This window comes from Molothrus aeneus, chromosome 1, assembly GCF_037042795.1.
Source record: "Molothrus aeneus isolate 106 chromosome 1, BPBGC_Maene_1.0, whole genome shotgun sequence".
Taxonomy (NCBI): domain Eukaryota; kingdom Metazoa; phylum Chordata; class Aves; order Passeriformes; family Icteridae; genus Molothrus; species Molothrus aeneus.
Window position 1 is genome coordinate 15520046 of NC_089646.1, and position 144179 is coordinate 15664224.

Here is a 144179-nt window from a genome sequence, read left to right on the forward strand (position 1 = left end):
TTGTAATTCTTACTAGTCTCACAATATATGCTTTTCTTACAGACACACTCCTGGAGAACACTGGTTGGAGAGATAGCCAGTTCCCATTTGAAAGCAGACTTTAGCTGAGGATGAGTTTGAAAAATGCAAATAATATTGGCCTAAGGCTATAAACCAACCTCAAATTTATTCAGCCAAATAAACTTAATTACTTAGACAAAAGTGCTGAAGGATCCAGCTCATTTGAATGAGCTTCAAAGTCATTCAGACTTGAATACCTGGGCTTTATTTAGCAGTATCTCCACTTGCTTTCATAATGCCTATGACAATGCAGCACCTTAAGCTTCCCTAAACAAGGGGCTTTGTACAGAAAAGCATTCACTGAACAGCAAAATCCTTGTTTAAATGAACTGTGTGTGAACACCCACCACTATGCCTAATTCCCACGTGAATTTTCAAGGGTAAAATCAGGGAATCAGGATTGGCACTAGCCTGATTGTTCCATAAACAACCATATTATTGGATTGTTTGTAAACTACTTACATTCCCCCTGCCCCTCCCCTCCAGGGAGCTCTAGCAACTTTGAAGGCAGAGCTCTTTTAAACCCTGTTTAAATGTCTGTCACTGGGTTTCCATCCATTTGTTCTTGTGCCAGTGTTGTCAGGTACTTTGCTTATTTTTCTTAAAAGAGATTATCTCCATGTACTCAGATTTCTCAGGACAGGCTCTCAGTCTCATTGATTATCTGTTACAATGTCCTCTACTTATTCCAGCCTTAAGTAATTTTTTTTGTATATGGTGACCAGAATTGGATAGTCTTGATTCCAGACTTGGGTCTCAGCAGTATCTTATGAAAATATGTTTTTTTTAATAGTGAAAGCATTATTATATACCTAGCTGAATGCTGGGATCTACAACACATTTGCTTTTTTACATATACACTGTATGGTTCCTCAATCCTGCATGAGAAACTAATATTCAAAGGCTTTGCTTTCATCAGTTGCAAGTGACAGAAAAATTTATCAGCCCCCAATGCACAACTGTGCACTTAGTATTATTACATTACATCCTTTTTCTATTACTCCTCAAGGTCATCCAGTTCTTCCTGTATGGGAGCTCCCTCCTCCTTTATACAGAGGGTGGCTTGCAGCCTTTGCTCACTGGCAGATTTCATTAAAATTCCTTAAATAACCACAAACTTCCTAAGCTTAACCCTCGCTGCACTAGACAGCATCACAGGTTATCTGCTTTGTGAAAATCCCACAGTTTCCCTTATTCCCTCATTTTCCACTTCCCTCTGGACAGACTGTTAACCATTACTGTCTATTTTTTAAAGATTAACAATTATCAACATTTTTAACAAAATCATACACTATTTTGTCCACAATTTAGGAGTTTTATCTCTTCAGACACTTTCTTTTTTTTGCTCTCTCTTGCTAAGCTGCAGGTGGAACTGCTTGTTTTAAATGTTTGCACATGAGAAAACCCAAATGTTTTAATCCAATGCATAATTACATTGCTTTCCCATGCACAGAGGATTCAGAGACAGTACTACTCTGAAGATGACAGAGTCAAGCCAAACAATTGAGTATTTATAGACACATACATCAAATTAGTTCTAAAAATGAAAGTAGGCATATTTAGGACATGTCACAGTGTTCAATAAGAACATTCATTAGGAATCTAAATTGAGTTGGAATGATGTTAAGGCAATTCCAAATAGAAAAAAAAAATTAGAGGAGGCTACTCATCACCATTTATAAGTGTTTTAAAAAACAAACTCATAAGTAATTCCTTAAAAAGATTTCCCTTTTTACTCAAAGAGATCTTTCCAGACCTCTCCCTGCTTTATTATTTTCTCTGCTGGAGGAGCAGTCACAGCATCAATTCAGCTTAAGCAGAGTCATATAGTCAGACTTGGATTGCCAAATCTATTGTACCTTCAAACTCATCCAAAACCCTCTTATAGAAATACCACAAGTACATCTAGTCATGATGTAAATTTAGGTGCAGATTCTAAGCAGCAGCACTATGAATTTTTGCACTTAATAGCTAGGCTATGCACATTTATTATTAAAATAATTAGGGAATACATGGGTTTCTCTAAATAAAATGGAATTAACCAGACATTTGAAAGAATTCTATCTTGAAGTCCCTGATAAATCTGGATATTGAAAGAGGAACTTATTGTCCTTTCCTTGCTTGAAATACAGCTTTTGCTCATGATTGCATTCAGGAAATGCAATCAACATGAGGTTCCACCAGTTTGTTTCACACAGGATTTGTGTGTGGCTTGGCCTCAGGTCCCCAACAAACTCATTATACTCTCCATTGTTCAGGAATTCAGATGATTCCTGTTAAAACACAGGCAACAATATTTCACAATCTCAATAGTTTTTCTTTAAAACCAATGTGTAATGCAGGATTAGTAGAGTACTTGCCAGTCTCAGTAGTTGTACTGTTCTGGCACCTTCCAAAGTAAGTGTGAGCTGCATGCTGTACATCAGGGATTCCAGGCTGAAACCCTCATCTGCTGCTGCAGCAGCAGCATATGGTTTCTAAATAGCTGTCCCACTAACCTAGTTACATCCTCAAAAGCAACTAGAACTTTGATCCAAATGCCACTGGCAACACTGACCTGCCATCCCAATTAAAGCTATGGCATATATTGAGATTTTATGATTGAAGTACAAAACCCACTTGTACACCTGCCAGCCAGGTGCTGCTGCTCACTTTTCTTCTCTTTCTCTACTTCCAGGAGAACTTCCTTCCCTGGCCTCTGATGTAAAAGGTCCTTTTTACAGTCATGTCCTTCTCTCCTGCTTTCATAGCACAGTGTGTCTTGTACACCATTCCCTCCATCCCTCCGCAGGACCTTAGAAACAACATGGCAGGGAACCAGATGTGCTCCAGGTGTGTGCACTGACTGAAAAGAAGCTCACAAAGATGTGCCTGTGCACCTGTGGCAGGTGGGTTCCTGTGCAGCTGAGCCAATCAAACAGCTGGTTCCTGGGACAAGGGTCCATTCCCAACTCCTGACCTCCTCTCTGTGCCATTGTGGATGAGTCCAGAAACCACAAATGTGGACACCTAAGGCAGCTTGGATGGGAAGAGAGAGGGAATGTGACCTGCCTTCTTGCTTAACTGTTAATTGTATCCCCTTACTCAGCCTTGTGCAGGTGCCCTCAGAACACAGACCACAGCCACAGCCCTGCATGGAAGCAACACCACCAGTCCGCTCATCTGTGAGTGGACTTCTTCTCTCTCCCCCAGACTGCTCCCTGCAGGATGTATAATTAATCCACCCACTTCAGCCACCTGATTTACAGGCAGGTGAGTGTTCCAGGCTGGTTCACACTGGATGTCTGTACTCTGTCCATGCCATGCAAGGAAAAACGGGCATTAAAATGGGCATTGCAATGGCAGGAAGCTCAGTGCACAGTGGGACTTTCCCTTTAGCAATGTCAGCTAGAAAATTTAACATTACTTTAGAGGCAGTTGGTGTTTTCAATGCTTGATCAAAGCATCTGCTCTGTACAAAAGCTTGGTCCTGTGAGAGGGCCAATAATCACTTTTCCTGACAAAGGATAAATGTAGATGCAAGCAATGAAAGTTACTGCAACCAGCCATCTTCACTGGGCTAGAAAAACTCAACCTTACCTTAATGCTCTCTTCCTTAGGAGTAGTCGTGAAGGCTTAAATCTGATTGAGTTTCCTTTGGCAAAATCTGTGAAATAGGAAAAAAAAAATCACATCAATTTGAAGATTCTGCAATAAATGGGGAACTTTTGGTACGCTGGGTTTCCAAGCATAACCTTTTTCCCCTGCAAAAGACTGTGCAGAGGCCTTCTCTCCAAGCAAAGGAGCACCAGCTGGCATGTCCAAGATGGTGAAAAACCAAAGCTTTGCAAAAATGAGTACAGACAGTAGACACATCAAAAGCATCAACACTTCATGGAGCTGCCATGTTCTATTCCTAATATTTGTGGTGTAGCAATACAGCCTGAGGTGATCATTTAAACTCACTGTTTACCAGCTTATAACGTGGACAATGGACATGTTTATGAAGCACTCTGCACACCAGAAATGCTGCAAGCAGCAAGAGCCTTTTTGGCTGCAGCCTGGCAATACCATAAAAACTGCATATTCACTGAAGAAGCCAAGAGACATCCAGCTGAGGATCTGTTGCAACAGTATTACACCATCCATGACAGAAATGTTTCTGAAGATTGTCTACTGTTTGGAAGCTCCCTTTTTTTTTTTCCTGAACAGCCTTACAACATGCATTTCACAGAAGAACTCACGTTTACACTGAGAGCAAAATTGCAGTCTTATGTTAAAGAGGCATGTAATACAAAGCCTCTGGGTTCCCAAAACTGTGTGAACCATAACAAGCAATGGACAATCTCCCCACCCTCTCCTAGATTAAACTTTTTAATTTCTGCAATCAAGTGCATCACCAGAGGGTCTAAATGATGACCAGTGGCAAGAGGGAACAGTGCTCCAAGCACCCTCTCCCTCCATTCAGTGAGGATGCAACCAAGACACCCCAGAGCTCTGCCAGCCAGGGAGCAGGTCCTGGTCTGGGACTGCTGTGCAAAACCACATGGAGCTACTGACAACTTACTCCCAATGAAAAATTGCCTTCCATCCCCATCTGTATTAAATCTACTACTCAAGACCCTACATTAATAAACAGTTGGTCACTGACACAGCAATCATTTAATTTTTCAAAAACAGACCCAGACTTTAGAACACAGTCCAGACTTTAGAACAATTCAGTTGCAGCTACACTCCTATTACTCTACCTCAGAGCTGAGATTTAACTATTTCAAGGAAGACCTAACTGCAAAACCAAATTTTTTTGCTTATGCACAGTATTTTAAGTCTGGGTAGAATGTCTCTTATTTTTGCAGAAAGGGTTTAATGAAACTTATTATAGCTGACAATATGGGTCTTAATTTAGAGAAGGTACATTTTGTCTGAGCATTTCAAAACTTCTTATCCTCTTCCATTTCCTTCTGCCATCTCTACAGGTATAAAAATTGAAAAAACTTTAAAAAAGTAACAGAAGAAAAGATGATTTTAACAACTTGATACAGAAGTTAAAAATGTGCAAAAAGGCATTTTCTAGGCATCTGCTCCAGGTCAGTGCAGATTTCAAGCAGCTTTGATAATAACAGTCTTCAACTTTAATAGGCAACTTTTCCTGTTTTTGTTAACATTAATTTTCTCTTTCCATTAAGTGGAGAATAAAGCACATAGATTACACAAAAACATCTTGTTAGATCAAAACAGAATATTATAAGAAAAACAGTGTGAATGGTATATAAATCATTATATTTTACACTACAGAATTAAAAAGAATACTCTTAGCCATATGGATCCTCTAAAAAGGCGAGATTTACATTACTTTGAGAGGACTGTGCACTAACTTCCAAAGCCCAGCTCAGTATCAGCTTAGCTAATCAGAACCAGGCATATCTTAAATTTATGGCTGTTCTAACAGGATGCAAACCATCCTAGAATTATTGGCACTGGAACAGCTGTCCACCATGAAAACCACAAGCAGACCACAGAGAAATTCTGCCTAGCCCAGCCAAAACTGGGGAGGGAATATGAGAAGGGAAGAAAGGAGCCTGCATTGCTTCCCTGGGAGCAGAGAGGGAGAAGGGCTGCTAGGAGGGGCACATCAGCCAGTTTGGCTCTTGCACCCCTTAAACACATTCAGCAACATTCATACACACCACATCTTTAATGCCTCAAAATCATCTTAAAACTCTGCTGTGCTTCACAGGGGTGAGTCCCAATCTTCCCCCACATCCCAAACACAGAAAAACTTAGCAGACAATAAAATTCCATTACAGAGTTTTGATATTTTATGTATTTCCTCCTGTTCAAATTAAACACCATGTGGGGGGGATTAAAGTCCAATAAAACTTACTTACCACAATATGGAAGTCTTAAATACAAACACAGGAGGAAAAGTAAACAACTCTGAATCAAAAGACAATAAATATGCCCACAAAAGAAACATCAGTTTAGCAGAGTCTTATTCAATGGTTAATTTAAAGATAAAAAAAACCACCCTCACGGTACTCTATAGACAGAAAAAAAACATTTACAAAAGCATTTTGTTCTGCTTTTTACTGAAGAATTCTAAACATGTTCATAATCATATTATAGCAATTTAAAATATTTTTATTCAAAAATAAGAGTATCTTTACTGAAGTGTAAATCAGACTTGCTCACAAGTTTAACCATTTGTTCAGTCGAGTTCCCTCTCTCTTAGGCACAAACTACCCGATAAAACCACTATCTATAATTTAATATGTAGGAAATTTAAAATGAACAAGCTAAAAAGAAAAAGTAGCTATAACCTTCCAGCATTACTCAGTATATTTAAAGGCCCTAAGTCGGTGGCATGCTAAGCTAATTAAAAGATCCATCTAATCGGATCTTTCAAAAGTGTCCTTTAGGAAATAACAAAATAGCCTGGGTGACTAACTGCATACTGATTGCTAAAGTACCTAATGCAGCTGCAGGAGAGCCAGTCAAACAACATTTACACATGCAGACATACATATGAGAGATTAAACACACACAAACTGCATTTTCTCTTATCTGCTTGGAAGTCTTACCTTGCTCCTCAGAGTATTTAACATTTCCCAAATAGGTGGAGATCCAAGGATTTCTGAACATGGTTGCACAAACAAAGGATTCGGCAAAGAGAAACTACAATAGCAGCTAATTCTGAAGCAGGCACAGCCCTTAGGCCTGTCTTAGCAATATCGTGTAGAGATTTTTCATAGCACAGGACTGGAGCTGTCAGGCTCTGCGTCCCAGGGAGTACAGTAAATGCATAGCAATAGGCTGCAAGCCGGAGCAGCTCAAGCCAGTAATCAGATTACGAACAGAAATTAGGCACATGAATGCTAAAACAGATTGGGCAGTGGTGATTGGGAGATTTATAATATTACCACTTCAAAGATCCAGCCAAATTGCACATTATATTCCTGCAAAATGAATGCAGAACCCCTGAATCCTCATATTAAGAAACCAACCAAACAAAAAAACCCCCAACAACAACAGAAAAAATGTCGAGAAGAGGAATAATTCCTTCATATCTCTAATCAGGATAAACTGCAGTGCTTATTTAAGAGAAACAGCACCCAGGCTGCCAAAAAATGGACTCTGATAATCATAGCATTATGCTTAAATGTTTTGCCTAACTATTAGTTGGAACATTTAAAATAGTCAAGATTTATGGATAACATATGAGCAAAATTACTGGTGGGGGTAGGGATTTAAGAACAGACACCACAGCTCCAAATATTTTAATTCGAGACAGAAGGTGAAAAATTGCACTAAAGTACTGTCTAGCTACCTTTTTTTTTATTAAACAGATTTGATGGATTTTGGATTGAAGAGCTGGAACCCTTTTAGCTAATTTTGAGAATCTGGAAATATTTGTTTGCAATGGTGCAATAACCCTAGCTTAGTCGCTCACACTGAACTACCTGATGGTCTAACACAGACACAAAGAAGCATTAAATGTGTGATGGAAACAGGTCCATGCACTTAACCCCATCCAAACAGATAGAGATGTCTATCAGCTTCCCTCCAACAGATTCTTCCCTTCCAAAATATTTTAGCTACTATCAGTATCAGGCTAAGAGAGCTGGGGTGGTCCAGCATGGAAGAGGTTCCAGGGAGACCTTAGCGCACCTTCCAGTACTTAAAGGTGGCCACAAGAGAGCAGGAAAGGGACTTTACAAGGACCTGTAGATAGGACAAGGTGTAACGGCTTTAGGCTGAAGAGGGGTAAGTTTGGATATTAGGAAGAAATTCTTTACTGTGGGGGCGGTGAGGCCCCTGGAACAGGTTGTCCAGAGAAGCTGTGAATTGCCCCATCCCTGGAAGTGCTGAAGGCCATGCTGGATGGGGCTTTGAGCAACCTGGTCTGGTGAAAAGTGTCCCTGGCAGGGGGGTTGGAATGAGATGATCTTTAAGGTCCCTTCCATTCCAAACCATTCTATGATTCTATGTGTAGAAAACTCTCCACAGGATTGGGGTTGTCAGGACCATGAAAAGGCAGACTAGAAACACAAGTTTTTGACTATTGAAGTTCTTGACTATTCTTACCTGTTTTTTTGATGCCTGGTACAACAGAACCCTGATCTATGCTGGGAAATGTACAGACAAGATATGAACAATGATGCTGTGAAAGACTGCAAAACCACAAGAGAAAAACATACTCTATCAAAAACCTATTAATGGCTGTTGGCTCATCATGAAGTTGTATTTAGCCTATCTAGGTCATCAAAACACTGTTCTTCATGCTAACAAGTTACTGCAATGGATAGAAGAACATGCATTCCATCTTGTCTAATGCACCTGATATTTGTTTTAATATATTTATTTTTAAAAACATAAATCATGTTGGAGTCAATCTAACCAAAGCACCTTTTCTTAGCTGATCTTTCAACAGTCCAGAGCTCCCTGGAACAACAGTCACCCAACACAAGGAATATGGCCTTGAAGCCTCTGACTCATCAAGTAACCTTCTCTGTTCAGAAATATTTGATGGTACATACCATGTTTCTTTTCTTTGCCTGTAACCTTGCCACCTCTCATGTTTAATTCTAACCACTCCCAGCACTACCAACAGAATACAAACCAACACTGCTGTGCACTCCTGACCAGCTGTGAAGTCCTCCATGTACTTGAGTCTAATATATACAAAAAATGTAATCTGTTGGCACTAGTCCAAACCTGCAATTAACATGAAAATCTGGTGCTTTATGGCCTAGGCATAGGTGCAGGTGTGCTTAAAACACAAAAATAAGATGAGGCAGAACTTACTAAGGAGCTGCTAATAATAGTTCATGGGGAAATTCTGGACCAGGATATGCGTTGGTATAGCAACAAGACACACCCTGCCCCCAAAAAATAACCTTATTTCTCAACCTTGCCTGTCTGAAGACTGTTTACCTGATCTTGTGAATAGAGGAATTATTACATGGAGCATTTTTAACCACCTGTAACTCACCTGGTCCACAGTAAGGGAAATTTCTGATAAAGCTCAGGTAAACACCACTTGTTTGATAAATATTGTGTCTGCAATCTTTAGCAAGGTTGAAGGAGAAGTTAAACTTGACAGCTGAGCTGATGCAATAGCTCAAGGCTGCCAATAAAGACAGCCCAAGCCATCGTTCCTCCTGCTGCAGCACCTCTGCTAGCTCCTGCTCCCCTAGTGACCCAGCCTCACAGCTACAGTGGTGATAAATATTCCCCTTCATTTTTGCTGGGCATGCTTTTCAGGAGGTGCCAGAACAAAGAAAAAGGCACAAGATCTTATGATTAGTAAAAGGGATCAACTCTTCTGGCTAACAAAGGAGGTGAGCTCAGCTCAAATGTCACCCTCCTGTTTGGCAATGTCCCCTACAACAAAAGGAGGGGTACAGTTGTTTTTGTGGAGGGCAGGGTCAGGCTTCCCCATTGCTCTGCTATACATCATCCTCAACATTTTGTCCTGGTGAATGAGGTGCAGAAGGGAAAGCACAGAGAGCTGCAGAAAGACAGGAAAACTCTGGAATGCCTTTCACAATTGTGTAATTTTTTAAACAGGCTCTTGCTTGTGCTGTTCAGATCTGCCTGCAGCACACAGTAAGAAGCCAGTCTCTCCAAGTGGTCTGGCTCCCACCTGGGAAGAAATATCTGTGATAGGCTTTGGTGCAAATAGCACTCCTTTTCCTACTGTATACAGCTGGCAGGTCAAGAATCCAGGGAATTCATGGGTCCAAAGAGAGGTATTATAGGGGAAAGTAAAATATTCAGTGAAAAAAAGAATCTCTATCAAGCTCTTCACAAAAGTACCTAGAGTTTGGCTTCAAGATCTCTTCACATTTGGTTGGAAGGTGATCATCAGCCATTGCTCCATGCACAGGACCTATGATTTAACTTTCCTGGCACTGCTGTTGATACTGAAACTGTGCTGCTGTGCAGAATCTGCAGTCCAAGAGTTCATTCAGTGTTGATTGAAGATGAGGGGTATGTGTCAACACTGCTTCCAATATTAAAACTCTTGAGATGTTGGAGCCTTTGGGTATTACAACAATGCTATGCACTTCACACAGATCATTTTGAATACTGAACTGTAGGTAAGTGACCACTTCTGTCCCTCTTTCCCACCAAAAAGGGATCACCTGTCACAAGAGGAGTCTCTGTGCTGGCCCTTAACCAGCTCTGGAAGTGGAGAAAAACAGGGTGCAAAACCAGTAAGTGAGTAGAGTCAACCAAGGGTATCAAGAAAAGAAGTCTTGGATTTAGCGTTTTGCCGCTTGTTTGAAAACAGCAGGTTTAAGAGCAAATCTTTCCCAGAAGAAAAGAAGTTAATCTCCAAATACTCAATGAAGAAAGGGGGAAGAGCAGTTTGTCCTTCAAAAATGACCCAGTCTCCAGGACCCACAAGTGTGCTCAGCCAAACTGTGTTATCAAGGCTGTGCTACAAATCGGTAGTAATGTTCTTGTCCCCCTCTGCCATCATTAATTCTTCAGCATTAGCAGCTTCCAACATAAGCAAACACAGAGAGAACAACACTCCAGCCTTCAGGAAGGGGGGCAGCCCAGCGGGAAGCTAAGTTTGCAGTCATCTGGGCTTAGAGCTCGAGGTTAAGCATGTATACATTTCAAATCTGAGACTGCTCATGAAAGACCAGCTGGCAGTTAAATATTGTTCTGAAGCTTCCCACAGGAAGAGAAGGAAAATATCTTCCTTTTGTCTGGCAAAACTAATAGCTCTAATCAAAGCTGGAGTTTAAACGACTTGAAAAACACTTCTCAACTTCCAGGCCTGCCAGCCCCAAAGCACTGAGGAGTTATGAACCAGGTCCCACCAGCTCAGGCCTTTTTTCCTCTCAAATTTTGATCACTTACGAATTTATATTTAGAAGTGTTTAGAAGTGATAAAGAGAGGTAGATACTTTGTTGTGACTTGCAGTTATCATAAAAGCAAAAATCAAAGAAGCCCATGACAGCTGTTTGAAGAGAAGCTAAAAATAATATAAAATTTTAAAGAAATCAACAACGCAGAGGAAAGAAAACCCACAGTGACTGCATGAAACTTTCTGCAAATATGCTAGTTATGGAAACAGGAGTCTGAGCCACACAGAAAACTGAGATGTATAAATGATGATCTTGTATAAATGTAATGATGAAGTCATGTTTTCATCTACTCTTCAAGGGTAGAGATCTAAAGGAGCTCATGAATTTTATTCAACTGCTCCTCTGGCCAAGGTGAGCATCCTTGGATTAGCTAGTCAAAATGAGCTGTGCCAAGATCTGAGATGCTGTGGATGATTGCAGGAATGAAGGTCAGAACACTGGGCTAAATCAGACCACTCTTTTCCATCAGTCCACCTGGCCTCCCCTCCCAGGCTGCAGGCTTCTTGCCCACTCCATGCCATCCTGTCAGTTTTTGGTATTCAGGCATAACTTTCCAAAGGAATGTGGCAAGGCACTCCCTTTTCTTATTTCCCCTTCCTCCCAGCCTCCAGCAATCTCTGCCAAGTTGTTCAAGAAGTCAGCCCAAAGCTGAAGGACAGGTCAAAAATCTCCCAGAAGATAATTTCAGTAGTACAATCACTTAAAAGCTCAAGTCATGTCCCAGCAGCCCACTTTGCAATCACAGTACATATTCTGAGTTGGCAATGCCAGTCAGGTTTGTCTTCTCCATGCAAACCCCATGTATGTGGGGAAGCAGTATCTTCTTATTTCTTAAATTGAGGCCATTTTTATTAACTTTAAAAATAGGATAAAGTTTCCTGACATGGTGTCATCACTCCAGCAGAAAGCAAATATAATCCTCTCCAAATAATCATCCTGGCAAAATTATTTATGTTTGGCCAGTAATTGTGCTTTGGACAAGTCTTCAGTTTAACTTCAGCACTGCATTCCTTGTGTAGTGTACTTCAAAACAGGTCATATGCAAAGAGATGAAAAAAGCTGATCAGAAAGATCAGCTTTATAAAAAGGGGACTGAGGTTTGTAGTACAAAATGTGTTGAAAGAACATGAATGGTCTTTTTGTACTGGCTATTTAGTAATGTGCTCTGGGAAAAGGAAGAACAACAGGTATTTTTGTACCTGCACTAGAAATTCCCATCTCCAGGTTACTATTTCAGATTTCACTCCACTCATTAATATTGGCAATTAATTACCCCTAAAAGGAGATTTTGGTTATCTTTCAGTTTTGGAGCACATTTCAGAATAAGGAACATCCCTACCTCTCATATCACTGTTCACAAAACTGCATGACAAGACTGTAGCATAATTAAAAGCTGTCCAAGGTTTTCCTCTTCAGGAGTAGGATCAGACTAGAGGAGCTCCTTCAAGGAAGTTCAAAGGCCAGATGCCCTTTTCTCATGTGGTAAGCAGATATATCAGTGGGGCACATTATCTGAATTCAGTCACACCTATCTGTCTCTGGGCCCAAAGCAGAAGATGTCAGGTGTGAACACAACCATTTCTGCACTGAACAAATGGCTGGAAAGGGGGATAAGGCAGGAACTCCTCTCCCAGCAATACAGACAATCTCAATCATTAAACAGCTCAAGGACTTTGAGGAGACATGGCATTTCACCCAGCAAAAGAGCACTGCAGAGCATTGCACAGCACAGCTGTCTGTGGAGCAGCTGCAGCTCAGACTCTGAAGGCCAGGGTTAGTCAGAGCTCGTGGACATCCTTCAGTGGAATCATGAAGCCTCAGCTTCTTCTTTGCTGTTGCAGTGAACAAGAGCTTTGCTGCTAAGACGGCCCCAGGCTTAAACTGCTGCTGGGAAACTGTTAAACTTGTGTCCCTCAAAAACAAGCAGCCAAGGTTTCTAGGACAGGTTTCCCCATCTTCTGACACTTCCAGTGTCTGCAACCAGTAAGAGGTTGTCTCCTTGCCTGGAGCAGCAAGTGGCCCCATGCAGTTAGGTGCCACAAAAAGCCCTGCCACACTACTGAGTTTTCTCCTGGCTGTACTTGAACACCTCTGCACGTGTGTAAAAGCCCTATAAGGGAGCAGAGAGAGGCATGCATACCCTAAGTTATAACAAAGTTCTTTGGCTCTTTGTGATAGTCATCTAAGGAAAACACCAATTATGTTTACCACTGTGATGTGACATTTCACAGGCCACAACCTATCCCTGCATACTTACCCTGAAATATAATTTTTCAAGCCTCAGGCAGACAGCATCCTATCCTTGCAGACAAGAAATACATGACCCCAGCTCCCATCCTGTTTATGGCATGTTGCAATGCTTTCTCAGAAAATTAAATATTTATTAAAAGAAATAAAGAAAAATGTATGCTTTATTCAAGAGCTGATGGTCAAGGTAGGACAGCTCAACTGCCAGTACTGTCACTGCACTATGAAAAAAGCACATGTACCAGGCTTAATTTGCAACCAGCATGGCTAAGCAAAAATTAAAGAGGAAAAATAGCTAACCCAGTGATGCTGCAGTTCTGGAGTCTGTTCTCTAGAGAGCAGGTTTCAATTCATGGCAGCTATGGCGTTTTTCTTTTTATTGCCCTCATTGACTCCCAAGGCCCCTGCAAAAATCACCAACATTCCTGGTGCTCAGGGGGGTACCAAGAAGTTAATCACAAGTCAGATCTGAAGAGCCTTCCCAGAGCTGCCTGGGAAAGTTCGCACAGCATCTGCTTGTCTAAATCTATGGAGATTGCACTAAAGGAAAAACGTAAATACTTTTTAAAAGGCTTCTTCCATGTGAAAGTCAGATTTTATGAGGTGGGTATGAAGCAGCCTAGCTTAGTCCCGGTCTGTACACAGACAGTGGGTGCCAATATACCCTTTCTTCTGGGAGCAAGATAATTGTTTTAGCCAGTAAAAATCAGTTTTCCAATAAAGGGCATAAAACTGCATAATAAGAGAGGAGAAACAAGTCCCAAAGTCATTTAAAAAAATAAATAAATAGCTCCTCTTAGTCCAGTACTCCTCTGAAAGCAGGCAGTGCCAGGAATGAAGACACCCTTCCCAGCAAAGGCCGACAAGGTGTTTTCAGTATATGGAATGGCAGCATGAACTGCCTTACTAAGGTTATAAAAACGTGCTAGGAACAGAACTACAGCCACTACCATTTGCACAAAAGGATTTCACTTTTCAAAGCCACCTCTGGCACTGCTGTTGCCACTTGCAGGCAGGGAGCAGCGGCAGTGGCAGGCTCAGGCACAGCAGCTCGCTGCCAGCGCCGCGGTTCTGGGCCGCATCTCCCGGGGTCTGCGCCGGATCTGTTCTGGGCTGCGCGGCTCACCCAGCCTGCTCCGTCCCCAGACAGGCTCTGCAGCTTGCCTAATAAGGCCAGGCGTGAGTTGACTGGCTGCCTTAGAGGTCACCCAGTGTTTACCTTGCGAGCCAGCGGCAGCTGGAGCCTCGCAGCCCTCCTCTGCTCCATCCCCGCCCTGGCAGGGCCGCGGCAGCCGGGGCACATCGGCACTGCCGCTGCAGCTGAGGGGGACACGCTGTGGATTCACCACACAGCATCAAACCGCAGGGAGTGCAGGCACAGCTTCCACCACAGCACGCTGCAGGACCACTAGACTGAAAAAATAATCAGGTTTCTCACTGCATGAATTGCTCGAAAGTAGGGCAGCGGTGTAGGTATGAACAGCCACCTTCACAGCTCCAAGGCAGCAGACAGGTACTTGTCAAACACCAGAACCAAGGGAACTAGATGAAAGCAAGGCAGAGATACTCATTTGAGCACTACTATTTAATTATGTATTACTCTTGATCAGTTATGGTGAGACTCACTGCAATTCAGACAGATGGCTTCAAAAGTAATAATTTACCCTCCACAAAAATAGCTATCCGGCCAAATAAAAAATCTCTTCTTCTGCTGCTTCCCTTGTGATTCAGTCTCTTTTCTCCTTTACACCACTTCTAAGGCAACATCAAGATGCCACATTTGGGCACTGTCCCACCCTCTTTCCCAGCACAGTGTGAGGAAAGCCAGGAGACAGCTCTGTGGTTAGGGCTGGCAGGCAGAGGAGAGCAGCACAGGTCACCTCCGACCACAGCACTGCCACGAGACCCCTGCGAGGGGACACACACAGTGGCTTCTCCCTTCAGGTCAGTACAGACAATGCATTTCCATCCCTCATCAAAACCACCTTGTAAGGTTCAAATACCTATGCAGTACTATCAGATAGAATGATGTATTTATCATGTGATTCAGCTAGAAAATTGTCTTGAGCACAGGGAGTAAAACTAAGCTATGATTATCACCCTACTGAAGTAACCAAACTATCACAGTTATGTCCTGCTCCTCCTATGAACCTGAGGTTCACACTATTATAATTAAAAGAGAGAAAATATATGGCCCATTCACTCTTAAAACAGTAAATTTTTTAAAAAAACAGCTGATAGTTTGTAAGCTTAGCCATTATCATTTTGGGCTGAGGCTGTGCCCAGGTGCACACACAGATCTTGGCTCAGAATTGCTGACTTTCGCCTCAGTCTGTTCTCACCCAAAATATGCTTCAGTTATACAAAGAAATGGGGCACACACATTCAAAAAGGGGCCAGTCAGACATGATTACACAAAGGTAAGTCCTAAAATAAGCCAACTCACTTTGTGTCCAATTTGCTTAGATCAGCAGCACAATATGCTCTTATAAATATCAATAATGAATGCTGGAGGAAACTAAACAACACACAAGGAATGAGAAGAACTGCTGTGTGAGCATTAGACCTGTTAAGAGTTTTAGGAAGAAGTCAAGATAGCTCTGAACTATGAAAATCAGTCACATTTCACAGACTTTCAGGCTGGGATGAGAGAAAAGCTAGAGGAAACTGCTTTGCTAGAGGAAATGGGTTCACCTATTAATTTCAAGTCTCTCTGAATAGACACTGACAAATGCAAAGTACCAGGGGAGCACTACTTCTGCTCTTGGTTAAAAAGGAGAATCTCAATAAACTTAGGCACATCTGGAAGGGAACACTCTGACACCCTCACAGGTGATTGCTTATTTGTCACCAGTTAATTTAGTTTGTGTAACAGCACGTGAGCAAAGGCTTTCCAATGCTTTTATGCTTTCACTGTTTTAATTTTAAATTGGAGATAATGTTACACGTGACTTTTCTCCATTTTAACACTCCCATTTTTCATCTTTGCTCACAGACAATATGATTTCCAAGGCAGGCTTCAGGAAGGAATTCTGGAAATGCAGCATTAGCTCCTCCCTTGTGCTAGAGATGGGGGAAAAGGTAGAATAAACATTTTTTAAAATCTGTATTCTGAATATTTTAAATGCAAAAGGTGGTAGGGAAGTGGTAGGGAAGTCACCCACATGAAGAAACCTGGCTTTTTCACTGCTCAGCACAATGCACAGTTACTGCAGCCAGTTAAACCTGACTGGTGCAGAGCTGGGGAGTAAAATTCTCATTGAACTGTTCAAGAACAGGCCAGAAAAGCAATTTCAGCAAAATCTGTACATGCATAGCAAAGGTGATGCTGAAAGAGCAGAATAATGGCTCACATACGACCTCTGCTTAAATCAAGGCTGAAGAATACTTTCCACACTCAGTCCCCCAAAAAGGCCACCTCCTCCAGTGACCTTACAAGAATCAGCTGCCACCCCAGCCCTCGGTCACAGGAGAGGAAACACATCCACCATGTAATCACCAGCTATGTGCTGCAGGCACACTTCACTGAGAAGACAGATGGGGTTTCAGTGAGGTAATGGGGCAGTGTTCTTCCCCTGCTCTACAGATGGTCAGTTCAAGCTCCAAAGTAAAACATCATGACTTTGTTGAAATGACAAGTGAGCAGAGAGAACAGCCTACAAATGAAAGAACAAGGGCAGTTCCTTGGGGAGCCAAGAGGTTTGTTACAGTCCAGGTTCTCATGAGGAGACAGGGAACAGCCCCCAGGGCTGGTGCAATATTGATGCCTGTGTGATGGCTGAAGAGAATGCTCAGTCCCACCCCAGCTTTTACCGACACGTGGAGGAGCTCAGCTGCATTTGCTCCAAATTTCCTCTTCCCAAGACTAGAGCCACCATTCCCAGCTCTACTCCTTTTAGTCTCCCAGCTCTCATCTTTGTCAATCCCTCACTTCTTATTTTATTTCTCCTGCCTTCTGTATACTTCCACCTTCTTCCTGTAACCCATTCTATGGGTAATTCCCCTGCATTTCATTCTTCAGTGTTTCCAAATGTACTTCCACTTCTCCCCTGGCTCTTCTGCTTTCACTGCAGATTCTCCCATTAGAGACCCAGTCTCCTCAGTGGCCCTCTTAACCCACTTCATTTCATCTTCTGCATAAACCCAGCCATCTGTTTGAGAAGGGTTTTGTTTTCCTTCTCCAGGAGATTTCAGTAAAGGTCTGTCCAACCTAGCACACTTTATTAGGAGAGAACTGATCACAGGAAGCTAAGGAGCTGTTTTAGTGAGAGCTGAACCAACTGCACTGCACAAAGCTTAACTTCAGCAGCACACTGTGGAGCAGCCAATAACCAGAAGGTCACAGTGTAAACATGCTGATACTCTTGGACATTTTTTTCTTGCAGGTAGATTCCCTTCATCAGTCAACTTGTTTGTCCCATGAATAGCATCAAAGGAATGCTGCACTGTTTCAAGAGGCACTAAGCATGTGTAATGGAAAGAGACATCCCTTAAAAAAGAGAAAAGACAGGCAGCTTGAACAAATTAAGAGCTGGAAAGAAAGGACTCCCTTGATGTCTTAATGGCCATTGGTTGTTACAGTAATACACCAACAACCAGTTACAGAAAGGGTGCTGGACTAGAGCCTTGCGAGACAAAGAAAAAATACCTTGCCTTGCAAGGTATTTGTCTAAAAGTGAGGCAAAATCCCTGCTGAGGAACAGTGTATAATCATCAAAATCACAGACAAGCACAGTACAATGTCTCCTAGCACAGTGGGACACAGCCCTGTGCCAGGGGATGCTAAAGAATGCCCAGTCCCTAGGACCTCAGCAGGGGCTGCAAACCCCAGCAGGGAAATGGGGTATCTTCTGCAGTAAGACTTCTCTCTGTCACACCACACTGTCTCCAAACCCAGGACCTTGCAGCTCTCAGGGGAAATGAGACATTGCAAGCTTTGGGGAATTTTGGGTACAGGGACCCTAGAAAGCTCCATTGTTAAATGCCCCATCATCCTCACACGCACCATAAAGGGCCCAGAGTTCGTGATTCAAGCAAGGAAAGGCAGCTGTTCATGAGCCTCAGTATCTTGACAGAGCTTGTACTGGACAGACACACATGAAATTCATGCACTGAGTTTATTGTCAGCACAGAGTTCTGCCCACAGAGTCTACAGAAAGGCATTCTTATGGCATGAAGACAGTCCTTCCTACACCAGGGAGCCTCTGGGAGCCATTTGGGAACTTCACTTCAGCCCACCAGCACTACTGGCATATTCAATATGAAGTTCTGTATCTACATTCCACACAAAGGATGTTGAAGTCCAAGCAAGATGCTCGTTTTCCTCACTGCCTTTCTATACCTGGCCTGACTTGCAAGTGCTAATGGAAAAACTGAATAAAATACAGCAGTAGAAGAGTTAAGTAATCCAGCAGCTTCTGTAAATGATTTAACAATTTGTAGTGCAGTTGAGCATACACATAGACTGCTTTGACTTAAAAAAATCATGTTCATAAATAGTCAAGTAAACAATAAAAAAAAAGGCTCAGTGAAGGCTACATTTTAGGACATTCAGACTATCTTGTAAAGATACTGTTTGCCAGTGGCTGAAAGTCAAACAGCAGCAGTATTTCAGACTGCCATGGAAAGTATGCCTGCATTAAAACCCAGCACAAGAAACTTTAAATCCCTGACAGCATGTGGCCATGCATGAGATCACTGTGAAAAGCTGCAACATTTTCTTGAGCTCTTTATTTTTGTTTCCTGAGAAGCCATAATCAGCAGTTTATACCCAAAGTCTAGATGTAAAGTCAGCACAGGCTGGACTAAGTCCAGGAGTTGCATTAGTTCACAATATACAGGAGAAGAACAAAATCCTATCCAAGGAGACCCAGAGCACTAGAATGCTATTTAATGAAGGCTGAACAAGACTAGAGCACTGCTCTAGTGAGGGCACTATATAGGGATTTCACTGGGATACCATAATTTCATTTTTATAGTCAAATTCTCACTTTCTGCCCTCAAGGGTATGTGTGCATATGTGTGAAAGTATCCTATTAAACAATTTGGCTTTATGAAAGTTCTCAACTGGTTCCTTTTTTGAGAGCTTTTTTTTAGCTAAGTAGTAGTATCATTATTACCTGCAAGTCATTATGAAGAACAGTGTGTGAGCATCCAGTTTCTAGTATTTCAAGGGTCTGTGGGTGCATAAAACACACCTGCATAGAAACTGGGTTTTATAGGAAGAAATGTTTTGTTGGTTGGGCTTTTTTAGATTTTTTTTTCATCTATTGACTATTAGAACATTTTATGTGAGAATAAACATGCAACTTACCTATCCTGCCATTTTGTCTTGCAATCAGAATGCAAAGAACAGCAGAAGTCAGGTAACTTGGTAAATAATCTCAAAAAATTACTTCCGAAAACAGAAGGGGAGGGAGGAGAAAAAGGAGTAAGCTGAGGGATGCCAAGGTGAATGAGCTCTAGGAATGCCAGAAATCTACATTTAGTGTGGACTGCTCTCATGTTTTGTTTCAAAAGTTGTTTCTCTGTGGAAGTCATACTGTTAGTTATGTTTCTTTTTCGAATCAGTGAAGCAAACAACTGAATGTGTTCCAGGATCACTACTTTGTGGAAAATTCCTTAATGGTAACATCCAACAGCAAACATTGTTAAATATTGTAACAAATTTATCCCTCGCTACAAAAATGTAAAACTAACATGGTATTTCTATTTTCTTATCTACAGGGCTTAAGTGCTTCTGTTCATTGACTTTTTTTTCCTCTTTAATATCCTCTATAATGGGAAAAACAAACAAACGTGGGCTCTGTACAGAATTTTTCAGTTTTTAAAACTGGAGACTGCAGCAGGCCTTTTGCTTCCTTTCAGTTATCCTCATAAAGAGATAGGAGTTGGAAAAATACCTCAGAACAGATTTGGGCTCCAATTGAGTTGGAAGAATCTACAGCTAAGCCATTTCTATTGACTGAAATTGCTTTAATTAACTTTTTTCCCCTTCCCATTTTTAATCCCATCAAGTGTTATGCCAGCTAAATCTTTCTCTTTCCAAGCACAAGTATTATTAATTTATCATGATGGAGCCCTATAAATACTCATATTTCAATTTCATAGAGCATTCTGGCTACTTCTGCCATAAATAAAAGCTTCTTACACAACATGCAGCCAATATCTGTTAGAACTGAGCCATCACACTCCATTAAGCTGCAGTCAGATTACAGCTTTTCTGTAACTTGTTCCACACCACCTATCAGTCTAATACTGCCACTCCTTTTTGGTCCAGTACTAAAACAATATATTCATTTTATCTTCTAATATTTCCTTCCCTATGTACTTGCTACAGAGAGGCCATACTCAGTACCACCAGGAGTGGTGGTACTCCTCCTGGAGTCTAAGGGTGATCTGCTGTCCAGTGTAGGTGTTCAGGACATTTCCTGAGACTCATAAAACAGGTTACTAAAGCACTGGCAATGCTGCTGAAGTGGTAGTGGTGGAGGCCATTCACAGCTAATTACAAGTAAATTCTTGACAAATTTGAGAGCAAACCACAAAAACCTTAGCTCCAATGCTAGCCATGTGATCAAAGAGTTCTGTGACTCCAGTACCCCTAGAAGGGATATTTTAACATACTTTGATCTTTTAAAGTTTCCATAAAACTACCTTCAAGTAAGCCAAGGCACAGCCATGCCATATCCTACAACATCAAGGATCATGGAAGATGCTGCAGTCTCTCCCACTTGCTGTGTAACTGCTCCCAATACCTGACAACATTTTTCAAATTGTTGGTTCAGCAGGTTGGAGGAAGCTGCTGGCAGAGAAAGACAAATGCTATTACAGCTATACCCTTTCCTGGCAAGTAATTTATCTGGATTAGATTAAGCTTTTCTGACCTCCTCCACCTACCCAGGGCTTGGGTTAAATTCCAGGGTTACCTATCCAGCCCTGCTGTACAAATGGGACCCAGCTGAGTAAACAGCTCTGCCCTCCTAACACACAGCAGTGGGACCCAGAAAAATGAACAGCCTGGTTCCTGGGACTCCTGACACCACTACAACACCATCAATCGTTTTGACCATCATAACTGATACTGAAAGTCAGTCTGGCATGATAAAGGCAGATACTGTAACTTTAAAATACACACAGAGGTTAATTTAGGGAGCATTTGTACAGACAGCCCATTAAACATAACTAAGAAGTCAGATGAGCAAGAGAGAAGATTTTGACTTCTACTTTAACATATTTAATCTTTCATTGCTTTAACTATAATATTTATCAATTTAGGATACAGCACTACAGAAAAATATTGAAAAGCTTTTTTAAAAGTAGTTCTCCTCTGCTCTCCACAGTGTGCAGTCCAATACATACTGACAGTGAGTGCATCATCAGATCTGTACTGAAACCACATTAATAACACAACCTAGTTCAAATCTTAGAAACAGCATATTGCCAACTCTGATAGCAGCACAAATAAAGCATCTGATATTCTACAAAGCCTTGAAACCTATTTTTAAAACATTTCAACTCTGAATTTGGCTTCTGCTTGAGTAAAAGAAAAGGTTTTTAAAAAGCCCACTAGCATTCAGGACTTTTTGTTAGAATAGATTAGATCAGATTTTAGAAGCAAATACTTTGTGCTTAAAAACCCCAATAAACAATAGAGGTTTAGTTGTTGGGTTTTTTTTCTTTAAGCTCTTACCTCTACAAATATGAACTTGGTGTTAAGTAACTTCTTAAGTCAGCAGTGTAGGTAAGGATGGCAACCAATTGACAAAGAACTCCTGAAACTAATTTTGTCTTATAACGTTCCTTTAGGTAAAACCAACTATTTGTCTACAAATGACTGATGTGGCAATCATGATTCTCAAAAATCCCACAAAACCAAAACCTTACAAAGAGAGGTCAAAGAACTAAAATTTCTTATCCCCAAGATACTAAGAACAGTCATGAGCTCATCAGGTACTGGTTTTATGGCCTCCCCCTGTTTAACAGGCTGTGAAGTCCTTATCTCTTTCTACAGTATAACAATCATCTTCCCACCCTCCCTCCTCCCCTGAAGGAATATCATACCAGCCAGCTCCTCTTTGGCAGTTCAATGCATGTCTGATTAAACAGGGCAGTTTTTCATAACTTCTGTTTAACCTTGAAATCTGCTGCTTCTATTTCAGACCTGATGAAGTGCTCGTGTGCCTGCAAGCTTGGCTCATTTTTTCCCCCTATACCAGCTGGTCTAATAAATTACCTCTTCCTAACAACCTCATGTTGGCTATGTCCTTAGATCATACACAGCTAAACACTATTATGCCACTCCAAACTTGTGTTAAACCATGATAAAAAGTACTGCTGGCTTAAGAAATAATAAAAAAACCAAAATTACTCAAACTACTGCCTTGCATTACAGGTAGCCATGCACTTTGCCCACTCCTCACACAGATGAGGAAAGGATCACTTTTAAATTGTTGCTAAGAACATGAGCATTTTCTGTTTAAGCTGCTCTAAATATATAACAAAATATATAGACTGGACATTTTAGTAAGCTTGAGGTGACTCCAGGCCTGATGGTTCCCTGTCTGCCAGCGAGAATGAGTTTAAAACATGCAGTTTGCATGATTTGAATTTTAAAGCAACTTTTTTGCCGAATTTGAGAAAGGGAAGGGGGTGAGGAAGGAGCATTTTGTTGCAGAAAAATCACCTCTTTTCAATCCATGGGTAAAAAGTCCTTTCTTTAAGGTCGGGCAGTTGGAGGCTTAACTCTTGTTTCAGACATGCCTTTATTTGGAAACAATGCAGGAGCAGGCAAGGCAGGGCTTTTGCAGAGATGCTGCCTGGCCACAGGCAGGCTAACAACAACTTGGCAAAGTGACAGGCAGCTCTGCACAATCAATACAGCCATGTGCTCCTTGAACAAAAAAAACAAAACAAGCTTGGAGTTTACGGTTTGAAAAAGCAGGCAAACAAAAAACCCCCTTTGTAATTGCTTATTAATCATTAAAGGAGAGAGGCCATGCCAGAGCTCCATAGAAATCCCACAAGGATGAGGCTCACCCAGCTGCACTCTAGGGACACTGGAGCACAGGGCTGCCTCCAGGAGTGCAGGGTACCTGCTCTGGAGCACAAGCAGCAGCTCCACAGCAGAGGCCACAGCCCTGCAAGGCACAGCCAGAGCTGGCCAGGAAGTGCTGACAAAGGACTCGATGTAAAATTCCAACTGTAAAACATCATCAATGTACCAAAATGCAGGAATTCAGGGCAGCTCCCACACTGGTGTTGGCACTTGGCTGCTCCCAGCAATACCTGCAAGATGGCTCCTGGAGATCACATCCCCCTTCTTCCCACACACAGAGAAGAGACTATTTTTACACAGCCGCTGACCACTTAGACAAAAATAAATGGAAGGAAAACTTAAGGCCAGTCATCTTCTTGATACTCCTCTCTCCCAGGGATCTCAGGAACATTAGAGGCAGAGGAGACCAAGGGAGAAAAGAAGACCCCAAGAATTTGAAGAAATAACTTGGCCTCAAGTGAAAGATCACAATCTGCATTTTCTTTCTCAACCCTGCTTTCTCTCACACCAAGAAAAAATTCAGCTAGAAAAGCTGACATATATTCAGAAATTTTTCTTTTTTCTTTTGGAAAAAGAGACTCCATCGAGCTCCATTCAGGTTTTCTTCCCTACCTTCTTCCTCCCCAGTGTTGCCAAGGTCAGACACAGGAGCCATACAAAAAGGTATGAAAGCAAAACAGAAAGAGGAGGTATCTATTTAAAGGTACTTTCATCCTCTTCAGAAAAAAACCTTTTTATTCCAGAAGTTAAAGTTCACACTCTGCACAATGTTTAGCTTCTGGTTTTCCCTACACTCCTGAAGCATTGGCTCAGTGCTGTTGAACTGAGGAAAAAATATCCACTTCACTGCTGATCCCAGCACTGGGCCTGGGTGGACCACCACCACCACCACCACCCAGCCAGCCTCTCACTTCCAGCCTCTCTAGACCAGTGTTCACAGAGACATCTGGCTTCTATGACAGGAACCACTCAGACCCATCCTCTGATGCATGGTCATGAGAAAGAAGGGAAAATACTTACTGAAATATGATTTTGCTAAGGAAAAGCCCAGCTTTCCAACTAACATGGTTTTTCTTTGAAGTGAACAGATTTGTGATAAGGGTTTGGCATCTGTTCAGTTCTTCCTCTGTGACAAGCAACTTTCCTGTCTCCTGCATGGATGCAATCAGCACAGCTTTGGCTGCCAGCATGTGACATCCAAAAGCCTTTCATGCACAACAGTCTTGAACTTGGTTTTCCATCATGAAATACATCTTGCAGATGTTTGGTTTTTTTCCACCTGATCTCATGTGTAGAGGTCACATTGTTAAAGCATCCTTAGTAAGCAGGAAGAAGGTGAGCAGGACCCAGCTTCTGTGGCACAAACCCTCTTGAAGGAAAGGGACTCAAGACTGAGCAGTGTGGAAGACCTCATGCTTACTTAATCATGCAAACTGCAGGATCAGGCAAGTGATAAATATGCTTTCCTCTCAGAGCACCCCGAAGGCCTCTGTCAAAAAGGCAGCCTGTGTTTCACATCCAAAAGCAGACACTGCCTCTTTAGTCACCCTACAACAAGGGCTGCTGAAAGCTGAGGTTAAGAAATGATTTACCTTCTCTCAAGATTGCATCACATCTCACTAGACATTACCAATTTCCTGTTGTACTCCCAGAACTGATGAGAGTTCTTAGAACTATTATTTCTGATAAAATGCATTTCAAAATGTAAGACTTTTTTCATATTCGTGGTCACAAAGCATCTCTATTAGACTTACTGACTGCTGAAGAGTAGAAGAAAGATTTCAATTTCAAGGCAAGTTGGAATGATTTTCTAAATTAGCCTACACTTTCAGAATCAATTTAACCTGTTTTGAGGTTCACAGTTGCTTTCAGGCCTTTTGCTTGAATTTAAGAACTGCTTCATCAATGTTTACAATGTTTTTTTCAGGTGTTTCTGCAGCAAACCAAATTAACAAGTTTGGTTTAGATTTTAATTTTATACAACATCTAAAAAAAAAATAAATCCAAGAATTATTTTCTTCCTCTTCCTTCTATGGATTGTGCTATTAAAAGTGTCCTGTGGTAAAAATTTTGAGTTGAGAAACACGGGAATGTGTTCTTCCTTTTCACCCTTTCTATTTAAGAAAGGAAATATTATTAGAATTGGAATGGTAACATTAATTTCAGTAAGATCTCACAATTTAGAGCTTTAACCTCCTGATTCCAGGGTAGCTATAATTGTGTTCAGTAGTTTTGCCCATTGCACTACTACAAAGCCAAAATAAATGGAAAAGCCACAGAATATTCTGAGTTGCAAACAATGCACAAGGATCATTGAGTCCAACTCTGAATGGCCCACATGGGGTATGAACCCACAACCATGGCTATTAGCACCATGCTCTAACCAAGTGAGATAAGAAATATGAGGGATTGGCATTTTTCCTAGAGTTTTAATCAATGCTGTCAAAAATGCAGTAGCAACTGATTGCTGCCTTGAGTAAGTAAAGGTGGTGAAGTATTAGTATTCCCTGTAATAAGGCTCATGAACACTACAGATTGCATATAAGAATTGGCAGTTTTCAAGAGAGCCACCACAGGAGAGCAGCCCAACCCTGCAGGGCAATTTATGACAAGTGAATGAGCCAGAAACGAAAATCAATTCAGTGACAAAAGTAAGTTCAAAAGACAAACAGCAACTCAACCACTAGAAACTGATTTATTTCCACAGTAGCTGGATGTAAATACTTTCTCTTCCCTGCACTGCTAGACTTTCAGTCCAAGGAATATTTTAAGAGATTGAGAACCTACATCCAACACTGTGGCTCCCTCTGATTGTTGTATTGTGTTAAAACTATTGTGAGAGTATGTTCAGCCTAGTTAGCCAAGAACTTTACCACCTCTGTAATTAACTCTGGAATCTGACATCATCATCCCCTCAGGGTTCTCTTAAAATTTTAATAGCCTGGTTTATCAATATTCATTTGCCAGTATTACACTTCCAGGGATTTATGAAAACCCAATGGCATGTCAGTGCTCTAAGAGGTTCTATTCCTTCTGCTTCTTCCTTAGCACATTTATTACAAGTCAGAAAGTACATCAAGGCTGCAGTTGATCCAACCATCTGGGTCAATTCATAGACATTAAGTGGCACAGCAGACACCTAGTGCTGCTGCTCAGGGTCCCATAAACCCCTCCAGTGGACATGATGCTTCTTCACAGGCCTCATCAGTTCTAGGCTATAAAAACTGTTTCTCCCTTATCTCCTCCTGTTTCTCTCCTCCTACATGCCACTGCAATTACAAGCCAAGCCCACAACAGCCAGCCCTTCAAAGGCTGCTCCTATGTAAGAGAGCAGTTGCCCAAACCACAGAGTTTATCAGATGTGTACAGGGAATTATTCCCCATAGTCAGCTTGTTTCAGCAAGTGCTACAGCACAGAGGGGACTGGCACACTGCAACAGCTAAATAAAGTTTGTGACACTTTGGTCCATTACCAAGAGGCATAAACATTTCTTCTGTATCACAGGCTGTAATTTGTTTGACAGTTTTTTGTGTTTTCCAAATTGTGACAGTGCTGAAGTTTTAGGCCACTGGCCTGGACATTACTGTATGTCACAGACATGTGAACCAACCATCCCCAGATGTGAAGCATCTCCAGTTCTAAGAGGAGAGCTCAATAAAAGTTCACAATGAAGGTAGATCAAAAGCTCTTATGAATCTAAATAGCACAACAAATATTTAGAGCATAGCTTGTAAGGAATGTGAGATTCAAGGCTACATTTAATGCATTGAGCCAGGTATTTATTAAGCCCTAGGCTTCCTCCCAATAGTTATGCAAATTGTAAAGCATAACTAGAAAGCCAAATAGTGTCATTTCTCCTACATATTCCTTAGCTATATTTCTCCTTTGTCAGCAAAGAGGCAGCTCAGCAAAGCTCAGAACTACTTTTGTCATTTCCTGACAAAACAAATTTAGTTAGAACTTTCTGAAGTTATTGTCAAGCCTTACCTTACAACAATTTATGCAATTATGTGATTTTCCCCTCAGCATTACTGCTTCAGAACAAACAAGGTAAGAGGTTTGATCTGTCTTAAATGAACATTCCAAGCTTCTGATTTCTGCTTCTGCTTAAAATATTTACAGAACAATGAAAAGCTCTAAATTTGGAAGAGTAACTTCCAACAGCACCATTTGGCAAATGCAATATTTAAAGGCACCTCCAAAGAGAACCTCTAGACTATTCAGCAGGAAAAAAAAGAGAAGAGAAATATGAATAAAGAATAACAAGTAATAAAAAGAATATAACCTCTGAAGGGAAAGGAAGGAGAAATTAGAGATCAGCAACTGAAACAGTGAAAAAAAAAGGTCAGAAGTCCTGAAGGATGTAATCATGATCCTATTTTAAAAAGGGAAAGGCTAAAATTGTGACTGATACAATGGCCTATGGGGCAATCCAGAAAGCCTGAAGTACCATAAATAAAATGGCTTTGTAGAACATCATCACTTGATGCTTCCTGTAGCTCCCAGATCACAGCTCTGGCCAGAGGCTGGTGTTTGGGAAGGCTACTGAGAATTCCCACCAGAGCCTGGGGGAAAGCTCTGCACTGCAGGCAGCCCTGGACACTGGGCAGGCACAGCAAGCACACATCACTGTGGCTGGATTACACCATTTCTGCTTGGCTTCTGGAGAGAAACCAGCTTATTTGGACTTGTTTTTCAGCTTCCTAGCCTTCTTTGGGGAGGGAATAATTTATGCTATGTCTTCAGAACACAAAGACCTATTGACCAAGTCACAAGATGCCTGCTTGCCCTAACCAGGAGAGATTCTTTGTGGTGCAGGGGGAAGGGGAGCCTTTCACTTTTATGGGATCTCCCTTAGAAGCAGAATGTTTTTTTTTTTAATATTATGATTATTTGAAAAAGCAACAGAAGTTTAAAATCATTTACTTCAAGAGTCTGACCCAAAAGCTTGATTGTTGCTTTGCTAAGAGCTCCAAAAGTAGGTGAAAAAAATCCAAACTGAGTCCAGCCTGCAAAACTCTTACAGCACCATCAACCCCCTTTATTTATTTATTTTCAGTAGCTTGCCAGTTAAATCTCAAGCCTGCAATCAAATCAGGTTTGGGTAGCTGTCAACCCTTAAAGCTGAACAGCTACAACACTTTGCAGGTGGTTTTAAGAAAGACTTTTGGCTATAAAGAAAAACATGATGGGCTGGATAAAGCTGAATGCCCAATTTTTTGGCACTCAATACTCCTGTAGGATAGACAGCCATGTTGGCCAGCTTGAGGGTCCCGAATTGTGCACATATTTCCAAACATTTTGAGCCTGTCTGCCTTGCTGGACCACCCACAGGGAGTACAGCTTGATGGCCATGGGAACAGTACCACCAACTACATTGGTTTTTACTGAACTCTACTGAATACACTTAACCTACAGTGAGCTGACAAAGTTACTCCTCTGTGGAGGAAGATCCACACATGTCTGCACAGCAGGAGATGCAGTGAGGCATCCTGCTGCAGGCAGAAGGGCACATCTCAGCTCCATAGGCTTTCATGGCTAGGTTTTGCCCACCAGGTTAGCAACATGCAAGGGACACACTTATGCTTTGCTCCCCAGGTAACAGTGAAAGTGCTTGACATAAAAATCTGTGCTGGTGGAAGCAAGACACCAGAAAACATCATGGTAATTCAACTAATTGTTACATGTCACAAGAGAGAAGCAATTCAGAATTGTTAATCAGCCTAAAGCTCATTTGAACTCAAACCATTCTTTAGACTCTGCAGTTGAGCAGCAGGTTGTGTTTCACAGACTGAGTCAAAGATATGAATAAGGAGTAAACACCCCCAGGACCTGATGAGGCATTGCCAGGGTCCAGGTCATGTAAGTGAAGCCATGTTGAGAACCAGTCATTTACACCTCCTGGGGTGTAATCCCATGGTGCAATATTTAGATTAAATCTCAGGCCATTATCCCAGCATATCAACTCTGCTCCCAGCAGAGGTGCCTGAAGATCCTGCTTAAACTAGCTCATTTATCCAATCAAGACAGGAGAAACAAAAACATGAGAGAGCTCCTCTTGTGTCTCCTGGGGACGGTGCTGGGCAGGGCCAGGAGTTGGACTCGATGATCTTTGTAGGACCCTTCTAAATCAGCTTATTCTGATTCTTTAAGTGCTTCCCTTGAAGACACCTCTACCTTTCCATCTCAGGGCCTGGTCCCTAATCCTTGATCTCTCTCAACTCCTGCTTCTCTCCTCTCTGCCTTGCTGAAGTCTTGCACAGGGAGCAAGTGGCCTGCTGTGGAAGGCCACCATGACACCAGGAAGTACAAGAGAGTGAGCCAAACAATTATTGATTTATCTGAAGCATTTGCTGAGAGGATTATGTGTGGAGTCACTTCTTTCCTGACAATTGACTTCCATGGAGCTGTGCTGTCATGACATTTCATTGTCTGCATTCAGTCCCTCACAGGCACTTGAAGTCACTTATAAAATTCTACTCAATTACTGGGCCCTAGGTTTCAATCAAAAATATTTGTACATTTAATATTTCACTACAAATGTGCTACTTCTGTGCTGGCTTCAATTAAGCTTTAAAGTACTTGTGATATCAAATATAATCCTTTCATAGTTGCAATTCAAAATTATGCCCCAATTTTACTTATACCTATTTTTACCTAAGCCCAAACAAGCCAGCACAGGCAGTATATGAGCTTTGGTCATTCAAGAAAAGAGTTTACATATATCTCAAATCAAAGGTGCAGAACTAAGTAATTTCAAGTAGAAGACTGTTCAAACTTATGTCCTCATGACACTCTTCCAGAAGCACTACACAGAGGCAAGTAGATTGTGGGCAGTTTTAATATTGGGCTAGAAGACAGCAGTAGACTTGGTCCAAGAATCAATACAGTGTCTTAAAATAAAGCAGAAGTTCTCCAACATTTGCTTAAGTCTCTAAATCAAGCAAACAGGCCGTCATGAGCACAGTATGACAGACCTCACACCACAAACATTTAAATCCCACCTGATGAGGTGAAAGCAAAGCACTGAGGAACCTCACAGAGCTCATAGGCACTCCAGCTTTTATCTCATCTCTTGCCATCTAACCCAAGCCAACACAGTGCTCCCTCCTCACCTGTCCTACACCCTCACTCCCACACTGAGCACCTCTTTCCAAAGCCTGATCTTCCTCTGCTGCTAATTCAGCACCCACATTGACTCAGCCATGGTGAGCAGGTCTGAGCAACCCAGAGGACCTGAGAGAAGTGGAAAAAACTTCTGATAGAGCAGTTCCCTGATCTGTGTGGCCATGTATTCAACTGATACTATTGGAGAGAGTGGTTCCAGAGCAAGCTGGGAATGCAAAGGCAAGTGGGAAGGATTCCTAAATTGGTATTTTAAAGCAAGATTGCCATTTCCACTATTCCTATCTGCCAATCCAAACCATCAGCTGCCTAAAGTAGTCAGAAGAACAAAATTGGTAACCCTGGCCTTAAACAAAAATTGAGGAGATCTCATTTTGAAACTTACCCACCTGAAGCCTCAATCCACTTCAAGACAGCCCTAAGCACCAGTCTACAAGCAAATAAATAGCAAGGCCACTCCTGGCCTCTCTGGTTTAAAGCAGGGCAGCTACAAAGAACACAAAGTCTCATGGATGATTTTATGCTTTCTTTCTTGCAATTAGTAATTGCTATGAATCCTAACTAACAGGTCTGGAACACATTACTTACTCAGAGAACAAAATGTTGGACAGAACTGTTGATGCTATGTTTTCTCCTTTGACTTAACACTTACAAATCCTTATAGCCAGCAAATATACACAGTCCAAATAGCCAGAAACACAATTAACACCAGAAAATCTAGGCCTCTATGACTCAGTCTGAGTAAGTGCCAGGATGGATCATTTTCCTTTGCCCACCTAAACATAGCTCTTACATATAAAGGGTTGTGACTTCATCTAATGATTGAACAGCAAAGGCTGCCAGCCTCTGATCGGAAGAGAAATGCCAAACATTTGCATATACAGGAGCTTTTTTTTAACTTCACAGCTCTTTCAGTTCCTTTCAGAGTTCTCTGATCTGAACATTTATCTCTTATCTGGCACACTATCTTGTAAATGAGCATGCAATCATCAAACCTGTGCTTTTGAGCTGTGATATACTTCAAGACAACCATTTCTTGGCTACTTTTTAAAACAACCTAGCCAGGTTTTCTACATCTTAAACATGCCATTCCCACCACTGCAAGATCTCCATCTGGACAGGTCACTCTTCAGATTCACACAACAATCAGGAGCCCTGATGAAGGCTTGGTATAGATTCCTGCACTCCAACCCTGCTGGCACCAGCTCTGCCTGGCCTCCACTGCACCACTCAGCTGCTCAGGGCAGCAACATGTTTATGTCTGTTTGCCCTTTACAGATGTGTACACACACCTATCTACCTGCCTGATCCCCACCCCTCCAAAATCCCTGGCAGATGTCAAGGGTAGATTCACATGTTATTTCATAAAATTCATTTTGTCAGCATATGTGGTCAGTTCAGTTGGTCCTTATTGCTCCAAATAGGCCAAAAGACCCTTAACCTTTCTAGGAATGTCAACAAGAGGGGAAAGAAAGAATAAAAGTTGTCCACACATCAAATACAAACAATTTTTGCAAACAGATGTTTCTTCCACAAGTGTTTGGGTACAAAACGACTGTAGTCAGTTGAAACACAATTCTAGATGATTGCTACATAAGCAGAATTGACCACAAGAAAACTTCTAATGGTTTTGTTCATTCTCAGAACAGCTAGTTGACTGAAAATGCAATGTTGATTTTTTTGCAGAGGTTCAGTTTCCAATAATTCCAATATAAACTCACAATGCATTTTGACAATGTCAAAACTGTCACAATTACATTTGCAGCATACCTTTACATATCTGTGTACTGATAAGCAGAGTATTTTAGTATGCAGAGCTCTATAACCAAAACATATCCTGTGCTATTTTTCAAAGTTTGGTTTAAGGAATGGAATTTAAAGAAATATGGGAAACTTCACGCTGAGAATTTGTTTTTTTAAATCTGAAATGCAGCCTTTAAAGACCTGAGTTAATTTTACAGGTATGAAATGAAGTTTCCCATTCTAAAACTCAACCTTCATCTATAAATGTGAAGTTTCCTTACATGCCAAGCCAATCCTTACAATCCAATCAGAATGAAAGGATGGGGGCTGAGCTGTGTTTTCAGTGTACAACTGTGTACAACTCACACAGCAACTCAGGGAGCTAGGACATCTCTTTTGTTTGAAACAGGTTAGTAAAAACTAACTCCAGGGCATGCAGAAGCTTCATTTGCCTCAGCTTCAAGTTGCTTAGAATTACCAACACTAAAGCCTTGAGCCTGCTTTTCAAATTAATTATATGCTCTGGATGTTTGACTACAATAAGAAATATATCATTCAAGGTTAGCTTTACTCACCACAAAAAAATAGCTGCTTCTCTTCACAATGAAGAGGTAAAAAAGTGAAGTCCAGTGCTGCTGGAGCAACAACTGTGCTGGTTGTTCAGCTCCAGTTGCCCGTGCTAGAACATCTGGCAGGGCTTTTTTATTGGAACTGAAGGCAGGCAGGAGTTACAATTATTGACACCAAAGCCAAGTGAGCCCATGTCTCAACTCCCAGATCTAACTTGTGGCTGCAGGGTGAGCCTTACCCAACCCTAGACACTGCTGGAATGCCAACAGCTGCCTGAAATGCTGCTTTCAGTAGGATTTCCCCTCATTTTCAGGGCCAGTTGCCACTTAATGGAAAATGACATAGACATACTGTCCATTTTTCACTCTAATATAAACAGATGGGGCAATTATTTTCTAAGAGTTAAAGAGTTATTCTAGCTGTCTCAGAGGCTTAACTGGGCTTCTTGTCAGAAAGGGCAAGATTGAAAAAGTCACATGTGAAGCACATATGACTTGCACATTCTCTAGATCATTTGGTGCAATTGTTTTGAAACAGTGATCCACAGTCCTTCATCCTTCCACAGAGAGCTGATGGGAGACAGTGCTACCTTTGTTTCATTTTAGGGAATAGACAGTAATTTTGTCTAAATCTAAGGCTGATTAACAGAGCAAGAATGAAATCCTGCACATCTTTGCTGCCTGCCAAGAGTTTTACGGGTATAAGCCCCAGGAGCACATTTGGCAGTCATTAACTCCACAGAAATATCATCTACTTCTCACAGCACTTTGGCACACAATCTCTGGACTAACACCTGAATGCAGTCCCTTTGTAACAGACACTGGTAACAGCATGGCATTTTTTGGTGTCAAACAGCTCAGTTCTGTCAGGAAATTGCACAATTCCTTCATAATGGTCTGATGGAGGCTCAAGTTGCTTTAGAAATGTATATGGCCCTAAATATTATGACACATGAAGCTTGATGTCCAAGTTCCTTGTGATGATTTTTTTTGTGTACACGAAGAGAGACATGGAAAGTCAAATAATTTTAATGTGGGTCTTTGAAAACTGACTTCACTTTTTTTTTTAAACTCTGAAACCTGGCATCATTAGAGCAAAGAGAGACCATTCCATCAACTAAATCCAAATAAATCATCAAAGAGTTAATGCATAATTGCTGTACCCTCTGTACTGAAAGACTCCCTTCAACACACCCCCACGTGAATCAGTGACATCAGAAGCATTTTTACCACCAGTTACCCAATGCATTCTTATCTGCTTAAGGCAGACTCCAAGTAGGACATGTTTTGCTCATTAAAAATCACGACCTTCCAATGTGTCCATTAACTCTCATGTGTCCAGTTGGGAATAGAGCAAAAGCAGGGAATTAACCAGGTGAGACCATGGTGCACACTAATTCCTTTGCAAGCTCACTAATTCCTTTGCAGTACCCAAATGGAGGCTTCTCCATGCAGAAACAGAAGACAGAAGCTTTTGCTTTCAGCAAGAAAAACATTCTGCAGACTGCAAGGCCTCTGCATAGTCAATAATGTCAGCCATCCTGTTCCTGCAGACTATTCCACAGCTTTTGCCTCCTGAAAATTACAGTGAAATTTCCATCCAATACAGCCAACACATTGGGAAGCAAACATGAACTCAAACAATGGCAATTTAAACTAAATAAGCTTGTGCAATTTTCTCCTCTGTTCATTATATTAAAGGTTTCACAGACACCTGACCTTGTGAACATGTTCTAAGAAAATAAAAATTACAATATTACATTTAAAAACCCCAAAACCACAAACCACAAATTCCACACATTCTTAGTCACCTTTTGCATAAACAAATGTACTAAACTACATACAGCTTTCAAACCACTTCATCAACATAGAGACAAGAGAAACCTCAGCTCATACTGTGTTGTACTGTGTAAGACAGACACTTTCCAAACAGAAAACTGGCAAAAGATTCCAGTGACCTGCCTAAATGCCTTGGTCACAAATGGCCCACCTCCACCACCTCTGAGCCTACCTGGACTCACTGTGAAGGAGCAATGTGCACTACCCTTTTCATTTTCCTCTACTAGACACTTCTGGGGAGTTCCATGTACAGTTACAGTGCAATCTTTCTTCTCTGCATAAAAAGGTAAACATGGCATAGTTAGAGACAGATTAAAACTGCTTTATGCCCCCCCTACCTTCATCCCATAAAAAGTATCAAATACAAAGAATTTAGTGAAGAAATGTTAAGTGCACAGCTAGAGTCCTGCTGAATAAAGCTCAGAGAAAATCTGAAATCCTCCTTCCTACTGGAAATTTTTGCCAAAAATGTCATTTAGCAATGCAATCAAGACAAAACAACATAGGAGAGGCAGAATTAACCTTTAAATTGAGATAGGGAAGTAAATTTACCTGTTCTAACAAGTTTAAACCTTTGCTGCACAAAGAGAAGCTGATATTGTTACTTTCCATCAATCAAACTCTTTCCTTCATTTCACCCTTAGTGCACTCAAGTCTTAAATTCAAGTTAAGAGCTACTGCACACTCTGTGGTGTCTAACTTCCATATCTGAAGTCTCTGTGGTCTGTTTTAAGACTTTAAGGCATTGACACCTTCTAGCAGGTTTACAGGAACACAATGGGTGTTTTAAAATGGTGGAGCAATTTACAACAACTTGCTTTTTAAAATATAATTAGGAAAGGAAAAGAAAATCAGATCATACAAAAAAGGATGCTTATCAAAAATACTCATTTTAGTGGAAGCAATGTAAAAACACTTAAACTCAGTACCAGACTGAAGCACAAATCTGTTATACAATACAAAGATTAAGAAGATGTCTGAAGGAGTATTTTTATCAGGCAGTTTCTTCCTAAGCCTCACTGCTTCTGCAGGTAGAAGGAGTCAAACTCCTATAAAATATGCAGACACAGGTGATTATTTAAATATATATCTAACAAAGTTTGTGGGAGAAAGAGTCACTATATGGGGGAGTTTGTTCCAATACAATATTCCTATCACTAAACTCAAAGTGGTTTTAAAATAGTAATGCTCCAGACATGTTCTGTCTTCTGGTATTCTCCAGGCTAAAACAAAGGTTTATATAATTCAGAATAAAAATTCTAGATCCATTTGAGAGAAATACAGATTTATAATCCTAATAAAATGGAAGGTGGCCTTAAATTGCTAGTTCCTGAAAGGGAAATTGAGAAGCAGAATTTTTTTTTTTTTGGGTTTTTGGTCAAGGACATTATTCTTGTGTTTCTGGTGATTAAAATACAACACCTGGAATATCCCTGAAGCAAGGAAACTCACCTTTCAACCCCCCTGTCTTTTACGCTCCCCCCATTTAAGCAGGCTGGAATAAACCCACTCACATTTCAACCTGACAATGCTGCAAATTTTCTGAAACAAATGAACTGTGAGCAAAGATATTCCTGCTGGGGAAGAAGGTAAAACAGTGCCAGTAACTTCTACCTCTTCTACCTGCATTGTCCTGGTAATGTTTAAAATTAAGAGAATGGAAAGTTGGAGCAAGTCTTCCTCAGAATGCTCCAAGTCTCAAAATAGAGCACAGTCATCCAATGCAACAGTACTCCCATGTATTTATAGAACTTCTTAAACACAAGAGAAAAATACCACTGAAAGTTTTGTTATTAAAGAAGTGTTCTTATAGCCATTTGCAGTACTATGGCTAAGGTTAACATAATAAAACCTAAAAAGAAAAGAGAAACACATCACACAAACCAACCAGCAACAGGACTTTCCATTCATAGCAGAATGAACTCATCTTCTAAGCAAAACCACGAGAATAAAAAGACAAAATGCCTTAAGGAAGGCTGAAGGACTGGCATGCACAGGCTGGAATAAACCCACTTGCATTTGAACCTGACAGTGCTGTGAATATTCACAAACAACTGGCTGGAGCAACGGGGTGCAAGCTGCCCCAGTGAGGTGCTACTTACTTCAGAATCCTGTAAAAAATCCACTTGTCTGTCTTTACACAAAGAGGACAGAAAGAAGGTACAGATGCAGCAAAAGGGGTCAAAGTCTTCTCAAAATAGTTACTGATAACGCCTGTAGGTCTCTCTGGCCAAGTACTTCATTATTCTTGTTTTAAAGAAGTTTCTCGCGTCAGCTAAGATTCTTTTCCCAAGAACCTAACACTCACCCACTTAGAAAACAGAAAAGTGACTTCACAAAAGTTACCAAATATCAACATGCATGGCTGGCAAGTACATGTGCAGTCAAGATGATTCAGATAAGTCAGATAAATTTAGAACAGCGCTTTCCTAAAAGCATGCGTTCACCAAATGCAGTAAATATGCAGGAGCTATATCCAAGTGCTGATTCCAAACATCAGAGCAAAAAATTTATTAGTGAAAATCTCCTTTTAAGAGTTCGCTGCCATCTGAAGTCCTCAACAGTGTTATTCCTTGATCTGCCTTTAGTATTTCCATCCATCACTGGATTTATCCACATAAAAAGCTATAGGCTCTCCAACCTGTGAGGACTAAGCCAAATGCAGTGTGGCAACTTCACATAGGACCAGCCTTTTATGGTTGGAACAGTAGAGCTTTGATACAGCTAATCTACCATAAATAGCTCTTGAAACTCAGAAGGATCAAATCAGCTGTTGCAACAGTCCCAGCCTGTAGCTGCTTCAAATCCAATTATACTGTCAACCCTGTCTTGCAGCTCTCCCTTTTATTCCCCCCGTCCAAAACATTTTCAGTCCTCCTCCTGGCAGAAATTAGAAGCTGCTAAGGCAAACACAGCAGAAGCAAACCCTGAATTAAACAAATTCTGAAACAGATACACAAGTATTCTTACAACTACCTTGAGGAAGAAAGTTCTGTTCTCTTAAAAAACAGCTTAAGTATTTGATGCTCATAAAAAATAAGTTATCAGCCCTGACTTATAAAGCAAACACATAATTCGAAATAAGCAAACAGTTCCAAGAGCAGCAAGCACAGCTTTAAAAGGTGGATGAAACTAAGCAGATAAACTTCATGGAGCACTATCCATGTCCCAGATTAAGGCATAAGGCACTGAATTGCTTGCATATTTTTTCTGTAACCTAAATATACTTGAGAAGTACTAGGATACCCTGTTATAAATCCTTGAATTACAATGTTTCCTTTCAGGTAGTTAGAACCATTTCCCCACAAAGAAGTTGAGAACTATAATTTAAGAATTCTCGCAGCATTAAAAGCTTCCAAAATATATATTTACTAACCATATAAGTTGGTATAACTGAAAATTACCACCAGGACTACAAGAGCATAGTAATTACTGAGAAACCAGTGCAGTGACATTGTTCTGAGAAAAAAAAGCAGGTTTGGATCCAACAAAACATAGGTGAGCAGTATTATGTTCATGGTTCACCTCACAGTGCAAAGAAACAGTGCACAATGCAAGCATGTAGGTATATGCAAATAAAAGGTATTTTTTCAAACATCTATTATTAACATCACACCAGTCTTTCCAAAACATCACATCCCAAAACATCAATTACTCCACTGCAGTACGGGAACTCTGATACTTCAAAGGGCAAGAAGTGTCTTGTGGGCAAAGTCTGTATCTCTACCTCCCACAAGCACGTAAATTCTGAACATTGCCGGGGCATCCTCCCAAAATACTGGGCAGGACATCTACATCTAGGCATCCACCCTTCTTATTCAAGCAAGGGTAGAAGAGGATTGCCAATTCCTGCTTTGCAAACTGCTTTAAGGGCCTCTAGAAACTGCTCTAATGGAAGGGCTAAAATAAAAATCATCAGCTTGCACTTAATGGAAAATTGTCAGCCATACACCATCTTATTCATCTTCACACTTGTGTTAAATTTTATCATCTCTGTTAAAGGGCCTGTGTTTTAACTGATTTGCAAAGCATGTAACATACCTTGAACAGAAAAAGAATCACTAGTTGCCTACAAAGACAATAACAAAACAACTTCAATTAAGTGTGGGTGGGTGAACTGCACTGGTTTGCTGTCTCCTTTAAATTGTGCATGAATAACCCAGCTGGGTCACCTTCTGGAAGTCTCAGTAAAGTCAAAGAGCTATACAAAGGCACAGCCATTTTTCTCTTTAGGACCTAGAAAATGCCCAACTGAATCAATTCAGATACATGAGCATTTCATTAGCATGGAGTAAACTCAGCATGTTACAAGTAGATAAAACAGACCAGCAAGATCTGCCTAAGTTTATAATTTTGAATAGAGCTTGTAGAATATTACAGTAGTCACATTATACTTCTGCATTGTGGTGAAAAAAAAGTAGCTGAACCAACTGCTGACAAAAGTTCAACAGAGCTGTTAAAAATGCAGCAGGCATGCTTGCAGCTGGTATGGAGAAAGAGCAGCCGAGAGCATGCTGCCACAGCACAATCACTGCTGCTTTATGCCCTATCCATAGCCATTAAAATCCAAGGTCTTTTATTACTGTGGAATTTGAAGGATGCAAGTTATGACATGGAAACACACCCCCCTCTCTAGAAGCAAGACAGGGATTGCTTGTTTCTTTTATAGAAACCACTCTACATTCATTCTCCATATCACACAAGAAACTATGTTGAAGATTTAGTGTTTGTACCTAATTTAAAAAAATAAATAAAAATCCTGCATGTGCTTTTTCATAGAAAATAGGCTTCCTTCACTACAAGCACATACAACAGAGCTGCCTACCACAGAAATACAGCAGTTTCTGCCTCCTCCTCCCCAATAAAAAATTTCTGTAAACACAGAGCAGAGGAAGCCACAGACAATACATTAGTTAATTACTGTCCCTTTACAACAAGCCTAACATCTAGAATGTATCTTCCAGACACTATCAGCTCTATCATCAAAGAGAGGATGAGAGACATCAAGCACTTCCCAGGCCACAGGTTCTGTCCCAGTGAAGACAGAAGTAAAAATTAACAGACACACTTTTGATTCTGAGGTCAGGCTTTGCAGGAGAGGATATGTGCTCCAGTGAGTAAGAGCCAAGAAATAACACCAAGAAATAACACACACTGAAGTGCACACAGCGTGCAAAGTCTGGGTTCAGCATTCCCTTATTTAACAATTCAGCTTCCCAGTTTACAGATAGCTTCTTTTCAGCTGGTGGGGGGGGGGGGGGGAGCAAGGGAGGGGAAGGAGAGACTTCCCAGGAAAAAAAAACCCAGACAAATTTAATAAAAAGCGACTTACCAGCATCCATTGTTAGAATCATGACCCCACTTGTGTGTCCCAGGAAGCAGGAAGCCTTACCCATCCAGTGTATGAGAATGACTCAGAAGGACAGCATGGCTTTGTTTCAGCTTATATCTTCTGGCTCATTCACCCCTCCTCCCTTTAGTGGGATAAAAGTGTTGCCTGTGCCTGGCCATCCCCATTGGCTCAGCTAGGGGAACCTACCCATTTAGCACATTCAAGTTTCTGTGAGAGTCTAAAATGACTCACAGAGGAGTTTTTATTTATCTTAAAAAAAAAAACACCAAACACCAACAACATTAAAAAAAAAAAAAAACCAAACCCAACACAAACACTTTCTTTCTGGGAGAATAAATCCTTTATTCTTTCACTATCAGACACAAATTACAGTGATGTTATTGCCATGGGGAGGAACAATTCCCTGAACTCTGAATTGAGGAGAAGGTGGCAACTTAGGGAGGACAGTCCCACAGTCTTCAGTAATCCCCAGTTCTGCTGCATTGTCTGTCCATGGGAATAAAGCCACACATTTTGTGTCAAAGCTTGTGCCTCCTAACCCAGTTTATCTTCAATGCAAACTGTATATAATCCCAAAATTGATCCCTGGTTTGCCAGGGAGGATTTGCTCTTCCATTTTATTTTTAAGTAGGTAGAACAGTAAAAGATTATTATCTTACTGAAGACACACACCCAGACTCCCAGACTCTACAGGTTTAACTCTGCAGTGAGGAAAATTAGATGATATTTTCTTAATCTCCAGGATTCTCTAGGTGTAACAATAGGTACAATCTAGGCTCTGCCTGAAGAATTTGGAAAGCTGTTACAATCTGTTTGTGAGCATCCTCTCTAGTGAGATAATAGTGTTGAAATAAGAAAAATCTATCTGATCAAGAGATATCATAGCCCATTGTTAACTCTGATGAAGCCACAGCACAGCTTAAAAAGTGCATTTGGGTGAGCAGCTGGAGGGGGAAAGGAATTTGTTTCCTTCTATACTGCAAAATCCTTAAGAATTTGCAGTCAGACCCCGAGAGGGAAGTGCTGTGTCTTGGCACCATAAACTGTCAGCAGATTTGATATTTGTCCTCAGGGGTTCAGCAAGCACAGAGAGGGGAACACGGGTGCTCCTTGCCTCTGGTAAGAGCCACCTTTTCTAAATAAAGCATGGACACATTGGGCTCCTGTCTCACCACATTACTCACCACCAGATAACCTAAGATTCATAACTCTGCGATACAACCACAAGTGTATTTTGGAAGTGTTGCTTGTGGTTGTTGAAATAAACAGAGTACTCTGTCTCTCCTGCCTCCTTCTGTTTTTAGAAAAGGTATCAGTTGCAAGTCACAAACACCGAGGTTTGTAGACGCTACTGATGAAGTCAGAATCCACAATTCAAAGAAATCAGCAAAAGCAGCACAATTGAATCATCCCTTCTCAGGTTTCTTGATCCTCTCTCGCTTTGCAGTGTGGCTTTACAGCAACACACCTGAGTTATTACACTTTCAGGGGGAAACACATTCCTAAAGCTGACAATTTCTGCAATAAAAGCTTTGGGAAGATGTATGAGTAATCCAAATCCCAGAAACAAATAAGAAATCTTTCAGTGAATGGAAATCGGGGACAAATGACCCAGATGGACAGGCTGCTCCTCAAAAGCCGTACTACAGAAAGAAGTGCAGTGGCAGAACTGAACTGAATGGCTTCATCCAAAGTTTACAATTCTCAAATAGTCAGGACACTGTTTTGTCCATAAAAAATAGCTAAGGACAGCCATGCAGAGGCCATGTGCAGAGATACATGTTAACTTTTGGGACTGATATCAGGCATAGCTTCTTTTTTACCAATAATTATTAGTCTGAAGAAAAATGCAGCAGTAAGGCACTTTTGCACTCTTCCTATTCCACTCTTTTTCAGCTGACATCTTCATTAAAAATTTCCAATGATCTAAATAAAATTCATGACACCAAAAATCAGTTTTGAGGATGCTTTCAAGAAATGCAATCCCAAAGACTGGGAGGAACTTATGGAGAAAACAGTGTAACACTTATCCTTACCAACAAGGTAGAAGGGGAAGAGCTTTAAGGACAATTAAAGATAACTGACAGAGAATACCAGGCACTACAGATCTTATGCCAAACAAATACATTTTAAGAGAAGCATTATCATATGCTGTGTAAGAACAAACCACTTTTGACAGGATGACATTTCCTGTAAGCTCAGCTTTTGCAAGAAGTCCAGCACCATTGTCCTGGCACAGTAAAATGCAGAAGTTCAAGTAAACTGTTCCCAAAACAGCCAAAAAAAAAATCCTCAACTGCTGGGTCAGCAATTGATTGTGAGGTACTGCATGCACTATTTTTAAAAATGGTGCAAGCATTAATAATTCAACTTACAAAGCATTTGGAAAATGAAAACCATGAAAACTGAAACCATAATAGAGAGGAACAATCTTACTGATATCCTAGAAAAAAGGGAAATACATCTATTTGCCTTTATTTTCAGAAGGGAGAGGATGAAGTTTCCAGTCAGGCCAGCAAGAACATTAACCTGAAGGGGACTGCTGCACGACACAGGATTTACAAGAGCTGGGCATCTCCAATGTTCCAGTTCTATTCTAGAAGGCAGAAATAAACCCACTCACTGTTTTTCAGACTATATTAGCCAGCAAAGGTTGGCTGTAATTTATGTAATTAAAAATACACCAGTATTAGAAGGAACACTGTATGTTTTTTCACATATAAGCAAGGCTGTTAAAGTGTCCAGCAAGACAGCACATGAACTTGCACATGAAGCCTTGGCTTTGTTGACATTGTGGAAGCTATGAAATACAGACAGCACATGATAAATGGTAGCAAAGTTAGCATACTATAAATTAAAATAACAAATACCTGTCCATAAACTGTTTCTATTGTAATGTAATGAAAAGAGGGTATAAGTGATTCATCTGATTGTGCACACTTCCCTAAAGCCTCTAAAGTCAACTGGCCAGTCCTATATGCAGCTCCAGCAATGAAGCAGAAAGCTGGTCATGACCTCCAGAAATCACCAATTTTTTCCCATAATTTTTCAGTCAGATAATCTGAAGTCCATGTAATTGCTTAATGAAAATATATTATAAGGCAGTAACAGGTGCAGTAAATACTGCACAGAATTCCAAGATGCTGTGCAAAAAACATGAACACATTCATCTGAAGACTATATCCAAACAGCCCATGGCTTAGTTATCTGACATGGTCCAGCTATGTCACATCAAGGGTGTCAATTGCATACTGTTAACAAACTCTAGTTCTGTAAATTCTCTACTAAAATAAACCTTTTTTTTGTGGCTGTTTTTTTAAAAATACAGCAGACTAGTCATTCACACGTCTAATAGCATCATCTTCTGAAGCTTACAACCATTTTATGATGGTATATACTTATAAACAAGTTCAGCAAGAAATTCTCTGAAGGCTTGACTTGAATCTTTGTTGAAAGAAGTCCATATCACCCTTAAAAAACTAAATTCCCATGACTGTTCACATAATTTGAAGTACCTGCATTAGTCTTGCAAGAGCACCCTACTTCTGCTCACTTTCATTAAATTATTCTCTGCATAGAAAGCATGCAGCTAATAACTGTGATCAGCTTGCTCTAACATTTTTGGAGGAAGCTTTATTAATATGCTTTAATCCTGAATTGTCAAGATTCAGTTCATGTTTTCCATGATCATGCTCCAAGCTCAAATCTTCAGCAATCAAGGTTAGGTTTTGCTTTTCTGCTGCAAGGCCTTACAACTTTTCAGGCTTTCTAGCACATGCAAGAGTAGTCACTGTTCCCAGTCCCTCACTTCCCTTCTTTTTAAGTAAGATGTGAAACCAGCAGAAGATGATTTCATTCAAGCTTCCACTCTTTCCACAGTGTTTTCCCAGACTTCAGAAGCTATGACAAGTTGCAAGGAAAACAGCTCTTGCATAATTCTGGAGCAACAGCTGAAATGGTGCCTTCCATACCCCTGAGAGAAAACTTAGGCTACATATGGCAAAAGAACTAACAACATGACAGCTCTTGCTTGGCAGTATAACCAGAATTAGACATCAATTCTCTTTATGGAATGTTAAAAAATAGATCATCTACATACTGATTTTGCTGATTCAAAACCACTGAGACATTCTTGATCACATCCAAGAAATCACATCTCTCCAGTAACCAAAATTACACAATTCTCCAAAAGCAAGATTAATCCCACACTTTGCAGAAATTTTGCAAGCTCTGCCATAGTGGGACCAACAGAACTTGCTATGCACTTCCACAGACAAAAAGGTCCCTCTTGTTCTGGGTTTGTGTTCACATAGGGAAATGCTTTTCCATAGCTAAGAGCTGGAAAAAATCCTGAACCAAATATAAACTGCAAATATTTAATCAAAAGTCTGTAACATGAAGAGTGGGAAACATGAAAGTACAGATGTGTAATTAATTAAAATATTACATTTGAAGGATTGTACATGATCTAGAAAGGTTGAAGCTACTCTGCTATACAATATTTGGAAGAAGGAATAATAGAAAGGCTGGAACAGGAGGTCCATCTTAGCTGCCTGCTGCCTCCCAGTGAATTCTCAGAAGTTTCAGAAACTCTTATTGCTACTTCTTCATTCAATAACATTCATCTCCTAGGTTTTTAAATACCAATCAGCTTTTCTGAAGGTCCTATGGGCTACTCTGGAATCTTAACTATAATATCACTGCATTTCATACATATGAACTAGAAGGCACACACAGATTCTTCCTGAAATGTTTGATACTAACACCTCCAAAAAAAAAAACAAAAAGGAAAAAAGAAAAACCAACCAAACAACAACCCACAGTTCTTGGTTCAAATCTGTACGTATTTTTCAGCAAAGGTTTACCTTAAATCCCAGCCATCCAGGCCTGACCCTGTAGGTACAAGTGCATCACCTTGTCCAGGTGTCTCCCAGTCCAAAGGCAGTCCTCCTACAAGAAACAAACACAACAAAGCATGGGTAAGAACCACAGTGCACCCCAGGCTATGGCAAACCTTTCAGAAGCAGCAGGCAGATGCACAAAGGGGATGAACTGATTGACTGCAAGGGCTGAGGCAGCTTGGAGCTGCTACCTCGTTCATTCACACAGACAAGAACTGAACTTCCCCTTAGCCTTTATTATTATATATTAGGCCTTTATTATTATATGTTCACAGGCAGCCTTTATTATTATATATTCAGTCTTTCTATAAGGTCCAGCAGCACTGGAGATAATAACAAAACCAGAAGCATCCACCAAAATACTATTACCCTCAAAATCCTATATTTTAAACATCACTGGATGCAACTGAAAAAGGCAATGCTCTTTGTAGAACAACAGCAACCAGGAGACAGACCCAAGACTTCTCCTAGTGCAGAGCACTTGACCTATCAAGCAGTTCTGCAAACAACACTGCCACAAGGCCTGATTTCTGATCCCCACACCTTGAACAACAACTGGTTTTATTTTATTCTTTGGCAAATACAAAACACCTCTGGCTGTGCCTGTAATATTATTTGCTGGGTGATTCAGCCCATGTGGATACTCATGTTAATTAAGGGTTCAAGTTAGATTGTTTCAAACTAGCTGAATTATCCCAGCACCACACTGTCCTTAAAGATGCCAATCCCCAGAACATATAAGAACTTAAAATATCCACCTGCTCTGGGCTTCTTACTCTATTCTGTACCATCTGCAGTTGCTTCTTTCCACAGAGAGTAGAGTTCTCCAGTGCAGACTGGAGAAGTATTTTAAGTAAAATAACATTTTCACTCTTGCTCAGCTCAGGCTCAGCTCACCTGCATATGTTTAGGTGCCAAATATACTGTTTTCACTTTCACAAGTGCTTTATTCAACTTTTTTTTTTTTTTTTAAATCTATTAGGAGGTACAAAATGAAGTCATGCTATCCTATGTGACTGGAGCAACAGCTTTCAAGAGCAGTCAGGTCACTGCTCTGCTTCCTGCAGCTGCTGAACATGTCAGACTCTAATAACAGCATCTAGAGAAGAGGTCAAAACAAAAATAATTCATTGAAAAGACAGATAAGACAGAAATTTTGCCTGAGTTGGGAAAAATTCTGATTTTGGAAGACAAGCAGACCCCCCCAAACACAGACTACCTTAGAATGCATAGGGACAGGTAAGGCAGCAAATCAGTCTTGTCCCTAATGTTATGTAACTGCTCATAACAAGTGAACTAAGATAGTTTTTAAGATCTATCCACATTTATCTCTGTATTTCAGGGAGGAAACTCACTTAAAATTCCAAGAATATGGTAAACCACATGCTATTGTTTTTGCATTTCCAGCCTCCAATTCCTTCAATGAGCACTCCTGCACTTTAGAAGGGTAAATGAGGGGGCACTTCAGTGTGGTAGGAAAGGTGAAGAAAATGATGGTTAACAATGGATAGCTGGAAGAAAGATAAACTAAAGTTTTTCCACCATCACGTAATTCTTGGTTCCAAATTCCTTCTTGCTACTTAACCGTAGGGTTGCCTGATTACTTCTGCTATTCCTTCTGCTGCTTCCTCTTTAAGTATCAGTATTTAAAAAAAAAAAAAAAAAGAAAAAAATTAAAAAAAAGAAACAGAAAATAAAGGATTTGAAATCCAGCTATCATTTTGGTCAACTATTTCAGAGACTTCCTGGAAGCAACTGTGAGGTGGGAAGAGGGAACATTTATAATGCACAGAACACATTAAACCTGGTGCACACTGCCACTGCCCCACTACTATGTTTTATTAATTCCTCCCTTTCTTTTTGGCAAATTCCTCCCTTTTTTGGCAAATGCTACATTTGCATATTGGAACAAGAGAGAAGATCAGGGTGCTGCAGTTTTGAAGGCCTGCAGCTTTGAAGTCCTTTTAAAGGAACCTTGAATAACTGGTGGGAGTGGAAATACCTTGACAGAGTGGTTTGGGGTTTTTTATATATTCATATATTTGCCTATGTCACTATGTGCTACAGATCTTTGATAGTGTCAGGAGTCTTATGAGAAGTTTTGGCAGGACCACAATACAAACAGAAGACCTAACAAATACAGAGCACCTATCAGGAAACATTTGAGATTGAAATCAAAATGTGAGGACTGGCAATTGAATTCTTATCTTTTTCAAGACTGACCTTGGCTGCAACTTTTTGTGCTCTCTCTGCAGTTCATCTGAGAGATTCCTGGCAAGCCACTTGAACTGTACATCTGATAACCCCTGCACTTTGAGAGTTTAGAACAAAAGCAGGAAAAGACACTCCAAATACTAATTCTTGCCATTTTCACAGACTCTTTATTACACAACAGACAGATTCCAGAGTTAGTCAGTATATCATGAAGTAAAGAGACATGAAAATATCATCTGGATACTTCCTATAATCAACTAGAAAGAGGGGCTAGTGGGTAATCATCTCTGTTTAGCCACAGAGATCCATCATTTTTTGATCCAAGAGAATAATCAAACTTACATTTCTTCTAGACAAATTTTCTTCTAGGTACAGAGAGCATCAACACTTGGACTGATTTAACACTTGACAGCTGAACCAAGAATGTCACCATGTGCAACAGACAGATAGCTGCTCTGCAAGAATCTGCAGTGATCCATCAGGTTCTTCACTGGGTTGGCTACAGGACACCTACACCACCTTCTTTTCTTCAAGATCAGCCTCCTAGCTCCTGAGCTCCTACATGCAGAACAGACTCTGCATGAGTCTGTGAGTTTCAGTTCCACTGAAACAAGTTAAGGCATTGCATGCCTCCAAGCAGAAAAGGATAGGAAAAGGAAAGCAATTTTTAGGATGCTTTACTTCTTGCTTGGTGACATATATCACATCAGTTTTTCAAAGTCACCACCTTTTCAGGCTCTTGCCCAACCAAATGAAGCCTAACACCACAGAGATGTTTTGATAAAGCCACATTCTGCAAAACCTTGGTACATTTTCATTTCTCACAGGAAGGAAAAATGCAGCCTGGAAAAACTTAGGAAAGAGGTAGAAGAGTGCAATATCTTTCCTTTGAAGCCAAGAATCCTCACAGAGAGTTCAATTAAAGCAGAGTCCAGCAGCTCCCTCAGGTGTTATCCTTCTTCACGCTCCAGAGGCATGTAACACTACACACTGGGCAGCAGCCAGGTGCAAAGCAGATTTTCAGACTGCTGGTTTTCCTTTTAATATGTCTCCTTCCACTCCCACCTCACCAAAAAGAAAGGCCACAAAGATGTTCATCAGTCCAAGTCTCTTGAACACTCAGAATATCACTTAAAACCAGCAAAATTCAGCTCTGTGCCTGCACTTACACTCTACACTGGTGCAAGCCTGTAAACTCTTAACATCCCATGTTATTTTATTTTTCTAAGGCATTTTGGAAGAACTCTACACAAGAGCAACAGGACACAGACACTTCTGTCTGTAGTCAGTTCTCACAGAAAACATCCAAGAGCTCAAATCCACCCTAGTGGGGTATTTCCACCACCTTACTTCAATTGTCATTTGTGATGCAGCCTGCCCCAGGCAGCAGGGCTCTCCTTCAGTGTATTTCCCTCCCATTTCACATCACACAGCACTGCTGGAGTTCTGCTCTGGTGCCCCTGCCCAATGCTGTCTGCAGGAACAAACTGCTTTTGCACATTCCAGATGTTTAAGAAATTACTTATCCGGAGAACTGAAGAAGAGCTGCTGAGGAAAGAATCTCTGCAAGCACCATGACAGAATCACACTTGACTGTGCTTCCCTCAACCCCCAAAAGTGAAGCCACCCACCTGGAAGTGACCAGCTCGGTGTTCAGGAAGCTGACACCTACTCTAACAATAATAGATGCATGTGCAATTCTCCTCCCATGCCCTTCAGAGGTACAGTGCACAAAGTAAGGATGATTCCTGTAAATACCCTGGCATACAGAATTATGCACCAAAAAGTCATGGCATTGCAGTGAAAGATGAATGTTTGAGGTGCACACTGGAGCCACTGACTGTGCACATTCCTGCTGACACCACATCAAAGTACTCTTACTGCTATTTGCCTTATATTTGCTAGGCAAGGAAAGTTAAAAGTAGGAAGCTCAAAAAAGTCCTTTAGCCAAGAAAGTCACAAGACACTTCAATGTGAAGTTTTTTCCATAGTAACAGGCTACAGTTTCTCTTAGAATCTGGTTTCAAAGTTGATGAAATAGGATTCTGCAAGAAACTCTATACCACAGCACAGAAGCTCCCATCATACACTGACCTCTAGTGTAATAAAGACTCAAAACATCAGAAGTCTCTTTGAAGACTTAGAAAAATTATCATTTTTTTTCCCCAACTTAGAAGAATATTTTCATGCAATAAAACAGACTGAAGTCAGAAGGGCCTCCCTGGAATACTCTCAATTGTTTAAGAAAACTGGAGCATGGGTTAAAGAAGCTACAGAACTTAAATTGTTCAACGGATGTAAAGATCCTGCTGTGTTTACATAAAGTAATTTACATCAAAGCTGCATTTAACTTCTTTGAACCCAGCTGAATTTAACACCTACGCATTCTGAATGTGCAGAATTGTTTCCTAACTACATTTTTACAAAGCAAAATTAAAAAACATTTAAAGTTGAAACACTCAGCTTGGGCAAGTCCTCTATCAGCCAGATCACAATTAGACCACCCCAGATTCTGCACAACTCTCCAAGTGCCTCTGGACAGGGTGGCTGACTCAGATGTGCTTCCTGTAGCCAGCACTGAATTCATGGAAGCTGCTGGAAATGCAACATAGGAATCTGCATGAGTCCTCACTCCCTGAAGACACAGGGCTCACAGAGCTATGTGGACATGGCCCTAAGCCCAGGCAGTCTGGGGTGAGAGAGGAGATGCTTCGTTTGGGTTAGCAGTTTTTAAGAAGGTAAAAACACAACCTACCAACACCAAACAAAAAGCACAAACAAAAAAATTAAGTTAGTTTCAAAAACTGTTTCAAACAAAAATGTTTTCCCCACAATTTTTAAGATTAAAGAATCAGCATTTTTTTATGAGCTAAATAGTTTTATGACATGAACTACTTAATTAGAGCATAGCCAATGCTAAGAGAGCAGAACAATTGAAATGGACACCCAAACTATTCAGGCATGTATGCCACTTCTCCCACTCCCTATGCACCTGCCTCTGGACAACAAATCCCAGAGATGCTTCCTTTATTTCAGACCATTTCTCAAACATCCTCAAAAAACAAGGAATCATCCAGAGGCTGTTTGTGATAGTGAAGTGATATTTTCAACATGAGCAAGCTTTCCCAAGTCTGGCATATGCGTCTCTGTTGGAACAAGAGCTCTCACCTGCACTCCAGAGAAGGAGCTTTAATAAACCATCTTTTGAACAAGATTTTAAAAGCCTCAGAAATATTAAATTCAGAAAGAGTTAAGCACAGCATGAAAGCAGCCATCATAATGTATGAATGAAGTATTCAGAAGTCATCTCAGAGGCAAATGTTTGAAACTAAATTCAGATCAACCAGAGGAGATCCTTTACATTTGCAGTCCCAGACTTGAGTCTGTGAAGATAAACTAGGAAGTGAGGACCAAATTGTTAATATTGGTTTCTAGCTGTGAGTATCAGAACTCAATAAACCCTTATCTGTAATAAAAATATCTCAAATATAGCTTTAAATGACTCAAAAACCCCACTACTTAATGATGTGTTCAAACCTACAGTTTCAGACCACTTCTGAGATACCTGCAAGTCACTAGGAAGACAAGTATTAATATCTGCCACTTGTCTTCTGCACAGCAGTGAGCTTTCTACCACACCAACACTTGAGTTCTTCCTCAGCTTCAGCTGTCACCTGGGTCCTGACTTGGATTTTTGGATATACTCTATCCTGCACTCTAAAACTGGCAGCCCCTCTGTCAGAGCAAGGTGATAGCACCAAAGTACAGAGCACCCTTCCTGCAATTTGGTAATCACTCTAGGAGAACAAGGACTTCCTTCTAGCTTCTGGCCCACAATGCTCCAGGTCAAATCTTACCCACAAGAATTGCTTTTGTTCTCTTTATCACATTTATTTTATAAGCAAGAACTCTCACTGCAGCTCTAGCATGGAGACAAACAGAAGCACTCAGGATTCACAGGGATATTGGTCACCAAGTTAGATCACTTCAGGCAGAGTTATGGATAAGATTCATGTTTTAATATGAGAGCTCCTGCTTTGAGCACACTTTATTTGGCCACACTTGGCCACACTTTGTTTGCAATACAAGGAAGCCAACTCAGCCACCTACTTACCTCACATGCAGCCCAAACATCCCTCAAACAAGAAACTACACTGAGAAATCCCTTTAGTTTATTAGAAATCCCTTTAGAGTTTAGCCTTATGCTCAACTCTAATTTCTATCCAGAAAACCACCAACTAGGAAAGCACAAGTCCACTCTCCCAGCTCCAAGGAAGGGAGAGCTGAGGCACAGAGCACACCAGAGCCCTGAATTAGTGACTGGAGAACTGTGTGAGTGAGCTCCAACAGCTTCACAACAGATCCTTCCCATTGTATTTGACAAAATGTGTCCTTCCAACTATTTTTTCTCTAAATTCTTGTTTAATTCAATGCATGTGGTGAGGGAAATGACTTTCAAAACAGCGATGTGCAGCAGTACGCAGATGTTCCACATTTGTCATGTCACATGAACCTTGTGGCTAACACCCAACCTTTAAAAGTCTAAAAAGCCTCCTACATAAAAATCCATATGATGCATTTGTTCCTAGAAGAACACCAGACAACAGATTAGATTGCTGGAGATAGGGTTTCTTCAGTATTATCCTTCTGAAAAAACAAAACCAAACCAAACCAAAAAACCCACCTGCAACAAGCTTTCTTTGATCCCAAGAAGTTAAAAAAACCTCAAATAAATAAAACAAAAAACCATAACCAGACATAGAAATTAAGACAAGTGGTAGGTTGACAAGATTTGTCACAGCTAGAAGAAAGCCCTTCAAATTGAATTAAGTGTAGTGTATTGTGCAAAGAAAATGCACATATGTTACACACAAACACATCCAGAATATTTTTTGGCTAGTCCTCTTTCTAAAGAAACTTTAAAAAGACAGAAGCCACACAGACAGATTTATAACCAGCACAGAGCTCCAAAATCTTCACTCAGAAAAGTTTCTTCATTTCTTTCCTCCCAAATGAATTCTAAGGAAAATAGAGCATAGAAATCCATGCCAGAATACATGACCTAAGCCCTCATACCCCTTCTTTCAGCATTGCTTTCATAATGTACATAGCTCAAAATGCTGTACATTCAGCAATTTGTGTGCATCCAGCAATTTGTGTGCACAGAATTGGTGAAATGCTCCATTCTAAACTCTAAATAAAGTATTAGGCTACTGATAAAGCATCAGCTGCAGATTGTGTGAGTTATCAGGAAAATGTGACCAACTGATTTTGTTACCAAAATGGCAATATAATACCATGCAATGATTTGTTTCAGGCACTAACTCTTGAGCTATCTTTACTAAAGGGCAGTAGTCCTTACACAGAAATGTGCTGTAGTTGACAGATCACTACCTGTAACAAAAATCACATTTCTAAGGGAAAGCTAGCTCAAGTTAATTATGAATTCCTTGTGGAATGCACCCAGCTTACACCTGAAAATCTACAGTTATGACTAGCTCAGTATGTTTGGATTTTGGCATACACTAGAAAGCAACTATTAATTCATACATCAGTATTTGCAAACAAACAATAAATTCAAGTAGAATAAATCCAAAGCCACTTCCTGCCAGTTACTGCATTTGACAGACCTGTGGTCAGCACCCTGTATAACACAGAGAGGTTTCAATTTCCTGCTGACAGAAGCTTGTGTGACCTTGGCAAAGTCACCAGGGTTGGTCCGTGGCTGCATGGCAATCTCAGCCAGCTGCTGCTGCCTGCCAGATTCCCACTCCTCTCCCTTCCCTGCTCCACAACATTTGACCCTGCACTGACTCATTTCAGACCAGCAACCATAAAAATAATTCAACTGCTCTCATAGGTATCAAACACAGATGAGTCAGTGCGGGGTCAGGAGAGCAGAGCAGGGCAAGGGGGAGCTGGCACATGGGGGTGAGAACGTGGCAGGCAGCCCCAGAACCCAGCTCCCAGTCCATCATTCAAGATAAAGGGAGCTGTTCAATTTCACAGGGGTCTGGTGAGCATAAACAAAAGGTTAAAAAAGCACTGAGATTCATATTAACTCACTGGAGCAATTTTTTAGATTATTTGTCTAAGGAATGGATTTTTTTTCTACAAAACACCCATTTTAGTGTAAGTCTTTGGCTCCCATCACTCAAATTTCTAAGCTCTGTAGGGACTTTGAGTCAGAGACTTAGTGAAGTAAAATAAAGCTTACAGAGGGATCCATGCTGATGCAGAGACTCCAGGACAGGTCTGTTTTGCAGGAAGCTCCAGTATAAGAGATGTAAAAGGGAAAAGGCACAAAAGGGGCCTTCCCATACAAGATCACCATTTGCTGCTGTTTCTTTGTGTGATGCCTTCTGTATCTGGGTATGGAGCATTACACAGATTTATCTGAACAAGTACAAATTCCTGTATCAGAAGTATAAATTCCTGTATCAGAAGTGTGCATAGTGCTTTATCTCAACTGGACAAACACCTAGCACAAACAAACAAGCAAACAAACAAAAAAGAAGATAAGAGAGTCTTGAGGATGTTCCCTAGATAAGGTGTCCCCAAAAGATGGAACTTGTTTCTCCCCTCTCAGAAATGGAGGAGGTACAATCCACTCTTAAAGCACCCCAGAAGGAAGCTACAATTTCCTGTGATCTCCAGAGTTCTGGCTGTTTCTCTGTGGCTCTTTGGGGCTGGCTGTCTCAAAGACCAGGCAGGACAAGCCATTAGGATGAAGTCCATCAACTCCATGGCAGAGCACCTCAGCTATCTCTCTCCTCCAACACCCATATTGTGGGGAGCATTTTTTTCTAGTTGTATTCTTCCTAGTGCTTCTGTTGGCACAGCTGGCTTAGGGGAAGAATTAAATGGGATAAATGGGATCAGAACAGAAATGTGTTAATAGTACCAAAGCAGAACAAAAAAAGTCATAGCAATGCTCACTTTATTACCACAATTAGAATACAGCAAAGAAAAAGTATTTAGCAATATATGTTATCTAGCAGAACAAGTAGCAAAAGCTCATTGAACATTTAAAGGCTATTTTGAAAAGCAAAAAAATATTTAGCAATATATGTTATCTAGCAGAACAAGTAGCAAAAGCTCATTGAACATTTAAAGGCTATTTTGAATGGATTACTAAAGTGACCTGATGGAAACACAGCTATATGGGTAAAGAAATTCAGCACATATCTAACAATAAGTTTATTTCTTAAGGCATACTTTGTACAACTTTGCCATGTATCACCTCACACATACTTTAAACAATTAAGCATTAACATTTACCCCTCTGCAAAACCTTAAGTAGCCTCTGAAGCCTTTAGTCTCCTTGTTTATTTTATAAAATCACATCACAAATAATCCAATCTTATTCGTGAGCAAAGCTCTGAAGCTCTGGAATTTTTCTCACTTAGTAGTCTACATAATTATAGTAAAGATTATCTTGGCCTGGGGGTTTGCATAGTTCCTTGCTAACTGTGCTGTTAAAAAGTTTACATTGCTTAACAGTTTATTTATGGACTTGGGTTCTTTTGGTTTAAGATAACTGTCTCAAATTCTAACCAAAGCCTTAGATCAGAGCAGTTCTGTGGTGCACTTCATTGTAGCCAAGAGCAGTCTGGTTAGTCAGTAATAGAGCTGTGAACACTGTATGTAGAATACAATAGCTGGGATTCTCTGGAAGCAATGACATTACCATTCAACTTGCCAGTTTTGCATAAACCTGTTCAGAAGATACCTGTGCTGTTGGCAGGGGAGTGACTAAACAGTGGGGAGAAAAAGCAAGCATGATGTGCAGATCTTGTAAATGAAAGTTACGTATGTTTATTACAGCACAAGAAGCACTTATGGTAAGGTTTTACATTTTCAGAGTGAAATAGTCTGTGCTGACAAATTCAGTTTTGAAAACAGAACCATAAGTACCATCAGTCAGAACACCAGGAAGGCTGGAGGAGCCACAGCTTGATTTGCATATTTAGTTGTTAGCAGCAGGAAGCTTCCAGCAGAACAAGTGACAGAAGAACATCTTTGCCTCATGTAACTCCTGGGAAAGCTGATTCTCTCAGCATGTTTGCTGTGATCCCCACCTGGAGCCTTATCACTGCTGGCAAGCCCAGCCAGCACTCCTCTCTCTCCTCCACCACACAGCTGGGACGGCATCCCAGCAAGCACAGCCCTCCCTGAGAAACTGCAGAGCAGGGACACCAGCACAGGGACATCAGCACACCCTGCCCTACAGGGATGGAATCTTGCTTTCCCCCAGCCCCATGGAAAGTCCTAACCTGGCTGTCTAGGGCAGGTGTTCAGTCAGCCAGCAGCAGGCAAGTGCTTTCTCTGAAACATACACAACAGATACCTTTTATTTTTTTTTTTTTTTAATTGAGTTTTAGACAACCATGTTTCGCTTTAAATGAAGAGTGAGGTGTTTTTTAAGGCTAGTAATGAGCCACTGAAGGGCTAAACACAGTGTTAAAGGCTGTCAGACAGGTAAGTTGCTGTTCTAATGCAAAAATTAACTATTTGCATCACCGTTGAAATCAATCTAAATTTAAATGAATTTCCCTACTTAGAAGTGAAAAAAGAGCAGGAAAAAAAAATCCCTAAAAAAACTAACCCTCACAGCACAGTACAAACAAACAGATTAAAATTTCAGGGTTTACAGCACATCTAGGAATCAACTCATGTCTTCAGTATCCTCCTTGCAGTTTAGAGAGTATGTGCTGTGAAACACCCACTCCATGTGTCAGCCAGCTGGCAGCCCCAAGTGGGCTGTGTTTATGTTATCTCAGGACTTCTAAGCTGCACTTGCACAGCTCTGCTCAGCCAGGCCTTGGTCAGAAGCTGGGGCTGTGCTATTTGCACTCCCTCTGAGAGAGCAACCTCTGACAGGGGCCAGTGTGCAAGCACCAGCATGGGAACCTCCTGACAGAGTGCCCCGGGACAGAAACAGTGCCCAGAAACACAGACTAGAGCTGGAGCTTCAGTCATGAGTTCAGAGGGCAAATTGCATTGCTTGAGCCCTCACAGGCACACTCACTCCTTAATCTGCAGCTTGAATTCCTTCTACATATCAATTAGATACACCAGAATTAAAGCCAAGCACTAGCTGCATGAACTAGCTCATCCCACAAATCCAGTTTTTAACAAGTGCTGCAATTCCTACATGTTCTAGGCAGTATGAGAGTGGTATCCCAGTGATAAACAGACCAGGTTTCACCCAGATCCCTGTGCACACCTGACTGTACACTGAAATAACTTCAGCAAAGTTGAGTAAGATAGAGCTGGCAAAGAGAAGATTCCTTTTATACCTGTAAAGCAGATGCCATTCATTCAAGTCACAGTCATCCATCCTAACACATCCTGAATGTCTAATGAGACTTGCAGTCAGTTGCCTGCACAGTTGTTTATCTGAGGAAGCAGATTGCAAGCAACAATTGCAACTTTCAAAATTTTCCCAAAAACCCCCTAAAAATGGAACACAACTGTAATTAAATAAATGCCAATTTTAGCCAAAATGAAATATGATCTTAGGTTTAAAGGTTTCATTATTTAATAGCTCCTTAACAACTAAAATGTGACATCAGAGATGGTTCCATTACAATGCCTCTCTTAGCTCCTTTGGCAGGGGCATCAATTATGTAGGACATCTGAAAGGGCTGCAAAACCAAATTAAAATGTTCTCAGTCTTGTTGAGTAGCAATACTCATGAAAGCAATATTTTATTATCATGTAAACCAATGTCTCCTGCTAACCTAATAGTACTATGGAACAGATTTCCACACACACACTTGTTAGATTGTCTTCCAAGTCCTCAAAATGAATTTTTGAAACATTTCTTCAGACTCAGAGACATTTGCATGTTCTGACTTCATAACAAGAGCAGTTTTTTCCTTTAGAACAAACATTCCATTATGCAGATTACAGTTCTTAACCACCTCTTCAAAAAAAAAACAAACCCCATACATTCAATAATTCATTATTACAAGGTAAATTTGATTTGGTTTTCTTAGACTACCTCCTTTCTCTGACTCATTTTTCTGCCATCTCCTCATCTGTTGTCTCCTTATTGTAATTTAAGTCTATGGCATTCCTAGTACATAAGCTTCAGCGTTAATACCAAGCACTGAGGTCTAGAGAGGCATTCCTTCAAGCCAGTCTGTTCTCCTTCTCCAAAACAAATCAATTTCACACCAATTTTGACACTTTACTGTCTCCCTGAAATACATGAGAAATACTGAAAATCAGATGCATCAATTATATTTTAGAATGTTTACAAACATGATCTGGAGCACATTTTAAGTAAGGAACTGCTCAGTTTCCACTTAAATTAGTTACTCCAAAGCCTTTAGCAGCATGAAGTATTCGTTGCTTTAAAGATGCTGAACTTTTACATGCCAGGAAGTGGAGTGATCACAACTGCTTTTTGCAGGACCACAGAGGAACAGAGTTGCTGCATTCAAGGACAGAGACAAGGGCTGACAGCAGAGTCACCCCTGAAACTCCATCACAAAAACCACTTACAGTTTTGAACCTGCCAGCATTAATGCAGAGACAGGTGTCCATTTCTGCAGTTCAAGAATTAAGGGGAAAAAATATTTTTAAAAGACAGTTCTACATATAATAATTGTACAGTTTTGAACATCAAGTGCTTCAGATTAGTCTGCTTTCAAAACTCTCAAAAAGAGTTTTGCTGAAGGTTTTTCTAACCCTCATTGGGTCTTTACATACACAAACAAAATTTGGTGAAACAATATAATTCACATAACTCATGCCCTCCTTCCAAACACACACTACTTCCCCACTCTGGCAAAATGACTGAGTGGTGCAAAAAAAAAGGCATATTACAATGTGCATGCCTCTCTTTTTTTGGCCAGAAAATAAAGATACTGCCAATATGGCTAAAGGAGAAGATTTGGTGAGATCAGGCAAAGGTTGAAGTGCTAAATGAGAATGTAAACTGTGCAGACTCATAATAAAAAAGTAGTCCCTTAAAATATACCTGCCTTCCAGCAGCCCTTTCCCTAAAGCTGGTGAGAGGTCACATAATTAGGAATCCTGTTTTCCTCTTCTTTTTTGCACAGACATCTCTCCTGGTCAGGTTATTATGCATCATCCTAAAATGCACAAGCACATCATCCAACAGAAAATAAGTTACCTCAGCTATTGGGACAATTTGGATCAACTGGATGTGGCTGGTGTCTGGCAGTGAAGTCTTTGGAGCAAGTTAAGGAGGAACACCCATCAGAGAAACTTCCCAAATACCCAAGAATCAACCAATGATAGAAAGAAGAGCATAAAATCCAAAACAGAAACAGCTGAATTTCCCACCAAAGGCAACAGTCACTGCTAACCACAGTCTCTAGGAAGATTCAGAAATGGAAGGAACATTAAACATTTGGTTTCACCAGACAAGTGAGAAAGACATGACTCATAATGCATGATCTTTAACCAGTAGGCCTTGCACTTGTCCATTCAGATCACCTCTTCACAATGTGTTCAAGACAGGACATCCCCCCATGTTTAGATTTACCTCCTGGACTTAAGCATCTTGTGAAAACATGACTGAAAACAACACCCTTATTAATGGAACTAATTTCACTACAAATAAATTCAACCAGTATTCCTAAAGTTTAAAAAAAATATATTTTTCAAGCAAAATAACAAAATGAGGGACATGTTGGATTTACATCACCCACTGCACTTCTGTTCACCAGTGTGAATTTTCAAAAATGCTCTGTTAGTGACCATACTGGAAAACAGAGGAACTCTTACAGAACTGCAATGGTCTTCTGACCTGCAACACCTCAAAGCATCTCAAGCTTCCTTGACAACTGAGATTTCTTCACTGAGCAATTATGGAACAAGACAGAAGACATACATGAGAGAGAGAGAGCTGTATTTCCAAGGTCTTGCAAATGGGTAGTGCCACACAAGAAAGAAACAGAAACTGAGCAAAGGCAGTAGGCAAGATGAAGCAAGATTCTGAAGACAAATGAAACATAACAGTGAATCCTGTTCAGCAGGTGCACATACAAATAAATCCTTGTTCTAAACAACAGCACTGAATACAGAAGATATTAAGAGGATTAAAAAAAACCAAAACCCAAACAAAAAACCAAACATAAAAGACAATACTCAGGTTGCCATGAACAACCAAATAAAATCAGCTGTTGTGCTCAAAGATCAAAGTATATTAATTAAATAGAATGAATCAAATTGATGGTGGAATTAACCCTGGAGAAAATATAAAGTAGGATTTTTGAGCATGATCTGAACAGTCCCAACTAAGTTCCAGAAGCACATTTCAGGATAAGGCTCCTCCATGTCACATCAATCACATTACACATGTTGGTGCTGTGGGACATCAAAAAAAGCACTTGAACAACAGAGTGCTGCAAGCAGTGCTCAGCTAACAAACCCTGCAGCTCAGCTGAGCAGCGAGAGCACCTTTGTTAACAATTAACACAGCAACATCTCTGAACAACATGGACTTTGCTATGGAGATATATTAACTTTGAATCTAAATCTCAGATCCAAATTGTGCAGTATTTCGGATGATAAGCTCACCAGAAAACAATGTAAAAACAAAAATAAAAAAATCTAACGAGAATCTTTTCAGGACACTCCTCAGCCTGTGAAGAGGTTTGTTTGTACAAGTGAAGTTCAAAGCAGTCAAGCAGTTGCACTCTGCTCACTGCCAGATGGCTCTGATTTTTTTTTTTTAATTTCATCTACCTGTAATGCAGAACACCCTCTCACATCTGGAGCTTAACACAGTCATAAGTCTTCCCTTCACACACTGCATGTGCATCTCCTGCCAGAAGGAAAATTTTGAGAAATCAAATTGTTTTGGTTTGGTGGTTTGTTGTTTGGGGTTTTTTTCCTTTACCTTAAATAGTTCAATTCAACCATCTATAATGAGAAAAAGGTTTCTTATGGTGTAAAAGAAGATAGTGCCTTCTTCTGTTTTTGTCAAAAATGTATATATGAATTAGCCTGGAGGATATACTGATAGTACAGCACAGCTCCTCTAAAACACTGCAGCAATTCAACACCTGCAGCAGGCAACAGAGCCAGCTCAGGTGTCTTTCCAAAGGAAGCCCAGCAATAATCTAGAGATCTTGGTCTGGGAGATGCTGTCCTCAGTCACAAGACTCTTGTACTGTGAGGAAGGTGTGCAGGGCCAGTGGCTGGCAGTGAGTTTGCCAAGCTGCACCTGGGATGCCATGCAGGCAGCAGCAATGGTTCTGATAACCTCAGCTGGCACTGCCTGGGAAGCCAGGGCACCTGGAACTGACCATCCACCAAGCTGCTCTGTTAAATCTGATTATTTTGCTTCAAGCCAGTGTTTATAAATGACCAGCTTGTACCCTATATTAAAGTGGTTTTGAGACATTAAAAAATCCTGGAGTTTATGCAAGTTGTCATAACTTATTTTGTGGCCAAATATGCATTGGTGGCACTATTGAGCATTTACAGAAAGGGCTAGGAATCAGCTCATTGCTGGGAATGTTTTCAACCAGACACTTGTATAATGCTAACTCAAATAAGAAACTTATCTTCCTTGTGCCAATGTAAATTCCCAGTTGCAAAACTAGGTGAAAAAGCAGGTCTTCACAGGTGATCACAAGCCAAAGCCATCAGGTTCAATAGCATGTATTACTATGCAGTAAACCTTTAAGTACTCAGCCCGAGTTTAAGAAAGCTTCCCAAAACTTCCTGTGTTGTTTGCATTGAGCCATGTATAGTTAGTTCAATTCTCCTTACTATTTATTCCCCACTCTCTTTAATTTTCTCCACCAGTACAAAGAGACATGCTGTCACCATGACCATTCTAACTCCAAAATGCCATAACTCAGTGTAATTTTAAAAGATGCCGGATGGTCTCATAGCATTTTTAGAATCTGACAAACAGTAAAGCATTTACAATTTTAGGTTAGTAAGAGTCATACACAGTTACAATCCAACAGAGCCAAGCAACTGCAATCATTTCAGGCCTTTCCCAGCTGCAATTTTCCCTGGGAAGTGTAAAGCTTCCCTTAAACAAACAACATGTTAAAAGTGCGGTATAGGAGCTACAAAGACAAAGAAAAAAAATACAATTCCAACATTTTAAGCTTCAAATAAACACTATTTCGGGGTTCTATTTGAAAGCTTTTAGTTTGTCAAATCAGAACTGAGAGGTGCCATCAGAAAACTCATGTTCATCTACAGACCCATGCTAGGCAAACTGAACTGTGCAGAGAACATATTTTTTGTCCAGTCTGACACTGTCCCCACTGCACCAGCTCCCACATACCTTGGAGGTCTGAGACCTTCCTTGGTTCACTAACAGCAGACACTGATCTACTGATCCAGCAACCAAAACCTGAGATAAAGCAGCTTACAGAGCTGAAGGAGTGGGCTAGAACCACCCCAGAATAATCAGCACATGCATACAGCTGGGAGCAGGAAGGAAAGAGGGAAATGGGAGGAGAGCTGTTAGAGTAATAAAATTTCAGCCCCAAAAATGGCATTATTGAAAGGCCACAGACATAAAGGGGCTGTTTTGAAAATTGTGACACAGGTTTCAGAGCTCATTAAAACTGTCCCTAGAACAAAGTTTTCAGAGTAGGGTTACAGTGGGAGAAGGGGAATCATTTCTCTAGATTAAAAGAGTCTGCTGTTCTACAGAACAGTTCTGAGGCTCCACAGAGTTGCCTCATTATCCTGTGCACAGAATACTTGATAACACTGTAATAATACTGTACAAAGTATTTACAATAAAAGCCTGCAAACTGAACAGCTGTTGGGACATAAACCAGAGTTGAGAGAGAGATAACACTGAGGCTACTGGAAAGGAAAATTCCCAAATCCCAAGGAAGTCCATGTGCAAGCCATGACTCCCAGAAGCAAGGCAGGAAGCTGAGGGCAGGACACCAGGAGGATGCTGCTAGGGCAGGGTCCCAGAAACCTCAGTGTGAGCACAAGGCAGTGTGAACACTGTTTGTGAGAAACAGGGATAGCAGGAGGCAGTGTTAACACTGTTTGTGGGCATTTATTTTGTGCACATCCTTGTGTACAGAAAGTTACACCTGACCAGAAAGAAAAGTTAATTTGGCCTATTTTAGCAAATTATTGAAACTCTGCCAAAGCATTGTGCAGATGACACAAGACATAGCTACTGGCAAGTTGCTGCTCTCAGAAATTACAGGCTTCCAACGGGTTGTTTAACTTCTGTGTTATTTTTAGGTTGCAGAAAGAGCAAGGGCTACATAGGTAGAGCATAAAGGCAAGAATTGTTCAGGCTTGGGGAAATCAGACTCTAGACACATCATGACAGATGTCCTGCCTTAAATAGCAGCAGTAGCGTTCCAGTACTTGAGAACCCGGCTAACACTCCAAAATAGTAGAAACTATAAAACATTGATGAAGATATGATAAAGCTGTTTCAAACAAGTAGCCTGCACTGCAAAAAAAAAAAACCAAAAAAACCAACAAACAGTTTTATCACTGCTAGCTTATGTGATTTGCTATATCCCCACCCATTATCTTTTCTTCTGTCATTAAAAAAAATAAAAAGAATGTGCCTGTGTAATTTGAGTTCTACTCTTGATAGTGTATTTGAAAGGTACAAAAACTAAGTAAAACTTAGTTAAGAAAGGGTTTTATGTGCAGTTTGATTATAGCTTGCATACCAAATCCAGAATAGGTATTTGAAAAAAAAAATATAAAGATGAAAAGACTGAAAAAGACTAGCATAAAGAAAAAGAGGGATGCTCAGTGAAGTCGCAGAAGTAATTTTTCCATTCACCTGAAACTGAAGCTCCCAGCCTGTAGCACACACCACATCCTAGAGGTGTACAAGTCAGGCTGACCTTGCACACAAGTGTTCCAAGGAGTGCACACAAGCACAGGGTGTGTCTGTGGGTGTGCACTGAGTGACTGCTCCAGGAGCTGCCCCACCACCAAAGGCAATTTCAACTGCACCAGAAACCCCAACAAAGCAACTCATCAAACACATTGCTGTATTTAATACAGGGATCATGTTCACTTGCTGCAACTGTCAGACTTCAGGGGGTAAAAATAATTGAGCAATAAAGATGGTCTTGGGCTTGTAGGCATTTGAGAAGTATCCAAGCCCCAGCAGCATGCACAGGGACTGCAAGTGACTGGAAACATCTGAGCAAGGGATCTTCTGTTTATCAAAAGAGAAGCATTTCTTAGAGCAGCTCTCCAGAGGCCACACAAAAAAAACCCCAAAAACCTAGAACATTCTGCACATTTAAGGCACAAAACTAATGACTGTTTTACAAGAGTTACAAGTTTTCCGCAGTAAGAATTTGTGGTTTCCTGTGCAAGGAAGAATGCCAATTCATACCAACATGTTCATGGAAAAAGTTTTTTCAGGGCTTCCTTAAGAAACAAACCTCTGTAACACCAAGATTGCTTGCTTTGTTTCAGAGGTGATTGGCATGATTATAAGTTCTCATATTGGTCTTTGCATAAGAAACATTCAATGAAGTAATATCTGTTTTATTGGAAGGGCACTTTCTTCATTTGTATGTTACTCTAGGAGTCTCACAAGTCATCATAACTTTTGAAGGCAGTAATAAAGGTGCCCCATTTCTTTATTGCATTTGGAAAGATCTTTCAGCTGAAGTTCAGCACAAAACCAGTCTCATTCCCAGTTTCCTTACTTCACACACATATATGGGCCTTTTGGGGTTTTGCTTTTGATGTCAGCAGCTCCTTGCTGGCAAACACCTCTTGGGAGTCCAGAAAAAGCATGTTCAACCAAATATTGCTTTCAAGATTTTTTTTAAAGGCTACTAGGTCCTCTAACAGTAGGTCAGATGAAACAAAATCACTGGTAACTTCTTTTTCACAGCTCTTTATCTCTAACTGTAAGGCAGGTTAAGTTCCCAAACCTAAAAATTTATATCTCACCTAGAATGTTTAATCTGCCTTCTCCCTGGCCACACAAATCCCTTCAAGTTATCTGTGGCTGTACTATCCCAGCAGGGTACACCACACAGTGCACTTCAGACATGAAGTTTATTACAGACATAGAAGCTGAGCATTCCCCTCTTAAACCACAAATTTTAAGAACCTGAAATGCATCCCTAGCAGTAGTTAGCTATGCTATAGTTTGCTTTTATTAATGTAAGCCCTCGAAAATTGTTTAACTGGGCTCAGTGCAGCTTAAACTCAAAGTTAATTTTACTCAACACAATTTATTTTCAAGCTAAAAGAATTAAGCTTGCATTCCAATCCAGGAATCCATATAAACAACTCACTTCCATACACCAGGCTTTTGCTTGCAGTAGGAAGCCACAATTACTTTGTTGCCAACCCACAAAAACAGTACAAAAATAGGCATTTGCATGCAAGTTGTCGAGTCAGGCATGCAACAAATATTATGGAGAGAAGACAAACAAGTGTATTTCAGGAAAAACAAATTCTTTGCCTGTCAACCATTGGCATTCAGCAGGAAGGAAGAGGACGGGCCCAGGGGGAGCATCCAGAAGAGGTTTGGTGCAATCCCATGGGCAGGGTGTTTATAAGTTCTGGAGAGTCTTTACTCTCTGAGCTTTGCAAGGGTCAAGTTTTGTACAAACTCCTTTGAAGTAATATTTGTCACAGCATATACTTCAAACCACAAATGACAGAAGACTCTGACTAAAGTAGTTTCAGCCTAAAGCCAAGAGCGTGATCTAAACAGAAATACCTCAGCTGAGTTTTGTGGAGTGAGGTGGGAGAAGAAGCAGCAGAACTGGGACTTTTCAGCAGTTTACAGCTAAATGCTGATTACAGATGAGAGCACAGCCTCACAGGCAGCACACAAACGAGGCAAAGCATCCAGAACTCGAGTAGCTGTAACAGGCAACCCTAACAACAGAGCCTAAATAAGCCAGATCCTTACTGACACACATTACCTAAGGAAATATATTGTTTTCTTTTCGTAATTCTGCTCATTATTGCAACTCTTGCCTAAGCAGCCTTCTTTCAAAGCCTTGAATCTTTTCAGTGATAGAGACAATTTTGTGTGGTCTCTAGGGAGCTGATAAGCTACACATAGGGCAGAGACTTGAGCCACACAACCTGTGAGATAACAGGCACCCAAACTCATCAGTGGGCAGGACAACCCACACTAAGAGCTGCAATGACCACCCTGGAGAGAAATAACTTTAAGTGCCAAAGTTAAAGATCATAACTCTCAAAGCTTGCAGCTTAGTGAAGAAGCTCTATTAGAGCCACTGCTCTATTTCTGTCTTTAAATTGACATATACTATAATTTTTAGTCCCAGAGAGCAGTGGAAGAATCAGTGGAGTGAGGCAGGTACAACAGCACTTAGCACAGGAAATCATTAACAACAGCAAAAGGAAAACAAAGGTGGAAGGGATTAATTCAAGCTACATTTTCAGAACAGCAATTTTTCTGAGCTAGAAACGCTGCTCTCCTGTGCCATCAACAAGGTCTCCTCCTTCATAAAGCCTTAGAGTTTTCAGCTTTCCTGGATTTAAAAGGTATTACATAGACAGACATGTCTTTTAATTGGCTAGGAAACCAAATTAAGTTTAGAGGAAACTTTAAAATAAATATTTTCCCCTGTAGAGGATGGAGCAAATTTAAGCCAAGTTAAAAACACTGGCAGAACCTTTCATTTAAAGAAAGAAAGAAAAACACCTAACAAAAAGTTTCCTCAAATGCTTTATGCCTTCCCAAAACATTCACCAACTTCATTAAAAACAGTCTCAGGAGGTGGGTGAGACTGTAATCCCTTCCTTTTCCCCCTCTATTATTTTAAACATGCTTAGCCAATTTAAGCCCATTTAAAAACTTTTCCCTTCACTTCCCACCATGTTCTGAAAGAAATATTTATTTCTCCTAAAGCCTTCAATAATTGAACACTAATCACTAACCAAATACTGTCTTCCTCCTCTGTTCAACTGAGGACAAACCAACACTTCCTTACTTTCTTACTTCTCAAAATCCACTTGTCCCAATCTCCTCTATGTCCATTCTCTAAACCCATTCCAAAGGGGTTTATGAATTAATCAGCAGCACTTAAAAAAATTATAATGTTAAGATGCTCTCCCTAACTTCCTGTGTGACAGAAGCTCCTTCTCCACTCCCTACCCCTCTCTCCCTGCCCTCAGTATCACACTCAGTTTCTTCCTCTATTTTTAAAGTGGTTTTTTTTCAATCTGCTGTTCTGAAACAGAAACCCTGTTACCTGTTTTCTAAAGAACTGTTCATACATGCAATTATTAAATCCAGAACTCACGTTCATTTCTACATTTTCTGTGTTAGCTAGACATTTTAATCTAGCACTTATCCCTTTGCTCAGCTAACATAACTATTTATCCAGTATGATCACTTCAAACTATAAACATGTATTTCTACTATGATTTCAGACAAATAATGATTTAGTGCTCCAACACTGACTTTGAAAAATTAACTTTCCAGAAGACAAGTGAAGCATCTAGCCAAATAGTGTTCCAACTTCTTTTAAGACACTTCCATTAGAATGGAAAAGTTCGAACTCTGAGCTATTTGGAGATACGAAAAACAGATCCTGAAACATGCCACCTTAAATCAAGAGACTTTTTTTATGGTTTTGCTTTTGTTTTGACAGGTCAAGACTCTATTGTGAAGCCAGAGTCATCCTAGCATAATTTAGGCAGTGTTGATGTTTAACATGAACATGAAAGCTACAACCAGCAAGGATAGAGCAGGCCTGGTGAAAGGGTGGGGGGAAAAAGAGGTAGAAAAAAGAAATGTATTTACAGTCACCTGGAAATTTCCTCTCTGAATAATAGGGTATTCAGGCCAGTTACAATGGGTAACTTGGACCCTGGGGCAGAGGCAGTCTTGCAATCTTTTCTGCAATCAGGAGCAAGAATGCACAAGTCATTCCCTTCCAGGCTCCTTCGCCATGAAACAAATAGCAACACCATGAAAAAGCAAATTTATATTTTTCAAATACAAACTGCATTAAGAATTATTTCAGGTGAATACCTGATTTATCCCCTTGTATGGGAGTAAGGAACACTAATCAATGGCACCAGCCTCTGAAAACTTTGCTTTATCACTATTTTTAGCAGTCTCTTGCAGCAACCAAGGATACACTCCTCCTCACCCCAAGTTTCAAAGTGACAGAACAGGTTAAGGGGTTAGAATAGTAACTTTAGTCATGAACAGAATTATCTCCTTTTTCCAAAGGAGCTAGAATTTACTCTGACTTTCAGCTTCTGTATCTCCAGGCAGATAGTTGTGGATTCAAATCTGCAGTAAAGAGGAGTTCAGTCACACAAAACATTTTCCAGACATTTGCTGTCACTTTCATGGCAGGGAGAGCAGGCTGCAAAAGGCAGGTCTCAGCCTGTGGCTCCTCACCTGGACTCAGCACTCACTGAGTTCAGATACAAGATACTGCAGAGCCCCTGCAGTATCCTTGACAGCCCGTCTGAGCAGTGCTGCCACTGAAACAAAAGTTCCCAGATCCAGTAAACAAAAGGGTTGGCTGACAAGAGAGCACAGGATGCCTTGTCAAACTGGACATTGTTCAGAGAAGTGGTTAAACAAATGAGCTGTTGACATGGCTTTAAGGCACACCTTTTTGTAACCCAGTTCCTTCGGATTAGTTACTGCTACAATCTGTGACTCTATTTGTAAACACAATTGGGTTTCGTATTTGTTTCAAATCTACAAAACAAAAATTTTTATGCAATCTGTTCATCCAGTGACAAAGAAAACTTCTAACTTCGATGTGGTAAGAACAGCCTGCTTTTGTTTTGAGTCCATTTGAAGCAGGAGAGGGGCTCCAGCATCTAACATTGAACAAGTCAATTTTATCTCCACTAATACTTAACACCAGAGAGACAAATGCAGCTACAGTTGCCTGTATTAAGCAGCTGGCAAGCTCAGAGATGGAAAAGTTGCAGAACAGCTGGGGAATGCGAGACCCTTTTGAACAGGCTGCTATATGATCCAAAATAATGGTACATGTTTACACACAACACAATGGCAGCAACAGCCAAATGCAGGTCTGGCGAATGGACTACAGCTGCTCCTTCCCTCAGACAGGCACAGCAAGCAGATAAAAAGGAGTTCATATTCACAAAATATGGCTTTCATCTTAAAAGGCAGCAGTCTGAGCTCCAAAATAGACAGCTGACCCTCCAACTGGACCAAACTGTACAAGATTCTGTATTAGAAGTTACCCTCTAAAACACGTCTGGATTAGGGTCACAGAGCTTTCCACGTTGCTGCTACTTTACCACCAACAGTTTCCAACAATGTGTTACTCTAACAGGTTGCCATTTAACTTACAAAAAGCTTCTGTCATGACAGTATCCTCCAGCTAGAGTTAGGAAGACAGCCATTTACAAACTCTTAACCTAGACTACACAGAAGTCAGCCTTCCACTTCAGAGGAAGACGCTGATTATGCTAGAAAGGAGGGCTTGAATAAACATGAGTTTTACATCTATTTATATCCTTTTTTACTCTGGTGTTGCACATTGGTGTAAAAGTGAATTGGCATCTGAAGACAGCACATCCCACTGCCCACCTAGACAGAGGGGTGGCTCTTGTTTCCTGCCTACTTATGCAATAACTGATAGCATTTTGCAAGGAGCACTCACTTGTTTCACAATGCCATCTGAAGATGAAATTATTTTTTACGTGACCTCCTACAAAAATTGCATCACCTAATTTCAAGTGATCTTCCCAGTTTTCAAGTCTCAGAAGCAGAGTATCAGTGGTACCATCTGTCTTGCTCAAGACAAACCATGATTAATTAGTGCTAAGGAACTGGCTTAATTAATATAATTAATTAATAAATATAATTAATATAATTAATTTATATTGTAACCATATCAGTCCTCATTATATCAGGCACCAAAACAGAGTTAGTAATGGAATGCTTCGACTCATTGCAACTTGATTAAAACTAGTGTAACTCAAAAGAAGTATTTTTTGACTGAGAGAAGGAGACAGCACTGAAAGATCTCCACTTCTACTTCTTCTGCACATGGCCATTGAAGTTACAACCCCAGTTAGGAGCTACTCAGAATAGGATGGTTAAAACTGGAGAAAGACAGCTGTGATGGCAACAATAACAGATGCAGACACAATTTTTAACTTCCTCTGCTTTTACAAAGAAAAATGCCACTAACAGCCATCATAGAAAGCAGGATTTTGAAATATGGGTCATAAGACTACCTCATAGCTAATGGGACTCTGCTAATGGCAAACATATCTCTCAGCACACTTAAGCAACAACAGGCCACATCTGTACACTTCAATTTCAGACTTCAGATAAAGAAGTCTTTCTAGTGAAATTAATTTGTGAATTAAGCCACATTTGTAAGGAAATTCCCCATATCAATAAAGAAGGAAAATAAGTTGAGCCTTGAATCATACTCACAGAAAAGATGGTTCCTGTACCAAAACAGTACTATGCCAGGTACCCCTCCTGCAGTCAAAGAAGTGACAGGCACACTACCTTCAAATCCTACCATCTGTAAAGGTAAGAGCACAGATTTGCTATTCCTGCTGCACTGACAGTGCATGGATACAAGTGCCATGCTGTGGCACTGGGAGCAATGGTTTGTATCCCCAAGGGACCTCAGTCAGCTCCAGAGCCCCATTTGCACCAGGGGCTTTTTCTCCAGGGTTTGGAACCTCTTCTGCAACCCAGATGTAACCAGTTTTGAGCACATCCCACCACTCTAGTGTCTCTAGAATCTTGTACTCAAAATAAAAAATTAAGAGTGGAGGCTTAAAACGTTGCAGGATGTTGGGATGAGTTATGACATCAGCAAAGCTGGGCACAGTTCAGCAAACAGACGATGTTAACTATTACAGGTAATGCACTGACAGCCCACCTGAGCAAGGGATATGGGATTGATCTAGACCATCCATAAGATCACTGAACCTCTCACAAACTCCTCTCTGTACTTTTCATACCGGATGACTCTTTCAACCAAGCTCACAATAATAACCAAAAAAGCAACAAACCCAAATTTTAAAACCCACAAAAGAACCAAAGAACTCTAGTTTCTTATCAACTAGTCTCCACTGAATGAATTACTGCTTTAAAGGAGAAGATTTTTATCTTAAAACTCCAATACTGTACTTAGCAGGTGCAGACAAAATAAGTGTACTTAGAAATCATTCTTTGATTCCACTCTCTTCCTTTGTACCCAAATCATATACTGTAACTTATTTTCAATTAAAAGAATGAGAATTTTTGTGTGCATGAATGAGTGTGAGTTTCTGTATTTCTGAGAATCTTTTTTTAACATGCATTTCACCCATGGATATAAACTTGGGTATTTCACAAGACAAATAATTACCACTGGTATTGGCCAGAGAGGAACTAAGAAAACAAATATTCTAATAGCTTATTCCTGGTTTTACTACAACTGCCCACAGAGGTTGTTTTAGAAATTGTTGGGAGGTACATCTACACCAAAGTGTACTTGCCATAACAAAGATTTCCCTCCATGTAGATCTCCTGACAGCCATGTCCCAACAGGCTCCAGATCGTTCATGCACATACCACATATTGTTCAAAGCAGACTTGCTTTAAGCAAGATTAAATACCTGTTCAGTTTGAACTGTCCCAGTGCCAGGATAAACTACACTAAACTAGTTCAGATGATTATCCCGCTGGGCACCAATGGCCTTTGAAACTCCCAGAACCCCAGAATCTGTTGCTTCTGGGAATTATGCCAGGAGCTGTGGGATAGCTCTCCACAGAGGACATTACAAATTAAATATTTTAGAAGTGTGCCTGTGTTTACATGGAGCAAGGCTGCAGTTCAGCATATGAGTCAGCATGGTTTGCATCCACTCAGAACTGAGCGGTGGAGTTGGGAACTATAAATTTTCTAGCGAAACAAAGGGTGTGAAATGATTCCCCCAGGGGAATACAGTCAGGCCGCACCTAGCGAGAGCTAACACTCACCTGAAGACAGGAATTTTGTTCAGAGCTTTATTGTGAAAAAACCCATGACTTTCCTCTGGTGACTGCAGAAGTTTCTACACAGGACAGACACTTTGGTCCTGCCTGTATCAGAGAGGTTTGTAACGATACCATGGCCAGATAAACTCACAGGCATGCACACCTATGCTAGGATACAACTCTTTAGGCATTAAAATTAACTACTTTAAAGTGAAAGCTGAAGCATATTTCCTGTCAGGATAGCAAATCAAAATTTTAACTGCATCTTACTTGACACAGTAACATGTAACAAAGCCTCCACATAGATAAACAAAGCAGAACTGAAACTGAGCGAACTACTCTAAAGCATCTCACCATGCCATTACCTACAGCCAGATGCATTTAAGGACGGGGCCAAAACCCTTTTATTACAGCCTCAGGGGGCAGAGGAGAACAGGGTAACATCTCAAGCCTCTCAGTGTCCCACCAGGAAAGAACATCTCTTGGCAGGAACAGCTGTCAAGCCTGTTCTTGAGGAGCGGGGCACATCACCACCATTCCTTCCCAGTCCTCAGAACAAGCACTTCTATCTCATGAAGGCTCCAAAAGGACCATAAAGCAACCAGGACTGATTTTCTGAAAACTCAGGCTGGACCTCTGCCACTGCTGGTCACACAGAGCCAGCAGACAGCCCATCCTCAGCTCGAGCTGCACTTCCAGGTGTGAGGCAGCAACACCTCAGTGCAGTAACACTGCACACAGTTCTGTTGTCATAAACCTCATTCGCCACGTGCATCAGTCAAGAGTGGTTTCAGCTTTCCAGTGGCTGTTGTTTTCATTTTGAACAGATGAGATTAAGATATTACAGGCTGAGAACATTCTTCAGAATGATACAGTCTGGTTTACTCTTCCAGAAACACATTTGCCCATTATAAAAATAACCAGACTTGTTCAGAACATATTCCATATCAGAGGGACTGCTTGCACAGCTAGAAGAAGTAGGCACCAACCAGGACAAGAGTAATGTCTTTCAGTACGTGAGATGCTATCTGAGCTACTATCAGTCTATGATGACACTTATAACCGTCAAAGACACAGTATCAAAACTAAATGAGTAATGTTCACTTCCTATTTTCATTCCCAGGCTTCATGCTGCTGCCCCCTGACAAGTAATAAACTTGAGCACACTCACTCTTTGAAAGACTGCTTAAGTCTCTCTTAAAAGCGTCATAATCCACGATCATGATCCATCAGACTGCAAGAAGTGTTATTAGTAGAATGGACACGAAGGTGTAATTAAGGAGTCAGCTCTGCAGCACTGGGTATCCATGCTCTACGTAAAACCCTACAAGCACTGCACTGATAACCATCGGCATACCCTACTCATTCTTCTCCTATTAATCACAATATCACATTGTTTCCCCCCTTTCTAAACGTCATATTGTTTTCTGAAGTCTGGACAAGTCGGGGCAAGCCAGAACCCCACTGCTGAGCCATTTAAGGTGAGTGCTCAGTCTCTCCAAACCAGCTCGGGGGCTCTGGGCCGAAGCGGCTCCGTGCACCTCTCAACAGGCGCCCTGTTGATTCTGTGCGCCTTTCCCGGTATCCTGCCGAGCTGCAACCAGCCAGCATCGTGAGTCCCTCTTTCTCTACATCACACGTGCGCGCTGCCGCCGCCGCCGATGCCTTTCCTTTTCCAGCTGAAAGAAGAGACAAAACTACTCCGAACATTTCTCAGCCCCGCTGCTTTGCGGCCCCCGCGCCTCGGGCGGCCCCGGGAGCGGCCCCAGCGCCGCGCCCCCCCGCTCGCTGCCCCGCGGGCCGAGCCGTGCCCGCAGAGCCCCGCGCCGCCGGCGGCCCCGGCTGCAGCCCGGTCCCGGAGCAGGTGCGGAGAGTGCGGGGCGAGCCCCGCATCCTCAGGGGCTGCGGCGCCGGGAGAGCCCCGCGCCGGAGTGACAGCGCGGCGCCGGCGGGAGCAGCGGGCGAGCTTCGCGCGGCACCTCCGCCGCCAAAGGCGCTGCCCGGGTGCGCGGAGAGCCCGCGGCGCCTCCGCCGCGGCGGCAGCGGCCGTGCCCGTGCCCGGGGGCAGCGGCCGTGCCCGGGGGGCAGCGCCCGTGCGGGCTCCCTACCGGCGGAGAGCAGGGCGAGAGCGCGGCCGCCGCCACTCACCTCGCACCCGGCGGCTCCGGGGCAGCCGCTGCCTCCGGCGGCCTCGTCCCCGTCCGTCCGTCAGTCAGCCCGTCCGTCCGTCAGTCCGTCCGCCCGTGCCTCCGGCCGGTCGGCGGGGCGGAGCGGGGCGGGGCGGGGGGAGCGGCGCGGCCGCGGGGGGCGGGGGGCGGCACCTCCGGCCGGCGGGCGGGGCCGGGCCGGGCGGGGCGGGGCGGTCCCGGGGCTCGGCGGCCCCCGGAGCGGCCCCCGGAGCGGCCCCGGGAGCTCCGCACGGACCGGACCGGACCGGGCGGGACCGAACCGAACGCGCTCCCGTTCCCGCTCCCGTTCCCGCCTCTCCGCGCCTTAAAGGAGCCGCGCCCGGCGGGGCGGGGAGCGGCGTTTTTGGGTCCCTTTCACCGAGTGTGGCCAATAGAATCCTTAATTGTTCAACGGAGAGCAGGCCCAGCGAGAGAGCTCCGGTGCAGCAGAGCGCTGGGAGGGCTCAGTGCCGTCACTCACGGTTATGGGTGCTCCTGCATTCGCAGCGTCTCTGGACGGTGTTTCTCTGTAGTGTTCATTCAGAGACACACGACTGCTCTCTTTATTAACTTGCACCCCCTCTCCAGACTGTCTCAGCCTGATGGAAGAGTTTGCTCCTGCTGGGATGCAGCAGATCCTGGAAGATCTCTTGGGGAGAAGGTGTCTAGAGGAGCAGTTCGATAAATGTCCTGCTCCTTCCCTACTACTGGGGCCACATGAGGTACAAGTTGGGAAGTCATCACCGCATTTTATTTAAAGGGTGAAACTTTTTTCCCTCGGATGTATTTATTTAAAATCAAGGCATCATTAGGAAGGTGGAGGAAATGACATCTTACAGACTTCACCTCTGATTCAGCAAAGGTGTTTGTCCACACAGTGAAAGGGAAACATAGCATTGAAACTAATATTAAACATCCCAGAGGGCAGAATCTTTTTCTCTTCCTTTCACTTCAGTCTTTTACTTTAATCAAATATTTTGTAAGTGAATTACACAGATCATTCAAGACCTGCTTGATCATGTCTTACAAAGCAACCTGTAACCTGACCAACAGCACAGGGAGAATAATCAAAAATTTAAAAATCATTTGAAAAATGTCTTAAACCTGACCACTTAGGTAGAGAACGCCCAGAACCAAACACAATAACATGCTTCTGTTCCATTCAATTGCATGCTTCTGTTCCATTCAGTTGCCATTCAGTTGCACTTCTCTACATCAGTGTGAAGTCTGTACAGAGAAGTAGGAGAAAATCTTAAGGTGTGGAAGCGTGCTGAGATGAGGCAAACACAAAAAGTTTTCAATCAACACTCAATAAGTATTCTACAAGGCATGCTACAAAATCTCTCTGCAGCACCACAGCAGTTTTGTGCCTTAGATGAATTCAGAATGAATATTGAGGGCTTAGCTTGAAACATCACTGGTCTTTACAGCTTTGTGGCAGGGAGAATTTTCTTAATTGCAGGATAATGATGTGGTGTGGGCACATGCCTTTTGCCAAGTGGTTATGAATTACTTTGTGCAGATACATGAAACCCACATCAAATGAAAGCATAGACGTGTCCTTCCAGTCTGAAGGAGAGAAGGAAGAAAACTACTGTGGAAAGGAGGTCAAACATAAATCATAGCAAGGTTAAAAGCCATGGATTAAAAAACTGACCTTGAAAATACAGTTTATCCTGCTGCCTTTCAAGAAAATTTGTCCTGTTGTTCAACACCCCTATTTGAAACTATCAAAGGCTTATCTTGCCTAATTAAAAAAAAAAAAAAAAAACAGGCAGCACCATCTCACTAGAATTGTCAAGGTTTAGAGATGGAATTCTGATTCTGAAAAAAATGCCCTTTAACACAGGCCCAAGAGAATTGTCTGAAGGGACAAAAAACTAATTGGAATGCTAAATTTTCTTTTCTTGTAGATGACATGAGGCTGTTCTTACTTGTTTTCAAATATCAGAATGGTTTCTTGATGGAACTTTTGTAACTGAAAACCTGCAACCCATTTAACCAGAACTCTGTTTTCACCCGAGCTCAGAGCTGATTTGTGTGTCTGGATTTAGCTTTAGGCACGGTCCCTGCCATCTTCTGCCAGAGACTTTTCTCCTGCAAACTTAATCCATGATCCAGATACATGATTATTTCAAATTTACATTTCAAAAGGAGTAAAAGATTGATTTTAATGCCAAGAGAGAAGAGGGAAGCACAATGATGTTGTCGAATCTTTTGTTGCCAGAAGAATCAGCAAAAAATTAACAGTATTGAAGAACTATAATTTGGGTCAGACGAACCATCTTAATCCATGTCTGCTATTTTCTACTCTTTTTTAATGTGTTAGACATAAGCATGTTTGATTTATGACAAGAGTCAAAAACATCTGTACTTTGGGGCACAAGCAAATACTTATTTGAACAATGGGCTCCCTGGAGAGGGATATAGAAAAGAAATGACATTTTTTTGCAAATAATTCAGTGTTTTCCACTCCATAAAGTATTTTGCTTTGTTTTGAAAAGTGCTCTGCAGAAGACACAATGACTCAATCCATTATAAAGGAGTCCAGAAACTTTCACCTTTATGGGACTGTGTGTCTGTGAGCCAGGGTAGCACTGGGGAAATGCTGATACCATTTGCTGGCCTCGGAGTGACCCATGTGAAAAGAATTGGTCATCTCGGTCCCGTTGGCAGCATACAAGCATTCACATCTTAAAAATATTTGGAACTAGTTGGCAGTCTGAGGCCTTGTCTGAACTGAGGATTAGCTCTCATTTCAGGAATTATTTTAGGTTCTGGTAAAAACCAACTGTAGATCAAGTTGTGCAAATTGTGATCTGTGCTGTCATCTGCATCAATGAATGGCTGATATCGGGATTAGTTCTAATTGCAGATGAGGTTGAGAGAGAGGAACCATGTTCTGGATAGTTACATATTCTGAATCAGCTCTCATGATGTGCTTCAGTAGTTTATTTGAAGTTTTTCAGGAAAAAAATTGTCAAAAATATCAGAAGATCAATATCTGCACCGTTTTCAGTTCAAGCCTGCACTAGCCAGAGGTTCAGTTCTGTAACCAGATGCTGTGCTCTGTGTGCATTGACATGATTAGAAACAGACTGGAAAGAAACATTTAAAGTCACTAGTAAACTTCTCAGACCTCAGTAAGCCAGGTCTGGGAATGAATGCTGTGCCCTCTCCTTTCAAATCATGATCTTGAATCCAGACATCTCTGCACTTGAAGGCCTTTCCTGCCAAGCCATGGAGCTGCCCTCTGTGGCTGAGCACTGTGACAAAGATGTGCCTCACTGTAGAGCCCAGTGTAAACTCCTAATGTCAACAAAGAGGCCAGAGCAGAGACAGAAATAATGTCTGCTCCTGTGAGAAAGCAGGAAAAAAATTAAGAAGTAACAATCCACATTTCAGCTGCTTCTCTAAATGAACATATTCAACCATGTGGCAGTCTAGTAGCTTTCTGTGCCTGCGGTAAAACTATGCCAAACTACAGTAAGAAAGCCTAGGGTCTTTTAAAATAAGGTGTGAAAAACTCTGTAGCAAGTGTAGAATTTTAGAAAAGAGCCAAAGCCTCTGTCCACCCTCAGAAGAGCAAAATGACAGAGCTCTGGCAACCATAGCAGCCACCCCCGATTTATTTACGAGTTCCTGGAGTTGGTCCAGTGTAATTATGGGCCTGAACTCCAGATCAGATTCACTTGACATTTGAGAAAGTCTGTGGAAAAGCAGTAATAATAAACTGATAATAACCATTCATCTCATAAGCAACAAAAAATAAAGAGAAGAGAAAGGGCAGGTGGGGAGAGGCGGTGCCAACATAATCCCCAAAAAATCTCCTGTTTGTCAGGAGATACTTTCAGTACAAACTCCCATGTATTTTCTAAGAGGAGCTGTGGAGAATGTTGGAGTAAGTCCTGCCTTATGTCTGTGCTATTGCAATCATTGCACTGGAAAAAAATGAAAATACGGGGTGCAAAGGAAGTCGGGATAAGTTAGGACAGCAGTTTCTGCAGGTGGAGTACATATTTTGTGGCCCACATGGCATTTATACAAGCATGCTCATCACCTAAATCATCTTACCAAGAAGCTGTTGAGTTTGGAAAAAGATGTTTGAAGAAACTGTGCTGGAGCATGTGATTTGTTTTAAATTTCATGCAGTATGGAAATACATTTTTTGTGCTTTACTGTTGGTCTCTGATTCTACTTGTTCATTTCACTGTATAATATGGATGAGTACCAGGGTTAAAAAAAATCTTTGCATGTAAAAACATCTGAAGTCTTATATCATGATTTATATTCCACTTTTAAGTCCTTTCTGTTTGAATCACTTTATATGATTTTCAATTGAGGTTCTGTAGGACTGCTTTAAAAACCCAACTCTCTGGGTATTTTCCAAAAAAAAAAGTATTTTTAAAATAAGGTAAGTTGACTAATTCTACTGAATTAAAAAAGCAGCTTCTCTGAGAAGAAAGAGGGCTGACATTTAGTTTACAGTTGTCTCGAGTATTTTGTTACAGGTGATGGAATTGAATTGCAAGTTATGAGTGAACGTTTAGCAAAGCAAGAGCAGTTAGTTACATTTATGCTGCATGCAAACAGCTTTTCTTTATGTAGTTTTCAGAATGTATCACCTACACATGCACAGGTACAAAGGACTCCACATATGTGAAAGGTTTTCCTCAGAGGAAGCTCTCCAATTAGCTGCTTTCATCAAACAGCAGCCAGCAAATGTCAAAGTTCCCTGGCAATCAATACCAAGGCCAGTAACACGAGCCAGTGTCTGAGGGAAAAGGAATCCTGGGTGGATGAATAGGGTTACTGGCCCAGAACATGCTGCCTCCAAGTGACCTGCTTTGCTGTGCTCACCTCACTCCTCAGGAGCTTCTGCTCACAACTGGAGTGAGCAGTTCTGAAGGAGAAGGAATATTGGAAAAGGGTCCCAGCTGTGTTTGAAACAAATGCAGTTCTCAGATACCAACTGCATGTATCTTTTTCAGGTTAGCATGGATCCCATGCACTGAAGTGTTTCATCTTGTTCTCCCTGCTCTGACAATGGTGCCATGTATTTCTGCTTAGGAACTATAGGTAGAACTGGGGTTGGTTGGTTTGTTGGTTGCTTGCTTGCTTGCTTGGTTGATTTTTAATTTGGCCTTTTTATTTAATTTCTTTATTTGGCATCTCTTTAACACATTAGGTTATTGGGCTATTTCTCACAGGTCTTGAGGAGGTGACGGTCTGAGGCACTGGAAAAAGGTCAATAATAAAAGTTTGATTTATACGATAGGATTTTTTTTTCTTACTTACCTTATATCTGGCTTTTGCCAGATGTATTTTTTGTGTTCTTGGCAATTTTGTTGGGGATGAATTTGAGAATGCTGACAATTGTCTGGAACAGTCTCACCAGAATAGCAATTCTGCCTGAGCTGCTGGATATCTGGAAATCCTAGACACATTCATGTGCATTGCAGATCAACTTTACAAAGTCTGCAGTACTTCCAGTGTTAAACCTTCTGAGCATATGTTGCCCAGCTGAACAGCACAACCCATACTAAACCCACTTACTGAGCAAATTCAGATTAACTGTATAATTTATGCACTGCACCTCTGCTATTTGGACATGCCAGGCTTATGGTGATTTTCTGTTCTTCACATGCTCATAGAATTCTACAGAGTATTTCTTTGGTACAAATAAATTGACTTTTTATTTACTTGTTTGCATGTCTCCCCACAATCAGACATTGTTACCCGGAAAAAACCTGATTTTTGCTTGTAGTCAGTCATAAAATTCTGCAAGACTGTTATAGTTTGAGGATGCACCCAAACCACTGAACATAGTAGAGTGTTGGAGCACAGGGTCATGCTGAAATGAAGCTTTCAGCTACTGAAAAGCAGCATCTGAAAAGCATCAAGAAAAAGCTGAAAGCCTCTGTACATGTCCTTCAGAAAGTGGCTGGCACTGACATACAGATTTCAGAAAAGGCAGTGGGCCTGTGACAGAGTTTTCTTCCCATTATTTGGTGTAACATAGAGATCACAGTTACAAAAATACAAAATTCTAGTGCTTCTAGAATAATATATGGTATTTTGACTGTGATTCTAGTACCGTCCAGCAGTCTTATAGCAGATATTAAAATGTAAAACAATTAACATGCAAGAGGAACAAAAATAGTAATTCCATAATGACAAGGAACACCACCATTAGCAATTGGATTTTGCTGTTCACCAGAATTTAGAGAGTTACTGGCATCAAATATTCATGGTCCAAAGTGCTTAAAAGGAGCTGGACAGCACTCAGGGACACCCCAGTGACTGCACAAAGCTGTGTGTCCTCTGCACATACACGGTGCAGTCATTTATTTATCTGACATGTGCCTGTGGCACAATGGAGATGATAATCTCTAATGTTAATGGCTTTGAAATATGCAAGGGACCTAAAAGCAATTGCTCACAATTCCTCAGCCTTCCAGCCTCGGTGAGCTGTGTAATTGTGGCATTACAGAGTTTGGAGTTTGTGGTGGCTTTCTGTAATGGAACAGGCAACAAAGAGATGGAGCAAAACCCCACCCAAGAAGTCCACTTGCAGGAGTTCTCCATGTGAAAAAAACCCTGCAGGTTCCTTGTTTTAAGTCTTTTCACTTGTGTAACTGAGCTTACCTGTTCATTTCTTCCAACTTCTGTTTCCACGGAGTTGGTGTTCTGCAAGGGTTGCACTTCTGTTTCCAACACTTCAAGAGAATGTTCAATTTATAAGAAATGATGTAAATAAAAATAGAGTACTTTAAGCCGTTCTTAACATACTGTCTATGTTAAGAACTGCTTAGAGTCTAAAGTCTTAACATACATTAGCCTTTCTTGAAGGACTTGTATGAAAGCAAGGTCTTTACTTACAAACATCTACAGCTAGAGCTTTAGCTGCTTCAGTGTGCACAAGCTTTGATTGCTTGTGTGGGAGAGCAGGAGAGCAGAGCTCCCACTGGGAGTCCTTTTGCTGCAGAACTGCTTGGATTTAGAGAAAAGATTGTTTTGCACTACTTTGGAGTAACAAGGACTTTATTTTACATAGTCAAGTCATTAAACAAGTTGTACTCAAGGGGACAACAGTATTTGGGAATGTCAGTTTAATTTTCTTAATTGCTTCCACTAGAAAAGAAGGAGGAAAATCAGAAACATTATATAGTTGGTTTAATTTTTAAAAGAGCTGCAAAACAGTTAAATAAATTTAGGCATGAAACAAAACACCTTGGAAAAATCATAACTTGGAAAGTTTTTAAATTTTCCCTTTTTTCAAAAATATTGTGGCTCACTGAATTAGAAGTCCATGACCAAGTCCATTGTCTTTGTGGGAGAGCTCTGGCCACTGCTCAGACATCCAGTAATCTTCCACATGAAGCTGTGTCTTCGTCTCATTAGCTGGAGCAAGAGTCATTGTGTCTGAAGGAGATGGAAATGTATGGTCCTGAATGATCCACTAGCAATAATAAGTTTTCTGGAGCACTCTTGTGCTTAAACACAGGCTTCCCATGAAGTTCCACAACTGCAAATAGTTAGAAATATATGAAAAGCACAATCTTTTAAAATTAATCCCTCCCAAGTCTTATAGCTGCCAGTGCCATATAAACATAAAGTGTGATTAATGTTTACACTCCCAAGGAAAGCCTGAGTTTGTTGCAATATTTCATTTGGATCCTGCAGTTTAATAGTGCATTCATTATTTATTTTCCATCTCAAAGTCATGTGTTAGCAACAGCTATGAGGGCCACAAAAAATCCCCAGAAACAATGGAGACACTTCTTATGGGCAATCCACATCAAAGGGTGAAAGACTGTAGGGGTGGAAACTGGAGCTTAGAGTGACTTCTGTCTACAAGAATGAACATGTTTGCAATCTCACTTGCAGTGTTTGTCTCAGAAAAGCTACATGGGACCCATCTTCCTCCAGGCTACATCTCATCTGTGAAATAAAGATCTCACTTTTGGCTTGCCTGAAGCAACTTTTCAGAGAAATAAAATAAGGTTATTTGAATAGGAAAGCCCTAATTTAAACAAGTAACACTCTGTACAACTGAGAGCTTTTTCAGCAAACTGAATTCATGAGGGAACAAAAAGCTAAACAGAGATGTTTTGTCTCGTAATGAAATGCCCCAATCTCTTCCAGGCCTAAATAAAACTTTAAAGGCAGGAATTTTATAGAAAGACAGATTTTATGAGGCAAATTCCTGTTTACTACTGAGTGATAGAGAGAGTACTTTGGTGACCTAGATGTTTGTAATTGCACAATTGTATTGTGATATTTCAAAAACATCACCAATGTCACTGTGTTGTGGGATGTAAATATTGTCTTCAGTATAAACTAATTTTGCTAATACTCTTCTATATTCATTGGTTGTCTACAACATGACTCAGGATTGGCAAGATTAAATGGAAAACAGTGTGGGCCATCAGCTTCAACTCCCAGCCACAGAAATGGAGGACAGAGTGTCTTTCAACTGAAAATTCAGTCTCTGGTTGTACACAGTTTGTGTGAGAACCACTGCACACATCTCCAGAGCAGTCCAGAATATTGTCACTATATTGTAGGCAGTAAGGCAGAAGGTAAAAAAAATGTTCTCAAAGATTTGCTTGTGAGTTCATTTGCAGTGCTTACAATTTCACACACTTTTCCTCCAGCCCTGGAGATACTGCTGCCAAAGATCTGTGTCTGGTAATAAACAAAAGCAAAATGTGAAAACATAATCCCAGCAGTAACACTGTGTCAAGGAGTAATTTCCAGAACAATGATAATTTTGTAAAGATCAGAAATTACTTAGCCATAAAATATATACTCCAAACTAACAGTTCAAATACCTCAAATCAAGGACAAATTATTTTCTGCCTTCTTTTTTATTTATTTATTTGTTGATTTATGTCCCAGTTGAACATATTTGTGTAGTGTTTGAGAAACCTTAAAGATTACAGTAGTAATACTCAGAGTTAAATAGTTGTAGTGGGAGATTTTAAGTTAAGCTGAAGTGATTTGCCAGTTTTATGCTGAACCCACAATCTGTGATTGATAGAGGTTTGTAGCAGAAGACATTGGCACTTGAAGCTCTGGGATTGCTTCTCATTTTCTTCAGGTATTTGAGGATCTAAGAGTGCTGTAATAGCTGGGGGATGGGTAAAAATATTAAAAAAAAATTAAAAGGCTGGAATACAACATGATCTAGCAACAAATCTCTCTTCATTGATGCACTCCAAAGTCCAGGCACTAAAGTTGGAGATGAGGAGGGAGAGCCTTGGGAAAATCCGTGGACATCAGTTGCATTAACTCTGAACCCCATCATGTTGCTGTGGCAGTGTGGAAGAGCCAGAACAGAACCAGCCACACAGGAGGTTTTTAAAAGCTCAGCAGGCTTAATGTCATGGGAAGGTCATATGCACTAAGCTGCCAAACTGCACTCTGAGTCCTTTCTCCTGCTGTGAACTAATGGCTACATAAGGTACAAGGCAGTGGAAAATCAGGTTCTGAAACCACCCCTCATTAACTGCAAAATATTTGCATTTTAGCCAATTAAAATGTCTCAGTGTGTTCAAATAATCTGTAAATCCATGGTCTTGAAGCCTGTCCAAAACCAATAAAGAAGGCCAGTACCTGCCACAAAGACGTCACAAGTCAAGGAACTTTAAATTTGCTGCACAAGTCAATATAATGAACACATTTGGGTGGGATTGCTTGTGGAGTCATAGATTTGGCCTGGCTTGAGCAGATTTAGCTCACTGTTTTGGAAACTGCATCCTCCTATGATAGAGTGGGATCTTCTTCCTGTACTTCTCTGGGTTTCTGTGTCAGGTATCTTTACACTCAGGTCCAATTCCTTATATTCTTCTTAATCATCATCTCTAAAGGAAATAACATTCCCCAGTCTGATATGAGTGTAATTATATTTCATTACTACACAAAAAAGCCATTAAAAAGCCATAAAAATGTTATATTTTATACTAGAAGCAGCAACAAAAATACTAATACTACTCTTCCCTGACAGTGCTTACACTTATGAATGGATGGAGTTTATGGTGTTTCATGTGTGCAGATCTCACACAGATAGAATCAAATCAAATCAAATCCAATCGAATCAAATCAACTCAAATCAAATCAAATCTAGAAACATAAGTGGAGAAAATTCAGATAACTTAGGAGAGACTGAGTTACCATAATGAGAATACTTCTGTAAGGCTACCAAGTTATTTTTCCCAGTGGAAACAATGCAAATAAATATGGAAAGGTGGGAGAAAGCTGTGAGATAAATGAGAGAAATATTTCATTGATGGGGACAATAAGTCAGTAAGTTTGCTCTTCAGATGTCCACTGCTGTCCTATCTTCTGCTCCATTGTGACCATTGGGAACTGAGTGAAAATGAGCAGTTGTGAAAGTTGGTGGAGAGCTGAATTTCTGTTTCCACTCTTGTAAGGCCTTTTAGCGCTGCACAAAAAAAGCACAAAGTGGCAAAGGAGCAGCCTGCTGCCAGCAGCATCTCAGATGTTCTGGTTGGTGCCAAGAAGGTGATTCCAGGGCAAACTCCTTCCCAGTTCCATTGAGACAGATGATCATCAGGTGAGTGTGCTGCTACCTTACATGTAAAGTATGCCAAGTACAAGATGTGGATAAATAACATTTATGGTACTTTTTATAAAATTGTAAAATTTATTTGAAAAAAGAAACTAAAGAATACTTTGAAGCAGTTTCCAAATCTATTCCTAGTGCTGGGAAAATATTTTCTAAATGTTCTCCATTTTGAAAATGCTGAATCATCAGTGGGAATATGTCAAGGTGGAAATTTCATATTGGAAATATTCATGCTCAGTAAAAGGAAATTTGGTTAAGACTTATTGCAAAGGTCTTAGAAAAATATTTTTCTTATTTATTCTTCTTTCAGAAGAGTTCTTTAGTTTTAGTTTTTTAGTTTTGTTCTTTAAAAAACAAGCAAACAAACAAAAAACTAAATTGATATCTTATTGAATTTTAACAATGTTATATATTTCCATTGACATGAATTTTTTGGAACATATTCCTTTATAGAAATTTATGAATTCTCTGATCTTTTTCTCAGTCCAAACCTGGATATGTTTCAAAATGTCAGAATTTCCTGTGAAACAGAAGTTCCAGTTCTGCCATAGTCTTGTCTGTGGAGCCTTTAGACTGGGAAATAGCGGTTAATTACCTTAACCCAAATAAATCCAAACTTGCAGGAAAGAAATAAAAGGGAAAAAAAAAGTTGTGAGAAGAAATAACTAAGGCAGATTTTTATGATGATCATGTCCTCAGTAACTGAAGCATACGTGCAATGGTCCCTGTGACAGAAGCAGCTCTTAGAAACAAGAGCTTTCCAACAATGAACCTGTGTGTGCCCTCAGACACTGGTGTGTCAAGGAGACATCACTGGCATGGCACAAGCCACTCTTCTGGTCACCTTTTTCCTCAGGCTGAAATGAGAAGATAGATTTTGTTTAAATCTGTGGCAAAAATAATCACTCATAAAATCATGGAATATGAATGTAACCATTTGGGGCCTTTTAAAGCTGCCTTGCTTTGCTGAGCTGTGCTAGTTCAACTGCTCATTACTGGCATATTAAGTATTCATCTACAAGCTTGGAAATACATTCTCTCTCTGAACAATTCATTCACATAAAGCCTGAGACTTTTATTTTTCTAGAAAATTTAGCTAGTGATTCCTCTCTTTCTTAAATCACTTTTCAGAAGATTAAAAGACAGAGTATCTAAGAAGGACATAACATCATAAGGCATTCACCTTATTAATCTTGCCTAGGAGGAGTATTGGTATTTCAAGCCATCTGACCAAATCACCTCTCATTTCTAAAAGATGCCTTAGTCAGGGTTTATGCTGTAAGATGGACAAAGGGGAAGACATTTGTAGGTAATACTAAATACAGCTGGGTGACTTCTGTTACACCAAAGGCCAGAGAGAGAACTGCAAAGATTAGGAGGAAGGTTTTGTGCTACTGTAGCTTTTTATTTTTTTTCAAAGTCAAAAAGGAACCAAAATAAAGTTCTTGAGTTTGTTCCTTCTAAGAATATATAATTTCTGGATGCATGAAGAAGTAACATGCTATCTATACAAAGTATTTCCATTTCCTGGCTCCACCCATCTGAATTTACTGGATTTTGGCCAAACAGTTGTAACTGCCAAATTTTTCTCTAACAGAAAATCCATCTGAGCAGAATTTAGTATTGGCAGAGGATGTTTGGAGACATGTGTGAAAAATTACAGACCCTTTAAGGGAAGAAGTCACCCAATTAAAAATGTGCAGAAAATAATCTATCATACATTCCCATCAAATCCCTTTTGATTTCAAGTACCAAAATAATGACTGGATCAGATCCCAGTTGAGTCTAGAGCTGGCTGAACTGTTTGTTATGGATTTACCATTATTTTTGGAAAGAGAAAAAAATGCGAATTGAGCTTTTTAATGTTTTAGTGTTGCTTTTCACCTACTTTCTTTGTGGAATACCTTGCACAAATAATTTTCAGTCCTTTGGCTCTTTAAAACAGTTTCCTTTGAGCATTTCCACACATTTATCTGTGTTGTGTATTTGTACTCTCAACTATTGTTTTTCCTCAACTGGATGACTCTTAAATTTAAAATAGAATCATAAATCAGGGGATAAAAATACCAAACTTTAACAAATTCTGCTTCTACAGGATAATTACTTTTCTAAAATATATTAAAGTTAGTAACCACAAGCATTTGGAGGAAATGCTAAATAAGGCAACAGATTATTATTACTACAAATTAACAGAACACATTCTTCAGCTTATTAGCAACTCTATTTGCTACTTAGGATTTTTTTTTTCTTGCTCTGTAAATACTGACTCAACTCCATACACAATAGGTGTGATACTGGACTCGTACAGCAAAAGCCAGTGCAAGCCAGTGTAGTAGATTTTTTTTCTGTTTTGCAGATAAATAGAAAAGCTGCAAAATAATTCTTTGAAGTTCTTTCCCCCTGTTTCATTTTGTAATTATCATCAAAACACTTTCTTGTTTAAATAGCACCTTTTTAAGAGGAAAAAAAAATCAAAATAATCGCCTTACTTCCAAACTCAGTATTTAATTTTCAGCATTCTTGAACAGAAAGCTTTTTGACCTGTTGTAGGCATCACCACCCTAAACACATATATCTCTCTGTATAAAGTGATTTGACATCCATACATGTCTCTTTCTCCAAATTTTCTGTAAAAATGGAGTTAGACAAAATGCTTAACTCAGATTTGGCTACAGGCAATTATTTTCCCCAAAAAAGCCCTCATCCAATCCTCCCAAACCTGTTTTTGGAGTAAGTTTGAAATTACATCACATATTGAACTCTTAAATTCATGATTACTTGACAGTTCAACCTGAATTATTCCACATATTTGGTCAAACCCCACTTCTGAAGCATGCCCTAGAGAGAGAAACGATCATATAGCACTCAATTCTCCATGTCCATAAAGATTTGAGTTCTATTTTTTCATCCTAAATTGTGTCTGCTTTATCATAGCTTCAGGGAGTGTTACAGTTACCCTTTGCTCTGCAAACCAAGAAGAATGTGCCTATTATTCCCCACATTTCTTTCATGAAGCCAGTCCCTGTTTCTGGGTGGATGCAGGAAAAGTGTCCACCTCACCAGATGGATCACTGGAAGTCAGAACAGAAACAGCCCAATGAGTTTTCAGCCTTGTAGCTTCTGTGATTGATTAAATACAGATCTGTGCATTCCAGAATGGAAAACAAACAAAAACACATCCTCCAAGAGCATCTTCTCTAACCCCTGTGATACAGAGCTGAGAAATGATTCCTACATATGGTAAAGAGAAACTTGCAAGGATCTTGGCTTCATCAGGAAGCTGCTGGACCCCACAAGCCTCAGGCACAGACTGTGACACAAGGCAATCCAGATACAACCAGTAAAGATAAAAGGACTTTATAATAAGTATATTTTCTGTAGTTTATATTCCTATATTGGCAGAACTAACTACTTCTTGAAACAATTAAAAAATATATTTTTTTTTCCTTGCACAATTTGTGGCATACCTGTCCCTTTGTGTCTGATTTGGTAACTAGTTCCAGTATTTTTTATAGAATCAAAGCACAACTGGGGTTGGAAAGAGCTCCTGGAAGTCATCTGGTCTGATCCCCTGCTTAAAACACGACTAGCTTCAATATTCAGTCAGGTTGCTCAGGATGTCATCCAGTTGAGATTTGAGTATCTGCAAGGATCAGATCTCTGCAAGCTCTTTGTACAGCTTGTTCTGGTGTTTGGCTGCCCTCAAGGAATATTTCCCTAATCAGAATTTCCTTCTTGCAGTTTGTCTCTGTTGCCTCTTTGATGACCTCTAAGATAAGTATGTCTTATCTTCTGTATTAAACCACCCAATCTCTAGTTAGGACAGAAGTTAGATCCCCACTTTCAGCCTTCTTTTCTCCAGGCTGAACAAACTCAATTGCCCCAGCCACTGCATTTCAGCCACGTGCTCCAGCCTCCCAACCACTGTAGACCTGTACAAACAGATGTTATATTTTTCATATTTTCTGCAGTCTCTTAGTGTTGCCACTTTAAAAAAATCCCAAGCCATTGAAATTAAAATACATTTTTATTTGTGTGAATTCCAATGCCTTTGCAGTAATCTGATCATCCCCAAAAGGGAACTGCTTGAAAAATATGACCAGCTTTTCTAGTCATCTGGTCTGTGGAAAAGTGACTTACTCCAATGAGGCAGCCAAATTTAACAAGGACAAAAACCAGATTTAGCAACCATATCAAAAGCAGACATGCTTTCAAGAGACTTAAGACTCTTGATACCAGCCCAGGCATCAGCACAAGCAACTTCCTAACTTCTGGCTTAAAGGTGGATGGAGAATGTATTTCTATTCTAAAACTCTTCAAAATTAAAAAATAGGAATGAATGTGTATATAGGCTTAAAAATTACTTATACATTTCTGAAGCCATGCAATGAGGGAAGGGCAATGGCAGCATGAACAAAATTAGGGTACTGAGCCTCTTTTTGCCAGAAACTACAAGGAGTTAACACAGAGTGTAAAGGACATGACTGCAATTAAAATACTGATTCCTCTTAGATTTCAGTAGAATGGCACCAAGGCAGACTGGCAGATTTTTCTCCATAAAGAATTCTTAACTGTGCATTCAAACCAAAAGAGGATATTGGCTGAGCCCAGTCCTACCTCCATGATCATATTTAAAAGGCCAGAGCAGAATCTGGCACCTGCCTTTATCCATCCCCTCTCTTGCATGGGAAAACCACAGATTTGGTGTCAAATCAAACATCAAGGCAGCTATGAGCTGAAGTGAGGAGTGAGCACTGTCCTGATGGCTGGGGTCACAGCCTGCTGTCCCACCAGTCCTTCTGCAAATAGGTCAGCAGCCAGTTTGTGCTCCTGCCTGGCTGAGAGCTCAGGCTGCCAGCAGGGAGAGAGTCAGCTGAGCCTGCCAAGCCTGCAGTCAGTGCTGAGAGCTGGCTTCTTCTCCCAGTGCTTCCTCTCCCAATGCTTCTTCCTCCTCCCAGTGCTTCATCCCTCCCAATGCTTCCTCCTCCCAGTGCTTTCTCTCTCAGTGATTCCTCCTCCCAGTGCTTCTTCCTCCCAATGCTTCCTCTCCCAGTGCTTCTTCCTCCTAGTGCTTCATCCCTCCCAATGCTTCTTCTCCCAATGCTTCTTCTCCCAGTGTTTCTCTCCCAGTGCTTCCTCCTCCCAGTGCTTCTTCCTCCCAATGCTTCCTCTCCCAGTGCTTCTTCCTCCTAGTGCTTCATCCCTCCCAATGCTTCTTCTCCCAATGCTTCTTCTCCCAGTGCTTTCTCTCCCAGTGCTTCCTCCTCCTAGTGCTTCCTCCTCCTAGTGCTTCATCCCTCCCAATGCTTCCTGCTCCCAGTGCTTCCTCCTCCCAATGCTTTCTCCTCCCAGTGCTTCCTCTCCCAATGCTTCCTCCTCCCAGTGCTTCCTTCTCCCAGTGCTTCACCCCCCCCTGCAGTGTGGACAAAGCCAACCATGTTTTCCAGAGAGTCCTGGGATGGGTGCTTGTGTTTGAGGGACACCTGGGAACCCACAGTCTCAGGTTCCTGCTGGTCTCTGTTGTGCTCCTGGCAGGGAAGGCTGAGCAACTTCCCCAACCCCAAAAATTTCAGCCATGAGCCAAGGCTGAGCTGGTGCCAACACTCTTCCTGTAGCTGATGTGTTTTTATTTTATCCTCGTAATCAGTGACACCACCAACATCAGCTGCAGGGGAGAAGATAATCTCTGCCAGGTATGGGGTTGTTTTTCACATGTGGCAGGATTTGAATTGTTGATTTAAGGAAGTGGTGTTGATTATTTGTGTCACAGTCCTGCCCATCTGGGGACCAGTGGCAGTCCTTTCCCATCCATTTAGACCAGATGTAACTACTGGGGCAATGGGCACAAAGAGGAAGTCAACATTGAGCTGGCTTAGAAGTGGCTTAATCTGCCTACATTTCTAGGTTTTCTGGATTTATGCCCGGAAAGCAAACCAAATATATAATATAAATCACTAAGAAAAATACTATTATCAAATAATTTATTATATAAACTATAACAATATAAGTTTATTTTCTATTTTAGAACTAATATATGTAGCTAGCTGGGCTGCTAATGCCCCAAACCTCTTCCCAGATGCCCTGTAAAAAGGCAGGACTTCTCTCCTGCTCTGGTGAGTGCACAGCAATGTAGTTATGGTTAATATTTGCCCTGGGACATGTGTATTATGCTCTTGAAGAGCATATGTGGAAGATGTCCATTATGTCCCAAACATTTCATATTTGCATGACCCATGCCCAAGAAAAAGACAAAACAGTGCAGTTCCACTGGCTTAGTTTATTTGGAAAAACAGCCTCAAGTCTCTTCCTGCAGGATTCTGTTAGTTCCTTGCTGTCAAGATGGAAACATTTTTCTCATCTATCTTCCTTCCTTCCTTCCTTCCTTCCTTCCTTCCTTCCTTCCTTCCTTCCTTCCTTCCTTCCTTCCTTCCTTCCTTCCTTCCTTCCTTCCTTCCTTCCTTCCTTCCTTCCTTCCTTCCTTCCTTCCTTCCTTCCTTCCTTCCTTCCTTCCTTCCTTCCTCTCTCTCTCTCTTTTTTCCACTTTCTTTCTCTCTTCCCTATTTTCCTCTCTTTTTCTTTATTTTTCTCTCTTTCTCTCTTTCTTCTTCTTTATTTCCTTCTTTCCCTCTCTCCTTCTTTCTTTCTCCCTCCTATTGGCCTTGTCACTCTGCCTGTTTTGTTTTAAAAAAGAATTTATGCAGAAGTTTCCAAATGATAATTATCTGGGGAAATACTTGTGTTCTCTGGAAGTCAGTATTGTTAAATACCTGTGGATTTACTTCAAAGGAGAGGAAAGTTAAAATACAGAAACACTGGCAAATTAGCTCATTTCTAATTTTCCTCTGCCTATTTTAGATTTGTAGCTACAGACAGACATTAATGTAGGACAAACATTGGCTTAAGGAGACACCATTATTTCTATGAGACAAGGGTCAGAAACAAGCTCTGGAAACCATTTGTCAATAAAACCCTGATAAAACTAGGAAACTATTCATGTGGTTTGTATTCCCACTAAGTCTTGTAAAGCTCTATTTATCATGGTGACAGCCACCAAATAAATCCTACAATTATAAAGGGACACTACTAAACAGTTTTGACACTGCACTGTTGAGTTGGAACATCAAACACTCAGCTGAGCCATGTTCTGGGAAGCCACTAGAACTATCTCATTACCACTTTGTGAGGGGCAGCATATGGACTCATGTAAATGAACTTTACTGCACAAAAGTGAGGTACAGAGCAAAGCAACCAATGATGCTTGCCACCTGTTCAGCCTGAAAGGATACCTTGAAATTAAAGGAGAGTGGGAAAGGAGTCAGGTGTAAAGGATACTTTCCCTGAAGATGGTTTGCAGTGGGTTGTTGTCCCTGGAGAATGATAGATACATCTATCTATCATTAGGCAGTGACCCTGCTCATAGACAACAGTTGCAATGTTGCCACCATGTATGCAATTCCTGATGATAGGTTTAAAACATTAAACAGTTGGTCACGGGAAGAAGAATGCCAACAGCACTTGAGCTCAAAGTGAGGGCTTTGAGACAGGAGAGCTTTCATCTGAGGCCTGAAAAGGGGACAGCAAGTCCTGAGATGGGTGGTTAAGGACTGAGAGAGAAGAAAGCTTTGGCCCTCTGGTTCTCTTTGGCTTTTTCCGTGTTTAAAAGCTTTTGGGAAACTCAGACTACCTTGGCTTTTGGGTTAGAGAAAGGCCCGGTTTCTCTGCCCAAAGATCGTGAGATTTTCACCAAAAGAACCTGTGCCAGCTGCCATAGCACTTTCAGGGCTAGTCTGTTCAAGGCTCTGCAGAGGCAAGCTGCACACTTCCCTGGTTGATTCTTTTCCCTGACCAGGAGAGGAGCCAGCACAGACCCCTTCTAACCACTGTGCAAAGAAAGAAACTGGAAAGGCTGATACCCAGCATTGTTTTAAGTAATGAACTCTAAGAAGAAAGGGAAGCCATCAGTTTCCTGCTCTGTTGCTTTTGGATGAGTGGAAAGTTGATCCACAGCTTTTCCTCTTGCTCATCTTGTGCTTCTTTGTTTTCCCTCTTCCTCCATCTCAGAGTCCTGAGTGCACTAAAAGGCTTGAATTGACCCCACCTTTCCCGTTATTCCAACAGTCCCTCTTGTCTCCTATTTCAATAATATTTTCCCCATGACATCCCCTGAAACCAGGTTTATGTAATATAAGTACAGTAAATGAGTCAGAAAGAAATGGAGCTAACAAGCCATGCATCTATCATCACCCCCTCCCTTGATTTGTCTCTGGTATTAGATCCCACAAACTTGACCATTGTTTGCTCTTTCAACTTGCAAGTTATTAAGGCCAGGAACTCTATCTCTGCATGCATTTGGACAGCACACTGTTCAGCAGGGACCTAATTTCTGCTTGGGCCATTGCTATTATATTAATTACAGTAACTGAGAGTCTCAGGTGTGCTTGGGCTGGAGTTGAACCAAAAGAAAAAGCAATCCTCTGGACTATAAGAAAGGCAGAAGCTTACTCAGCCCTGACAGTGGAGTTTCTCACTTTTGCCAAACTTGGAATAGCCATTTGTATTATATTCCTGAAACAGTACAGCAGATTCCTTGTAGGAAACCCTAGGGGCTAGCCCAAGGTTTTCCTCAGTGAGTTGGGTACAGAGCTGAGGAATGCCCTAGGAACACCTCCTCAGATCCCTCCTGGCATACCTGGATGAAAGCCATCTGCTAAAAATTCTCTAACACCACAACATACTTGACCTGCAGTCAGAGTCAGAGTTTTCTTCTGTTCAGAGCTTTACCCTCCAGGCCAACTACCTTGTCAAGCCCATTTTGTGCCCAGTTAGCTTCTGCAGAGAGTTTTTAACTCCAGAGGGCTCTAGTGATTCCTTTGTATTGTCACTACACATCCAGGTATGACTGGAGTTAAGAGCCTTGCCTCCAAGGCAGTTAGTCTGCTATCAGCTTTTAGAGAAATAAATTCTTTTGTCCATACAGCTGCGTGTGTTTTGTCAGGAGGGGTGCATCTATTGCTCTGCTAGGCAGTTACCTCAAGCCTGCACCTTGTAGGCTGAGATATATTGGGTGCCACTTACCTTTGTACACAGGCATCAGTCACCTGTGTCACAGGTGTGGCAGGGCTGCCCGAGCAGAGAGTGACAGCTCCTTTCAGTGTAGTGACAGGGAAGCTCTTTAAGATTTGTTTAAAGCTCACAATCACTGGCTTCCCTTGGTTTCCAGTTTCAAGACTGGAGCTGTGGAGCTGTTTTGACACAGCAGAATGTATCAAGGCACAGAGCTAGGATGATGAGAATGCACAAACAGTTGGCAGGTTCGTTAACTCACTCTCTGGAAATCTGGAAATATGGCTATGGACTAACCTTGAGTTCAGGAGACCTGGCTTATTCCCATCTCTCTGCTGCTAACCCAGTTCAGCAGCCTGGACAAGAGGTTTCCCTTCTCTGTTTCACCTTCTACTGTGTTTCTTCTGTAGATAAGTAGGCCTGGTTACTCAACCCCCACTGAATTCCTTTTTCAAATATGAAAACACATTCACAGAGAACTTGTAAAGTGCTCTGTAAAGCTTGAATGGAAATGCCATCCCCACACCTACCAGCCTAACTCAGAGGAGAACTGTTCCCTAAATGGTTTCACAAAGCAACATGGCAAATCAAGTCAAACAATAGAAAAATGGAGATTTTAGTTTCTGGATGTGTTCTCAGAAGATCAGATCCTTTTCCTAATTCTGCTTTTGTAGCTGGCATTGTCTTGAGGAAAATTGACAGCTTGAAAAGCAGAGGTGGGAGGAAAAAGGGGATCTTGCTGGCGCTGTGAACAGGGTCAGCACTCAGCTTGAGTAGGACCTGCTTTGACCTTGTCTGTCTCTCTTTTGGAAAAGACAGCTGGGTAAAGGCAAGCAGCTTTGTATAACTTTTGAGAGATTTCTCAAAAAATTGAAAATGTACAAAACTAAGCTAACATGGGAAACTCTTGCACCTTAATCACACTGTATTTTCCAAATTTAGTTAATGATTCATCCTATTTAGTTTCTCCTGACAGTGGTTAAAGGCAGATATTTCAGAAAACGTGCAAGTAACTTTATAAGTAGATAGTCAAAGGTTAGGCTGCCCAAGACAAGTTTCTTCCTAAAGTTGGCTAGCTGACTGATAGCCTGGTCCAAGAAGGTTTATTTCCCCACAGTAGTGTTTCAAAAAAGGTGCAATGATACACTGATTCCCTAGATTGCCTAATCACCCACTGAATTATTTGTTATTCCAAAGTACAAGTTATTAGAAACAGAGCAGGAAGGAATGTTTTGAACTGTCTTGGTTTCTAACTTACTCAGATGAACCAAAGCACTGGAGAATTATTTTAAGTGTCCTTCAGAGGGAGTAGTAAGAAAGTGTGATTCTTGAAAAGTAGTTTCAGTTGTGTCCATGCGTTTTATGCATTTTGGGGGCCATGCCACTATTCTCTATGCGCTCACCCCTCAAAAAAACAAACAAACAAAAAAAAAGAGTAGTCAGAAGCAGGTTTGGGTAATTTTCATAGTTTTCATAGCTTTCAGAGTCTGGGCTTAGTCAAGTACCTGAAAGCTAATGTTTGTTTGGCATTTACATATACCCCATATTTCACCAGGTGAAGAACCAGTAAAACACTCTCTCACATAACAATTTTCAGCTCTCTGACTTCTGGCAGTGGCCAGGAACCCTGCAAAATGAACTTTTTCTTGTGATATTTCTGCTTTTTTGGTCCTCATCCCAGAAGGAAATAAGAAGCATAATAAACATAAAAACTTACTCATGGGAGCATTTCAGGTGCATTTCAGTCACAGCCTGCCTCCAAAGCAGGGTCCTTCTCTAGAAACATCCTTAGCTGGTGACACTGACAGCCCATGGGATGGGGTAGCTCTCTGCAGGTAGTTGCTTCAACTGCTTGTGGCTGACTGGAGTGTCTCTCTGATGAAAGAGAAACATTCCATTTTAAACATTTTTGCTGTAACTATTAGAGGTTTGTTTTTTTTCATTCATAGTTTGCATCTATCTTAAAACAGACATTAGCCATAATTGTGTGCTCTTCCTATTTACCTCTTTCAACTAATAAATTTCTGAAGACTTGAAGAAGAAGAAGAAAAAAGCCCATTCTCATCTTCTCAATCCTTATAAAACATTCCACAATAATAATGTCCAACCTTCTGATGTTACTGCAGCCTTGAAAGGATCATCTATGGGGACACTATGAAGTCAGAAATCCCTACTGGTCAGTGGCAGCAGCACAACTGGTAGGTCACCCTTGCCTATGTGTGTGCTCTGGAGAGAATGGCTTGTCTCCAGTGAAGCCTTCTAAAGCCTACTTCTTCCCAGCTTTTCAAGGCATTTTCTGTGCTTTGATGCTGTGGCAATCCCCATTTGTCTTGTGTAAGTGCACTGTAACCTCACTGTAGTTCAATAACTTCATATAAGTTATTTCATGAGCTACACTTGGAGATCTAGTTGTCAAATTATTTGGATCTCACAGGTTAGTGCAGAGACAAACATAGCCCAGATAGGCTGAAAACTGAGCTAAAAAGATTAGCAAAGGTGGCTCATAGGTACCTTTCTGCCTCTGCCCTTTAGCCTGAGCAGAAGCTGCTGTTGGCCCAGAGGCACAGTATCATAGGCATTTAAGGTTTAGTGCCTTTGTAAGAAATGAAGAAAATGAAGAAATTTTGAGAGAACACCAGGATATTTAATAGAATCAGATGAATAATTGGTTCTAATAGTGAATTTAAATTCATTTGTGGTGGAAGTTCACATCTTGAAAAGCTGCATCTGTCTACTCATAGGAGATCTTCCACTGCTAGATCATTTCTTTGTGTGAAGGAGATTTTTCCACATCTAATTCACCAGACACACTGGACTCAAAAGAAGTGGCAAATTACAAGCAAGGTGGCAGGGGTTTTGTTTCTACTCCAAATTCTGGTCAACTGTCTCAAGTTTCTCCTGCATTAAATATTTTGAAGCCTCAGACACCAGCTGGGAGTTGGGCAGAGGAAGAAAGCAGACACACAAAAGTTAATGAGATGCTGAGCTAAAAAGTTGATGTTCCCTGTCTAGGTAAGGGAAAGAGACCAACTCTTGCCATCACCCAGGGATTTTTTAGTGTAATACAGCCTTTGGAATTTATAATTCAGGCAGCTTGGGATAATGTTGTTCTGTCTTTTGCTATAATGATCTCCCAGTGTGATAGAGTTACAAAAAGGGCAGTACATAATGTCGTTCACATTCATGTTTTCCAGGCCAGTTAAACAGGCTTTCATTTGTTTTAGAAGGAATCTATTCAAACTTTGGCAGAGCAAGTCAATAATTGTGTGTTTCCTTTTTCCCTCCCATTTGGAATCCAGTCTGGATCACGCAGAGATGATGGGGGGAGGAGAAAAAGGGACCTCCAAGAAGTGAAATGCCTTCCACCATTAAATGAAGCAAAACGATCCCATTTCATGCACTGCCCTCCACAGCAAGGGTATTAACACAGCACTTCACCCTGCAACAACACAACAGAGAGGCCATTGCACACCCTGCTGTAGTCTCAGCTCTGGCCGTTCCCTGAGCTGCTTTTTATCCACCCTCTCCAGACAGATGCTCAGGCTGTGGCCCTTGGAGCCATCTGTTCCAAGGCCTGATCCAGATTTCTGGCCCTACTCTGCCTCCTGCTTCTGACATCTGCTCTACCTCCAGCATGTTCTGGGTGTCACTGCCACTCAGCTGTGCCTTCCACAAGACACTGCTTTGCTCTGCACTTGCACCAGCAGCTCACTGCACCTCTGCCCCATAGCAGCCACCAGCTTTTAGCACTGCATGACTGAAATGAGCTGAATCCTGAAGAAATTAGGCAGGCTGCATGTAAAACAGTGCCTACATTTATATAAACTTGTCAAGTAGCCTCCAGCTGGTAGGTGGTGAATGGAGATGGAGGATACAAGCCTGGGAGTGCAGACTCAAGGAAATATGGAAAGTTCTTGTGGAACTTTCAAAGGCAGCATCTGCTCCCCAGACTCTGAATGAAGTCTAGCAGAAAAGAGGTGTGCCAGAATCTTTATCAACTGCCCCAGTAAGGTGAGCAGTTCCCATGTGCAGAATGCACCATATGAGCCTGGCCTTTAGAGGATTTTGTGAATATAATGGTGAGCTCTAAATAAAAAATTGATAAATTCCTCGAGGATAAACTGTAGTTCATGCTCTAATCCTTTTCCTCATTTTAGTCACTGAATATCCACATTTTCTTAGTGGCAAGTTGAAAAAAGTACACTCGGGTAGCATGCACAAAGGCAGAGTAGTTGCTGTTACCCATTTCACTCTGAAAGATTAAATATGAAAGTTTAGCATCACTGACCAAAAACCTCACCCTCAATGCTGGGAAAGAAAGGAAGAAAAACAGAAAGCCCAGTAACTAACACAATTGTACTGCACCAATCCTCTCCTAAATTTGATCTCTTGCAGGTTGGATCCTCAATCCATCTCCTTTGTTTATGCCTCAAGTGTAAACCTCTTCAGCTCACATTGTTCTGCTTCAAGAGCTAATTCCACGTGAGTCATAGTTCTGGAATGCCAATAAATATGGCTATAACCACGCTTTAGTTTGTTGCTGCAGATCATTTTGGCACAAAATTAGGCCTGTTCTTATCTTTGTTTCTGTAACTCTTCTCAAAAAAAAAAAAAAATTAAAACAAAAAAGGAGCTTCAGGCCTGGCTGTGGCTTTTGGGTGCAAAAATGGGAGAAAAATATTCATACCTTGTTGAACCAATCCACAGAGAGAGATGTGTGTCCTTGCCTCTGAAGCCCCTGAAGTGGGAAAGTCTGTGCCCTCTCTGAGGACAGCTCTGTTTCTGCTGAGCAGCAAAGAATTGCTATTTCCTAATTGTGGTAGGATCAGAAGGGGGAGGCCCCAGGGGGACTGCTGATAGGTAGGGGTGGGTTTCCCAAAATGTGTTCCATTGACATTTTTATGGTTAAATTTGTTGTTCATGAGTTACTTTTGGAAATAAAGAGTGAATGCCTAATAATCCTGTTTCCTCTCTCCCTCCTGTCCCTCCCTTTTTACCTTCTTCCCTTTCTACCTTCCTCCTTCTTTGCCCTCCTCCCCTGCCTTGTCCTTTTTTTGTTTCAAGTACAAACATTTTTTTTGCATTTCTTCCTCAAGATTAAGTTGTCCAAAAGTTCTTCAACTGAAGTGAAATCCCAATCAGAACCATGGCAAAACCTTTTCCTAATAGGGTTGTCTGTTTCAGCTAGTTAAGGCTGTCCCTGGTGCTTGGAATGCAGCGCAGTGACTGAGATAGCTATTTATAAACTAGTTGAAAGATAATTGTGTTTATCTAATATTTAATCATTTGTACGAAATTTTACAAATAAATCAGTCTGTTGGATATTGGCCTAGTATGAATAATTTCTATCAAAAAATACAAAGCAGAAAATCACAGGCAGAGTAACATCCAGGCACAATTGGTCCTTTGCAGTTCCCTCTGGCATTCACTTTGGTTTACATCAAGCTGAGAAAAGCAGGGCTGTTTAGGCTGCTGTTTTCCAGGCCTGGCTTGAAGGGCATTGCCCCTCAGAGCACTGTGGTGTTGTGCTGTCCCCTCTGACCAAGGCACTGCAGCTGGCAGTGCTGAGCAGGGAGGCAGGATGTCCCCAGACCACTGACCTGGCACAAAGCAGATTCTGACTCTTCCCCTACTGCTCTGCTCTTGAGCAATGCTTCCTAATGAATGACCCTTTATCTCAAAATTGCTTCTGAGTGAGTGATGCTGGCTGGGAGCCAACACGTTTTCTCAGCCACTGGAAGGTGTTACTTTGTGAACATCACTCTTTTTAAATTTCTTTTTAATGACACCAAGTTCTTGTTTCTAACTGAAGTAACATGCAGTCCCAAGGTCAGTTTTTAAGCCTGGGTTCCTAAACCTGTGTTTATTCTCTTAGCAAGAGTGAGTATTCATTCACAATTGCTTCCCAGAGAGATGCAGGTACACACCAGTGTTGCTTGCTGAGGACAGATGAGGGTAGGAGGTCAGCTGCAGGGCAGAGCCATCCCATTAAATAAGGAGGGACACAGACTTTTCTTTGTGTGTTTTCTGGGAGAACAGAATTTCTTCATCCATGATTTTTACATGAACCTTCCACAGTTTCACTGCAAGCTCCTTGATAAGATTTAGGTAAAGTAAATAGATTGCATTTTGTTTACAGCACATGATGAAACAGTGTGTATTCAGGCCAGGGGAAGATCCCAATAAATCTACTTATACTGGGTTTATGCTTACACAGTGCAATGCTTTTACATTGTTCTCCAGGGAATTGTGCTGGGATTGTCATTGATGAGGACAGTGCCCTTCAGCTTCCTGTGTCTGACAGAACCCCATTTCCAGCAACTGGGTGGGCCACAAAAGGCAGCTCAAACAAGCCTCCAAAAGATATTCAAATTTAAAAGAAAATTACTTTTTCATCCTTCTGTTGTGAAAGTTAAAGCAAATGCAATGCAAAGAGCATTATCTTTTGCACTGAACTAGTCTAGTGGGAAAAGCCTTTTATGAATAACTGCAAATATATAACTAAGTACCACACATATAAAATTTATTTTTATGCATGTGCATTAACATACATATATATGGATCTATAGTTATATGCACTGAGATGGCACTGGAATTTCTGTCCAACATAGAGAAAACAATTATTTTTTGAACAATTCCTGAAAATCTGTCACCATAGTGGAACCTTCCTTAGAGTATAGCTTGTTACCAACCTTGGCTTCAGAAACAGTAATTACTATCTTTGTCATCATTGAAAGCAGCAGCCTAAAGGGGTCTGAAATTTACTGACAAGAAGGAATTTAATTACCTTAACTGTTGTAACTTGCAGATCAGTCAGCACAGCACCCCAGGATAAGGTCCATATCTTGGGATGATAAAAGATAAGGTCTGACTACAAGGCCACGCTGTGCCTGAGAGCTCCTTGACTCAAGTGCTTTGCCCAAATGAGTTCAGGATGTTTGATCCAGAGCCATGTCCATGTCCCTGCCCTGCCAGCAGCACAGCCTGAGAGCCCAGCACTGCAGCCCCAGTCCTGGCTCCAGAGGCCCTTCCAGCCCTGACCCACAGCAGCAGCAGCCAGGTGAGGACCAAGAGGTTTCTACATCACTCAAAGTCCAGATCAAGACTGCTTTTGATTGATCTGTTTCATGTGTGAAATTCCTCCTGGCATACGACCTAAGAAATATGATCCAGAAATATGATCCTTCAGTATCCTACCACCTGTTGTGTGATGTATGGAGCCACTGTAATCCCACATTCACCCTCAGGGGAACATTTTCAGGCATCCAGGCTTTGATCTGTACTTGGATTATGCAGATGTGTCAAAATCTGAAAGTAAGGGTGAGTGTTTCAGCTTTTTGTTTGGTCCTGGAATGGGTTGGGCTGCTGCTTGGAGCCTCCTCAAGAAAGGCCCTAATGTCAGATCAAAGGTTCTTATAGCACACAAGGATCAATGGATCCAGGAACTGCTGCAAATTAGCAACTGGGGTTAAAATAAAGAGTGGAGGTATTTTTCTTAACCTCATTTGAAATTGTTTGGAGTAAATATCCTGAAGTGCATTGATAAAAATAAAAGTGCCTTAAAGGATGCCAGTTCTGTTGGGATCCCTTTTAAGGCATGTTATATCTGATGAGGACATCATGATGTGCTGGGGGCAGAATGGAGCTAAACTGATCTGGCTGCTCACAGGAGGACCACCTCTGCTGCCTCTGACAGCTGTAAAGAGCTTCTGTGGCAACACCCATGGATTTCTTCTGGTTAATGAGGGGAGAGAATGAACCCACTATATACTCAGGCAGCATGAGGTGGGAAGGCAGTCATCCTTGCAGCATGCAGATGTCATCACTAGATCCTTCCCTTATGCCTGAAGCCCTCTGCACTTCTGGGTGTTCAAAAGGCAGACTCCAGGGTGAGAAGGCCTTGAAGAAGTTTTTGTAGCTGTGGCCCTGCTTCCAGTCCTGCCCCCAGCTTTAGTGCAGCACAGCCAGCCAGCCTCCTCCTGCCTGTGGGGTGGCCTTGGCCCTTTCTGGCCCTTGTGGGGTTGCCTTGTCATGGTGGCTTTCAGCCCACAGGAGCTGCAGCAAGCTCTATGTCACCAGGGGTGCTGAGCAGAGCTGGGGAGCTGGGCCAGGAGTGGCTCTGTGTCACCAGGGGTGCTGAGCAGGAGTGGCTCTGTGTCACCAGGGGTGCTGAGCAGAGCTGGGCCAGGAGTGGCTCTGTGTCACCAGGGGTGCTGAGCAGAGCTGGGCCAGGAGTGGCTCTGTGTCACCAGGGTGCTGAGCAGGAGTGGCTCTCTGTCACCAGGGTGCTGAGCAGAGCTGGGCCAGGAGTGGCTCTGTGTCACCAGGGTGCTGAGCAGAGCTGGGCCAGGAGTGGTTCTGTGTCACCAGAGGTGCTGAGCAGGAGTGGTTCTGTGTCACCAGGGTGCTGAGCAGAGCTGGGGAGCCGGGCCAGGAGAGGCTCTGAGGCTGTGCACACAACCAGGACGTGAGCTGGGTAACTGGGCCTAGGTCCAGGAGAGGGAGAGGGTCAGGGATGCCTTGTGTTTCTGTATTTGTAGGAAATGAATTAATGTGTGCAAAATTCCATCATGCTCACTTAACTTATTTGAGACAATATCACAAAGATTCAGTTCTGAATGCATCCAGAGCCCTGCTAGCCTTTATTCATGGTAACATGAAGTTTCATTCCAACCTTTGATGCATTTCCCCGCTCCCTCATTATTTAAAGTGTGGTTTTGCTCTAAAGACTGTCTGTATAAAATTGGCATCTGCTTCCTTAACAGATATATTCCATGTGTGAAATCAGAATACTGGTTTAGTGACTTCAATGGCAAGAATTTTTTTCACATGCTCCTTTTTTTGTTGGTGGTAGAAAGGCTGAGTTGCACTCTTGAATCTCAGGCAATAGCAGTATTGCACTTCCCTTTTAACACTAAGCTTTTAGCCAAATGAGAAATAGTGGAATATTTCCTTTAAAAGGAAAAGTGACAATGAAGAAAGTAATTTTGGTACACATCTGTTAATGCACTAAGGGTATGCACTGGTCACAAATCACAGGAAAAATCAGACAAAAGGGGATAATCTCTTGCTTTACACTTCTAACCCAGTCAAACATCCTTTCATTCTTGCAGAGCTTTTTATACTGCACTATTGGGATGGGGTTTTTTGAGGGCTTCTTTTACATCTTCTCTGCTAGCTCCCTTGGCTGCACGGCCTCTTTCTCAAACACATAAGCCTTTGTGAAAGAGAGGCAGTAAAAACTCTCCCCCCCTTCTCTGCCTCATGTGTACTTTCATCTGGGGTAGTGACACATACTTGTGTTTGATGTGGAGGTTCCTGTAGGTTTAATTATATGGTTTCTTGTGGAATGTAATCGTTTCTTCAGCTATCAAGTGGTGGTCACTGTGTCTGGCCAAAGACAGTATTAAACTTCATTAATTCCTGCTCAGCCAGATTCTGCACTCATTCATCACTCTGCAATCCCATGGAAGACAAAGAGGGTGCCTGGTGTGGAGGGATGGGGTACAATGACATGCACCACACAGGGTAATGCAGCATTGTCTGGTCCCAGGCTGTTTGGGGGTGGGCATGGGACACAAGGAGGGGAACCTCAGCTTGACTTTCACATCTAAAGTGAATCTCTTTACTTAACAAATCAGAAAATCATGACTGTCTGAAACAGGACTTTGCAAAAAAAAAAAAAATCAGAATAATGGTATTAAATAATTCAGTGATCTTCCAATATTTCACTTGACAAATCTAACCCAGGTTTTGTGAAATTGGAGGAAGTTGATTGTTTTCTCTGGAAGGGTTTCTTGGGGGGCAGGTGGGCTTAAGAAAAAGTAAGCTGGCTACCCAGTGAGCCTTTGTAAAATGCTTGCTTGACATACAGGCACCAGGGGTGGTTCACATCTGCAGGCTGGTCACACAAATAATGAAACATCTTTTTGGGTCTTATTCCCAATTAAACAAAAAGCATGCAAAGAATACACAAAATTTTCTCTATGTAAAGACTTGAAGGCCTGGCAGCTCCAAACCTGGGTTCAGCTCCATTCCTACTTCCCTGTCTGTTGTAGGAGAGCACCCTGTGCAATGCTGGAACCTCCATGTAGGTCACCTCCTCCCTACAAACCTGGCAGTAAAATAGGTGCCCTCACCCTGAGCTGCCCTGTGCCCCTGTGAGCCATTAACATCTCCCTTACATGGTGTGGGGCTTAGAGCAGATGGGGCTCTGACTAATACCATCTACACTAAGTCCCCTCTTACAGTCCCTTCCACTTTATGACAGACTTTATTACTGCAGCTGTGTGCTGGCCTCATGGTTTCAATGATTTTTCTGTAATACTCTCAATCCCTTCTCTGCTCATTGCTCTGACTGATTGGTTCCTTACTCTCACATTAAATTATGTTACATTTTTCTGCAGCAAACTGCATTATGCTGTATTACAAGCTGGTATTTACCATCTGCTGGTCCAATCTCACTAACAAGCCAAAGCCTTTTGAATAAAAGGCATTTTAGTTTGTACTGCCTCTAATACCACTATTCTCTACAGACCTGAAACACATAATTATTTCATCAGGTATTCTGCAAATAGATCCAAGCCGATGCCAGGACATCCTACAGAACATATCTGTGGTGAAATATTTGCAGGATTTGGCCTTTCCAAGGCAGACAGGTAAGACAATCAGCTAATGCAGCCTTTTTGTTGCCCCCTTACAGTAATTAAAATCTCCTTTCACAAGTGCACTCTCCTTCTTTCTTGTAATCTGGTTTTTGATGTGGCTCCCAGTTTGATCAGTTCTAGAAACCAATTACCACAGGCTTTCCCCAGGGGACTGTTAATTGCTGGCTGCCTCAGAACCACTGGACCATTACCCTGACTGTATTTTTTTCAAAGATACTCAATACCACTGTCCACCAATTTGCTACATCTGAACCTGATGGAGTCCTGAGAACCCTAAATGCCTCAAACCCAGAAGTCTCCAGCTCTCCCCCCACTTCCCTCTGTAATGCCTGGGAGAGAAATAAGCCTCCCAGCCAGGTTCCTCCATGGAGAAAGGTAATGTCTTTCAGTGTCTGATTGTTCCACTGAGTCTGTTTTAGCCTTGTTGTTTTCATTGAACCAAATCTGAAATATAAATTGGCCTAAAAGATAAACTACTAGTTCAGTCTTTGGCAATGGCAGTGGAAGGGAAGGAAGGGTTGTGATGATGCTCACAAATGCTCAAGAGTTTGGAAGCATCTTCTTATCCCCAGCTGAAATGAAGCTGCTGTGAATTGGGACTTTGGGAGTAAATTAAGAAAGGGTAAAGGCAGCCCCAGGCCAGGAGGATATTGAGAAGGTCAACGTAGAGCAGGTACTTCAGGCTTTGTCGTGAATTCACATGCAAAAAGCCTACAGCAAGACACCTCATTTTAAAAGGACCTAGCAGAAGCTAGCAGCCCAGGGAGTTTGTGTCTAAGACTTGGTGCAGATTATTACTTCATGCTAACAAATGTGCATTTTCTGCCATAGATGGGAATGTGTAGCCCTTGAGCCCTGCTCTGCAGCTCCCTTACCAAAGGGGTGTCTCTGGTGGCAGCTGAGCACAGCAATGTCTGTGTGAGCCCCAGACTCAGCTGCATTCTCCTCACCCTGACTTCCACGCTGCTCTACACCCTCTGACTGTGCTTGCAGTGTGGATTTTTAAATGGCTTGAAGTGTTATTAAAGCAGGACTTGTAAGGAAAGAAACAGCTTCTGCAGACTGAGGAATACAGTGTCAGCAAAAGAAAACTGTCTCAGCAGAATAACTGCATGTGTCAAATGATTCCTTATAAATATGTCTGTGCCACAGACAAAGCACTACCACATTCATCTGATACACTTCAACTAGTTTAAGGCTTCATTGTTTACACTGGTTGGCTAAACAATATAAGCTTACACATTTAAATATAAAAATACACCACTCTTTGTAATAATAAGAAATATTCAAATATTTTACTATTATAATACCACATTATAAGATGTCGTTATTGTGTGTAATATAATTATAAACATGTAAATAAAAGCATGGGTGTGCTTTGAATTGTTCTGCATGCTTCTGTTCCAGAATATGGGCTCAGCTTTCTCCCTACAGCTGTACAGAATATGAAGAATAATAAGCACGTGATTTTTCTGCTCACTTGAGTCCCACCAGTGATTGTGAACAACCCAAGGGATAAGGACATGAGGGAGAAGAGCCTGCATAAACTTGGGGGCATGAAGGTGAAAGGGTTTCTAGAGGTTTATGCAGTGCTTTGGACAGTTTGCAAAGAAGCTGTGGTTCCACATTAGTCCCCTTTATCATGTGCAGGCTGGAAATTACAGGGAAATATTGGAAACTGCAGTGACACCAAGTGTGATATGGACTACAGGAATATGCAGTCAGCTTTATTGACAGAAGTAACATCTTCCAAAGGGCTTGGGAAATCGATTCCTACCCCTGTTTTGTGGGGAAGGTAACATGTGGAATTATCATGACTCAAATGTCCTCTGACCAAGTTCTTTCAGATGTCTTACTCAAGAAAAGTTTGATGTTTAGTATCAAATTTACTTTTAAGTAGGTATTTGACATTGCGTGGAATTCTGATATAACAGAGTGATACAGCAGTGTCCTGAAATCACAAGGCAAACACAATAGAGCAGGTTGGATATATAAGTTGGATTGTAATACATTATTTCCATTGCTGGCTGAGAGCAGCTCAGACCCATTGCTCTCTTCAGGGTCCATTTTGTTGGCTTTTAGACTCTATGTGGGGCTGAACCACGAGCTGGTTTCCCCCATGCTGATGTGGCTGGCTCAGGAAGACAATACTAGCTGTTAATCATTTTAGGAAAGGCCATTTTCACAACCAGTTAACCCACTCAACAGATACAGCTGTTTCTCTAAAATGTAGGCCACCCTCTGGACCTCTTTACAAGTTCGGCTTCCTGTACGACATCTGTGGTCACTTCCTGTGTGGTTTTCTGAGCTCCATGAGCACATCATCCTTGCATATCTTCTTTGAGCCTTTTTCCATGGATGAGTTTTGTGAATTGCCCACAGAAGTCCCCAGTGCCTCAGAGCAGGCAGTGGTTCCACCCACAAAGCGAGCAAGTTCATACCTAAAGCATTCCTCTTAGCAAGGCACAGACTCCACACTCCTATGTTTTAGAGACAGGGTCTCACCATCTAAAGCTAACTTTTAGTTGTTTTTAACCAAAAACACAGGCTAAACTCTTAGTTCTGGTGGCAATCAGCAGCAGCAGTGCATAACCCAGCCTGACCCTGTGCCCTGGGCACTGCTCTGCCGGCCAAGGCAGCGTGTTCAGTCAGCAGCCTCTTCTGTAAACTGTGCCGTGCGCTGAGCAGCTTGAGTGCCTGCCATCAAAATAATAGTGTCCAGCATTTTTTTTATGGGTGGTCATCTTCCTGGGTTTTGTAAGCCATTTTCCCCATCTGGAGACCATACATGGCTAAGATTATGTATATTTATTTTCGATGGCCTATTCGCTAACCCTACAAGATTGTGCATGAAACACACAGGGTATCCAAAACTCCTTTATCCCAGGATGAGGGAGGAGCAGAGGAAAAGATTGAAGATTAAACAAGTGAGACCAATATTAAGAATCATTTTTTATTGCATTCTTTAGAGTGAATACACTTTTACAACACATTTTTCTCCTAAATGATGTGTTCAGGCAGAGGCCCAATGTTGTAAAAAGACACATAATTGGCACTCAAACAGGTCTGAGTTATTGCTTGGTTGGTGTAATTTTACACCTGTCACTGCCCATATATTTAGAAAGAGTGAAAAAGCCAGAGCTGGGGTTGTTTTCCTGCTGGTTGCCTTCAGGCCGTGCTGACACGCTGGCTGAATTAACAGCACGCCTTTGCAGAGGCCAAACAGAGAGCTCACCTAAGGCACAGCCTGGAGGAAGGGAGGGGCTCAGCAAGTGCCCCCTGGCTGCAGCCCCACAGGAGCTGCATGGTTTGCAGGTTGTCCCAGCTCTCCCTGACTCACTGGTGCCAGTGTCCATCTCAGTGTGCCCCTCCTTGCCCAAGGCCAGTGGGCAGCAGGCTGAGATAGCTATCTTCTAAGGGCACCTTTATTAGACAGTTCTGCGTTGGTTTTGGTCTGGTTTTGGTTTGTTTTTTTCCCTGAGATTTGCTGAAAGTACCTAGCTTGTGACCTCGGCTGTTTTTCTTGAGCTTAAAATGTGCAAATATAGTAGAAATCCAAAAGAACTGACAGCCAAGAGTGCCCAGATGTCAGTAGCATTTATCTAGAAGAATAACAGTGCAACCCAAATCCTCCCTAATTCAGCTTCTGGTGGCTGGGAAAAAAAGGCTGGACAGGACCAGTTAAAAAGCTTGTCTCCCTCCCTGCCAGCAGTTTTAGGGTCCAAGTGAATTGCAGCTTGCCCCAGGCTGCTGAGTTCCTCTGCCCACAAAGGCAGAAGCCCCCCTGGAGCCAGAGTACTTGACCACAGTGCTCCAGGAGCTCACTGCAGGTGTCCCAGCATGGGGAGGCCAGAGATGGGGGAAGCAAAACAGCTGGAAACTCAGCTCATGAGCCCAGCTGTGCTAATCCCCTCTGCAGAAATGTTTGTCCAGGTACCTCCAGGCCCTGGACACTGCGTTGTAATCCTCCTCCTTCATTTTACACAGACAGATGATTACTTTTTAATTCTTCTTTTTCTAGTTAGTAAGTGAGTCAGAAACAAGGCAGCTTTCTGCAGAGCTCCAGCAATGCTTTTCCTCAGAATCCCATGAATCACATCCTTTCCCATGGTGCAGCTGACCCCAGCAGTGGCTGTTGCTGATGCAGCCACGGGTGGCAGGTTCAGCACAGCTCCTCCCATGCCGGGCTGCTCTGAGTCCATCCAGCCCTCCTGCACTTCCCAGGCAGGCTGGGATCCCTCTCCTTATCTATGATGGAGCTCTGGTTTGTGTGGCAGAGAGATATTGAGCTCCAACACAGCCAGGACCACTTTGCAGCTGTTTTCTTGTCAGATTCATTCAACTGAAGTTGGCCAAGCAGCATTAATAGGTTGGAAAATTGGGGTATCATCCCATTTCAGTAGTTTTACAATGCTGAAAAAAGGCTGACCTATCTGGCTGTAGGGCTGATACACCTCTGAATACAGCCTGTTCAATCAGATGCAGACACTTTGATTTAAACATCATGAGATTTTATACAATTACTTACTTTGGATACTTTTCCCTCTCGATTTCTAAGAGTCATTAATTATATTAATTTCACATTTTCCATGTGAGTTTCTTTTCCTGTTGTGCTGAAAGGAAGAAAATTGTGTCCTGTGAACTGACATTTGCATTTCTTGCATGTCCAGATGGTAAAACTCCAAGAACACCTGAAATGGCAGGAACTTTGTGACACAGTCAGCCTATCAACAGGTCCCCTGAAGCCAGAGGGGACCAATGTAAGAAACAATATTACACATACCCTATTTTGTCCCTTCTCAGCTTAAATTTTCAATTTCCTGTGGCCCTAAGTCACATAAGAAAAGGTCTCACCCTCCCACCTCAGCTGAGCATCGTTGCCTTAGTGTCATATTATATTCACACTTGGGACCAATATTGAAGATGGAGACCTGTTTTTTACATTTTTATCTGTAAATTCTAGCCTAGAAATTTAGGGAGACCTGCAAGCCCAAACTACTCAAAGTCAAGAGGGGCCCTTCGAGGGGGAAAGATTTCCCAGAACAAGCTTTCTCATTGTAAAAGGCTAAAATTATTGCTCTCCTGTGATTTATAGTGCAAAGGCCTTCAGTCTTACAGAGCACCTGGAATATTCAGCATTAATTAAGAAACAAAGCTGTGTGCTGTTGATAAAGCATATCTCTGCTGAATCTGTAGTATCAGGATACCTGTACATATTTTATACATCAAGAGATTATCCTGAATGTGCTACTAATGTAAATCTGTTTGTTGTTGTTGGCACAATTCACAAGCACGAAATGCATGTGGCTACAATAAAGCCCTCTGGCAGCTCCATCAATTACTCCTCATTTTCTAGCTCTGACTTGTGTATGCTTATATCTTCCCAGAAAAAATGAATGGTGAGAGATGAGAAAAATTTAATTTATGGTTTCACCTCAAATTAAGTCTTAAGTGGCATGTATTTAATCTTTAGCATTGCAATGAAGCTACAGATGCAGTGAGGTTCTTTACCATGCAAACCTCCTGTGAGAGATCCCTGACCATCTTTACCCTCACCCAGATGTGCCACAGTTCAAGCATTCTGAACTTAACTGCTCCTCTCATTTCTCCCTGACCCTCAGTTCTGCCCCTGGGGCTCCCCCACCTCTCAAGCCCACAAAACCAGCGTGTGCCCCCCGGTCTGGGGGAAAGCTGCTGTCTGCTAGCAGAGCAGGCCAGCCTTGAGCCCTGCATCCCTCTGTCCATGAGTTTCCTTTCCTGTCCAACTGCACACTTCTCAATCCATGGCATGAATGATGGAGTCAGCACGAATAAAATGAGAGACCAAAGTTAGAGACATGGCAGTGATTCCTCCTCTGCTACTGGTCTACTTTAGACATGTGGACACTCTCTGGACCTGCAGTTTCTGTTTGGGTGCTCTTTATTTCTTTGACTCTGTCCATTTGGCCTCCAGTTTGTGACTGGGCCAAGACTCTGATGCCTTCAGGTATAGGTATTTGTAGCTCTGGTGTCCTTAGCCCTGAGAGCTATCCTGAATTCCCTGGTCCTTGAAAGTTAAAACCATTCTCCCTGTTGTCTGACCTCATGGGGTTGCTGGTTAATTTTTATTCTTTCAGGGACAACTGGGCACTGAAGCAAATAAAGCCCAGGCTTTGTTGAATGATTTCCAAAAGTAAGTGACAGACTTGCAATATGAAGCAGCAAGGCACAATTCCCACCTGGGACCTTACCATCTCTGGCACCTCTGCAGTCACTGTTTTGCAAGTGTTTGAACTTATTTCTGTGTTTGAACTTATTGAGCCTTCCCTTCTGTCACTCCTCTTCCAGGTAACCTCTCAATGTCCAGTGTACGAGACCATGTTTCAGGGACCTCTGATAATGCCCTGCACTTCAGTTCTTCCTTTTTGCCTGTTCTTTTCTGCTACCTGAGGGAAATTGTTTCACCCATTACAGACACATCATAGTCCTGGTGTGTGTGATTCATTGAGCTGTGTATGGTCCTGTGCAACTGTCCTTGCAGGAGGAGACCCAGGCTCCCATTCTCTTTCCTCTAAAAAAAGATATGATGAAAGCATACTAGAAAGACCACCAGAACATAACAAGAGATAAAGTCCCTGTCATCAAAGCCCCTAGACAGATGTTCCTCATTCTGGCAGCTTGTGCAGAGAAAATGCAGCCATGAACATTGAAGAGGGAAAGGTTAAATGAGGTGCACTGAATGCATTGCTGGGAGAGGCCTGGGAAGATTAGGGGTTTTATGCCTTTTGTTTTTCCCCTGACAATCTCATGCAGCATCTCAGCACTGTTAGTAAGTACCTTGTGCTACTGTAGGAGGATTTACCATCCCAGAGCCTGCTTTTGGGACATGCTGCCTGCCCCTGGAGACAGCCCATGGCTCAGGCTGGCTGTCCCCAGCAGCACTCAGGATGCCACGAGGCTGGGCTCTCCAGCTTAGATCAGCAGGAGCAGTCCAGCGTAGCAAGAAAGCCAAAACACAAAGCTGGAGGAATGTACACAAAGGAGAAAAGGCAAAACAGTGAATTTCAGGATAACTCCTGACTGAGGCTCACTGGAAGTGTAATCATGACCCAGGCTCATTTGCCAGCACTGGTAGCTGGGACAAGCATTTGGTCTCATCTTTTTCTATCACCAAACGAAGGCATGGAGCTCTGCATGGAATAATATTAAGGGTTGATTGATTGCAGATTAAGAGCCTGAATAAAAGCTCAATGACGTCAATGGAAAGATTCTCATTGGCTTGAGTCAGCCCCAAGATGCTGCTCGGCCGATGAAATGGATTTTTTTTATTTTTTAAATGCAATCATTACAATGTAAAAGCTCCTGGTCAAAAATATCTCACATAAGCAGCATTAAAAAGAGGTCTGAAACAAAAGGATGGATTTAGATGCCCAAGACTGGTATTTCAGCACAGATGTATGTTCACGTGATGTTTCATCACAATGTGCTTCACTTTGCATTGGAGAGGGAAAGCTCAGGTGTGCTCAGATCTTTCTCATAAATGAGATGTTCTTTATAGAGTTTTTTCTATGCTTCCAAGGACCTGCCTGTCACTGGGGAGGTCTCTACCAGCCCAGAGTGATCCTTGCAGTCTGCATGCTCGCAGGAGTGTGTCATGCTTGGCACAGAGGCATCGACTGCAGGAAAGACAACAGCCCTGTGCCCTCTTGCTGTAGCATATGCTACCCATAGGAAACACACACACACACACAGATATTCATACAGCTTTTTGTTACAGGTTATTGTCCTCTTTCTTCAAAGCTAAGGAATTTTCATGAAGTGTGTATACATCTGGTATTGGATCAATTCAAGATTATGATAAAGAGATTATTTATAGCTCCACATTGACATTTGTTTATTGTATAGATGACATCAGCGTGCCAGACATTGCTTTAACTCAATATTTCCCACTTTTATTGCATTTGTGATCCTTTATATGGCCACAGAACAAATCATTAAGGAGGATTCCATGAAGTATAATGAGTGCCATAATACTTCTAAGTCTCACAAACACTCCTTAGCTGGACTCAAATTCTTTTCATCTGTCAAGCAAAGTTGCAAGAAACAGGAAATAATGTATGTTGAATGACACATTTGCTTGTAATCTCAGATTTTGCAAATCCCCATGGTGTACCTGTGTTCCCCTTTTCTTCACTAATGAATTCTGACACTAAAACAGATGTTACCCTCTAAATTCTCTTACATTATTTTATTTCCCAGCAATGCTGGCTGCTACATATATATTCAGTAAGAGGTAAATACTCTAATATGTGGACACTTTTGTCATGCCTTTCCTTTTCCCCTCCCTTGCTCTTTTCCAGATCATGGTGGATTTAATCCTGCATAATGCAAGAGTGACAATGGAATTACAGCTTTTTAATATAAAGCAGTCATCAAATTTCTATAATTTTCTACAAATAAAGCATTTCATTGAATAATTTGCTAAGGTGGGAAGGAAAATGTAATTTTTTTTTTGTCAAATTATGAATTTCTGTTATATTTGCAGTTTTACTACCAAAGCATGGAGCTGGACCTGAGCCTGAACCCAGTCACAGATGCCAAATTGGGAAAGCAGCTTTGCACTGCCAGGCTGCCCAGTCCCCTGTGAGCCCTCCAACAGTGCCTGTGCAGCCATGGTCCCCAAACCCACCAGGGACCACCCAGCATGGCACTGCCACCCCAGTGGCTGCTGCTGACCCAGCCATGCCCCTCCACATCGATTTGCCACAGCCCACGATCCAGCCAGCTCACCCCGTTTTGTTGTTGGGGCTGGAGCCTTGTTTCACACAACTTTACAGATTTGCTCATAAAATATCTCTTTTGAGTAGCTGCAGAAAGCAGCCTTTCTACCAGGGGACTTGCTCTAGCCAATTTGCTTTCTGTGTGCAAAATTTTACAGAAGAGAGAGGTTTATTTGTGCAAAGAAGGAAATGGATTGCATAGGCTCTGAAGTGTTTATGTAAGAGACTTCACTAACCCTGATCTTAGAGTAATTGGCTAAATTAAGTTGCCTCAGATTTCTTTGCTACATGGCATGAAATGCACTTGTAATTAAAGCACAGATGTTGTGCCACAAAATCATTTCATGCCTCTGTACAGCAGATCTGACAGTGGAGTCAGAGGCTGCACAAACTGTGTGAGGGTGGCCCTGTGATTGTCATTCAGTCTGTCCAGATTTCTGAGAAAACACCCGTTTGCCAGATGAGAAACTATTGATCTTTTTTCCCTGAATAACCCCTGTTCTTCTCCCCACTCATCACTTTTCTTTTCGTTTTCTTTCTGCCACTCTTTAATTTTTCAGAACTTCCACATTTTTATAATGTCTTGAAAGCTTAGGGTAACAAGGTTAAATTTTAAAAAGTGGGGAAAAGTGCTACTCTGTGGCCACCACTTAGTCTATTATATTTGGCAGCAAATAAGAAACTAAAAGCTAAATCACCAAAAAGATGAAATACTTCAAAAACATTCCACAAATTGCAAAAAGTGTAAAAAAAATATTCACTTCAGACTTTGCAAAATGAAAATATTTTTTATTCCATTCTGGTTAGATTTTTTTCCATTCTAATTTCTTATTGTAGCAAGTAAAAGTCATGGCTGCTTAGGCTTGAGCTGTCCCTCAGTTGTGTGGGGTGCAAAAGGAAGGTTCACAAGAATCCCTGTGGATTTTGCTGGAGATTTGTCACCCCTGGGAGGAGAGGCATGGCTGTATGTGTCCCATGGGTAAGGTCTTGGCAGCCACACATGGAGGTTTCCCAGGAAAATGCATGGATTCAGAGCAATTTTTGGAGTTGTCCTTCCCTTTATCTCATGGCCAGCACTGAGTCTTTGCCCTTTTCCTCTCCTCTGGTTCCCCTGACCACTGACAGTGAACATGACCACCTGCAATGGCGGTGGCTGTCCCTTGATCCATCACTGTGGCACCACAGGGCAGTGCTGAGTGAATTCTCTGTCACCTCAGGCTGGGATCAGGAATGGCAGGAGGCCAAGGCTCTGCCCTGCCCTTGGGAGCCTTGTTTGCATTTTAGTTTGAGTGTGTGGAGGCGTGCAGCCTGGTGAGCAGATCCTGTTAGGGGACAGCTTTCCTGTTGAGCTGGGCCTCCCTGGGACCAGCTGTCCCCTGCCAGGACCTCTTTCCTCTCCAAAGCAGCGATGCTGAGGGTGCAGTGTGTGAGGAGAGGCATGTGTTGGAACCCAGGACATTCCTCTGGCTGTCCTGGAGGACTTGAGACCCTGGCAGGGGGCTCAGAGACCTAGGCACAGAGTCAAAAACGCCTGTGCCTTCAATCTTAGCCCATGGAAACAGTAACCAGCTTTGTGTGAAGATTTACAAGCCACAATATAGAATAGAATGAATAGTGGTTTGAATATAGGTTTGAATAGAATGATACTGAATTTATCACAGGGTGAAAAAGTAGAATTTTGGGGTTTTTAGAATGAGGGTTCAAGAGGCAAGATGGAAGAATCTGGGTGTGTCCTGTCCTCCTTCTTCTTCTTCTTCTTCTTCTTCTTCTTCTTCTTCTTCTTCTTCTTCTTCTTCTTCTTCTTCTTCTTCTTCTTCTTCTTCTTCTTCTTCTTCTTCTTCCTCTTCTTCTTCTTCCTCTTCTTCTTCTTCTTCTTCTTCTTCTTCTTCTTCTTCTTCTTCTTCTTCTTCTTCTTCTTCTTCTTCTTCTTCTTCTTCTTCTTCTTCCTCTTCTTCTTCTTCTTCTTCTTCTTCTTCTTCTTCCTCTTCTTCTTCTTGTCCTCCATCTTCTGCTGTGATGGTGGCACTTCTGGAATGGTTTAGGGTAGGTACAGACCATCTAACATAGGTGATAAGTATTGGAAAGTAATTGTAAATAAAGTACTCGCAGTTTTTAGTATAAAAAGCTAACACCACCCCAAGTGCGGCCAGTGTGCCTCAACCCGACCTGCTGGACAGATCTCTGCAGGTCCTAAAAAGAATGCATTAGATAAGAGAAAATAAACAACCTTGAAAACCAGAGCTGAGGAATCCTGACTTCTTCCTCGATTGTGGGGCTGGGAAAAAAGACTCTTTATTACCTTGGGAGCCATTCCAACAACTGAGAACCCAAGAGGTGTGCAGAGGGCTCAGCTGAGCATGGCTCTGCCCCATGGTGTGCAGTGAGTGTCACACAGCCAGGGCTCTCCTGAGGCTGGCACTGCTGGGCTGTGGAGGTGGCCCTGCTGCTGGCTGTCCCCAACACCCCAGGGGACACCCCAGGGACTCTCATCTGCATTGCTCAGTGGGGTGAGAAGCAGCACAACCTGGTATTGGCCATCAATCACAAATAGGGGGCACAGACAGGATCTTTCCCCAGGGTCATCTGCCTGTAAGTGCTGCAAATCCACACTCTAAAGCCTTCACTTCCCTAAAACAAAAAAAGTGTTTTGCCTGAGCAAAGGATTGCCATAAAAACTGAATGAGTGCTGCAGGATCTGCCCTTTTGGCACCTCCTCATTTTGTCTTTGCTGCTGCCTACACAAGCTCAGGGGACACCTCCAAAGCCCAGTTTTTGCTGTGTTTGGCTGCTAGCTGACAGCTTTCCAGGCTAAGATAGTATGTGATTTGGCTTAGGGACACATCACATATAGCTTTACATCAGATACGGTAGTTTGCCAATTTTAGGTATAATTAACAGACCGGAAAAAACCCTAAACAATAGCTTCAAGTAGCCTCAAGCCAGCTTGTGGGTAGAATATTAAATAGACTACATTTTTCAGAGTGTATAGAGAAAATTAAGTCTGTGGCTGGGGAGTGGCTCCAGACAACCTGAGGGGAGCTTTGAAAGGCTCATTAGCTTGCGATGATGAGATGAAAACTTTGCATTTATTGGGATGTTGGAGCCTCAGGAGTAATTCCTGGGCTTCACAATTAAGACACAGCCCAATAGCTCCTGTGCTCAACTTGAGAAAGAGAGAAGATGGCAGCTGCTGGTGTGAGGCTCATCAGTGGCTCATGACAGCCTGTCCTGCCCCCATGATTAATAGGATAGTCATTCACATGAGATACTCTCTGGGGATCCAGGAGATTTGGGCTCAGTTGGCAGCTTTGCTATGGATTCTGTGGAGTCTGGCTTCTCTTGTTTGCAATTCCCTCTCTCTGCCTTGTCATGTCTCCTGTGCTATTGAATGTAATGACTTCAAAGAAGAAGGAAACTCCTCTGGCAAAAGAGGCTGTCAGATCTCGGTGGCACTTGGAACTTAGAAACACTTGTGATATAATTCAGCAGGCACTGAACTCAGTGTCAATTACACAAGAAAAACAGTGAGGGATTCAAAGCAGGACAAGAACACAATGCAAAATATAATAGGAAATAATAATAATTTACGTGCAAGTGAAGTCATAGGAACACAGAAAAATAGAGGGGAAGATGCTCCAACAATCCCTTTTTTCTTCTCTGGTCTCTATAAGTTTCACCTGTAAAGAATTCACAGTTATTTGTGTAGCCTGCTCTCAAAGATGTCCACTCCCTCCATCAACACCACATTTGCATGCCCTGCTTATGAAAATGGCAAACATGGCATTCAGTGCCTGGCTAAAATGAAGCTGCTTGCCCTCCTCCACAAAGCCTGCTATTTACCCCAAGGGGAAAATAACTTTATTTCTGACAATTCCATGCAGAGTGCTACTTATCTCCTTGCTAATGATTTTTTAAAAATTGAGACTATTAAAATTAGCTACTAAAGACAAAGCCTTGCCACTTTTTCCCTAATATGTAACTAACTAACTGGTTACCTGGTTGCAGCAAGACTGAAAAAAAAAAGTAATAAATTTAAGTCTTTTGCCAACAGTTGCAACATCATTGAGCAGTGAAGCAGGGTGTTCCCTGGCTTTTTTACTTCTACCAGTACTTCTATCAAAGGGATTCCTCTTCCTCTAGATGTCACCTGGTAGCTACTGCTTGATGTGTGCTGTGGTTTTCTTTGCTGCGTCCTCTGGAAGGACCTGCACGTCCCCCAAGCCTGGCTGTTCTGTCAGCCATGTCAGCTTGTCAGATAAATTTGCTGCTTCTCTGTGTGAATTCTGGGGCCTGGACATTGTAGAACACCACCAGTGGCAAAGCCACCACAGTCCTGCCCCCTTGTTCCTGGTTTGTTCTGGCCTCTCTCTTGCCTCAGCCTTGCCTCTCTTTTTCATACTTTATACTTAATACACACAATGTAGTTTCCACAATTTCTGTTCCCCTGTAGCTCCTGAAGCCACTGTTTTAGCCAGGCTAGTCACCACCCTAATCAGGATGTTCATCCTTGCACACTTACCATGACTTTCTTGAGGAAATATCATCTCTCCTTGGCCTCTTGTCTTTCTTCTGTCCCCTGGAACCTCTCAAGCAGTCATTTTCACCATTTTTTTTATCATCAGATATCCAATCTCTGTTAGAGAAGTTCTGTGCAGGTCTTATGGGTGTACCTTTTCATTCCTATTCCCATAAAAAAAGAAAATCCAGACAAACAAGTAAAAAAAGTAGGTATTTTCCTTGTCTCCATGAAGGATTCCATACAGACTGAGGAAATTTTCAGCCTGAGTCTTAGGGATGAACAAATAAAAGAAAAAATAAATATAAATCCAATAAATAATATAATGGAGGTTTTCTGGAAGAACTTAATAAATCTGAGGTACTTAGACACATGTTTATCATACAACTATTTCTAGGAACATGGTATGTATCAAGGAGTATAAAATTTGCTTGCATTCTTGTGCAGACATATTATAAGGTGTGAGAAGAATGTCCTAGTCAACAACTGTGCTTTTATTTCAAAAGCTGGAATATATTATAATACAAATATAAGAAAAGCCAGTAAGTAAAGATATTTCAGGAGGAACATAAACAGCTAATCCAAAAGTTAGAGTTTTCATTGCAGAGAACATTTTACTTCTTTGAGGGCTTTTTTTCATTCCAGAATGAATATTGCAAATGAATCCTAATTGTGAAAAAATACAAGATGGTTAAAACATCTTCAAACATCTTATATAACAAAAATGAAGACTTTGATTGAAATAAGCTTTTGGGAATAGGTTATAGCTCATAATACAAAGAAAAAGACTGATGATGTCCAAATAGAAAATGTTCACTGTTATGAAAATTACATCTCCATTTTTTTCCCCTTCAGTTGATTTTATTAATTGAAGGCCAAAAGTATCCTCAAGACAATTAACTACAGTCAATGTTTTGCAAGTAATTTTTTTCCATTGGAAGACTTCCAGCCAGGTTTCCATTTCAGTTCTCTAGAACACATAATTGATTTTTCCATCTAGTTCTATTCTATTTGATGCATTCAGATCTGTATTAAGCTCTCTGTTTATTGTGGGTGACATGTTTTATTAATTTAAAGGACAAGTTCTTTTTTCCAGTTTTCGCGGTGCAGTTTTTCAGTTCCTACCCACCCACGACCTGAGTTCCAGATCTTGGTGCTCTCATTCTTGCTCTTGCACTGTTGCCATGACCTATCTGGTGCTTGTAGCTGTGACTCTTCTGGAGGGTCAGCAGGCACATGGACAGCTATTCTGGGCTGTGAGATGGCCATGGATGGACACTGTGTTGTGGCCAGGGTGTGTGCTCCAGCCCCTCTTGATGACTGCCCATGAAAGGCAGCAAGGTCCATCTGCCAGTCCCAAGGTGGAATTTGGCCCTGAGAGGCAAACCCCTAAAAGCAGCGGTCTCTGCAGGTGAGGATGTCTGCTATCCTGCTACTGTCAGTGCTGATCTGGTTGATGAAAATTGTTGAAGAGCCTTTGGTGATCCCATTTGGGCATCTGAATGCCCGTCCACCCAGCTGGTGTATTGGCCTGATCACTAAGGACCACAGAGGGCCTTGGACACCTAGAACACCTGTGGGCACAAGTGTCCTGAGCTGTGATCTGAATCTGTCTGTACTTGCTTAATTAAGGGGTCAAATCCAGGAATCATGGATCTCATGTTTTGCTGCAAACTTTCCCCTTGCACACAATGCAATGGCTCAAACCCTTCCAAGAACTTAAAAACAGGAGTAAACCCCCTTTTCCCATCCCCCTATTGGATGTGTAAACCTAGATCAGAGCTGCAGAGCCACTGTGGTGTGCTGGTTTATCACAGTAGTACCTATAAAAGTACAAATTGGAACGGGGGACTGAAGAGCTAAAGCTCAAGGTAAGATACAGGGAAGTCCCAAACTTTCAGTGGTGTATCAAAGATTATATTTTCAACCTTTTAAGGCTTGAGAATAATTTTCTCTTCTCATATCATTTCACTATTTCAGATAGATAGAAAATGATAGTACAGCACATGAGGGAACTTGGGTTTCTGCAGGCATGGAAGTACCAGCAGCCATTAAACAGAGGACCCAGCAGTATCTGTGCAGCAGGAGCTGCAAGAGGAAGGAATAGTCTGTTTTTACTTCTTGTCCTCATTGGTTTGGCTTTCTCTACCCTTACTGTGCTCAGCACCAGCAGTGTGAGGGAAATGGTGGCATCAAAATAGCAAAATTCACATAGGCACAAGTTATTTGTTAGGTATTTTCCACTGGTTCTCCAGAATTTTTAAGGGGCAGTGGCTGAGCACAATTTTGATATTTCTCTAGTCTGAAGATGGATGCAGGAAAATTCCTGAGCAATCTACAGCTGGAACCAGCAGCAAAGCAACAAGTATGACATGGGGAATATTTTCTTCCGCTGCCATTGTTAAACTCACGTGTGAACAGTCTGTCCTAGCAGCTTAAGAGTTCTTCAAGACAAATCAGTGCTGGTTGTATGATTATTGGCAAAAAAGAGTCTCACTACACATCTGTCTGGCCCAGCTACAGGCCTGATCAGGAAACCTCAGTGAGCATCTCTTCAGCCTCTTTCACAACACATGTACCTCTCCTAGTGCTGACAGCTGCAAAACAAACATGGGGTTTCAAGGAGTAGAGCATGTGTATGTTCTTTTGGATAACAATTTGATTCCAGTTAGAGGTCAATATTCCCTCTAATGTTCCCCTAACAATGTTAAGATTTTTTAAACTAATAAATACCGCCATGAAGAAAATATCTAAAGAAAATTGTCCTTTACTTTTTTAGTTGCCCAGGAATTGTGAGAAAAAGGGATCCCAGGACACCCATTTCAAGCTCTCTGCATGGCATTTAACTCAATGTTTGGCTCTCTGAATAAGCCTTTTTGTCCCAGCTTACTAAATGCCATGTAGCTTAAAACTTGCAACTGTCTCAGCTGCTTATTCACCACCAGCATTATTATTATTTTCATGTCATTCAGCTGTAACAATGAATGAGGAACAAATTGTTTTATCACTTTATCAGAAAGAATGGTTACAGTGCACCCAAAATCTGATGACTGTTACTGCGTAGATTTGACTCTGTAATGCCTGACAGAGGAAGAGGCAAGCAAAGACAGCTGACAGCTCTCTGCACACACAACTTGCTGAACAATTCCCACATGAGCTTTGCCTGTTCTCAGCCAGTCCATGTCGCATCCTCTGATGGAAATGCCCAAGACCTAAGACACTGCAATTCACTCTGCACTTTTGACTCTGTCTAACATGTAAATATTGCACCAGTAAGAGTCTTCAACACATTTCAGAAAGGAATCCACTCATCAGCTTCTTGCTGTGAGTGCAAAACCAGATAATTAGAAGACTACACCCCCATGGCAGATGGTGCACAAAGAAGATTGGTAGCAAAATCTGCTTCAGTTTCTGAAGAAGAGACAGATGACACTTCTGATACTGTGCCTGTACCAGTCACAGTCATCATCACAGGAGGAAATCAAGGAATGGGTACACAGTGATGATGGAAACCTGATGTTCCCAAATGCAGTAAATCCAAATGGACTTGCAAACAGCAGGGAATTGTACATTTTTTAATGTTGCTACACTGTAAGACATAAAATAAGTGACACATTTCTTTACTGTAGAAGTTCTTGTCTTTATTCTTGTGCCAATTTATGCTCATCCTGTTCTTTCAGACATGCTTGGTTGTACTTTGCTAGGCTTCTCAGTGGCCTATATTATTATTCAAAGTCTGTAAAATGGCATATTTATGCATATTCCTGGAATTCATTTTTTGGAAGGAAGAATGCTAATTTTTCCTGGTTTAGACAATGAAATATTTAGAAGGGAAAATGAAGCACAGCTTCCATTCTGTCTGAGAAAAAAGATTGTTCTGCAAATCATATTTGTACTTTTTGTGTACAGAAGCAGATTTGCCATCTCAGTAAAACACAAGAAAAGCTGATTTGTTAACAAGAGTTACCACACAACACCTTTTGGAACTAAACAAGCCCTCCACCATGCAGAGGGGACAGGAAAAGAGTATCTATCTTTTTGACCAGTTCAGCACTGGCTGTGTATCATTGCCCAGTGAGCAAAATTGCTGAGTAGAAAGTGAAAGGTGTGTGGGGGGTGGGCCATACCTACACACTGAGCCTTTCCAGGAGGGGCTGCTTTGCACTATCTGGATGTGGTCCCATGTGCTGTCCAGTGCATGTTTGGAGTGCATTCCCATATTTTTGAAAGATTATCCAGCTTATATCCTCCAAAACCTCTCTCTCATCACAAAACATGACACACAGAGACTTTTGCTTTGCAAGTCTCATCCTGGTCTGCACTAAGTTGTTAATGGAGACACAGACAGTTCATGGGTCCCTTACTGTCCATTTACCTGGAACAGCAGAGACAGTCAGAGAGCTGAAGGGCACAGTGAAACCCCACTTTTAGAACCTATTTGGCAATACTTCCACAGCCTCACTGTTGTAATACTGATGGCATAATTGTCCAGCTTTAATGATGATTACCTCCAGGTCCATGAAGTCTGGCTCTTTTTATTTTCTTGAGCCCCACAAACGAACTGTGACTGCACAGAATACACATTAAGGTTATTTTATGTTCTACATCCATGTAAGGGCATTTGTCATGAGGTCTCCCCTGCAGAAACCAAGGGGGTATTGGCACAGACCCTGAGCAGAGCCAGCTGCCTGCCCCACCAGCACCTTGAGGCCCACCCATTCCCCTGTAGTGTCAAGCCTTGCCAGTTGAGACCAGGCAGACCAAGCACTCAGACAGCGACTGATTAAATAGAGGTGATGGAGTATCCAAGGAGGCTGCCAAAATGCCTCATGATTAATCAAAATCTTAAAAAATTCAGGGAATCTGAGTGCTGCAAAACCTCACTCTGTTTTTCATCTCCTGAGAAGGTAAACACATGAGCTTACTCCACACCAGAAGTTAATCAGCTTGGGAGACCCTGGAGCCAGCAATCCTTATAGCCATTCCAAAAGCAGACCTCTGTCTCTTTTCAAGTGCACCCTCTCCCTGGACCCTCCTAGGGCACATCCCTCAGCTTGGCCCCCTGACCCCTCTACCCCTGGCCATCCCCTCTCGGGATCTCTCGCTGGTCAGAGTGACTCTGAGATAAGTTGGAAAGTCTCTTTTCCCAGCCCAGTGGTCAGAGGAGTCAGGGCTCTTCATTTCTTGGTCTCAAGGTTGTTTATTGTTCCTTATCTATAAAATATTTTCTCCTGCCCTGCCAAGGTCCATCCAGCAGGACAGTTCCAGGCACTCTGCCTGCCCCAGGGGCAGTGTTATGTCTTTATACTAAAAACTACTTGTGCAATGTTTACAATTACTTTCCAATACCTATCACCTGTGTTAGACAGTGAGCTTGTACTCTAAACCAATCTAAAGGTGCCAACATCACAGCAGAAGATGGAGGCCAAGAAGAAGAAGGAGAAAGGCTGGACACACCCAGATTCCTCCATCTTGCCTCCTGAACCCCCATTCTAAAAACTCAAAAAATCTATTTTTCACCTTGTGATAAATTCACTATCATTCTATTTAAACTGTTGTGGCTTGCAGATCTTCATACAAGGTTGGTAATTTGCTCCATGGGTCATAATCAAAACCACAGGGGCATCTTGGGCTTTGTGCCAGGGTCTCTGAGCCCCCTGGCAGGGGTCCTGGCAATCCAGGACGGCCAGAGGGATGTCCTGAATTCTGACAATCCCCCACCACCTCCATGTGGCTCTCGGGGTCCCCTCCGAGGGCTGCCCTGGGAGGTGCATGGAAAAGTGCCCCCCATTCATTGCACAGGGGCAACAGATACACAAACACCCAAGAGCAGAGGAAGAGAACTTGTGGAAGCACAGAGAGCACTCAGGCAGGGGAGATAATCTCTTTGGCTACAGAAGTGAGAAGCAGCTGAGTTAGGTCAATTTGCAATACAGTACTTTAAGTGAAATCCAGCTGTTCTCATTCAGAGGTTCCTCCATGCTCTTTCCCTTTTCTCAAGAGAAGAAGCTTGATTTATTCCTCCCTCTGTCACCTGAAATGCATCCTGATTCCAGCTATCTTGGAACAGGGCAGCTGACTGCTCTGCTATTTATTCCAAGACACTAAGACCAGAGACCCAGCAGCCAGCATACCTCAGACACAGGCAAAGGGCAGGCAGGAGCTGCCCTGAAATTAGGAACATAAAAGTAGTCACTTTGGACAGGAAGATGAGCTGGTAATACTAATTTTATTTGTGGTGGGATTGACTAAAGGAGAATGCAAAGTCAGGATGCATTGCCTGGGGTCTTGCACCCCTGACTGTCCCCCAGAGTACTTCAAGAAGCCTGTGCCATGCTGAGCCATGCTGAGCAGTTTGCTAATGACTATCAACTGCTTCATTTTACGTACACCTGACTTGAAATGTGCTGACTCTGCATGTTTGCTTTTTTCCTGCCCAGCAACATCAGTCACAGAACGCTGGAAGGAGCTGGGAAAGCAGCTGGAATGCCAGCCACCTCCCAGGGCCAGGGTTTTGTGGGGCTCATTTCTGCCCACAGCTGGCTAAAATGCCCCATGCTGCAGTGCAGGAAGACATGGAAAACTCTCTGGCACATGTGGGCTGTGATTTCTGCTTACCCAGACTGAATAAGCAAGCACCAAGACATAATATGGCATTTTTCTTTTACTAATTTAAGTTTTCATGTCAATGCTTTGAATCTTAAAACAAACATAGGGGGAGGTAATTTTCTGCATGGCAAGAGATGTAAAATCTTTGGGCTTGGGTTTGTGAGTAAATGGCAAATGCTGTTCTGTGAGAGCACAGCCATGGACACATGCCTGCAAGCTGCTGCTCTGTCTGGGCCCAGAAACGTGAGGGGCAGAGCTGCCTTGCTCTGGCATCACAGCCATTCCTGCCTTCTTCTTCTGATCTCCTGTTTGCTCAGTTTCCCATGGCACTTTCTCAGCTACACTGTTTGTGACCACACTGCTTGGGGTGCATCTCCTCCCCACAGAAACAGAAAAATGGAATTAAAAGAAAATAAAATTTTGTCAAAGTTTTCCTAATTTGTAGAGGGAGACAGACAGGAAATTTGCAGACTGACACTGAAAATAATGTAAACTCCTTATTTCCTCCACAGCTGGCTGGAAGCTTGGCTCCTTCCACACAATGAGGGGAAATGTAATTTTCTGTTTGTTGTATTGTTGGAAGTTTTAGTTTTTACAGCTGCTATTTGACTCCCTCTACTTTTTATAATGGGCTCTTTTTTCTTCTCATATGCAGGTTGCCTCCCTAAAAATAAACCTTTGGAGGTTCTGCATCACAGTCCCAGGCTCTCAGGTCCATGCTTGCAGAGGGACTTGCATCTGAAAAGAGCAGATGAATCATCATTCTGGGGTGCACCTCATGGCCCAGCTCTCCTCCTGTCACTTCCCAGTGCAGGCAACCCTTAGGGACTCCTCTGAAAGATGATTGAAAACAATAACATCAGTAATAGCTGATCTGGATGTGCCTCAAATATTTGCTCCGTGATATAAATGCTTGTGGTTATCCCACAAATCATCCTTTGGACAAATGTTTTGAATTATCTGTTTCCAGGAACGGGCTCTGGTGAATGGTTTGGAGCAACTTTCCCCAACATGTTTGCTACCTGGAGCCACACAGATATCTCTGGCACACAAGTATCCCCTGCCCTGCAAGCCTGGCTGGGCTGCAGCACAGTTTCTGATGGCACCCCATGGGATGGGCAACCTTCAGGTCTTGACAGTCTCCCAGCTCCATTCCCATGTTTCCTCAGGATGCAGCAGTACCTTGTTATCAAATCTCTCCATATGAGAAAGTTCCCACGCCGTGGAATTTGATCTGGCCCTTGTAGCAATCTCACCTTTGTTCCAGTCTGCAGACCACAGCCCCAGCTAACAAAGTCCTCAGTGCCTTACAGCACTGACCTGGCTAATAAAATGGGGAACTATTTAATCACAATAAGGCTGCTATGTAGACACAAAGGCAAGATTAATAAACCATTGTTGAGCCCAGGGTTAAGTCAATAAAGTGGAACTGATTGGAAGACAGGAGAGCAGCCAGGTAATGATTAATCTGTATGTGTGATACTGAGTTTAAAGAGCAGCTGTCACTTGAAACCCGTGCAGATGCATGGGGTGTCTGGGAGGCCACCACAGACTGTTACCTTACACCCTGCATGGAAAGCAGGAAGAACTGCATTCTTTGTGATTAACCCAGCTTGAACTTTGAAATCTGAGACCCAAATATTTACAAGAAAATTACAACTAAGAAAAAGTGTCGGTGTTCAAAAGGTCCTTTAGTTCTACAGTGTGGGACAAGTTTCCTATGGGGCTTGGGGCAAGACCCTTCACCTTCTGGGACTTCACTTTCCCATATTCAGAGTACAGTTCTTCCCCAAATGTATTTCCTTTGCATATCTTATTTTCAGGGCAAATTGCTGTTCAAATTTTAGAAGGAAAAAAAAAAAGAAAAAAAAAAGGAAAAAAAAAAGGGGGAGAATTAAGAAATACCAAAGCCTAAAAGCCTGAGAGAGTTTTCCTTTATTTCAAAGAAGAGCACGGCTGGCCAGAGAAGTAGCAAACCTTTCCAAGCTCAAAATAAGTCTTCTCCTAAATACTAGGAATGCTTTGTTACCCAGTCCACACAATTATTGTAGGAGAAGACACCAGTTTCCAGGAATCACAACTTCACAGCTCTGAACTTCATTTGTGGGGAAAGAAGGTCTAACATTTTGAGGGCTTTAACAGAGCTGTTCTCCCTGGGATTGGCTGGCTGGTAAAATAATCCCCTTTCCTCACTCCAGAGAATCACCAGGGTCTCCAGAGGACAGGGAGGGTCAGGGATGTGGCACCCTGGGTGAGTTGAGGACCCAAAGGTACAGCATTCCCACCTGGAAGCAGTTGTGGGGAAAGCCCCAGTGAGGCACCCACAGGATGATCCCACCCTGCATGCACAAGTCACTGACAGAGCAGATAACTTTACTCTTGTGAAAGTGTTTTAACTTAGGGATAAAATATTGTTTTACCCTCTGCCCTGCTGCTCAGCCTAACTCTAGCATTAGCTTTCATAGTTATAACAAACCTCCTAAGCAAACAGCTTTTAAGCTCTGCTTCCAAATCAGGCTGGATAAGGAGTGAGCAAGCTCAAATTGGTGCAGTGGCCAATCCATTGTCCCTTCCTCTGCCTCTGCTCCCCTGACCCTTGAGAGAGATAGGATTTAGTGCTTCCTCTTTACAGCTTCCCCTGAACTGAGTAGATATTAGTCCCTTATCCATTTGCATGGATACTTTAATTGCTTAGAGCCTGGACAAAGCCTCTGGAATGTTTAAATCTGTGGGGTCTGAGTGGAACTCTTCCTGAGGAGGACAAATGCAGCCTTGCTGTGACTGCATGAGGTGCTCCCAGCTGTGTCACCCATGTGACAAACAGGGCTGAAGAAGTTGCTTTTGCAAGGTGGCAATGGCTGGTCAGACTCCACAATCCCTCCAAAGTGCACAACTCCAGTAGCAAGCAGAGCTGGCAGGAGGGGAGGAAGGCAAGGGAGGTGATGGAAACTTCCCAGGGCAGAATTATTAAAGAGCCTGAACAGTCTCTGGTACATCCAAGCACAAGTAAACTTAGCAATGAGGGCCCTGTTTTGTCTCATGACAGCACCTTCAAAAACATCTCAAACATTTGTTTTTCTTTGTGCAGCCTCACATGCCATCACCCAGCACCAACAAATATGAGCTCCTCACTTTTTAAGCACAGCCTTATGAGGAAATATTGTCACAATGAGCCACAGCTCAAGCCTGGTGTAAGAGAAAAACGAGCACAGGAATAGCAGATGAGTGAGAGTGTGTGCAGAAAACTGCAAGGAGAAGCAAGACAGGAGCAATTGCAGTGGCTTCCAGGAGTCCCGTGGGGAGAAGAGGCTTTCAGATACTGAAAAATTAAGGAGATCTCTTAGGAAGAACTTGTGAGGTTTGTAAAAGCTGTTTTATGACTCTTTAGAGAGATGACCATCAAAAATGAGCAGGTACATTTTTTATGAAGTACAGTGAACGTTGTTGCTGCTGCAACAGCAGCTTCCCCAGAAGCTGTGCCCCAACATGGTCTGTCTGGTGGGGTAGAAGGTTTGCAGAGCTCACATGAACTGTGGAGCCAGCAAGCCTGGCCCTTGGATAAGCATCTGCTCTGCTTGAACAGGCCTGATTGGAGAACAGGTGCTCAGCACGCTCCAGAGTTCACATCTCCTGGAAGAAATGTTCACTACTCATCCCAAACCACCACTGGTTTTGCACATCCTGGCCTCAAGTCTCAGGCTTCTCAGGAGACTCTAATGCCAAGGACAGCAACATGGCTGAGAGAAGCAGCTGATGAGCACCTCACATAGATCCAAAGCCATGGATTTCATGGGCCTTAAGGGCAGAAAATCAAACTACCTGCAAATTAGGTATTTAGCCAGTAAAATTTTGCCTTGTTGTTACTTGAGCCCATAACCATGAATTAGACAAAGGCACACAAATCCTCAGGGAATAGAGCTGCTAATTGCTACCAGCAAAAGATCAGGAATCACCCTTGTAACATCCACACACAATTCCTCAATCAAAATCTCCCTGCAGGATAACCAGGCAAAGTCATCTCTATGTTGGGAAAAGGAGCTTCACCGTAGGCCCAAATCAGGCCCCAGGTGTATAAACAGGGAGAAGGAGGAATCCTTTGCATATTTCACATCCTGTCTTCTCAACTCTAACAAGGTGTCTATCATGACACCTCTGTGTCATGATGTGCATCCCTCCCAATGTCCCCCCCAGAGAAAGGAATTGCATTGCTCTCATCCTAACAGAGATGCCTTAGAAAAGAACTCCCGTATTCCGCTCCAAAGGACATCCACGGGGCCCGAGTAGGTCCAAGCCCTCCTTAAGGCCCTATTTCTGTCCATCCTGATGTTGAGCTCCTGCTAAGGCCCTGTGAGCTGCCACTGGAGCCATGGCCTCAGTCCTTGTCAGAGCCACTGCTTGCCAAGACCATGCATCCCTCCCTGGGACAGTCACCAGCATTTATCACCATTTCCATTTGCAAAGAGCAACTGGTTGGAAGGGAGGAGAAGCTGAACCCTCCATGTTGCCATCAGGACCATCCAACAGCTGCAAGGGTCACAGTCTCATATCTGCACAGGAGCAGGGGGTTTGTCCTGTGTCTGGCCACCAACAGGCACTTTCCTGGAGACCTCCACATGCCCCGGGCCTCTTGTGGTTGCAGACTTGGCAGCTGGTACAAGCAGGCCCCAACACACAACTTTCCCTAAATATTATGTTTTTCAGGGTGTTGGTTTTAGCTGTTATATTTGGCAGGTTTCCTTCATTGCCTTTAGCAGCAATGACTTACTAATAGGTGGGAAAATCTGAGGACATTAGTGGATTATTCCAGCTCCCCTACTTTGTCTCCTACAAACACATGCCACTCCCTTACTACCAAGACCTGAGGAGGGGCTGGGTGGTAAAGGCTGGTACTCAGAGAAGTGTATATCTGTATTTTTCTCCTTGCAGAATATTTCCAGGATCAGACTTTCTCTTTGTGGTTTGGTTTGTTTTGACAACATTTACCAGCATCTTGGTAGGGTGAGATGTGGGGTAGATCAAGATCTTCAGATTTCCCTGATGGGAGACATGTACAGAGTTTTGTCCTTCTTAAAACTGCAGGCTGGCATTTCAAAACTTCCTCTTAGGTGCCAAAAAGGTAGCTACAGGCTCATCAGAGCTTAGATCCTGTGAGCTTAGATCATTAGAGCTTAGATCCTGTGTGCTGTCCATGTGTAAGGATCTCGATGGATAGATGTTCCTTGCCAGTTTCTTAAACACTTGATCTTATTTCTGTAGCTACTTTTGAATGTTTCACCCACACAAATAGATGGTCAGAAGAAAGAGGAAATGGGAGATGGAGGGAGATAGGGAGAGGAGAGAGAAGATTCATTTCTTCTTCCTAACATCATTCTTTCATCTCTGAATATGGGCTGTTATCTCAACATCAGGATTTGGGCTGAAGGTTTACAGGAAAGTCATGTAAAACCCTTCCTCTGTTCTGAGGAAACGATGCATGAGTGGAAATAAAAACATAAATATCCAACTGGGACATAAGATGCTTACCAAGGCCACCCAGTGAGTTGGCTTTTATTCTGGACCAACTCTGTTCTGAATTTGTGAATGTCTTTCGTCATGAGATCCTTGGCTCCGAGAGATACCATGACCTACCACTGCTATGCTGATGGCAAATTAAGTCCTCCTGTACTTCATGTGCTGAGCTGTGCTGCACTCCCCTCACCAAACCTCCTCCAGAAATAGTCAGGAAGCGCCTCAGGGCGGAAAACATAGGGCAGGAAAGTTCTTTGGCAGGACTGATTCCTGAGCACAGCAGATTGACTTCATCTCACTTAGCACAAGCTGCTGGAAATAACTGCTGGAGAACAAGTCCTTCCCATTGCTGTTGTCACTAGAGCAAGTGAAGGAAAATAGAGAAGTACCCAGGGTCTTCATGACCTGTGGCCTCCTGGAAGGTGAAATGAACCCCACTCTCTGGAGCTTTGCAGGTTTTGGCCTAGGTTGCTGAGAGCAGGAGTTCACTGCTACCCTTTGTCTCTCAGCTTGTTCTTCAAACCTTGACTTGCCTTTTGGGAGCTCCAAGTGTAGCCTAAACTAATGTTATCTGGGTTTTACTCTGAAAATGGTGTCTGTACAAGAGGGTTGGTTATTCCTAATTCCTGGTGGTTTGAGACCAGCTGGTGCAGCTCTACAGGAGCAAGTGCTGAGTGCCCTCCCAGGGTCCCTGTGCATGCTCTGCAGTTCAGCTGCAGAGACATGGAGCTCCCCAGTGTAGCTGCAGCTGCCTCCCAAACACCACTTCAAGATCCAGGAGAGGCAGGAGCACTTCCTGGGCTGCACACAATAGATGCAAGTTACAGGACAATTTCTGTCTCCAGGAACTCACAGTCCATATTGAGACAAGAGTGCAGTGAGAGGTGTCATGACACCTGGGGACAGGGAGAAAGGAGGCTGGGAAACAGGAACTTTGCTTTGATGCTGGCCTTTTAGCACACCGCCTTTTTGTTTAAAGCAAACTTTCCCTTTTTTCTGCAATGATCTCCCAGCACATCCCACTTCAGTCCTGTTTATCTCTGTCAATATCTGGTGCTTATATTGCATTTCTAGATACATAATTCATCAGCTTCACATACGGTTTTAATAAGCAGTGGGTATCTGCACAGAGTGGTTGCAAAGAGCATCTGACTGATTACATTGCAGAAGGATGCCTGGAAATGGGGTTGTTTTCCCAGATCAACATAGGCAGGACATATTTGAGACCATTTTTTTCTCCACTCCTTCTCATCACATGCGTATTTTCAGGACTCAAAGTCTGGACAAGCAGAACATCACAATGTCAACCAAGGGAAGATGTAAATCTCCTTAAGTAATTTTTAATGAAAAAAAATATTGAGTTTCTCTTAGTGCCATAGTTTCTGGGTGGCTGGTTTTGACTTTAGCAACCCACACTTTAAGGGAAATTTTACAGTCTTAATATATTCCAGATGCTCTCCTAGTCCCAGATGAAAGCTCTGTCGTCGTTTGCTGCTAATATTTTTGTCAGCAGTAGAATTTTATTGTAATACCCCATCTTATTTGTAGTCACTATTAGTCATGAGAGAAACTTCCTCTACAAGTAATCCTTGGGTCACTCCTTGAGTGTCCTGTCTCACTCTATTTAATTAAAAACCATTAACTGCTTGTTGTGTCCAGGACCTGTCCATATAATGCATTTATACAATGACTTTTTACCATCTATTTGTGTGGATGAAAACCATTTGCTTCTAGTAGTTGGACTAAAAAAAATAAAGTTATACTCTACAATAACAATAGCTGGCTTTATAACAACTCTCTGGTGAAAGGAAAACAAGAGATTTGCTTTGAAAATAAACCTCCATGAACTTGGATCGACAACAAGGGACATGCAGGTTTACTGCAAAAACAAGTAACATATTTCATGCTGTTAATCTTTGATCAGAGGGTAGTTTCTCACAAGAAGAATAGTATTTAAATGTGGCAATTTTGATCCTTTGTAGTGACTGATGGTCTGATTACAGAGGGAAGGGGATTTGGAGAAACAGTCGAGCAGATTATCAAAACACAAGGCTTCTGGATGGAAAGCTGAGGACCTTCATTATTAAATGAGAGGCAGCTAAAGTAAAAAAAAGTCACTGCATGATGGTCTCCACATGATATTGAGTTTGTATGCAATTTGGAAGCCATTCTGCTATTTTTTCCTCACCACTTTCTCTGAAGATTACCGTGAATTTTGAAAAATCAAATCATGTTGCTCCTGCTCTCACCTCACCTCCTACCCTGAAGGCTGAGAGGAGCCATGGAGATGCAGGCTTTTCCAAGGCTGAGGCCAACTCCTGGGCCAGCAACTCAGCACCATCAGCAGGGTTCTGGTCTTTGGAAAAGGAGTCTTGTGCAGTCTCTTGGCAGCTCAGGGTGCAAACAGAGCCTTTTTAAACAGAAGTTTCTTTCTAAGTTTACAAACATGGTGACAGCAAGATTCAAAGTGCAAGCTAAAACATTATTAGGGGATAATTATTATCCAGAGACAGCAACTCAGATGACAGCCATAATGAGATAAGGATTTTTCATGTTTCTTCTGTCCTGTAGCTGCAGCTGTGGTTGTATCTTCATGAAGTGGTGAGCAAAAAAACCACTCTCAGTGCAGCTGAGCTCTTCCCTGGGCAAAGCTCTTCACAAGAACACAGTGGAAAAGAAGGGAAGAGGGTGATATTCTGTAGCTGCAGTGGATATAATGAGCCTGCATATCATAGAGGCCTGAAGAGGTCACCACTCATCCGACTGTCATTGAGACACAAATGCACTGCTTCTGAATTTCTCTTGTACAGTGGTGCTGAGCACTGCTGGCAATGTCAGTGACCACATCTAATGAGGGACAGTGCAGGTGTTCAGCAGCTGAGTGAATTTCACAGACTTACATTGGAAGGAAATAGACCTCATTAAGTGGACTATATTTTATATATATATGTATCTCCTCCTTTCACTTTGGCATCATTACCGTCATCCATGGATTGTTATCACACGAACACAAAATTTCCTGCAATGCCTGACTGAGAGATGAATGATTACTGACAGCACCAAGCAGGCTTGGCAGCAATTTATGAAGCTCTACTCTTTTTTGACACTTGTGTTAAGATGGTCATTGGGAAACCTCATCTCTAGCTACAGTGAAATTGCACATCAGTGTTACTGCTGACTTAAAATCCAGCAGACTACTGAGCTATCCTCTGACAATGAACAGATGACATCACCACTGGATATTGTGTACTGCACAATACTGCATCTTTGGACCCTTTATGGCTTGAATTGCTCTGATATTTTTGAAGAGAGAAACCTTCCATGTAGTTGAAACCTGTATGATAATCTGTCTTTTCTTTGTTACTTTCTACAAGCCCCATGTCTGTAAGCCATAGGCTGATAGCCACTATGTGCTTGGCACTGTGGTTGTCACACACTGTGAGCTGCACTGTATTAGGAGTGAGCCAGGAGAAATATCAGATTTTGCTGGATGCAGTTCAGCTAATGGGCTGAATTGCCCATGACCTGATGGTTAGCATCACCACATGGTACATTCATGGACCATCACTCAGCAACCCCATACACCACATTTCTCCTGTGGTCTCAATTCACTCTTATTCCCTCATATTTCCCTTTTTTGAATTTTATTCTTTCTACCATGCCTGTCACTACAGCCCTGTAGACCACAACCCTCTGGAGCACCCTCGAGCCCCTCACTTGCTACTTGTGCTCCCCATATACAGGCAGGGGTGATGGTGTCTTGCAGCAAGTAAATAACTTTAGTAGCTTCTGTAGATATTCCCATTCTTCAATATAATTCAGGAGGTTTTTAGAATGTTTAAGATGTAATAGACAATTTTAGTCTCTGTGTTTTGTTTTTTTCAATTCATAAAAATCTGTCTATAGAGTTCTGCTGCAACCTGTTTAGACAAAGAAAATATTATTTCTGTTCCTGCACGGGAAGAGAAAAAGAGCATAAAAAACTCGAAGTATTTTAATAAATTGAAGAATATGACTGAAAATAGAGCTTAGATCAGTCCCTAGTACAATTTCCTTAAACATGGACAAGCTACTTGGTAATTTGTTTTCAATCTTTTTTCAGAAATTTTTCCATGAAAGTGATTGAAATGATTAATGAAATTTTGTTTGCTGCAATAAAAATGTGAAGTTAGGTATTTAAAAACTAATATATACATGGAATGATACTGCTTTACACCTTTTCTGCTTTGCCATTATGCTTTTAAAATATGACTTGAACACAAAAGAATTTTGTTATTTTTGTTCTTTCTTCTTTTATTTGTTCTTCACAAGTTGTGTGAAACGTGCGAGTTCACTAAGAGCTCTTCAAGAGCCTCTCCTGTAATGTTTACAGTAAGTCAAATAACAGTTGCTACTCCCCTCAATTATCCACACAAAATGGTTTTTTCTCTTGCTTTCAGCAGTGCAAAGCTCTTTTATCTATCTTTGAGGGCATGTCTCTTGACAGGACAAGAATGTCACCCCAGTACCCACTGTCATGGAAGCAATTTACCTGAGAGGTAAAGTGGTTTACTTGAGTAACCAAAGTGCTCAGACCCAGTTTTAGCTACGCAGCTTTCTCTCCTCTGCACTCTCTGCATGAGTGGCATCACAGCCCCAAGTGCCTGGGCCAGACTGCCATTTGCCTTTGGTGTTCTGGAACCAAAATGTCCCCATGTTGCACACAGTGAAAAGACAACTCCCTGCACCTAGGATTCATTGAACCTTTGCAAGAAAACCTGACATCAAATGCAGGAGGGGAGTATTTGCTCTATATCTACCCAGACAGAAATTTTCTTCCATGAATGCCATTCTTCTACTTGGTTTCCCTCTCAAAACAAAGGTCTGTAGTATTATCGTGTTGTAACTAGCAAAGCCTCAAGCCCCAGTGATTCTCATTTCATGTGTGAAAAACATGATGAAAAATGGAGACCCTTATTTTGTGTTTTGTTTGCTCTGCAATTAAAGTCTGTAAAAATCCCTCTTGAAATCTGAACACAGAAAATCCAGCTTAATCAGCAGTTGAGCAGCCTGGTGTCACCATGTGAAGTCTAGCCAATTCTTCCTTTCCTTCTCATGACCCATGAATGAAATAAATGTTTTCTGATATAAATATCTGGTGTCCCCTGCACAGACAGTCATGAACTGCTCTGCCAGCAAGTGATTTAACTGGACTGGGTAACTCTGAACATCCACTGGGGCTTTTCCCCCAGGGCAGGCACTGATCTGGGTCCTAGTCCTTTGAGCAGCCCCCAGGTCTCATGTGACAGGGGGAAAGAGCCTCTTTGGGACCCTCATCCTGCTAGAACCTGTCTGAGCTGGCATATGAGCTGGAAAGGTGCTGGCTGGAGGAAAGGAGTCTGACAGGCAGAGTGCAACCACACCAGCATCATTTCCTTTGGAAAGCAGGCTTGTCAAAAAGTGTACAGGCCTTTTCCTAGAAGGATTTCTTTCTGCAGCTTCTAGAAGCCTAAAGAAAAACTTCATCCCTCTTGGATTCTCTTATTCTAGCATATGGGCATGTATGTGACATATTTGTCTTATTATACATTGGCATAAGTCATGGGTTGAACTGGGAGCTCAGGATACAAGTGTGGGATTGTGCTGTGCCAGAAGAGCAGCTGTGAAGGTGTCTCTGGGGAGCAATGGACTGCCTCTTCAAGGGGGCAGCAGCCTGTGAGCACCCCAGGTGGGGCTGTGCCCGGGTGCCAGCCAGCCATCCTGCTCATGGAGATGTGGGAAATGCTGCTGCTCCAAGAGAAAACTGAGGGTGGTTGCCACAAATGCCAGGGTAAGGCACAGTGCTTACAAAAGCCTCTGCCAGAAGAGCCAGGGAGAAGGGACTGTGTTGTGTTTTTAATTCAAAATTTTTTTATTCATAGATATGCAAGAAAAAGACAGAAAATTGCTGTTATTTTATTGACTTTAAGCTGTACAGAATGGGTACAGCGCACGCAGCACAAACCCAGAGGCCATATAGCATGGAGGAAATTAAGGCTCTGGGACTGAGTTAGAGATGCAGAGAGGCAGTGCCACTGCAAATGGGGCGAGCAGTGACCCTTGGTGGGCTCAGAGCCAAAGCTGCCTAAGGAGCTGCACGGATTTCACACTGAGCATGGCTGTCCATCCAGCTCTGCCAAATAGCCTTCAGAGCAATCAGTCCAGGTGCACTCTGCAGAGCTTCTCTCATTTTTCCTGCCCAGTAGACCCATTCTGTTTCAGTGCCAGCCACAGACAAAAAATGGAGTTTCGGCACAAGCTCTTTGGTGAAATGAAGCCAATCACCCCGAGTTCATGGCATACAGTACACTCTCTCTGCCAAAGTGGAATGCAGTTTGGAAGGGCAGAACCTTATCATAAACAAGCTATTGTTTTCTGTGTTTGAGTACAAGCAGATTAGTGATTAATCAGCTTTCCATGAATGCCCCTCTTCATCCCTTCTCTGTCTCTCACCTGTGTCTGCCTTTCAAGACAGATGGTGTAACTTCCTTTGCAAATTCAGTTCCCATTGCTCACTTCTTGTCTTGCCACTGGGGAACACTCACAGGTAGGGCAGCTCATAAATAAATTTTTTCTAACAATTGCTCAGTGACATGTGCAACCTATAAACAATCCCTCAATGTTGAATAAGGACCTAATTCAAGCTGGTGACCCTTAAGCATGAACAGAATACACTGAATAAAGACAGCTGGATTATAGGTTCTGCTACTTTTGTAAAACATGCTTTATATTAAAATAAATCCATTAAATGTGAACTTAAATATGATCCAAAACAAAACCAATGCAAAGTATGAATTGCCAGACACACAAAACTATCAGTTAGCTGCATAAATGGGTAAGTAAATCAATATGGAATTGTCATTTCAGGTTTAAGATGTACAATGTAATGAAATTAAGGCATTACAGATGATTCTGCTTCAGCCTTACTCTGCTCCAAATTCATTGTTCTGAAATAGTTCAAAGGTTCTTTATCTGAAAGTAAAGACTAGTGTAATCAGCAATATGTTTCTGCAAATGGCATATGAAGTTCCTCAGGACTTGCATCATTAGGGTTGTGTTAAAAAAGCCTGGATACTGCAGAGTAAGGACTTTTTTTACAGAATGGAACCCTATTAAAAGACAAACATTTCTTCTCTCCTGAAGGTCATGGGAACTGTTTCCCATAGAGCTTTGCCCAGGAGTTTCTAGTTAAATGGCAGCCATTTTATTAAAATGTCTGTTTTCTGTCAAGGAAACTTAGCACATCTTTAACTGTCAGAAAAGGCTACACAAACATGTGCTATAGCAAAACACAGAATCATTATATACATTTGCTATATACGTTTGCTAATAACATGCTCTGAATCCACTGATAAAGACAAGTTTATCAAGCCCTGGAGTTACCACTGTCACCATTAGGGAGCCTTGCACTTGACTGGAGCTAAAGACCAGGAAGAAATACAGCAGGAATAAAGTTATCTCCACCCTCACCTTAAGGTTAAACTGTGGTAAATGACATTGTGTTTGTTATTAATGTCTTATTTTGAATAGTGCCTGTTATGGTAGGAAGATAGGGGGTTTCTTTTCTTAATTGCAAAAACTGGTCAAGGAAAAAGCCTGGAGTCAGACCTTGTGGGGTCCCTTCCCACATCAGTACAAATTCACTTCTTCATCCTGGCAAGCCACTCAGCTACTCCATCCTTCCCACACTGAAACTTATACACTCCTTCACCACATCTCAGCTCCTTCCTGAGCTCCCCACTGGGATCAGCTTCTCACATGCTTGCTCTCCTCTACTCTCTCTTCCAGTATATACAATTATTTGAATTTTCTAACAACACACACATGTTATTCTATATTTAAAAGAGGTAACATCAAAGAAATAGAGTTTATACTGAGGGCAGAAGGTGATGTGGTATTTCCTGGGTAAGTTCATGCTACGGTCTTAGAGATGTAAGATATTGTTGTTTTGGGGAGATAAATCTTTGGTAACCTTAGTGGTTTATGTAAGTTCATGTAATGTGTGATGTTCTTTAACCAGTGCTTAGTATGGAGTATGAGTTATTTGGCTGGGATTTGTATGGCAACACAGTGACAGGAGAGCAGAACACAGGCTGTAAATTTATGGTACACAAAAGTTTCTCAAGTTCCCACTTGAAAAGACAGAGTTCTTCAGCACAGCATAAACACCATTTGATACACCTGCCCTGAGGCACTGCTGAATCCACCTTCAGCAGCTTTTGCTGTCAGGCCAAAGATTGCTTCCCTTTGAGTTTGTGCAATAATCCAGTAATAACTGAGTACCAGTTAAAATGCTAACACAGCATAAATATTTATTGCTGTTACTGAGTTTGTGAGACAATTATTAAATTCACAGCTATGGATAGCTGGAATTGGAAGATGTTCTGTGACTGCTGAGAGGCCAAAGAAGTGGCAAAAGAGAAGGCAGGAAAGATAGGAGAGATCCTGGACTTCAGCAAAGGTCTGGAGAGAAAGGAGTCACTTGGTTTGTAGAAGATGCCAAGAGCCAGGACCTGACCAAGGGACGTAGGATTAATAAACAGGCAGAGAAAGGTAGGTCAGGATCAAAGCATGGAAAATTCTGTGGAGAAAAAGGAGAGAGGCAGGAGTAGGTAGAAGCAAAACTGGTGCAATTCTGAAGCAAAGAGCACTCAAGCACTGTCCTATAAATGGACAGTTTCCAGGTACTTCCTTTATTACAGGATGAAGCCATTTGTGAGGAAGGGCATGCAGGGATGTACAGCCTGAGGTGGAGTGAGAGCATTCTAGCACCACAGCAGGGAGAGATTTGTAATCCTGCAAGAAATTTCATACAAAAGGGCCATATAATACTCCCTTTCTTATTATTGCAAGCAATAAGAGAGCTGTCCTGTATGCTCCTGCCTGGCACACTGTGAGGGAAACACAAGTAAACCATGAAACAGAATAAGCACTAGAAGAAGCCAGATGGAGCTGCCTTCTTAGAGAGCAAAAAGAAGGAGCCCTAAGAATAACATAGAGAAAAAGCAAAAGGAAGCAGAAAGCCAGGAGGAATTGGAGGTCACATGCAAACTGGGATGCAGACAGCTTGGAGAGCAAGCCAGGCAGAGCACTGCCATGTAGCCTAATGACTCACCACCAGTGGGTCTGGGATATTTCCATGAAAACTTATTTCTTCTGTGAGGGACCAAGGAACTGCTAGTCTGGATCACACTCACAGCCAGAACCTCCTATGGAATGACAGCTGAGGATATGGAGGAAGGAACTATTAGGGAGGCTGACATTAGGGAAAAGATGTTACAAGGAAAGGTTTTCCCAGGAGTGAGGTGACATTCTGCCCTATGGCCTCAAAGCTGAGATCCATTCCACTGTTTAACTCTAGAATGTAAGTAAGTGGTCATTACTTGTTTTTAAACCAATACTTATTGGCTGGAAAAATATCTTTGAAAGTATCTTTAATAGAGCATTCCCTCTAACTCCAAAGTATAGAAACTACCAAGTTTCTACTTCTGTGTCAGGAATTCTCACTTTCCCCCTGCCTTCTCATCTCAAAGTTGCATTGTTTTAGCCAAAGAAAAAGTTATTTCAGGATTAGCTGTAAGAAGCATCTGAGATGATCCCTGCTTGAGCCATAACCCAGCCTTGTTTCCACAGAAGCTCCTGCTGACTTCACATGTCATGCTTTCCTTTTATTATTTAAAATATTTTTTTTCTAGTAAGAAACATTCTTACATTTTATGCTGAAATTAAATTTTCTTGGAGATACTTTTCTAATGCTCTGTATGGAGATTTTTGATTCTTCTAAATCTAAGGAAGATTTTAATCTGTAGCTATTATTTTTGTTATTTAATCTGTAGTTATTATTTTTGTTTCATTTGGCATCTACATTTGGGAAAGAGCCAAGGGAGGAAGTGACAAATCCATCAACCTAAGACAGGAAACACTGATTTCAGGGCTGTGCTTATCTTGTTGGAAGTTCCTTTTCCCTTTGGCTATTTTATATTAACATCCTTTCATGGGATAGTTTCTCCATTCACATCATTAAGATGTACCATCACAATATTTATTCATCAAAAACTGACTGGAAAAAGTCTAATCTTGCCTGTTATATTCCTCACCATGTTTACACATCACCCAAGACAGCAGACCTTCATGGGAGATGGGGGCATGACTGTGGGTTAAACATAACACAATCGTACAGCCTTACCACAAGAATGAATCATTTGTCTAATTGCTATCCTGCTTATAAACTATTTTGCCTGGAACACACTAAGTCATTCACAAATACTACCTTGTCTGTGTATGTTTCTGATATATTTCTGTAGGATCTCTCCTCCTTTGCCTGAGGCACGGTGGAAACCGGCAGCAGTCACTCACTCCAGCACCATGAAAATCCTGTGTATTTCAACATTAGAGAAAGGGAAGTTTTCAGTTTGCTTCCCTTAGTAGCAACTGTCAATGTCCTGAGATCCTTATTACAGAATAAAATCAAGTGAGAATAACAGCATTAAGTTATTAAGTTGTGCCTAGCAAAACAGAGACTCTTTGCCCCGAATGGAGACTCAGAATAGCACGAAAAACATTGCAAAACAATATAAATACCAGTGTGATTAAAAAGTCTCCCTCTAAAGCAAACAAGTCAGAGCACACAGAAGGAATGTCCCATCTAATAGCTGCCCTGAGTTGCACAATATCTAACATCTCTTACTAGGAGCTCTCACCATGCCCCAGAACAGCTTCCACCAAGCCAAAGGCACTTTAGCCCCCAGTTACTGGTCCCAAGAGGGTTTGGTACCTCTGTGTGTGTCCTCTGAGTCTTCCTGCTGCCTTGCAACACTGGCAGGGGAACCAGAAGGCTGTGAGCGATCAGCAGCAAAGTCTGGAGCGAGGCTGTCAGAAAGAAAAGGAAGATTAGGATGAGAGCTGCCTTGAACCAGAGCCAGCAGTCCAACCATGGCACTTACACAGTAAATAACCCTGATGATAACTTTGCTCACCTTTCAGCACTTGCCCCTTTTAAACAATTCTGTAGTATCTTGTGCCCTCACTATTAACAATGTATCATTGTGGGTGTTGACATTTAACCTGTTTGTCAACAGATCCATTTACATCTCATTTTGCTGGCACCCCATGCAAGAGGCAGTAAGTGAAGAGCATGTTAGCACAAGTGGTGAAAGATGTCATTGCTAGTGCCCTTTTGCGCTGCCTGCACTGCCATGAAGTATAGCAACCATTAGGAACAGGGATTTGAGTGTAATGTCTGCTTTCACCCAGCAAGGTCAAAAATTTATGGTTCTGACCTTTTCTCTCTCCTCTGATGGTGGAGTGGGCTTGGGTCATGTTCACAAGAAATGACATAAAATCAAATGGAGTTGATGGAGATTCAGTGTGAAGTGATGAGGAGAAAGGATTCCACCTCTCCCTGATAAAAATTACTTCAATATTTTTAATAATGAGGGTCCATTAAGTTTCACAAGCTTTACAGAAAAGGTTGTAAGGGTGTTGAGTGTTTCAAGGGTGCACACAAGACAAGGTAATTATACCAAGAAGATCTACATTTATTCTTATTTTTTAGTTTCTCAGATGTGTTGCTCAAGGTCTCAAATATTTGTTTCAAGAAAAGCAAGTCTTGTTATGGCATAAAGATCTGTGTTAATTACACCAGCCTAACTCCTAAGTGCTGTGCTCTTAGCAGGATATAAACCACTTTGATTTTGTTTGGGTTGCTCACTTTGCACACACAAGCTAAAGAGACTCACCAGCCCTCCTGCTGCATTCCCCTGATCTGTCAGACTGCTGTCCATGCTGACAAGCCTTGGAGGTTCAATGCACTCCTCATACTTTTCCCTCATTCTTATTTTTAAGGCCAGCCAGAGTTGAACCATTCAGTTGAGTCACTTTTCAGCACTTTCAGGGTGCTGTGACGTGCACAGCTGCTGTCCAGCCTCCAGCAACCTCATCTCAGCCTGTCAGCAGCAGCTCAGCATGCAAGGAACAGGAGTGCTGCTCACACCACTGATGGAGGGCAACTGCCCAGCCACAGGGAGGAAGGGTATTTTAGGGACTGTTGGCTCCTCTCTCACTAAGCATGACAGACAAGAGTCACAGAGTTCAGCCAAGATCAATCCTTCCAGTGCTTATGACTGGGGATTAGCTTGGCCCGTTGCAGACACAGTTGCTCAGTGAGAAACCAATTTCCAAACAACAAGTTGCCCTGAGGTCTCATTATCTGGATGGGATTTTTTCTTTTTTTTCCTCCCTCTTTGGTGAGTCTTTTTGGTTGTTTTGGGGGGTGTTTTTTTCTGCAAAGAAGTTCAATGCCTGTCCAGCACACACACATCGCAGCTATGCAGAGTCAAACATATATTGTCTGTGAGGCTGAAGTACAGCTGGCACTTAATTTTGGTACAGCTTGGTTTCCTTGGAATTTATTTTTTAGCTGTTGTCCACAACAGTGAGACTCCACTTTGACAAGGAAAGACTTAGAGCAGTTCTGAACACTCATAAAACATGTTTATATGACAGAACTGCAGATTTCCTCAAAATTTTTTGCGCTGGTGCTTTTTTGGCTTTGTATCTGTAGATGCTCCCCCTGGCTGCAGTACCAAAAGCCAAAGCAAAAGTGGCCTTCCTTGAAGAGAATCTTTCCCAAACTTTCTGCTAAGGATGCATAACTTCATCAATTCCCTAAGTTTTAGATCTGAGTTTGGGACTTCTACCAGAAAATAGAATGTCTATTTGCATACAACCTATCTATTTTAATGGGCATACAAACTGTCCTCACTGCCAGAGACTCCAGCAAGCCCTGCTGTTTAACAGTGTCTTTGGAAATACCAAGTCATACGTAAGCTATGAAATAGTTTGTTATTGTTATATAAATATTTCTAACACATTTGAGCACTAAGCAATTAATACAAACACATTTTGTCTCCTGTTAACTGAATCCCTTGGTATCCCGTGTTCCCTCTGCGGTTCTTGTAGTCTGACACAATTTGTACCAGCCTGCCCAGGGCAAGGAAGTGAGAAATAAGTTAAATGTTGCATATATTTTCTTGCTGCTTGTTACTTCTACAGAGAACTTTCTCCCTGCTGTGCAATTTCATGTCCAAATTTCCTCCCCAATACCACAGGATGCTGCAAGTGCTAACTAAAAGAAATTCAGGGTTAAACACAAAGAGCGGAAACAAATAGGGGTTAGCAAGTATAACAAGACAAATAGGAATAGCTGCTATAACAAGGGTTCTAATCCCAGCAAGACCACTAAGAAACAATATTGTATGCAGTAATGTTCCTTGTCAAATCTAATGGATTATAGGCACCTCAGCTTCTCCTTATATAGATACTCCAAATTCACTTTGTAAATCCATGAGACAGATACACTAAACACCTACCTCTGGCCATCTGACTGTCCTTGCTGCAGCTCATGACCTGCCTTGCATTCCACTGTGATCCTCTGTGTCCATACTCAGCCCTTCCTCTCTGGCCAGGAATGCAGAGGCATGGAAACCCTCCTAGCTATGGGGCACATTCAGCATTGCAGTACACCCCCAAGACTGGCTCAGCTGCTCATTGTTTTTGTTACTACAGGTGGCCAACACTTTTCCATGCAGTCTAACTCCTCTGTGAAATCTGCATTTTTAGTGCCACTCAGTTTTCAGAGTGTTGGCTTTATATGGAACAAGTGGACTCCTAGAAACCATAAGAAACCAGAATCTTTTAAGTTTTGCCATTCCTAGATTACCACTAGATTGAGCTCCATGCTTCTCTCCCTTGGGATCTCTCCCAGCCTGCTGAGCCCCTCGGGTTTAGGGGACACCAACACCTGGGACACAATGTGAGGCTTAGTCTGGCACGGGAGCTACACCCTGGCAGTGGAATGTGCCTGTGAGCTGCTGCTGTGAAACATACTTACCCCAATGTCTGGTTTTCAGTGAAAGTAAGGATCAATTTTGGTTAGGTTTTTGGTGAATTTCTTTTCCCTGAAAAAAAAAATATAGTTTTTACATCATTATATAGTTCTTTACCTGCTTGCTGGATATCAGCATTGCAAACCTCACCACTACAGGAGCAGCAGGGCATTACCACTCATTTCAGAATGTGACACAATGCTCAGAAATACAACACTTAAAGCATGGGTTACCCCACTGAATATTTTATGGCTTTTGTTTTGCTTTTTGCTTAGCAATTAGAAAGTGCCCTTTGTTTGTGTTTCAACAGAATTATTGTAGTAGGACACACTACCAAAAAAGGCAAGAAAAGAGCTTTCATGCCAGTCAAGAGTTCTCTTTTTAATTTTCTAGCAATGACAGAGTTACAAAATAGGACTATTTTAGAGGCAGGCAGTCTGGAGTTTGGTTAATCAGGAATGAAAAAAAAAATCTACAAGTGATAACTTGCTTTTGTAACAAAGATTACCTCAAAGCCAGGAAACGTTACGTACTAAACCTCTCCTTGTTTACATTTCAGAACAGTTGCTAAAATATTGCTTCTCTGTACTTGAAAATAACCAGGGCATGTCTTCCTCTCCTGCCATCCTCAGGATGACTTCAACAACAGATCAGCTTCCTTGGCTTAACCCTGAGCTGCCATGCATGTGTGTCAGTGGTTTGTGCCCCTTTTGCTGTTGGTCTGGAAAGGAAAGGTGGAAGAGCTGGGGGAAAACAGCTCCATCCCACTCTCCCAGCCACCACCAACACAGCCCCCAGAGCAGATTATTTTCTTGTCATTGCATGACTAATACAACCACAGGAACTTGAAGCGCATGGGAATTATTCCAGCCAGTGTTCAGAGAAACCTTTCTTCTGGGGAGGGTCCTATGACATATGGAAATATTTTTTTGCACCATTGGTGAAGCATGATGGGCCCCAAATCTGGCATCAGTGGAAATTACTCTTTTTGAAACCTTCATATACCTTGTATTTCTCACCAAACAGACTACATTGATGACAGTGACAGTCCATGAATTTCTGCATTTTCTCAGGCATGTTAAGCTTTGCCAAAAATGGCAGAACTGATCATTTCAGGGCTGCTGCACAAGGACTCACAAGACAGAAGCCTTGCTAGGCTGTGCAATACATGCCACAGCACAATACCAGCAGCACGTGGTGGCAGCTTCAGAGGTTGGAAAGAGCCATTTTAACTCCTGCACATGCTGACACTGCATTTTCAGGTTCTTCTCTGGTTAGCCAGGAGCCTGCAAGTCCCTGAGCAGGGTTAACCAGCTCCCTGCTGGGACCCTCATTAGGAGCAGCTGAGGCATTGCTGTTTCTTCTGTGCCTCTTTTTACATCTGTTTCTATGTTCCTGAGAAGTCTTGCCAAGAACCCCCCAATTTATTTAGCTCTCACATCTGATTTGATTTGAAGCTTCTC

General features: G+C 41.8%; 1 long non-coding RNA gene across 1 annotated transcript; it reads right to left on the reverse strand.

Annotated features, from left to right (window-relative positions):
• Positions 1-3664: 3664 nt before the first annotated feature.
• LOC136557739 (uncharacterized) lies at positions 3665-73119 on the reverse strand. Its single transcript, XR_010783789.1, has 3 exons — positions 73077-73119; positions 44726-44810; positions 3665-3706 (listed from the first exon to the last, which is right to left on the reverse strand). It is a non-coding gene; the product is annotated as an uncharacterized lncRNA (long non-coding RNA).
• Between the last annotated feature and the right edge of the window lie 71060 nt (positions 73120-144179).